The sequence below is a fragment of the Cupressus sempervirens genome, chromosome 8 (assembly GCF_028749045.1).
Source record: "Cupressus sempervirens isolate cs-2001-9-10 chromosome 8, ASM2874904v1, whole genome shotgun sequence".
Classification (NCBI taxonomy): domain Eukaryota; kingdom Viridiplantae; phylum Streptophyta; class Pinopsida; order Cupressales; family Cupressaceae; genus Cupressus; species Cupressus sempervirens.
Window position 1 is genome coordinate 421,857,238 of NC_143125.1, and position 144,179 is coordinate 422,001,416.

At 34.9% G+C, this 144,179-nt stretch overlaps 1 protein-coding gene across 2 annotated transcripts; it reads left to right on the forward strand.

Annotated features, from left to right (window-relative positions):
* The first annotated feature begins 30,467 nt into the window (after window positions 1-30,467).
* LOC149543035 (protein HEAT INTOLERANT 4-like) lies at window positions 30,468-108,406 on the forward strand. 2 transcript variants are annotated; one of them, XM_089797968.1, is made up of 14 exons: window positions 30,468-30,730; window positions 74,940-74,978; window positions 75,327-75,380; window positions 75,642-75,705; window positions 75,925-75,983; window positions 76,494-76,618; window positions 76,759-76,818; window positions 102,980-103,038; window positions 106,772-106,848; window positions 107,027-107,065; window positions 107,368-107,430; window positions 107,536-107,583; window positions 107,754-107,876; window positions 107,987-108,406. In XM_089797968.1, the coding sequence occupies exons 1-14, from the start codon at window positions 30,551-30,553 to the stop codon at window positions 108,032-108,034; spliced, it is 1,038 nt and encodes a 345-aa protein (XP_089654094.1). In that variant the 5' UTR covers window positions 30,468-30,550; the 3' UTR covers window positions 108,035-108,406. The 2 variants fall into 2 exon arrangements, with proteins under 2 accessions (XP_089654094.1, XP_089654095.1); XM_089797969.1 differs by having other exon boundaries at window positions 30,471-30,730; window positions 107,754-107,856.
* Window positions 108,407-144,179: the final 35,773 nt, after the last annotated feature.

The following is a 144,179-nucleotide window of genomic DNA, read 5'->3' on the forward strand; positions in this document are numbered from 1 at the left end:
AATCCTGTTCCATCAGCTTTATAATCCCCTCATCCATCTCCCTATCTTGGATTCCTTTTTATAGTGCTCTGCTCCTTCATCCTCCATCTTCCCTAAGGTCTTAAGCTTGCTTCCTCTTGTGCATCTGATTCTCCTTTATCATTCTCCCATAGTGAGAGTTTGACCTAATTCAGCCCCTTCTCTTTGCCAATCTGAGTTTCCTTGCTCATCCCAGATTCTTGTACTTTTTCAAGAAGCCACCAAGCCTCGCTTTCTCTCCCCGCTGCCTTCTTGAGGGGGCATCTCATAGTCCATTCTCTCCTCTTCTGCTCTAGCCTTGGGCATCTTATTTTCTTATCTTTGATGTCATGCCACTTGCGGCATCACATCAAAGAGGGGCAAAATGTAGACACCTAAAAACCTTTAGAAAATAAATTATTTTTATTTTCTGAAAAAGTCCTGATGACATCATCATTTATTAATTAATTAATTATTTAATTAATTAATTAATCTTTATGCCATTAAATCCCTTTATCTTAATTAAAAATATTTAATTAAGGAATCCCTCCCAAAAATGTTTAAATCTTATTTAAACATTATTTCCTTATTTATTAATTATTTAATTAATAAATTGACCAAAAATCCTAAAATAAATTAAAAAATTATTTTTTGCCCAAAAATTGGCCAATTTCCTTATGACCAATAACCTCTTCCAAAATCTTCTAATCCTTCTTTAATTTCAATTAAAGGCTAATCTCATCATTTCCTACCCCTAACCCCAACTCAAAATATTTAATTAAAATTAAATATTCATCCTCATGTTTATTAAAAAAGTTTTAATAAATATCTCCTCAACCCAAACCCTTGAAATAAATAAAACTTTATTTATTTCCTAAAAATCTAATTTATCCTCACCCTAAGAAGTTCTAGACTCTTCTAGAAAGTCTTCATCCTCATCCTAGGAAATTCTAGACTATTCTAGAAAGTCTTTATCCTCATCCAAAATCTAGACTCTTCTAGAAGATGTCTTTAAACCTAATCCTAATCCCCTCCTAACCTTGTCACATTCCCTAAACATGGGTTAAAACTTACTAACCCAAGCCAAAGTTAACAAATATCTCCTCCTTCACCCACCCTCATTAAATGCCATCCACTTGCCTATCCCTAAGCTAATCCTAAACCATCCTAATCCATCCTCTAATCATTTGCACAAGCCTAAGCAAGCTTAAAACCTTCCTAATCAAGTCCAAGTCGAATTTTCTCTCATCACCCTCAAAATATCTCAACCATAAAACTTTATGAAGTCCACTAAGTCATAAATGACTCTTACAAGCCCTTTTATTGCTCTTACAAGTCATTATGAGGGTCTTTATGAAGATTTTATCTCTTGAGCCTCCTTTGTTGACTCATCCTTGCCCTTTCCTCCATCCTCTCACCATGTGACATGTGTCACTCCTTGATTGGCTATAAGGAAGCACAATCCATGTGCTCTCCTCTCATGCAATCTGAGCCCTCCATAAGCTTTTTCCCATCCTTGCATCTTAGCCCTCAAACCCTCAAGCCTCTTGCCTATAAATTGGATCCTTCCCCTTTGCAAAATAACACAATCCATGAAGTAAAGTTATAATGCTATTTTGAGAGCCAAATCCATACTAAAGCCATCTATCCACACCAAAAATCCACAATCATCCAATGAAGCCTTTGGAATCATATTGAGCATACATCCTATCCATTTAGATAAAGCTACTCAACAAGAGAGCTTCTTATTGAGAGAGTCCATTAATGGCTCATATTCTCAATTGAGAGCTCATCTTAGTCTATCTTTAAGTTTATGAATTTTGTTTAGTTTGTAGAAGCTTTATTTAAATTTGGTTTCTATTAGCATACTAACATTGCTCATATACACATCCTACCTGAATTAAGCAATTTCAAAAGAGGCAGAGCATCAGTTGGTCAAAATTGATGTTAGAGAGTGAATTGGAAGTTGTGCAGTTAACAAGACATAAATGGCATAGAAAGGAAGCTATGCTCAAGTGTGCAAGCTTAGATATGATTGCAACAAGAAGGAATTTAGAAAACAATTTTACTGGTAAATAAAGACATTATTTGAATTTGTGGTAGATATGCATTTAATGTGCAGTCTAATTTTAAATGATTTAAGGATCGCAAACAAGATTGTGTGTACCATTTGTTCATGCAAAGTGTCTTGAGAGATTTGATAATGACTTGAAGTGTTAAAAGAAGTTCTTGAAGCGCAAAGTTGCAAAAGCCCTAAAACACAATTTTAAGGTATTTTACAAAGTTAAAACTAAGTTTTTTAGTCATAGGAGTTGGATTTTAATGGCTAGTTAGATTGTTTATAATGTGACTAAAAGGCCATGGTATGTATTCAAGAAACATTCATTTGTTTCACTGATGGATGACCCGTTATGCATATTTTTGCAAGTTCTACAGAATGTGCTTCATGTTGAAGATATCAGAAGCTATATTCATTGAAAGATAGAAAATATAGGTGATGATGACATACACTAGGATATATGAGTCATGTGGAACAATGACCTAACCTTGAAGTTTGAGTATGTGCACTGAGATGGTTTAAATCTTGAAAAGTATATGTTTTATATAGAGTTTGACAACCACGATTGGACCTAAATCATTCTGAGTAGGGTACATAATGATATGTTCTGGTTTAGTCATGCACAGGTAGCAATTGACAATGACCTAATTCATAAGGTCACATGATTGAGTAATGAGGAATATAATCTTGTTAATGAAAATAATGTAAGAAATATGGTTGAGACCAACCTATTCACAAGATTTGATGGAAGGAACATGAAGGTAGATTCAATTCAGGACAAATGAGTGAAATTACTGAGCAAGATATTAGGGTACAATTTTAACCATGGTTCAAGGGTTAACTCAATACTAGTTGGATTTTTACATGCAACTTATGTAATGGAAATTTAGAGAAGAAAAGTAAATTTGTTTGAGATTATCAGATTGCAGTTGTTACATAACATTGCAAAATTAAAGATGACCAAGAGCTTAGTCTTTAGATTTGAGTCCTTACTAACTCATTTGTTCTTTTATGCAATAAAGAAGTTCCTAGGCATGACAATTTGGGATAGCAATGAGTGTGAAATGAAATTGGTGACTCAATGCTACAGATAAAAGATGGAAAATGTCAGAGATAGTGACATTGATAGAATGGTGAAGAGTTTCTAGACTAAAACTAAATAGAGGTACAAAATACCTCCCTCCATGGTAGAGAAGTATAAGGATGATATATTCTTCATGGTGGATATATGCAACACATGCATGGAAGCTATAGAACCAAGGGTTAAGTTCATAGAGCCCATGGGGTATGAGATGAGCACGGAGTTTATAAAAGGGTATGTGTAGATCATACTTCAATCTGATAATGACACTAGGTTCCCTATATGGGGAACCTATGATGAGAAGATGAGAATAGTTCATTCTGAACTACACAAAAAGGAAAGCAAGAAGAAAGTAGAAAAGGTAATTGATTCCATCCTTAAGGAATTAGGTATGACCTATGAAGAGTTCAATGAAGTGAAAGGAATTGCACTATAAATGAAGATAAGTGGGCAGTCTGAAGTGATAGAAACAACTCATATTGTTGTTGTAAGACCTTCAAAAGGTGTAACCATTGCACAACCATGTGCATAGGACCCCATTGTGTCATATGTAGCAGTTATGCAAGTACAACTAGCAAAGACAAGAAGTGATCAGCCTAGAAGACAGTCAGAGGTGGAAACACTTGTTGCATAGAGGAAATTAGAGAAACTGGTGAAGATTAAGTAGGAACCTTCACCATCCACCAAGAAAAGGGTCAAGCAGACCACCAACAGACTAAGAAAGAGAAGAAAGACACTCTAAGTCAATGAATCTGAAGATTAAGGATGAAGTTGAAGATAGACTTGTTGAGAAAGTAGCACATGAAGGAAGAACTCCGGCAAACAAGAAATCATGCAAGCCAAAGGTAGAAAACCTTAACATGAAAATTATTAATGATGACAATTTTGTATAGTTGAACAAGTATTATAGTTTGTACAATAATATTGATAGAATGCAGTTAGAGAATGCCATAGTAAGGAACATGATACTATGGAATAAGAGTTTTGATAGTATACAAAGTAAGATTTTAGAAGATCTACGTAATAGGTTGTTAAACATAAAGAAAAGAGTGTTAGAAGAAGACAACAATTTGAGAATAACAATGATAAACAAGTTGTGTGAAACTAACTCCAAGGTGGACTTGGATAGAATTTTGAAGGGTATTGCACCCTTGCCGAGGAACAAAAGAAGATAAATTCTTCTAATGGGAGGCAACTATGAGGATGTTAGGAAGGAAATAGAGGAGGCAATTGCAAAATTCATTACCATAGTGCCAGACGTGAGTGTGCATTATTATGGGTATTGAATCCATGCAATTGGACAGTACTCACATAATTGTGGATGCAAAGGAGAATCTTTGTAGAATTTGGCCAAACCATTGTTGGAAATATCATATCATATACCAACTCTGATGATGAAGAAGAAGAGAAAAAGAAGGAAGAGGTTGAGAATAAGATAAAAAAGGTGGAAGAAGAAGAAAAGAGGAAGGAAGAGAAGAAAAAGCTACAAGAAGGAGAGAAAAGAAAAAAAGAGGAAGAGGTAAGGAAGAAGAGAGAAGAAGAGGAGACAAAGAATGAAGAGGAAAAGAAGAAGAAAGAGGAAGATGAAAGAAAGAAGAAAGAAGAAGAAGAGAAAATGAAGAAAATCAAAGAAGTAGCTGAGAAATTGGAGGAAGAAAAGAAGAAGGCTCAGAAAGAAAAGAAGATTGCAGTTATATCCCTCCAATTGTAAATTCTATGGTAGTAGGAGCAACAACAATAGTAGCAGTGGAATTTGATGATGATGATGATGATGATCAAAAGGGACTAATGAGTTCTTTAAGAAAATTTCTCTAAAATAAAAAATCAATAAAGTCTCTAGAGACACTAACTAGAGCCTTGGACATAATACAGAAGACAGTTACCACAAATGTAGCTATTCCAAACTTACACTTAAAGGCCAAGGAATTGGTGAAGACCTTTGATGAGAAATTCATAACTTTATCTAAGGTAGCATCAACACAAGCTTAGGCCAAGCATGATGCAACACTATTTGACACAGTGTGCACAGATGTAGAAATAATTTGTAGGCACTAGATGTAAGCATCAAGGAACTTAGGAAACACATTGATGAAGGTAAGAGGATGTATGGATAGTGTGCATTGTCATACAAGTACTTGATAGACTTTGAGAGTCAGATAAAGAGTAAGATGAGTGAACTTGAAACACTCACAGTAAAAGTACAGGTCCTTAAGACCAGTATTGAAGAATGTGGAACAGAAGTGGAGAAGATCCAAAATATGATCAGAAGCTTGGAATCCAATAAGGAGAAGACAACAAAAAGGTTCTCCAGTATTATAGAAGCCTTCTCTCTAAAGATCACCATTTTGCAGAGGCAACTAGAGGAATGTCTTTTAGCAAAGACTTACTATGACAAGTTTTCCTATACTAACTTGAGCATAGTTGAAGTGGCATCTTATGCACTGTGTGCACCAATAAGTATCTCTAATACATTGAAGGAGATCTGGAAGAAGGAAGTGGATAGGCTAAAACTTGTTTATGTAGATTGTTTTACCAAAATAACAAGTTGATAAGCAACAGATCACCCAGTTTTTGGGTACAGTTATTGACACCTTTGCCATTGATGTGAAAGGGGGAGTAATATGTAAGGAAAATTGTATGTATGTATGTATTAAGGATGATAAGTAATATATTTAAGGAATTTTATATGTAAGGGGCAGTACACTTATGTATCAATGTAAAGGAGTGATATGGAATGTAATGATCCATCAAAACATCAATAAAATTGTTATGTTTTGAAGTCAATTTTGTGTAGTTACTTTTATTTGTATTTTATTATGTATAACATCATTTTGGGACTTAGCCAATTTTTCCAAATGTTACCATCAATGCCAAAGGGGGAGATTGTTGGCAGTGTGGTCAGATAGATATCTTGATAGTTATCATTTATGGCAACATGTATTCAACATTTCATATATGTATTTAGAGTTAGAAAATTATGTAAGTGTTAGACAGTTTGCAGCAGCACAAAGACAGATGTGATGTGTATAGACAAATCATTGAGAGTTAGCTTATGCACAATTGAGGGAAGCTCTATGAAAATGTCATGATGATGTGTGCTAGTGCACAGATGTGTATGAATAGTATAACGCGAGTTATGATTGGAATACCAATACAGATATTTGACAGAGCAGAATAGAGCATAGCAGAGAATTGAGTTGTATGACTTAAGGAATTATTTTGGTAACAAAACAATTACTAAGTCACGATGAGTCAACTTTGTGGATGTTAATCCATAAGTTATTTTATATTATGTCAAGCGTGTGAAAACATGAAGGCTGACTAAGCAGAGAATTGCTAATTTATGAAGTATAAGTAAAGATCTTATCTTGCACAACTTATGTGTTATATGTGGAAGTTGTATGATATGTCAACTATTGTATGGACAACTTAAAAGATATATGAGCCTTATGTGATGCGAGATATGATGTATGGTCAAAGAAAGTGTGAATTACAATAGTTAGAAATTATTGTATGTATATCTATTCTTATGAAGAACTTTACTGTATAAATGCATGTTAGGGTAGTGAGCTCTTCTTGCATATATTGTATTTGATCTACCAACTCCTAACAGGGTTGAAGCAACTCCTAACATGTTTTAAGGCTTCTAATAAGGCCTAGTCCTCTAACAAGGACTCGAGACACTATATGTATTTCATAGACTCCTAACAGGGTCAATATCCTCAACAAGATCCCTTTGTTTAGTGAATCTTCTTGTGGGTATCATCCCAATCAGGGTTTTCCCTTGGTCGAGGTTTCTCTAATTAATAAATAATGGTGTTATGATTTCTCTATGTGCATGGGTATATTTACTATTCAACATTGTTGGTTTACTTTTGATGTAGCCAAAACCCTTCAAAATAATAACTTAGAAAATTACACAACAAGAAGTTTCAGAATGTGAGATTCTTCATTAAACTCTTCCAACTCTACTCCCCTCTACAATGAAAGAAAAATAGCTACTTAGCACAATTTTGGAAATTACCATATTTGGCAGATTTTTGGAAAAAAATAGATTTTTCTATTTTTTGGTAATTTTCAAAGCCCATCCTATGAATCCTAATTTTCCCAATAAAAGTCCCCAACTAAGGCAAGATGAATTGCCAACTAATCTATGAAATCAAGAATATGATTTTGGATTTATTACAAAACAACTAAAAAACTATTAAAAAAAAACTCAAAAATCCAATTTTGGAGGCCAAGATGGTATTTCAGGTTGCCAAAAAAATGTTGCAACGGCCACCAACCCAGCCATACTTCAATAATAATATAAATAGCTCCTTCTCATGCAACTGCCTATAAAATTTCAGCCAAAACCCACATCCAAGTCAAAATTTATGACCCTCAAAAGTAAATCTTGACCAAAACCCACATCTAAGTCAACAACCTTGATCCTCAAATGCTCCTGCATCATTCTCCTCTGCTTGAAAAGAACATAGCTCCTACAAATTTTCATTCTCAAACTACTTCCATTTAGGCTCATCTAGCTTGTGGAAACCTCATTCTGTAATTGAGGTGCTATCTGTCGGTGCCAACCCTTCCCACTACACAAGATATATGTTGTAGTCACCCTGGCGAGTCTGAACAGTCTTCTTGTCTAGAATCTATGCAAACCTTTTCCCTTTTCTTGATGGGGATAGTGTGTGTCTAGTCTACTGCATCCTCATTTTCAACAGAATCATCATCACCATGGAAAGTATATAAATCATAAATATTAAACATAGGAGATATATCAAGACCACTAAGGAGCTCTACCTCATAAGCATTATCATTAATCTTCTTCATAATCTTGCACAGACCAATTTTATTATATTCCAATTTATGATAAGTCCCAATAGGAAACCTCTCCTTCCTAAGATAAACCATCACTAGATCACTTGCACTAAAAACCTAATACCACCTAGTAGCATACGTGGAAGCTTTGTATCGCTCATTTTTGTCATGTAACTTCTGTCTCACATCTTCCTACAATTGGTAGAGCTGCTCTGCAAAGGCTTCTCCATCATCACTGACTCTATCACCCAAGGGAAGTTACACCAAATCAAGAACACCCTAATGATTATGACCATAAATAACTTGAAATTTTGACTTACCAGTTGACCTATTCACTGGGCTATTCCAAGAAAATTTTGGTTGGGGTAATGCCAAATCCCATTGTTTGGGCTTCTCTCCAACAATACATTGTAAAAAATTACCTAAACTATGACTGACAACTTATGTTTTTCCATCATATTGTGGATGATAAGCAATACTAAATTGTAACTTTGTCCCCATCTTCTTCCATAAGGTCCTCCATAAATGACTCAAGAACTTAGTGTCTCGATCAGAGGTGATCATTTTTGGAACCCCATGCAGTCTGACTATTTCATAAAAGAATAACTCAAACACCCTAGTGGCATCACTAGTTTTCTTATAAGCAATGAAATGAGCCATTTTTGTGAATCTGTCCACAACTACAAAGATAGAGTCATTACCTCATTGTGTATGTGGCAGTCCCAATACAAAATCCATACTCAATTCTGTCCACAGTCCTACTGGTACTGGTAATGGCATGTACAATCTAGTGTTCTGGGAGTGCCCTTTGGCTATTTGACAAATATGACACCTTTCCACAAACCTGGTGATATCTTGCTTCATCTTTGGCCAGTAGTACTTATCTACTACCAAAGCCATTGTTTTATCCTTCCCAAAATGCCCAACCATACCACTGCTATGAAATTCTCTAATAGTATTTTCCTATATTGAGCCTACAAGAACACACAACTACTTCCCCTTGAATAAATAACCATCTTGCATAAGATACTCACCTTGAATAGTGTCTGCATGCCTAGATACTGGATTCTTCAACTAATCATCAACTTCCTAGAAGTCATTATCAGATTCATACATGTCTTTGATTACATCAAAGCCAACCACTTATATTTCCATGATGGTCAAAAGAACAAATTGCCTCCTCAAGGCATTTGCAACTTGATTTTGTTTCCTTGATTTATGCTTTAGAACAAAAGTAAACCCCTATAGGAAAAAGACACATTTTGCATGTCTAGTGTTCGATTTCTTTTGTGTGGTCAAGTATTTCAGAGCAATATGGTCTGTAAACAACACAAATTCTTTGGCTACTAGATAATGCTTCCAATGTCTCAAAGTTTTCACAATTGCATAGAATTCTATATCATATGTAGAATATTTCTTTCACACATTATTCAATTTTTCATTAAAAAGGCAATGGGCCTACCTTCTTGACTGAGTACAACACCAATGGCCACATGTGAGGCATCACAGTCCACTTCAAATACTTTATCAAAATCAGGTAGGGCTAGTATTGGAGCTTCAATGACCTCCTTCTTTAAGTATTTGAAACTCTCCTTAGCCTCTTCAGTCCATGAAAGCTCCCAACCCTCAGTGTAGTTTGTCATAGGTGCTACAATGTTGCTAAAATTTTGAATGAACTTTCTATAGAAAATAACCAATCCATGAAAACTTCTCACCTTGGTGATACTACATGTATTATGTCATTCAAGAATGGCTCAAACTTTCTTTGGATCCATCTTGACACCATCTACAAAAATGACAAACCCCAGAAAAACCAAACTTGTTTGCATGAACCTACATTCTCAATACCCCCAATATGATCCTCAAGTGTTGTAGATGTTCTTCCCTTCCCTTACTAAAAATTATTATATCATCAAAATAAACTACTACAAACTTACTAATGTAGGAACACAACATAGTGTTCATGAGTCTCATAAAAATACTAGGTGCATTGGATAAACCAAAAGGTATAACCTTCCATTCATACAAATGGTACCTAGTTTTCCACTCATCCCCCTCTCGGATGTGGATCTAGTGGGTACCCACTTCACAGATCAATCTTAGAGAAATAGGTTTCTCTAGCAAAAACATCCATCATGTCATCCAAACGTGGGATAGGGAAATGATACTTGATGGTTATCCTATTGATGGCTCGACTGTCTATGCACATCCTCCACATTCCATCTTTCTTTGGGGTTAATAATGTTGGGACAGCACAAGAGCTCATGCTTTCCTAGACTAAACCTTTTTGTATGAGCTCAGTCACCTATTTGTCCAGTTTTGCATGTTGTGTCAGACTTATTTTGTATGCCACTTGATTGGGAAGACTTGCTCCTAGAATAAGATCAATATGATGTTGGATATCTCATTTTGAGGGAAGTCCATCAGGTAGATCCTCTGGAATAACATTTGAATATTCTTCCAACATCGTAGCTACTTCTAGTGGTATATTCAATTCTTCATCTTCCCCTTTTGTACTATCAATGCATAACAACACCTTGTTACTTGTATCCCCTTGACAAGTTCTTTTTCAGATAACATACTTTCAATTTTTCCATCACCCCTAAGAGGTAATAAGATTACCGTAGATCCATTCTTCTAGAAGGTGTAAGTATTCTTTTCCCCATTATGAATAACCTTTCTGTCATACTACTAGGGATGACCCAAGAGGACATGGCATGCATCCATCGGAATCACATCACACCATAGCTCATCCTTGTAGACCTTTCCTATGAAAATTTTAACAAGGCACCTCTTATCTATTGTGCCTTAACTTCCCTTTTTAAACCATGCAATCCAATAAGGACAAGGGTGCCTTTCACACTAGAGATTTAGTTTCTCCACCATTTCTTTAGAAACCATATTCTCACAACTACCTCTGTCAACAATTACTTGACATACCTTTCCTCCTGAGGTACACCTTGTTTGAAATATGTTAGTTTTGAGCCACGAATCATCAATGTCTTTCTCCTCTACATCCTCCTTGGCTGGAATAATCATTGTCCTCGTCATCATGAGACTTTCTCTAATATATAGAGACACTTCTTGTTTAGATCCGTCATTGTCAGCCTGGGGTAGGTTCACTTTGGATGACCCTCCTTGATTTCCATCTTGCCTGTTAAAATTGGAACACTCAAAGGCCCTGGTCCTTCTTCTCCACACCTAAAACAAGTGAGAGGCCTTCTCTAGTTTTCCCAGCCTCTTCCACTTTTGTAGCCTTGACCTCTCTAAAAACCCCTTCCTCTTTCTTGATTTGGAGGATCTTGCCTAGTGTCTATATATTTTTCAAATCCTGGAAAAGACTCTCCCTGACCATTATTAGAACCTCCCTGAAATGGAGTTGAGGTACCCCTTCAACCACCTCTATTCCTCTGGATATATTTCCTATTCTTCATTTCTTTAGCCTTTAGAGCTAATTGGTAGGCTTCCTACATACTGTTAACACGATGCATGCTCAGTTCATATTGGATAGAAATTTTTAGGCCATTTATGTATCTAGAAACCATCTACTCATCATCTTCTTGATGCACTATTCTCATAGATAATTTATAGAACTCATTTGTTTACTCTTGTATAGGAAACAAATTTTTCTTCAAATTTTGGAACTTATGAAAGAGGGTTTGTGTGTAATCCAAGGGTAAGAACTTTTCCTGAAGCTTTTTCTCCATCTTGCTCCACATTTTGATATTTCCCTTTTGTCTTCTACTTTGTTCCTTCTAGAGGTCATCCCACCATATCATTGCATGTCCTTTTAATTTTGTGCATGCAAACTTCATCTACTTTTCCTCCTCCATAGGCTTCCATTCAAAAAAGTTCCCCATCTCATTTATCCAGTCTATCAACCATTCTAGCTTAAGAAGTTACAACATATTTTGAAACTTTGATCTTGATCCAATCATTTTTACTTTCTAAAACTTGAAGCACTCTATCTTCATAGCTCAACTCTTCCAAGTGTTCTTCTTTGTTTTCTCCATTTTGATTAGCATCTCTTCAATTTCCCTCTTCATCTGATTTGTCCTCTCCTTGTACTTCTGGTATTCCTTGGTTATCCATTCACTCATTTAGCCATTCAATCTACCTCTACATATCCAACATAAATCCTTGCATTGGAGTGACACCTCCTCTTCCTCTTCCTCTTCCTCTTCCTCTCCCACCGAGGTTTTCCCTTGGCTAGGGTTTCCCTAGTTAACAAATAATGGTGTTATGAGTTCTCTATGTGCATGGTTATATTTACAGTTCAACATTGTTGGTTTACTTTCATATGCTTGTTATAAACTGTTATAGATTCTAATTCACCCCCCCCTCTCACTATCTAGTTCACTCCTCCATAAATCAACAATTGGTATCAGAGTGCTAGTTCTCTAAAGGAAGCTTAAAGGCTTAGAGATTAGGTCTTGGAAGATGGAGGCTTTCAAATTGGATAAGTCTATTGAGAATCAGGTGATTAACACCCTACTCACACTGTAGAAACTAGAGTAGGCAAGACAAGATCTGAAGGATTCCCTAAAAAGGAGAAAGGAAATTGTAATCCAGATAAAACAATTTTCTTATGAAGAAGTTGAAACTGAAGGACTATTTGGACCAATCAATCCTAATGATAAAGCATCTGTTGAACTACATGAAAAGAACAAAGTCCTTAATGAAGAGATAAGAACATTGAAAAGAGAACATGAAATCCAATCAATGAGACTATGTGAAGTGACTGAATAGAGAAAGAAAGTTGAAGAAGACATAACTATGGCAAAAGATGACAAGAGGGTAATGGCTACCAGACTAGAAGAAAGGATATTGGATGTGTAGAAGCTCACAAATAAACAAATGGGTCTGATGAATCAACTAATGACTGCAAATCAGAAACTAAACACAAGGATGTTACAAGTAATGAAATATTTTGAAGAACTTATGAAGTCATCAAGTTGTTCTAATGGGTCAGCACATTCATGCACTAAGAAAGGAGAATCATTGAGGAATGGAGCAATGAGAAATACAAGTCAAAAGACAAGCCAACTTGTTATCATTGTAGAAAAATTGATCATACTGCAAATATCTGTCGAAGCAAACATAGTATGCAAAATTCTAAACCTAAGTTTATTGGTATCTAATCAATTTAATGATATCTAATGCCTAGTTGTTGATTTATAAGATAAAGCCTTTACATGAAACAAAAATGAATCATGCTACAATTTATTGTAAGGTCATCACTTTACAACAACTTCTCCAAATACAAGTGAAAACATTTTAAAGTTGTCACTTCTTAAAGATTAACATAGGTTTCATAAATTATATAATATATGTAATGTACAATAATCAATTTCTCTACGACATTTCTTTAGTTTTTAGAATCATACCAAGTTCTTTACAAAAGTGCTCCACCTTTGTCTTAGCAAGTGGTGTGGTAAGATTGTCTACAATTTGATTCTATGTACTAATATATTTCAAAATTATATCTTTCTCAACCATATCTCAAACATAGTGTTATGGTATCTCAATAAGTTTTGATCTATTATGAAACACTGGATTGAGGGATAGTTTAATACAGCTCTGGTTATCACAACAGATAGTAGGAGGAGGAAGAAGCTTTCCAAATAATCCAAATAGAAGCTTTCTCAACCATACAACTTCTCTTGCTCCCATGGATGCAAATATGTACTTGACTTCTGTAGAACTTTGTGCTACTGAAGACTGCTTCTGACTAAACCAAGATATCATTTCTTACCACAAAGTAAAACAACATCTTAAAGTGCTCTTACGATTCTATAAATTTCCTACCTATTCAGAATATGTATATCTGCTTAGATTTAGTTCAATTTTAGTGTATTTTAGACCATATCCAATTGTACCACTAAGATACTCGAGAATGTGTTTTACTGCTACTAAATGAGTTTGCTTAGGTTCAGACATGAACTGACTAAGAAAATTTACAATATAACAAATGTTAGGTCTTGTGTTTATTAAATACATTAGAGAACCAATCATCTGTCAATATAGAGTAGGATCAACATTTTCATAATCTTTTGTTGCTTCTTTTAGTTTCTTGAGATTTGTTTCCGTGGGAGTCTTCATTAACTTGCTATCTAACATGCCGAATATTTTGAAAAAGGTCTAGAATATAATTCCCTTGATTTAAGAAGATTCTATTTGAATGTTTCCATACTTTTAGGCCTAAGAAATAGTGCAGTATTCCTAAATCCTTCATCTCAAATTCGGATATAAGATCTTTCTTACATTTGTATTACCTTGTAATATAGATTAGGATCTACAATATTTTTAGAGAAACCAAGTTTAGTTAAGTGATGATCTATCTATTAATACCAAGCTCAGGGAGCTTGTTTTAACCCATATAATTCCTTTTTAGTTAGCATACATGAGTTTATTTATTGGGTACTTCAAATCCTTTAGGTTGTTTAAGATAAACTTCCTCTTCTATAACACCATTCAAAAATGTAGTCTTTACATCCATTTGATGAATTTTCCATCCCTTGGATGCGACAATGGCTATAACAGTTCTGACATACGTATATCTAGCTACTGGAGCAAAGGTTTCCTCATAGTCTATCCCTTCCTTTTGAGAAAAGCCTCTTGCTACAAACCTTTCTTTGTACTTGTTAATACTTCCATCTACAACATGTTTAATTTTATATAGCCATTTTGAGGAAACAAATGATTTATTTTTGGGTCTACGAACAATATCCCAAACAATATTTTTAAGTATGGAATTATATTCTTCTATCATGGCATCTTTCCAGTTTTGATGTTTTATTGCTTCTTTTACATCAGATAGTTCAGATTTGGAGATTTCACTCATTAATGCAATGTAACTAGAATATATGTTATGACATTTTCTTTCCCTAATGAAATCTGAGGGAATGGAATTATTTTCTTCAATTAGCTTTCTAGCCCATAGTGGTCTTTTCTTTTCCTCAAAAGTGTGAGTAATGTCCATAGGTTTAATAGAGTCATCTTCCTCCATTAGAAACTCCCTCTCATTATTAGAGTTATGTTATTCTAGTGTCTCTTCTAAATTAGATTTGGTTTCATCCTTAGATCTTTTGAAAGCTAAATCTTCATCAAATATTACATATTGACTTAGTTCAATATTTCTTTGTCCAGGGATATAGATACGATAAGATTTAGAATTTTCACTATATCCTACAAAGATTCCTTTCTTTCCCAAGGGATCTAGTTTTGTTAATGTGCACATAGACAAGGCAACCAAAAATTCTTAGGTATTTAAGATCAGGTTTCTCCCTAAAAAATGCTTCTTCAAGGATCTTGAATTCAAGATGAGAGTGTGGATGTCTATTTTGAATGAAAACAACAGTGTTGGAGGCTTCTCCCCAAAGAACGGTTTCAAGATTTTGATCATGAAGCATAGCTTTAGCAGCTTCAACTATGCTTCTATTCTTTCTCTAAGCTATTCCATTTTGTTGAGGATTATAGGGAATAGAACACTTCCTCTTGATCTTGATATTTTTACAGTAACTTATAAAGATCTATGAAATGTACTCTTTACCATTATTAGTTCTCAAAACTTTTATTTTCTTTCCAGATATATTTTCCACAAGAGCTTTAAATTCTTTAAATTTTGTTAAGATTTCTTCAGACTCTTTACTCTTTAGGAAATAGATCTAGGTTTTCCTAGAGTAATCATCCACAAATATGATGTAGTATAGAAAACCCCCAAGAGAAGGAACTAACATTGGACTGCATAAGTCGTAGTGAATAAGTTCAAGAACTTCTTTAAATTTACTTTGACTATTTAGAAATATGGTTTTAATATTCTTTCCTAGAGCATAACCTTTACATGTTCCTTCATGGTAAGGACAAAGTTTTGGTGGACCAGTTACCATTTTTTATAGAGAGGGTAATCCTTGAAAATGAAGATGACCTAGTCTCCTATGCTAGATTTCATTTTCTTTGAAAGAATCATGAAGAAGAGCTGAATAAGTTTGAGAGTTAAGTTGGTAAAGACATCCATGTCTAGAACCAATTTTATAAGCATTCTTTGTATTATAATTCTTAGGCTAGGCTAAGACCTTTCCCTCCATAAATGTGAATTTGAATCCTTCATCTTCAAAAGCAGAGATGGAGACCAAGTTTCTTTTTATACTAGGTACATATAGTACTTTAGTAAGTTCAATTGATTTTCTTGATTTTAGAAATATAATAGATGTCCCTATTCCCTTTACTGGATAGCTTGTATCATCCCCAATAGTTACTTCATCAACATAGTCTTTGTTGATTGAATCTAACGATTATTTAAACCCTATGATGTTTCGAGAGGCTCCATTGTCAATTACCCAAGTACTTGATCTATTTGATGCTTCACTAGAGAGGGTTGAATAGAATGCATTATTTTTAGAATTTCCATTTGTATTTTAGGTAGATGCAAATGATGCTTTTTGCTTAATTCTATCAGGACATTTAGATGCTTCATGCCCAATTTTGTGAAATCTAAAACATTGCATTTTGGAGAAGTCTGGTTGCTTTCTCTTTCCTTTGAACTTTGGTTTTCTTTTCTTCTAATTTACTTGTGTAGAGAGAACTTGTAAATCTTCTTTTGAAGAGAAGATATTTTGACCTCATGCTACTTGCATACACTCTTCTTGTATGCAATCAATTTTGAGTCTTTCGAATTTAGGAAATTTAGAGCGAGAGCACACCCCTTGTTTGAAAGTATCCCATGATGTTGGAAGACCTTTTAGAGCCATTATTGTTAACTCCTTTCCATCACAAACATGTCCTATAGTAGAGAGTTGATTTTGAAGTTTAGTTATTTTCATAAAGTGTAAGGAAATTGTCTCTCCCTTATTCATTTTAACAATAGAGATTTTGTCTCTGAATTTGATAATCTGAACAATATTTTTTATCTCATACATATTTCCAAGAGCATTGTATATCTCATGTACAGTGTCTAATTCTGAGATTATTGGAAGTAGATGAGTTTTTACACCATCCACAATAAGATTCATAGCTTTGTTGTTGTCATTCTTTCATTTTTCTAGTTAATCATTTCCTTTGGGTGGAGGGTCTGAGTTTTGAATTAACTTGTTTAAGCCATGTTCTTTCAATGTGGGTTTTAACCATAGTTTCCATCCTGCAAAGTCTGAAGCATCTTCTAACTTGTCTTCTAGTCTCATGTCGTTCACCATTATGAATAGTATATGAACACTATCTAATTTTTGGATCACTTCTTAAGCCTGCTCTGATACCATGTTGATGTAATCAGACTGTTGTATAAAATACTATTCAGAATTTTTTCTATCAAATAATCTGATCTTTGTTATCTCAATATAATAATGCAACTGTATTTATATCAAAACTTTACAAAGATTTTAATTAAGAAACTTGCAAAGACCACACAATAGAGGTATATGTAAATCACTATCACTGATAATCATAGAAGACTAAAGGAAGTCTATGTGTTCGATGATTTACAACCAACGGCGGCAACAAAATATATATGCCATAGTAGTGGCTATGAGTCATGATCGATAGGCGTGACTCATACTTGAGTCATGTCTATTATGCGTGACTCAATAGTCACCATTATATTAATATGTTCAGTGGTTTATAACCTTAACTAATATGATGTATAGGTATCCAATTATGATAAAGTTTCACTTGAATTAATTTATATATTATATCTGTATTAATATATAAAAGTAAAACAATAAACATAAATATGAACACAAGATAATATTAAAATCTAACTTCAATATTTATGTCTAACTAATCTATACATTAACAACTTTCATGCATGTGATTGAATTGATTTACATGTTACAACAAAGTTTACATTTATAGATTTCCATGCATAAGTATTATTGGATGTGGATGAATTTGTGAAAAGGTATAAATTCTTATAGATTCTGATTCAGCACCCCACCCCCGCCCCCGCACTCTCAGTATCTAGTTTACTCCTCCATAAATCAATAGTATCAAGGTAACTTGAGCTTGAAGTAGAGATCAATTTGGTAAGATTTAGTTTAACACCCTTTATACAAACATGTTGACTCTTGAAATAATTTATGTTTTAAGATTTTCTAATATAATAAAGCAACTCAGATTGTTATTTAATGATCAAAATGGACATGATGTTCACATATGAGATGATCAAAGATTGAGTTAGTTGCTATCATACTTAATGGAATTTCATAAGCTCACCCCACAGTTGAACCTTGCAGGGAACGAGAGGATAAAAACTATCATTAAGGCTCTAGGTCATATTTACTATTGACATTAGAAAAAATTGTTTAGATAGTTTTAAGTAAATTTCCCTATTATTGATTTTATCATGAAGGTGTACAAGTTTAATCAAAGGTAAAATGTGTTTATAGTTAAGCTATTTTAAAAGTTACCCTATATTGTTTATCTAACCCTTTAACAATGATCTTAACCTTATGGTATGAGACCACATAATCACTTGGATAGAGAAGAAATCACTAAATTTACAAGGTCATTCAAATAATTAGGGATGCCTTCTTAACCCTATGGCATGGGTCATGGTTTTATGTAATTAGAAATATATTATATGTATATTTGAATCAATTTGTAAATAGAAGATATGCCTTCTTAAATCCCCATATTTGAAATGGAGAAATCTACTCTCCTTGGTGCCCCCACTTTGACTGGGGAAAACAATATGCACTTGACTTTGAACGGGAAAAAAATATACACTTGAAATATTAATTAATGAAATGACAGAACGATTGCCTTTTATTGACAAAAAAAAAAAGAATTATTCATATAATTTATTTTTTCAAAGTATTACAACCAAACTTAATATTAATGATTATAAGACTATTTTATATTTTAGAAAAATAAATAATAAATTTGAAACCTAGAACACTTGTTTACACAATTATATTCATTAACTATAACATTTTATTAATAATTACAATATATTTGTTAAAAAAAATCAATCATATACTAATAACACTAAATAAAAAAACCTAAATCTTGATTACACTAAATTAAAAAACTAAATGATTTTCATTTATATTCATTTTTCTTTTACTTTTGATATAAAACTAAACACAATTAGAAAAACAATGAGATTATAAAAATAAAATAAAAATCTCTCATATATTGAATGCAACAAATTAAAAAATTTAAATATTGATTGCATCAAATAGAAAAGCTATATAATTATGATTTTAGAATCATCTTTCTTTTAATTTATATATAAAAGTAAACACAATTATAGAAAATCTCTCATATAAAACTAAATATAATTAGAATAATATTTTTATAAAATAATCTCTTATATAGTGTTTGCACCAAATAAAAGTTCCTAGATATTGATTGCATCAAATAAGAAAACTAAATAATTGTGATTTTGAAATCTTCTTTCTTTTAATTTATATATAAAACTAAATACAATTAAGGAAGAAATCATATCAAAAAATATCTCATACCTACATATTGATTATATGGGGGCAAATCTTTTGGCTCTACACATCAAAAGCATGTTTAACAAGATCTCGCAGGGCTGCTTTCTGATTGATTGGACCACTGGCCTAGTTATTCCTCTTCACAAGAGTGGGGACATCAATAATCCCTCCAACTACCATACTATAATGGTGAATACTTTTTTAGGCAAACTCTATGGAAGCATGTTAGAGCATAGAATCAGTGATTGGGCTGAAAAAGAGAAGAAAAGAGCGAAGGGGTAGGCCAATTTTAGACCAAAACACTCCACCATTGACCATTGTATCACTCTAAGATATTTCATTGAAAGAGTGTGGGAGAAGTAGGGGGAGGAGGCTTTTTGTTGCTTTGTGGACTTAAGTCTTTGACATTGTCCCTAGAAATAAGCTATGGCATAAGCCGAAAGACTTGGAAGTGCCAAAATAATACATAATTGTTGTTTATAAGTTGTATGAACGGGTAAAAGCAAAAATCAAAACTAAAGAAGACATGTCAGAATATTTTGGGAGTGACATTGGAGTCAAGTAGGGGTGTCCTTTATCACCTACTTTGTTTGGGATTTACACTGATAATTAGAAGAGTGGTTGAACAAAGCCAAGGAAAAGGCATCTAGGTAGCAAGCTATGTGATATGACTTCTTTATGCGGATGACCTTATGCTTATTGCTTAAGCTGCCCAAGGTTTGAGGGAACATTTGAATAACTTAGAAACCTTTTGCTTGGAGGTAGGGATGGAGATAAACACCTTGAAGACTAAAGTTATGATATTTTATTTGAAAAAGAAAAAACCAACAACATACATTCATATTTTAGGGTAGCTCCTTAGAAATTGTGGAAGAGTACAAATACCTAGGAATTGACTTCCATTATAGATTAAGTTGGGAGACTTGCATATCAAAAATAATATAGGGTGGTTGGAAGGCCTCTTACCTTCTTTATAATAGATTTAGGAAGAGAAAGTTATGGGATTGGAAGATGAGGAAGATTCTCTTTGGTCTTTTGTTGGTCTCGATAATTCTCTATGGATGTGAAGTTTAGGGAAGCAACATTTCAAACCACAAATGGCGAAAAATAGAGAGGATACATAAATACTTTATCACTTCTAGCCTCAAAGTCAAATCAATGGTTCCTCACAAGATTCTTTTAGTGGAGGCATACATGTTCCCAATGGAGGCCTCAACAATTATTTTTCTACGATGCTACTTAAAGAAAGTGGGAAATATGGATAAGCAATGCTGGCCCAAAATGGTGGTTGACAAAGAGTTAGAGTGAAGGAAAAAAAACATGGAAAAACCAAAACAACAAGTAGCTGAACAAATGGAACATCAATTCCCAAGAGTGCCCAAACACTAACATAGAGATTAAAAAATGGGTGTTAGAGAAGTTCAAGACTAACATGTGGACAAATCAAGTAGGTAGAAAAAATGTCTACTACATCAAAGAACTTAATCCCACATGGGAGCACTCGGATAAAGAATATCTAGGATTCACAATTAAAGGAAAGACAAAAATCTTAATTACTCAAGTGAGAACCAACTCTCATCATCTACGTTGTAAAATAGGTTCGTTGTAGTTTCTTGTAAGCAACTAGTTAACACAGTCATTTTTTGTGTATATTCTAAGTTTTGGCATAGACCATGACATATCGATTTCAAGGAAATTAATAAGAAAGCCTCACCGAAAGTTTTAGCCTGAAATTTGTTTCCATCTTCATGGGTTTGTAATTTTCTGTTGATATATGCATAAGGTGCATATTGTCCAGTTGCAGCTTGGCTTTGAAATTGTATGCCATTGTATGTTTTGCTATCAGGTAAAGGACCTGAGTAAATTGCTTGATGTACATTGACAAAATTGCCAGGATCATGGGAGGATCTTATAAGTATTTGAAGATAGATGTCTGTTTACAAGGTGAATGGGTAGATCATATATATGAATATATGAGTATATCTCAGGTATCCATGTGTATGTTTTTACTTAGCTTATGTCTAATGGATAAGGGACTGATCAACTTAGGGAATGCATGCTTGTATTGTCCATACCTGGTTTATGTTGATATTCAACATCATTTATCAAATCTCTTCCCTTTCATTTTGAAAGAGCTAAAAGAGTTACCCTCACTTAGCTTATCTAGTTCATATATCATGATTCTAGCTATTTCATGTCTATGTTGCCTACATAAGTATTAGAAGATTAAGGGTATTATCTACTTTGTTATATTCAAGTGTATGCTTTAACACTGGTACCATATGAATGAATCTGAGGTACACCCACATAGGTTTTGTAGAGCCTAAAGTAGAAGAAGGGTCTAGCCTTATAGTTGGCCCCAATGTCTGAACAAATATGTTGTAGATGGGAAGTAGCTGCCCCTAGATGTATTATATTCTCATTGGGATTTTTGAAACACGATGTTTTAAAACAACAACAAGGTCGATGGAAAGTTCCTAAAGAAGGGTGAGAAGAAATTGTTGGTGTAAATAAGTATTTACTTATTACACTTACTTAAGTTTTACTTAGGTTAATGCATTATTTAATTATTTTGCATTATTTTATTATTATTTTAGGTGAGACACTTAGGAGTTTGTGAACTCTCATTGAGTTACGCAACTCTAATTAGGCACATGGTGTCTACAACATAGGAGTATGCATCATTTACTTAGTTGTCATGGTGACAACATAGTTTTCCGCACTCTTCATTTAGCACATGTTGTCTACTCCACTGATTTTCGCGCTACACCATTGTAGTCTTATCCTCACATCATCGCACTTATTCCCGTGCTTAATGAAGGATAATCCATATCTGGTGGACATGTGTCTAGTTGTATGACATGTCATGGTGCTAACTTCTAGGCATTCTAGAAGCTCTCCTGAGACCACTATATTCAGGCACTCCTAGTATACACAGAATATGTTGGTTTTATCCATTATTGAATGAATATCATCATTCTGATCATATAATGGATATCATCATTCTGATCATACTCTGCCTATTTTGGTCTACTGTGTGCTATTGTTGAGTTCTTTTGTTCTTGGGTGAATTCTGGCCTAAGCCAAATTTTTACATGGTATCAGAGATGAGGAGGATTCTCATCACGTAGCCGTTTGAGACCTTTCATGCTTCAGCACATCAATTTCGGAGGATCTGCAGAAATTGGGAGCGTCTAGAGCCAGATCTGACCTCTCCATTGCGTCCGGAGCGCTGAATCGGTGAAGATTGACTATAAAATCGCCTATATTGGGTGAAAGTTGATCGTGAGGCAAAAAAAATTTTGCAAACCAACACCCGAAGGCACCGATTTGCAATTGGGTATGATCTTTTTTTGATCTGATTTGCATTTTTGGATCTATTAAATTCTCTGTAATTTTTGAAATTATTTTTGATTTAATTGGCCCAACAGAGAAAAAAAAATTTGCCAAACCGGGCAGTGACACCCCGGCTTGGCACTATTATTATTTGGTGGAATTATTATTTCGCAGGCTTTATTTAAATCTACGGGCGCTACTATAATCTGCGGCCCGTACCCACCGGCAACCGAATTCAATTTTGCGGCATTTGCATCACATTATAACCGGCCCGGCCACCAACATCTGGTGACTTGTTGTTTGGTTTGAGTCTGCGGGAGTTTCTTTTTAAACTACGCATTGCGCATTCAACCCACGCTATTTGCAGAGACTTTTGGTTCCGGCATCACCAAAGCAATTTTCGGCAACAGTAATTCATCTGCGACGTATATTTTGGCCACAACGTGACATCCAGTTGTCGCTGCTTCTGCCCTCGTCACGCCTGTAGACCCCGCCACACGGCCAAATCCGCCCGCGCCACGTGGCGCTTAAATAGTCACCCACGCCAACTAATTAGGGTCCGACACGTCGCCAACAATTCCACTGCGCAGGCTCTACCAACAGTGACTAGACTGCCCACGTCAGCACTGCGTCAGTCGGACCAATCAACGCCACGTAGGCAGACATGTCAGCATTGACACACCACCTTTCACGCTGGAATTTTCCGTACAAGCCGTACAGTACGAAACACCAAGTCAGCAGCCACGTCATCCAGTGGGCCAGTTTTCTGCTGACGTCATCCATTTTGCGAGCCTAAAATTGACGCCCGTCTAGACGTCAACTCGGGTCATTTTTTATCTGCTGCGACGGTCGTATGACCGTCAAATTTAACCCCATCTTTTGCTGGTCCAACCCCTCACCAAATTAATTTTGGTTTTGGCAGTCCGACTTCAAGAGGCCATAACTCGCACATCCAGACTCCAAATCAGGTGCCATTTTTTTTGAAATTGGGTAAAATTTCCTAAGTTTTTCAGTGGTGCAGCTATTTTTTGGTTTTGGTGTATGGATTTTTCAGAATTTGCATTTTTTGGCGACTGTACCTGGATAATCCTGCATTTTGCAACTTCAACTGCTCTGTTCGGGCACATCTGGAGTCGAAAACAGGTTCTGTTTTTTTTGAAAGTGCATATTTTTTCATCTACTTTCCAGATCTGGCATCAGATTGTAGTGTTGTGTGGACAAAATTGTCACTTTCAGCATAGGGCCTTTCTTTGCTTTGTAATGCTTCAGTTCTGTAGCACATTGTAAAGTTTCAGATTTATACTCTATTGAGCAGTTGTAACAAGAAAAATCAAAAGTTCACAAAGGCCAAAATTGGCAAGTGGCCCATTGTAATTGCACTACTGATAAAGTGCCCAAAGCATCTATTTTGGGGGGGTTTCTTGATTTAGTGAAAAGGGGGGGTATTCTTGGCGTTGTGTTCTCTCTTTTCTGCAAATTTCTTTCATTTTTCTGCATCATGGGCAACTTTAAGTTTCCTAAGTTAACTCCTCATAACTATGCTACGTGGTCTATCAAAATGTTGTATCACTTAATGCATAATGGAGTTTCACAATATGTAGATGGTACTCTTCCTAAACCAGCAGGTGATAATGTATCAACAAGTGAAATTTTTGAATGGGTAGCCATGGATAGGAAAGCCCTAGGTGATATATGTTTGGGGGTAGATGATAAGATCATGTATCAAATCATAAAATGTACTACATCCAAGGAAGCTTGGGATACCCTCGAAAACCTTTATGGTAAAGTGTCTGAAGAAGATGTGTTTAAAATAGAAGATGAGCTAGTTTCCTTAGATCCTAAGTCGTATGACTCAATACAGGACTTCATCATCAAGGTGAATGAATTAAGGACAAAGCTTACTGATTGTGGGAATTCTATCAAAGATGACAGACTGATCTATCTTATTCACAACAAGCTGCCATCCGAATATTCCACATTTGTATCTTCTTTTAACACCTCAAAGACTACCTTAGGGTCTGCCTACAAGAAAGTAACTTTTGATGAATATGCTAAACTGTTGGATGATGAAGAAAAGAAGTTGAAAACAATGGGGATTCTCAAATCACCTCAGACCAAAGCATTGGTGGCCAATGAGGGTTCTCAACATTCAGCTGGACAATCTTCAAACAAAGGAAAGGGTAAGAAGAAATGGAAGAGCAAATCTGAGGATGCAGAAAAGACAACACCTCAATCTAATCAACAAGGCAAGTCCTCAAATTCCAACAAGAAAGGGGACAACAATAATAAGGAGAAGAAGAAGTGTGCTTATTGCAAGAAAACGGGTCATGAAGAGTATGATTGCTATCTTAAAAAGATTGATGAATTGACCAACATCATGAAGAAACATAATGTTTCATTGCCTAATGCTTACAAGGAGAAGGGATCTTCTTCAAATTCAAAGAACAAAGGGCAAGCACTCATGGCAAATGCAAACTCTTCGAAGGAATGGATATTTGACTCAGGTGCCTCATATCATATGGGTTCTTCAAAGGGGGATTTTTCTTCATTGAATAGCTCAAGGGTACCACACATCTTCATGGGGAATGATAGCAAAATGGAAGTTGAAGGAAAAGGAAACGTGGAAATGGAAAATGGAGAGTTTCAAGAGGTTCTCTATGTTCCAAACCTAAGTTCAAATCTCCTGTCAATCTACCAAATTACACACCTCAGAGATGGACATAGAGTTGAGTTCCTTCCTGACTCAGTTCAAGTGCACAGTCTTAAAGATAATTCCTTGGTTGCAGTAGGGAAAGTGAATGATCACAAGAGGTTGTACTCTTTCTCACATTTTGTATCCAAGACTCCTTCAAAGGCCTTGTTATCACAATCACATTCAAACATGCAATTATGGCATGAGCGGTATGGTCATCTTGACTATCGCTATCTTCAGCAACTTTGCACATACCAAATGGTCAAAGGTCTACCTCAAATCAACTTTTCTAAGGGTAAGTGTTCATTAGATTCAGTGGATATGCATCTAGAGGGGAAGTTACAAAGAGGGAAGTCTTCTAGAGCAACAAGTGTTCTTCAAATGGTTCACATGGTATTAGCAGGTCCTTTTGCATTCAGCCAGGGTCGCTACATACTTACCTTAGTTGATGACTTTTCAAGGTTCACTTGGGTCTACTTTCTGCATAGTAAGGGTGAAGTTTTGGACGCATTTCTAGACTTCAAGGCTCATGTAGAACGACAATCCAGAAAGGCCATCAAAGTACTCCGCATGGACAATGGAAACATGGATGTGAACAAAAGACTTAAGGATTTTTGCAGACATGAGGGCATTGATCTTCAGATTGCTTCAGCATTTAATTCACATAAGACCGATGTTGCAGCTTTGAGGATCCGAACTCTTAAGTCTATGGCAAGTTGCATGATTCATGCCAAGTCTCTAGATCCATCATTAGAAGTCGAAGCAATCTCATGTGCCACTCACATTCTTAATCGTTCTCCCCATCCTGCCTTAGATGGAAAAACTCCTTTTGAGGCATGGTGTGGTAGAAAACCTATTGTGACACACTTCAGAGTCTTCGATTGTCCTGCTTGGGCAAACAGATCTTCCAGGGGTCGCAAGGCACAAACATCTCGGCCTTGTACTTTCATTGGTTATGAAGACAGTGTGAAGGCATATAGACTTCTTGATCCTGAGACACATCAGATTTTTGTGGAGAAGGATGTACATTTTGAGGAAAGTTCTCTGAGCTTGTTCTCTACTCCTCTTCGCACATCATACAGTGTGGAAACTAATAGTGACACCAGCGATAGTGCTTCAACAGCTTCAGACACGTGGAGTTCTGTCGACAGATACAGTGAGAGGTCACTTTATCAATTCAGTCCACATGCATACATCGCCACAGTGATAGGTCCAGAACAACAGGGTACATTCAGTCTTCCAGATACAGGTTCAGTGACAGATTTGGGGGACAGTATTCATGATCTGCCTTTTCTTCTTGATGCAGAATTACCTTCTTCAGTTGTCACGAGAGTTTCAGACTCTCTTGTTCATTCTCTACATGATCGATCCTTACAGGTTGAAGTGAATGTGGATACTTATGATCAGCAGTTGCAGCAGGGTTCTTCATCAGTTGCAGGGACAGACAGTTCTTTGGGACAGGTTCTTCAGCCAGATGAGCAGGTTTCAGAGACATCACTTATCCATGGGATTCTTTCCACACACAGCAGAAGCGTCTCATTTGTACCCTTGGCATTGTTTCTTCCTAAGGGGAGGAACACCATTCTGCAGTCTTGGATCAGCTTCTTTACTGGAGCATTCACTGTTCGGCATTCTTCTTTGGGGGGGGGAGCCCATTCTGTCTCTCTTCCTTCTCTCATTCTCTTATGTATATATTGGATGTATGTCATAATGGGGGGGTCTTGATTACTCCATCCATCCATGCATCCTATCTATCTCTCTTTTTGGGGAAGGGTTTTTCCCATGAGGTTTTCCCTCTGTCCCCGCTTTATGGGAGATTGCATATCATTATGTACATGGGTACCTAACATGGCCTAGTAGCCGGGATCCATCTTGCATTTTCATCCTAGATTGCGTAAGCTTAAGGGCATTCCCCTAACTTGCACTTAAGGGGGGGTGTTGGTGTAAATAAGTATTTACTTATTACACTTACTTAAGTTTTACTTAGGTTAATGCATTATTTAATTATTTTGCATTATTTTATTATTATTTTAGGTGAGACACTTAGGAGTTTGCGAACTCTCATTGAGTTATGCAACTCTAATTAGGCACATGGTGTCTACAACACAGGAGTATGCATCATTTACTTAGTTGTCATGGTGACAACACAGTTTTCCACACTCCTCATTTAGCACATGTTGTCTACTCCACTGATTTTCGCGCTACACCATTGTAGTCTTATCCTCACATCATCGCACTTATTCCCGTGCTTAATGAAGGATAATCCATATATGGTGGACATGTGCCTGGTTGTATGACATGTCATGGTGCTAACTTCTAGGCATTCTAGAAGCTCTCCTGAGGCCTTTATATTCAGGCACTCCTAGTGTACTCAGAATATGTTGGTTTTATCCATTATTGAATGAATATCATCATTCTGATCATACTCTGCCTATTTTGGTCTACTGTGTGCTATTGTTGAGTTCTTTTGTTCTTGGGTGAATTCTGGCCTAAGCCAAATTCTTACAGAAATGATATGTACATTTTGCAACAAAGGTGTGGTGGAAACAAAATGACACTTTATCAAAGAGTGTACCGCTTATGAAGATATTCGCAACCAATACAAGGATACATTTATAGGTGAACAACATAAAAGAACTTTTTGATAAGATGAGAATCCACAAGGTGACTATCTTCTTAATTCAGATCCACAAAAAAAAAGGACAACTTGAAGAAACTAAGCAACCAGAGTGATCAATCCTTAGTGTGGTCCCGGACGTCATTAAAACTTTTTCATTCATTCATTCAAATAAGAATTAAATAATTTTGATTTTAAAACAAAACACATTTAGAAAAAAAATCATAAAGAAAAAAACTTCTCCTATTTTAATTGTATCAAATAACAAAATAGATATTAATAGGAAAAATAAATAATTTTGATTTTAAGATCACCTTGTCTTTGATTTCAATATAAAGTTTAGGGAAAAATCATAAAGAAAAAAACTTCTCATATATTAATTGTATCAAATAAAAAAATTTGATATTTATAGCAAAACTAAATAGTTTTTGATTTCGGTATAAGACTTAACACAATTAAGGAAAAAAAATTCATATAATAAAAAACAAAAATCGTAGTGAACAACAACAAAAACCTTCGAGGAATTTTTCAACTGCTAAAACTCTCCATGCATAATAAGTGTTTTATTTAACACCTGGTTTGAAGCAGTCTAGGTCTTCGTCATCTTTTAAACTATGGGTATTTTTTATTTAGTCTTCTATTTTTAATTTTACCATTTCGATTTGAGTAGTATTTAGTGGTTTAAATTTGTCACTTTGCATTCAAATGAGCGCGTTGCCTCCACACTGAGGTCTCTCTGCCTTGTTCCCAAATCTGATCCAACTCTACAAATTCTCGTAACCAACTCTCTTGCTTGTGTATTTTTTTTGCTTGACTAGTTCAAGTGAAGGAATTTGCCGTTTTAAAATTTGGAAGATGAGGAGTCCTAAAGGAATAAATGGTAGAAAGGAGGCGAATGGATCATCACACAAGGACTTGACTAGAGAAAAATCTACGAAGGTGTCTGGTAGAGGAAAGAGAGTCAAGTCTCCTGCAACTAGCAAGTAGCAAAAATCTCAACGCAAGCCTGAAATTTTTTCAGATCATCGGAGCCTGGTAAATTGTTTTAGCATCATAAAATCATTTCTATCTAGTCATATTTTTCATTTCTTCCACTTCAATATGCCCATCTTGTATTTTAATTCACCTATTTCTATCCTCCACTTCAAAACTACCCACATTTCTATCTATTTCCTTTCCCTTTCTCTCTATTTTTTTCAATCTATATATATCCTCCTCCTTCCCCTTTTTTTTCAAAAAATCGACAGATAAATCTTTGCATAAGCACAATAGGGCGCAGAATTAGATGAAACCCAACTCATCTATGGAACTGAAAGTATTAAAAAATATAATCTAAGAAAACAAGTTAAATAAAATGGACATATTTATACAAAGGTCGATGGACTACAAGTAAGATGGGCAGATTGAAAAAAGCAATGGAAATGGATCCACTAAAAGGATGAAAATGGGTCGATTGTTTGAAAAAAAGGGGAAGGAGGAGGATATATATAGATTGAAAAAAATAGAGAGAAAGGGAAAGGAAACATATAGAAATGTGGGTAGTTTTGAAGTGGAGGATAGAAATAGGTGAATTAAAACACAAGATGGGCATATTGAAGTGGAAGAAATGAAAAATATGACTAGATAGAAATGATTTTACGATGCTAAAACAATTTACTAGGCTTTGATGATTTGGAAAAATTTCAGGCTCGAGCTGAGATTTTTGCTACTTGCTAGTTGCAGGTTACTTGATCCTCTTTCTTTTGCTAGATGCCTTCGTAGATTTTTCTCTAGTCAAGTCCTTGTGCGATGATCCATTCGCCTCCTTTCTACCATTTCTTCCTTTAGGACTCCTCATCTTTCAAATTTTAAAACTACAAATTCCTTCACTTGAACTAGTCAAGCAAAAAAAATCCACAGGCAAGAGAGCTAGTTATGAGAATTTGTAGAGTTGGATAGGATTTGGGAACAAGGTAGAGAGACCTCAGCATGGAGGCAATGCGCTCGTTTGAATGCAAAGTGACAAATTTAAACCACTAAATACTACTCAAATCAAAATGGTAAAATTAAAAATAGAAGACTAAATAAAAAATACCCATAGTTTAAAAGATGACGAAGACCTAGACCACTTCAAACCGGGTGCTAAATAAAATGCTTATTATGCATGGAGAGTTTTACCCATTGAAAAATTCCCCAAAGGTTTTTGTTGTTGTTCACTAAGATTTTTGTTTTTTATTATATGAATTTTTTTCCTTAATTGTGTTAAGTTTTATATCGAAATCAAAGAAAAGGTGATTTTAAAATCAATTTATTTAGTTCTGCTATAAATATCAATTTTTTTTAATTTGATACAATTAATATATGAGAAGTATTTTTTCACTTTGCATTCAAAAAAGCATGTTGCCTCCACACTGAGGTCTCTCTACCTCATTCCCAAATCCAATCCAACTCTACAAATTCTCGTAACCAGCTCTCTTGCCTATGGATTTTTTTTTGCTTGACTAGTTCAAGTGAAGGAATTTGCAATTTTAAAATTTGAAAGATGAGGAGTCCTAAAGGAAGAAATGGTAGAAAGGAGGCGAATGGATCATCGCACAAGGACTTTACTAGAGAAAAATCTACGAAGGTGTCTGGTAGAGGAAAGAGGGTCAAGTCTACTGCAACTAGCAAGCAGAAAAAATCTCAGCCCGAGCCTGAAATTTTTCCAGATCATCGGAGCCTGGTAAATTGATTTAACATTGTAAAATCATTTCTATCTAGTCATATTTTTCTTTTCTTCCACTTCAATATGCCCATCTCGTATTTTAATTCCCCTATTTCTATCCTCCACTTCAAAACTACCCATATTTCTATCTGTTTCCTTTCCCTTTCTCTCTATTTGTTTCAATCTATATATATCCTCCTCCTTCCCCTTTTTTTCAAACAATTGACCCATTTTCATCTTTTTAGAGGATCCATTTCCACTATTTTTTTCAATCCACCCATCTTACTTGCAGTCCACCGACCTTTGTATAAATATGTCCATTTTATTAGTTCCTGCCAGAGGCAAGAAAACTATTGGATTCCTCTAGTTTTTCAAAACTAAAAAATCTAGCCAATAGAATTACAGAATTTTTTGGAGAGCTTCATTTATTATAAAGTTTAGATTATTATTGAATTATTTAAATTTTTTTTTAAAAAATTAATCTTACATTTGATTGGCTTAATTATAAAATGCAATGAGTAAAATAGATTTTATGTGGCAAAAAAAACATATAATTAATTGTTTTTGTTCCTGTGATCTGACAGCTACGACACGTTTCATTGCATTAATGTTTGTTGTCACAAATTTAATGTCTACTAATTACTATAAGATGATCTGTGATCTGACAACTTTCGCATTAATTTAATGTCTATTAATTGCTATTATTAATGTATGCCCTGTAAACCATCTTTTAGCCATATTTTACTAGTTCTTGCATCTGGAAGCCTCCAGAGATCTTCCTATGTTCTTGGCGACACCCAGACACCATTCACTCAGCCACCACTAGATGTTGCTCTTCTTCTGAAGCTTTAAGGATTCAAAACTATTTAGAACATTGACAACTGGAACATCTTGTCCCGGGTATATTTTGCTCTGTTTCAATTATTGACCATAGACAATGTAATTAAATACATTTTAGTTTTCACGTGCAAATTCTTTTTGAATACTCTGTTCTAGGATCTATAGATTGTGTGGGTTGTAGTTTTCTGTTAACTTTGTTGTATTTTTTTCATCGCTAGTCATGATGAACACAAAATGAAATTTTTTATCCTCTATTGCATTTTGCTGAATTGGGGCTTTTGCTCTAAAAATCAACATTCTCTGGGTTTTATACTAGCTATAAAAAAATCTATGTGATATTTGTTGTTAAAAAAGTGATTTTAGCTTGCACAGGTTACCCAAGGAAAGAGCCCTCCTTCATATGTTGGTTTATCTACCCATTCATATGAATGGCCTTCGGAGTCAATATGCAAGTGTTTTGCTAACAGAAGGAAGCTCCATGTACAGACAACAATATTTCCATATTTTCCCATATTGGCAGAAGAGAACCGTAAAACTATTTTCAATTGAACAAAGGCATTATGTGCAAATAAACACTCATGAGCTCAAGCTAGAGTGAGGAATCCATCAGAGATCTACATATCACTCCCTTGTAAGTGTAGCTATAAAGTGGTGTTTAGAAATTTTTATAGGAAAGCAAAACATTCTACATTTTTTCCACTGCACCAGGTTGGACCTCTTGAATCCATTTGGCTCACACCCATTTCTTTTGTTGTAACTTCAGAATACCCACTTCACTTTTTTCAAGCTTTTGAATGGCTTTGGAAAAAACCTATTCCATTTTTTCGAGTTTTTCTTATTTTTCAAGCTTTTAAAATCTTTAAGAGACATACCCATTTCATTTCAGAAGCGTTGGTGGCTTTGGAGTTTTAAAGAAAAAAGAGCTGAAGATCTCCATATATTGTGCTAAATATAACAGCCAAAGTCCCCTATCAAATAAAATCCCTACCAAAAATAGGAGCAGTAGTGGCCTCCTCAAGTGCTATAGAGAGATTATAAATGTGCAACCAATTCATACAACTGCATCAAACATCTTCGAGGCTCCCTATTATTGTTGAATCAGTGCGGTTGGTTGATATTGTGAAGCTATGTTCAGTATATAAATATTTGGAAATAAGTTTAGTTGAAGGAGATTTTATTTTTGAGATTTAATGTTATTTTTTTTGTTTTTTATCTATTAATGGCAAGAGGGAAATTTTTTTTTTTTTTAAAGGATTGTCTTTTAATTGATGAGATTGGTAGTGTTATGTTACTTTCAGTATATAACTATGATATTTCTGAAAATTCTCCAATCTTAAACGTTCATTGTAAGGGAGTTCATTTTGTTGTCAACTTTTTGAAGGATTGTATTTTAGTTGGTGAGGTTAATAGTGTTAAGTTATCTTCTGTATATAAATGTCTGAAGATTCTCAAATCTTAAAAGCTTAGGGGAGATTTCTTTTAGAGATAAATTGTTACTTGTCCTCTTTTTGTCAATTTTTATTTGTTGTATATAATTGTGACAGTTTTAGCCAGCATTGAAAAAGCAACCAATTGACTCTAATCAAGAAGCTTTATACAGCTCTGAGTAGATTGATAATAAAATATAATCTTAATAAAACTTATTTGACCTTGAAGATCAAATTCCACATCAAATACACACACGACAATCAGATCTTTATTCTTGAGCCCTGACTAAATTTTTTGTAAAGCTATTTTAATTGTGTACAGCATGAGCAATTTGCATTCATAAAATGATGTCCCATTAACATTTTGTCTTTCAATTCAGTATTCTATATGCAGTTTCATTCTGATAGTGCAAAAATTAGTGGGCTCTTTTCCATTCTTAATATATTTTTCAGCATTGGTCTATTTCTAATTTTTATCATTTACCCTTCTATATATACTATATACTCTGTCATAGATTAGTCAGCGTTATTCTTCTTTTTTAATTTGGTTGACATTGAATTTAAAAAAATAAAATCTCTATGTTTAAAATATATAATATTCTAAATAAATATTTGTACATAAAAATCATTAAATAAAATAAATATTTCAGATAATATAATAATTCAAATATTATAATTTTAAAAAAAAAAAACCTAATTTATTAAAAATATAAGAAATAAGTAATAATTACTACAACAATGACGAAAAATATATATTGAGAACTATTTTTTAAAAAATATATATTTATATGAAAGATAAAAAAAATATTGTCTTTTAATGAAATGTAATGTAAGATACTTTTTAATATAAATATTATTTTTATTTTCTAATTCAATTGAATTTTTTTTATTTTATAAAACTCTTAGGCAAGATAACTAATAATATACAATAAATAATATTTATATATATTCTTTTAAAAATTTAATTAATGTATACGTTAGTATACTATGTTACAATTAAAGTATTATGTTCAATTATAGAGTTTGTTATACTAACTATATTATCTTATTTAAGTTATACAATATTATATTTTTTATTATTAATTATTAATTATTTTATACATTTACTAAATAAATAATATTTCAAATGAGAATTATATTCTTAAATACTAATCTAACAAAAAAAAATTAAAATTTAGTGCAATAATAATTACAAAATTCTCCACCTCATAATTTTTTTTTTATTATAATATATTAGTGTAATAATTATTGATTGTATCTTAAATATATTTATTTATCATATTATTATTTTGTATTCTATTATTGTCTCTTTCTTTATCTAAGATATCTATGTTTATGAGTCTTATCTATATTTCTATTTTAGGATGAGGAGTCAATCAATCTTTTTAGTAAGCATTAATGTCACATTTTCTAAATTGAGCCTGGCTAAGAACACTTGTTGCTTTTGACAGGTATAGACACATAGTAGCCTGCATAAAGAATATAAAGCACATATAGAAAACAAAGTCAACAAATCAATTAAGAAAACAGGACACTTAAGGTATGAATTCCATTTTCCCATGTATTTTATGCCTGTTATTTTTCCAGAAATGAAATTGCTTTTCTGTTAGGTTTTGCACAAAATATATAGTTTATTTTCACTTTTGACTACTTATATTATTTTTTGTTTGTATTATTCAATTTAGGCTATAGAGAAGTAGATCACATTCTATTCTAGTATTGCCACAACACATAAACTAAAAATGAAAAATATAGAAGTTGAAGACATTGAGAACTATGAAAACAATAGAAAAATTCGAGATTGTAACATTGATAACATACTTAGGGAAGAAGGACTTTATAGATTACATACATTCAAATATAATGTAGGAGACTACCTTTTTGATTCACTACAGTTCTTGTTGAACAATAAATATACATCAGAACAATTGCAGAAAGGCATTGTTCACTATTTCTTAGCTTGCCTAGAAAGACATGAACCAGAAGCCATTGACTCCTACAACCATGAATTGGATCCACAAAGTCTATATGAGTTGCACAAAGTCAACGATGTTCAAACATATTTACAAAGAATGCAATTGTCTGCAAAACCAACAACACAAATACAAAAAGTGGGCTTTGGGGAGATATATTATGTATACATTGGCTATCAAACTGGTTGAATAAACAAATATCTATTTGGTCATCAACAAGAGGGAAAAAGTACTTGCATTTCAACAAACATTCAAATACAAAATCATATTCATTACTATTCCATGATCTTAATCCACTATCTGGACATTTCGAACCTCTCATGGAATCTACAAGAAATGCTAACACACAAGATATGCAATGCCTACCCAAAGAGCTTAAGCAAACAATTGATCTCAAATCAAACATACAAGATGCAACAACGACAAATCAGCCAAATTCAGAAAGTGTTAATAAAATCAAAACTCAAATTAGCATGGCCCAAAAACGAAAACCAAATGAACATACATCTCTTCGTCACCTAAAGAAAAAAATACGAGGAAACTATGAACTTGATTCCCATGACTCTATATGTCTAGATACAATGGTGGAACAACAAAAATTCCAACCAAACCACATCAAAACCTCTTCTAACTTAAAACATAAACAATCCATACCTAAAAAACTAAAAAAAACATTATCCCCAACACAAATGTTCGAAGAAACAATTAAAGATACACCAAAGTATACATGTTCTATTTGTTAACTATTGTGTTTCAAGAAAGACATCAGAACATTAAAAAATAAGCAAAAAGAAACATATCACAAATTGGTCAAATCATTTGACAATCTACTAACAGATTCAATTTTTTGAAATTGTCAAACTTCATTAAAGCATTCCACTGTACCTAAATATGCAACTCCACATAATATTAGAATGAACAATCCATTACAATATGTACAACAATTAACACAATTAGAAGAGCGTCTAGTTTCACTATGAATTGCATTTGCAAAAATATGGGAACTTGGATACAAGAGATCACAAATGGGCTTGACAGGTTCAATTATTAATGTCCCAATCAACATAGAAATTGTACAAACAACATTGCCTCTATCAACTAATAACACAACAACAATTTCTATGTCCCTGAAAAGACGCATTGAATACAAAAATGCCTTCCAAAAAGGCATGGTGCATCCAACTTTGATCATGCAAGCACTTCAACAATTAACAACCACAACCTTATACAAATTGCAAAATGTACAAATAAATGATAACTGGAAACAAGCTCTTCAAACCAATGATGACATTGAAGAAAACCTAGAAAATAGCACAGTCAAGTAGATTCTGAAAGTGACAATGAATATGAACCATCTCAAACTGTAGTTCATGGATTCACTGAATCAACCAACATTCACAACATGCAAGACAAAGTAATAAAGATTGCACCTACACAAGACAACTACCCCATTGGAATATTTAAAGATAAATATGCAGAAGAAATGAATTTTCCAACACTATTTTTTGGCATACCACGCTATGAAGATATTTTGAACAACTATAGCTATCAAAAAATTGTGCAATGGGAATTATTAAATTCAAATAGAAATTTTGTTTACCATACAACAAATCTATTTTTCAAAACAATAAAGATACTCATTCAACAAGTACTATCAACAATGTGGATCAGAATACGAAAAGGACAATTAAAAGGAAGAAAATTATTAGTAAAAGATGTCAAACATAAATCAAATCTAGAGAAAATACTCAAATCAGATATTGGCTATGTTGACTTCAAAAAAATACGAATATCTCCTAACTACACACAACAATTTAAAAAAATTGTTTTTGCGATGATACAACAATTGGGGCCACCCACCTTTTTCCTCACGTTCACTAGTGCTGAACAAAATTGGCTACCTTTGAACACCATGCTTGAAGAACTTCATAACTCTTACCAGTTATCAACAAAACAAAATATTTATAACGAAAATCAAAACGATGCATTTAGACTAATCAAAAGAGACCCGATAACTTGTGCTCGATATTATAGACATAGGATAAATGCATTAAAAAAATTGATCTTTGTAGACAACTCCATTTTTGGAAATATTGTAGACTATTTCTTTGTAACTGAATTCCAAAATCGTGAAAATGAACATGACCATTTTCTCATATGGGTAAAAGGTGCACCAATCTATGGAAAGCAAAACAATTCAAGCATTGTACATTTTGTGGACACCTATATCACATGTGACACAAAATATTTAGAACCACATATAGCTATATTGCATAAGCACCATCATACAAAACAATGCAAAAAATAAACACAATGTAGATTCAACTTCCCAATTCCACCAATAAGGAAGACTACAATACTCGAGCCACTACTTGAAATAGATGAAACTACATGTTCACTTGCAAAAAACATTCTTACAAAAATCGAAAAAGCAACTTACAACACTACATATACGTTCCAAAATTTCTTGGATGATATCTCAACCAATGAACCTGAATACATAATGGCTCTGAGATCAACAATCAACCGACCTACTATTTACCTTCAACGAAAGCCTTCTGATATATGGAACAATAGTTTTGCCAAAAAATTACCCCAAATATGGAAGGCAAATACAGATGCACAATTTGTCCTCAATGCATATGCAGCAGCAATGTATTGCAGCTCATACATGACAAAAGTTGATAAAACAATGACAACTGCATTTCATCGAATCTGTAAAGACCACCAAGAAAACAATATTGATGCAGTCAAAATGATTTCAAGGCTTGGAAATGCTTTACTTAACTTGCAACAAATGTCATCTCAACAAGCAGTGCATCTTGCTCTATCACTCCCTTTAAATTATAGCTCCAGAAAGTGCATTTTTATCGACACAAGATCAAACGATAATCGTACTTTCATATTGAAATCTGTGAAAGACTTAAACAAAGAATCTGATGATTCTGAAAATGTCATGCACAAATCTATAATTGACTACTACCTAAAACGCCCTCACACTGTTGCACACATATGCCTTGCAAAATTTGTGTCAAAATACAAAAAAGATGGAAGAAAACTTCAACTGAACAACAAACCAAGAGTTATACGATTCATTAATTTCAACAAACACGTCGACACAGAAAATCATTTTAGAGAATAGTTACTCTTGTACATGCCATTCACACTAAGTGAAGAGACATTGAAACATAATTTTCAGTCTTGGGAAAAGGCATACTTCCACCAAGAGAATACTATCCAACTGAATCAAGCAAATTTCTGCTATAATACAAACTCTAGATGGGGTGATATTGATACAACCATCAATGAACTAATTGAAAATGAACCCAACATTGAAAATACATGCTATATAGACAAATTACATAAATAAGAGGACCACTATAATATACAGGAGGATATGCAAACCACATTCCATACAACCCCACAAAACATATCTCGAAATGGATTTGAAATTGCTTGATGCCCACAAATAATGGATAATAATGACTACTACAAATTGAGAAGAATGCTAAATATAGAACAACAAGCAATTGTCAAGGATGTTATTATGAAAAAAATGAAAGATTTAAAGACTCCATTACACTTGTTCCTAACAGGAAAGACATTTACTGCAAAAGCTATTTATGAAGCTCTAATACGTCTATATAGCAATTGCATAAACAATGATCTAGATAAACCAAAAGGACTAATAACTGCATACACAGGCAAGGCAACATATAACATTGGAGGAACAACACTACACTCAGCCTTTCACATACCTTTCAACAAATCTGAATTTGTCCCACTTAGCATAGAAATTATGGACTCAATGTCCAAGAATTATGGTCAACTACATGTGCTCCTCATAGACAAAATTTCATTAGTTGGCTCTACATTTCTACGATACATTGACAAATGATTACGAGAAATTAAACAATTACCTACTGCATACTTTGGCAACCTTGACACAATTTTCTGTGGTGACCTTTACGAGGCACTCCCTGTACTAGATGCTCTAGTCTTCAACAACAAACACAATCTCACAGAGTTAATGCCTCACAATTTCTGGAGGGACAATGTCAAGTGTTACTCATTAACCACAACCATGAGGCAACAAGATGAAAATTTTGTCTCAACACTCAATAGAATATGCCTAGGTATACAAACAAACAAAGATATACAATACATAAACTACAATTGTCTAAAGCCACCACCATCTGACCCAACATTTCCCTACCTTTTTTATAGAAGAAATGATGTTAATGGACACAACAACAATATTCTCTCAACAATTCCAAGCGCACCCATAATATTAGATGCAATAGATGTTGAAGATGACAATTATTCAACAATATGACTATATAATCATGCAACAATACTACCAACTCAAATTATTCTAAAACCAAGCATACTCATTGAGATTATTGGAGGGAACTACAATACACAAGATGGCCTAGTAAATGGGTCTGATGGAATCTTCAAGTCATACACAAAATATCAAGACTTTGATATGGTATGGATCCAATTCAATGACCCCAAAGTTGGCAAACAACAACAAAAAGCACTAGATCAATACTATGCTCCAACAATAGAAAAAAATTGGGTTCCCATAACTCGAATTGCAAGGCCCATCCCAAAGGTACTTAGTAATGGAAAAATAAAAATTAGAAACCAATTCCTAATACAAATTGCATGTGCTCGAACAATTCACCGATCACAAGGATTAACAATGGATGGGCTTGCATTTGATCCAATAGGCATAACACAACATGGTTTAACATACACGGCACTATCAAGAACAAGAAAAATTCAATCATTATTTCTATTGACTCCTTTACTTCCCAAACATTTTAAAGTCAAACAACAAATTGAGCAAGAAATGTATCGGTTGCAATCAACAACACAATGGAAACTTGACAAGCCTCTACCATGCTAAAATTCTTTGCCCCACACAATATTGTGCACATTAAACACCCATAGCTTAAAAACCCATGCACATGAGCTTACCACTGACCATGACATAATGTCCTCAAGCATTCTATGCTTACAAGAAACACACATATATACACCATACACAAATATTTTGCTTGAAAAATATAACCACCATATGATGTACCATATACATGGCATCAACTTTTGTGTCAAAGAATCTACTTGTCTCCAATGTAAAACACCATCGAACAAAAAATATTGAAGCCATTACATTGACACTACACCACCATTCCACTGACCTCAATGTCTCCAACATTTACATACGACCTAATACTACATTTTTTGAAATCATGACGAAATAGTCACATCTATGACTACCGATACTCCTCTTTACATTGTCGGTGACTTCAACTTTGACATGTCTACAAAAAACAAAGTGACACAAAGATTCACTGAACAAAGGCAACAACACAATATGAACTTCATCCTGAATGAAGCACATGCTGCAAACAAAATACTCATCGACCATATATGGACAAACACACTAGGAAAAATATGTTCCACCTATGAAACAGAAGCCTATTGGACAGAACACCTTGCCACCTTCACAAATATTCACTTTCCCCCATGACCACATTTCAACTACTCTCATACACAATTTAGAGTTCAAAGAACAACCAATAGAAAAACACACTTTAAATATTATAATTTTGTCCTACAACAACAATGGATTCAATAGGATCAATACATGAAGCAGACACAAATGAAGACAAAATCGCAAAAAGGTAATTACATTGAGCATTTAAACTAATGACATTTCTTTCTAACACTACGAACATAAAAAAACTAATGTCATGGTTCCTCATTTGCCTAGGCCAAAACTGACTACTCAAAGGCTAACAACTATTGAAGATTTAAATGCCAGAAAATTAGCCAATACTTTTCAAGGAAATGTGCTCATTGTGTACAAAGTTGTCCTTGACAGAACCACAGGAACACGAGAAGTTCTACGTGCAAATTTGACAGACTCCAAAGGTGAAATGACTATAACAGTTAGTATTGGAAGCAACCTCATACAAAAATATGAGAATACAATAGTTGCAGGCACAACTATAGCAATTACAGATTTTGACATTGGACCTAAGAGTGAGTATGATCGTGGAGATTCAAATTGCATACTAACTCTGAATGATTCTAGCATAGTAGAAACAATTCCACTGTTGTCCACTGAATACAAGTTCATTTCAAGCACAACTATAAAAAACTTGCTCACTAGTACAGAAGACTACCCCAATGGATCGGTCGGTGCAATAGTCACAACAGCATACAAAAAAGGATCTCAATACATACTTGACATCAAAGATGGTCACTCAAACATGGATCAAGCACCGGTATTCTTTTGCATAGTATTTATATTTTCATTTGCACTTTTATATTTTTATTTCCTTCTTTTTTTTTTAAAGCAAATGATTAACAGTTTTATCTAATACCAGCTATACATGCATTCCAAATTTGCCCACTTTTACCTCCAAATGCAAGAGAAACTACATAAAAATGAAATGTCAATACTGCTCTTTCGAAGCATTGCAAAAAAGCTTGATCAAAAACACTCTCTTCGCACTACTCTTGCAACATTTATTTGTCCACTGAATGACAAAAGAACAACTCAACAACTAAATGACCTCTTGCACACAACATTCAAGGTAAAAATTTAAAACGCCTATTGTTCTTTATTTCTTCCTCCCCATTTTATTGCCATACTAACACCATCTTATTTTTTGCAGGTACTAGGAGTTTTGAAGCCTACAAATGCCTTTTGCAATACTTTCCATGCTTACTGTCCTAACTGTAATTTCATATTTGAAAAGTACGGTGTACTTGATGACAAACAAGCTTATTGTACCGGATGCAAAGAACAGGACAGCTACATATACTATTTGTACATAAAATCAATAATAACAAACAACAATAACCAAACAATCCACTGCTTTACTGAAACAAACATTGTCCAACAAATCTGGCCTTCCTTAAAAAACATGACCTATGAGAAGTATATTTCCGACAAATCAGCAATCGTATTCACTTTACGAGACTTCACAATGAAAGGCAAATTCACACTCAATCAAAACAACATGATTGTAAGTGCCACTCTACTTCAAAAATAGTAGAATGACATCACCAACATAGGTTAGTGTATTATTCATCTATATGTTTACAATCTTATTTCCACTTGTTCGTGTTAAACAATTCTAACATTTCGCCAACATGAATCTTGTTTTGCAGGTAACATACTATCAAGACTAAAGACATAATGCATACAGTTATACATGCTTCCATTTTGCTTATGGCTTACTTAGAAAATTTTGTCCCTTCGATATAGTAAGAACAATCAATGCTCAGAAAGATAATTACACAAGCACTGTAATCTCTTTTGTTTGAACCAAGTTTCTTAAGAAGTACATTCGAACAATTTTGATTCGAATATTATACTGATCATACTATTTGCACTACATGTAGCTGAAACATCTTATGCTTTTAGACAATCACAGTAATGCATACTACTTTATAATATTTCCTGTGTCATACATTTCCATTGTTTTATGTTTTTCTCAAGTTGTTTAATATCTGCGAATATTTATAGATATTTATTATAATGGTATTTTATGGTGAAAATATTTGTTGTATTTTGAAGACAATTTCTGCTTAATTAGTTCATAACAATTAATTAGTTCTATTGTAATGGTTTTTATTTTGTTTTTAAGCTTTGCTCTGTACAACGTTTGGTCTTCTTCAAGTTCATTTACCTAGAGAAAAAAATTATTGTATTTCTTTTAAAATGTAATGCTCTATAAAATGGTCTACCACATAATTTTGAGGCCTGAAATAGAAGTTTAGCTTCAGCATATACTTTTACTTCTATGATTTAAAAATTGACTTGTTTATACTCTTCCTGCTGCTTATTTGCTTGTCAAAGTCTGAGAAAACAGAGTTTGCTGTCCTTCAATGATTTTCTGTTTACTAGCTTTACGCAAATTTCCTGCATTCGAAGATAATTTTTAGGAAAGCAAAACATTCTACAATTTTTCCACTGCATCAGGTTGGAGCTCTTGAATCCATTTGGCTCACACCCATTTATTTTGTTATAGGCATGCATTTCCACATGTTATGAAGTGAATATGTTTTTATCTTTTGTGAGGGGTTGTACAAGTGTAATGGGTAAGCATAACACGATAAGAAGAATGGAGTCCACACAAAAGAACAAAATACAAACCATTTGGTTGGGCATCTCACTTTCTATTTTACATAGTTTTGATTTATGAATTATCAGTCGACAAACAAATGTTTAGTTTTGATTTATGAATTATCACTCGACAAACAAATGTGTCTAGAAGATCGTAGACAAACAAATAATCCCATTATGGTGGGCATGTGCATGTGCAGAGGGGGAACATGCAAGCTTAGTCATGGTGGGTTTGATGAGTCACCTTGGCACTCTCTTTCCATACAAATCTACATATTCAAGATCTCGTATAATTTTTGCATTTGAGGTTTGGTGACTGAATCCCTTTCAAGCCGGGCATAATCCCTTCAACAGAAGCGATGCCACTGGGGCCAATCGCTATTATTGTGACCGTATGAGATTTGACATATGAGTGACCTTCAGAGACATGGGCGTGGATACCTCTGTGTTGAAGGGCAAGGGAAAGAGCCAAACCTGCCTATCCCCGGCCGCAATTACAATGTCCAAGTCTGGTCCTCTCTCAGACATTTCCATTTCATCGAGTTTTGAAGTGGAGGACACCATTTGAGCCCCTGCTTTCAGTGGAATCAGATACTAAAAGTTGCTCTTTCGTAGAGATATAGATGAACAGTGAGTGAGTGGTTGGGTTCTCAAGATGCAGATAAGAACAAAAATGGTTGTATAGTTTATGGAAACTCTAAATAACTAATCATATTGTTAAGCCTGTTTACAGTGTCTATTTGATTAAAAACCCATTTTATCTTGAAGGAGAGGCGAGATTGTTTGAGTTTTTGGAGCAGCGATTGTCCCAGAATGGGCATTTTGTTCTTGTTGTTGTAGAGGGTACTGGACATGATTTGATTCAAAGGACCTCTGAGGAAAAATAAAAGAGGGATGAATCAAGAAATCCCATCTTTTAGGATGCTGGGCCATGACTCAATAATGAGCTGAAGTAGTGGTGGAAGGAAAATCGTCCTGATGAGCTCTTTACAGTGAAAGATATTGATCCAACGTACATGAATTTTAACACTGTTTCTAGAGTTTTTGTGAAGGATATATACATATATTTCATGACTAAGAGATCGAAAAAGCTCTTTTCCTCAACACAAAACTCTCCCATATTTAGTATATGTTTAATAATTCAAACCCTAAATTAGACCATTTAAAAGCTCATAAAGCATCCAGGCTTCAAAGAAAACCTGTACACAAATAGTATGCGTACCACTTGAAACCAAAAAAATGTGTAAAAACACCAAATTACGCCCTAAGAACACTGTGACCCTTCTCACATTTGAGCAACACAATTTGTGGCACGAATATTTTTTAGATGATTTCAATAGCTTTTGCAAATCTGTTCCATGAGAAAATGAATCGCTTTCCTTAAAAACCCCTCAAAACCCCTAAAATTTGCCTCATTCGCATGATATTGAAATCCCCAAGAGAGAAATTTAGAGGCATAAATCCTCTGTGAAGAAGTTTAAAATAGTGAAAGAAAGGCCTGGGATGAGTTATATTTAAACAAGTCCTTCACCGGACAATTGAGAAGAAAAATCCTCTCTGCTCACATGCAAACAATACAACAGAGCAGAGAGAAAAGCATAAACTGGATGAAAGGAAAAAAATAAAACTGACAAATGTAAGATAAGGTTTCTGATAAACAATAAGCAAACTAACCAACTTATATTTGTAGTGTATCTCAGTAGCCTCAGCGATCTGTATCTCATTGAATCCAACCAGTCTTGATGTGCGACGCCCTCTTTACTATCAATTATCTTCATATGCACGACATCTTAGTTTATCAGCGCAAGAGTGGCTGTATGGAGGTTGTAATTGGTGTGTGGAATATGGTTTATATACATCTTCAAAATCTTCAAAATCTCCATTGCACTTTCAAATCACAGAAAAATCAACGAGCAATACATGTTTATATACACTCTCCACAGTTTCAAAAACCAACACAGCAAAACGCGGTCTTAAATAATCGGCAAAAGTCAGAAATCTACTTCTACTGTGCACAAATTTATGAACTTAGATTATTTACTCATTCAATAAATCTCTCCTCCAAGCAAAAAAAATTCACATATCGTACTTACCCCGCATGAAATTGCTACGAACTTAAATAAAACCCTGCATATCTGTATAGTTAAGTGTTTATGATAAATGAGTGTTAGATATCACTTTATAAAGAAATGGTTTGTTTACCTAGTTGGTGGTTATAATTATGATTTCTATTTTCATATAGAATTGTAATATTTTTTTTATTTTCATATTTTTGTTGATCTAGAATATATATTTTTGTTAAATGATTTTTTTTTAAATATTATTTATAAATTTTTATTATAGTTTATTTTTTTAATATCTTTACTCAATTTTTATTTTCTGAATTCTATTTAATTTTTATGTTAAATAAAACTTGTATATGTCACTTTTAATAATACATTTTTTTGTTCTCTATTTTCTTATGGTTAATTTGTAGTAGATTTTTTCCAAATGATGGTGATTTAGTTTGTCACTATAGGTACATAATGATGTTTCATTACACCTTTTTAATATTGTAGATTAGATGTTAGATCTTTTCTTACTTAATTATTTTATGTCCCGATTTGTTGTTCAATATCTCCTTTGTTTGTTTTGTGCAGGTTGATGAAACATATGATTCTTTGGCAAAGAAGCAATTTGGCTCAGGAACAAAGTTTCCAGGAAAAGAATCTCTTCAAATCTTCCTAAATACTCTGAATCAATTCATATTCCTTAAAATTGATCTCTACTTTATTTATTTTTTAATTGTACAATATATTTCTATTTTTTTATGCATAGAATAGAATCATAATTAAAAGGTTAATTAATATAAACATATATTGAATTTCATTTATAATTAACTATTTGGTAGGTCACTGTGACTTTTTAAGAACACGTTATAAAAGTAAAATCTTTCAATCTCAATGTTATAAAAGTACGATATATTACCAGTTAACCAGTGGATCAGAATGTCTGTCCTGCCCGTGGCGATGAATTTGCGTGAATCAATGACAATAAGGCCCCGTTTGGTTGCTGGAATAGGAAAACAAAATTAGAATATGTTTTATATTCACTGTTTGGTAAGCTCAAGTGAAATTGAGAATTGGAAGACATATTCCAATTTTGCCCCTAAAATGAGCATATGTCTATGCCAAAAAATATCTGTTATTGGAATAGGCCATTTCCATTCCCATTCCGATTTTCCATTAAAAAATAATTTATTTATTTTTTTAATTTTTTATTTTCAAATTTTTTTTTCAATTTTTTATTTTTTTTTTAATTTTTTTTTTTACTTTTACTTTCTGAATTTTTTTTGTTAAATTTTTTTTTCAATTTTTTTAAATAACATTTTTTTAAATTATATCTATTTGTTTAAAAAAATGAAAATGAAAATGAATTAACTAAAAAAATAATAAATTAAAAAAAAAAATTAAGAAAAATGTTTTTAAAAATACAAAACTTAACCTTATTCCTATTCTATTTTTGTACAACCAAACAATAGATTAACATATTTCTATTCCCATTCCTCATTTCCATTCCCATTCCATTTTTCTATTCTAATTTTATATTCTTATGCCAGCAACCAAACGGAGCCTAACTGATTCGTCTGCTGAGGTCCATTACTCCATGCCTTTGGCAATAATGCTCGGGATTTGCATGTGCATTTTTCCTGGAATATAAAATTTCTGTTGTTCTGTTTGATTTTGGCCCGCACTATCTTATTAGTACATGCTGGTTGCAAAGGAATTGCTCTAATAGTACAGCTGAAAATGAAGTGTTGGTTTAACAGCGGAGCAGAATGTCGGCTTTGCTCGTAGCTATGAATTTTATGAATCCATGATAATAACTGATTCATTGGTTAATATCTATTGGTTCATGCCATTGGCAACAATACTTGGGATTTGCATGCATGTATTTCATGGAATGTAAAAATTGTTGTTTTCTGTTCAGTTTTGGGCCTCACTGCATGCTGGCTGTGAGTTGCTTTAACAGTGCAGGCAAAAATGTCTTCTGTATCTGACTGCGAGTTTCATGATTAATGACATTATTAGAGCAATTTGCCAGGATGTTTTGAGCGATGGAAAGCTGGCTAGTCCAATGACAGCTTCTTGATCTTATACTAATCCTCCACTTAAAAGCAGAAGGTTCAGTGGCTATTTCATGATATTTAAAATGGTTGCTCTGTCTTCCTATATTTTATGTACTTGTTGAAGAGTTGGTCAAAGTTTGAACAATGCAGCAGAAGATATAGATTGTTTGTGGCTGTAACAATAGGTTCGCATTCATCAATCACAACAGTTATCCATTTGTTACACTTAAAATGAGTTACCGAAAAATCCTGTCCCCACTCGAGTTATGGGTATTATATTCAAAATAAGGTCTGGGTCAATGCAGAAGGTTTAACATGCATAGTTTGTCGCATTGTTTTCAGCCCCTAGTTTTTCATTTGGGTATATGTCTATGGTTAAAGGGTTGGGTTTTCAGTGCAGAAAGTGTGCCCTACTTATTGATCTGACATTGAATACATCTATTAATTGCAATACCTTTATCCATTTACTAAGATGCTTTGTAGTGATTGAAAGCTCTGTTCAATTTGGGATTAAGATGGAGGAGTTTGTACAAATGAATGCCAACAAGTACAGTAATAGGTGCTGTTTGTTATGTCAGGAGGGAAAATTATAGTCACGGGGGACTTACAAGTGAGAAAATCAAGGCCTGGGATTTATGTAGGCCTGAGTTAGTTATGCATTTAATTTGGGTTATATTCTGAAGGGTAACAACCACCTGGTAAGTGGCAGTATTGAGCTTGATGTCATTTGGACCAATCTACTTTTGGTATGAGCTAGTTTAGTCTTCAATACTGATATGATCTAATCCTGCCCAAAATACAGGTGTGCCCTGCTTATTGCCCACAATACACAGCTGTGCCCTACTTATTGCTCCGACAGTGAGTGTGTTTATTAATGACAATAAATTATCCATTTGCAATATTTGCAGTGATTGAAAGCTCAGTGCAATTTGGGATGAAGATTGAGGAGTTTGCCTGAATGAATGCTAACAAGTGCAATGGGAAATACTGTTTCAGTCCGTCCAGGAGGGAAACCTATATTTGTGGGAGATTAACAAGTGAGATGATCAAGGCTTGGGATTTATGTGGGTCTGAGTTGGTATGCATCTCATTCGGATCATATACTGAAGGGTAACAATTGGCCAGTAAGTGACAGTACCAGTCTTGACATCATGTGGGTCAGTCTAATATTTGTATGAGCTTAACTCTATCTACAATATTGTTATGGTCTATTTCTACCTAATCCAGGTAATTTTTCTGAAAGAGTCATAACCATTTGGAGAGTCCATCTGCCTGAGAAACTGGATGCCCGTTCTTTGAGGTTTATAAAATGCAGTTTTATCTTGCTGTTCACTAATGTGTATTTATGGTGTTTCAAATATGGTTGATTTTTTAATGAATATTTGTCTTTTTAAGGAAAATAAAATTCATATTCAAAAGAGAGTTTCTAATGACAAATTTCTGAGCTTTCGCAACTTATTCACACTTTCGCTGGTGGGTTTTAAATTGTTGAGAGAGTGAAGGAAGATCATCTTGCAATGTGATGCACCATTTGGATGGTTCTATTAGAATGGGTCATTGAAACCTGTGGGTCTTACACAGGATAAGGTCTTTTATTTTTGCAACTTCCTGAATGATTATTTCAATGCTTGGTTTATTTTTATTTGATTGACCTAGCAGGAAGGTGTTTCCAGAATTACAAAAAAATATATTGTAGTGCATTCTATTATTGAGTTGTTTATATGTTGTATATGTTTTCACCTAGTCAGGAAATTATCCAATCAGATTTATAAAACTTAAATGTTAATCAGTGTAATACTGACTCTTGGGTACGTCGGGACAAGTTCTAGGGACAGGGGTGACAAAGGGCCTCAATTTATGGATGATGGCAGGGGGGTGCTGATAATATACATATAGAACTTGAAATACTAGTTATGAAATGACGTTTCAGTATAACATACCAAATTGAACCACTTGAATGTAGTGAAATTGTAATGTGAACCAGAACCTTTGAACATTCAATATAATACATATGATATACCCAATAATAACATTCAAAATCAAAATTCAAGTACCCGTCCTGGCATCAACATGGTTGCGGAGTGGCGAAGGTGGGGGTACTCGGGTACTCCTGAGTACCTAGTGTGGGGATGGGTACTTTTAAGGTTTTGTGGGGGGTCGGGGGATACAAGTCCCTGGGTTTCACTAATGATAATAGAAATGGGGATTTACTATTGACTTTTGTTCACATCTTTATAGAAGTATTTGAAAACATTGAATTTTAGTAGTATCAATATTTGTTGAATTTGTTCCTTATAATTCTTCGATCTACTTCAATGAGTTTCACTTCTCTTGTCTACTAGAAATATTAAGAAATCCCTTCAATAGATGCATTTCAATTTATGTCTAAGATAACGATTCGAATGTGGATTTGGAAGCGGATGCGAAAAGCATGTTTTTTTGGGGGGATGCTGATGTGTATGGATGTGTCTGTATATATATCTATATTACTTATATATCTATATATTATATATATATCTATAAATATTATTTATGAACTAAATAAATAATATTGCTAAACATTATATGTACTACTACTAAATATTACATATATATAAATATTATCTATATAATATATATTTAAGCAGCTCCCGATATATAATATCCATAATATATATTCAAGCAGCTCTCCTTCCATTTTTATTGCTTGTCTGGGCGTTAATTGTTTGTTTGCCAAGCAACTCTCGATAAACACTTATTCGACCATCGGTGACGAGAGACTCCCAATATCATATCAATCGTTTTATATCTTGAGATGATGAACTGTCAAAAGCATATTTATGGATGTGAAAACATCATGATATCAATCTTTGATGTGCTATCACGATATCCACCTTGTGCGGATCCTACCAACATCCATTGGGCTTTTGGACACACTAGACATTTGCACGTACCAGCTTTCGCATCCACCCTGGGCCAGAATGAATCGGTATTAGGGGGAGGAGGTTTTTTAAAAAGATTTTTTCTTTGCAGTTATGCTGGTTCACAAATTTCATTGACCTTTCAATGAGTTTATTCATCTTGAAGGTGTATGTTAACATTATGGAACAAAAACTGGAGTGCAGGTTCTAGTGAAATGCAAAGAGTGACGAGGGAGCCACCGTGGTGGATAGTTTAATGCAAATTTGTTTGTAGATTGGCTTTGAACCACGAGGTTTCTCTTGTGTAAAGGAGATCAATATATATGGATTTGAATTGTTTATGAGGCATTAATTGACATTGGCTAAGAAGTCATAACATCTCTAAAGGCATTACGTAGAAGTGTAGTTTATTCTTCTTTCTAATGTCGTAGGTGATGATCTTCCCCCTTACCCTAAAAAATTAAGACATTTTTGGGATGGGATGTCCTTGAGATGTGAGAACTTAGGAGATACTTCCCCATATTCTACCATTGCCACAATGTAGTTGGGGATATATTTACATTTGTATTCATGGAATGAAAATTACATTTCAAAAAGGCCGTCAACCAGATATATCCCTTAACCCTTACATTGCAGCCAAACAAAAAAAACCCCTTCCCCAAACTAGACATCGACCTAGACCATCGAAAGACATGGCACTAACATTAACATTCTAGCCCTATTACAAAAAATGGGCAAATCTAGCTACTATCAAACAACCTCCAATCTTCACTCATTGAAGCCCTAGTGATGCATCTTGTTTACCATAATTCCTCCCACCATCTCCACTTTCCCTTTCTTTTTACCCAACATCGCCTCCTACCGCGCCACCGAAGGACTCCCTTCTGACATCACTGTCATGAGCCCAAATTTAAAGATATATGAATATTTGAATAATATATTATACAATGATAATAATTAACAATAATAATATTATAATCCATTATAATAATGATATATTTGATAATATAAAACAATATATGAAATTATAGCATAATTGTAATGTAAAATATCATATTACAATTATAATATTAATGAGTTAAATAAATTAAATAAAAAATAAATATTTTGATTATAATTGATAAACAAATATAATAATTGTTAAATATACTATATATAGTTATAATATATCAAATTGATATAATATATTATTATTATATCAATTGATATAATAATTGTATATAAATAATACAATATAATATGATTAATTGATAATATTAAAATACATTACTATTAACTATTGATATAATGATAAATAAATATAATATAAGGTTATATATATATATATATATATAAAAGCATAATATAACATAATTTTTATATATATCAACATATTGATATAATAATGATGTTATATTAATATAATAATAAATATAACATAAATTAGTAATACAACCAATAATATGATGTATATTTATTTGAAAAGGAATAAATAATACATATAATTATTTACTTATATAGACCATAATGATGTTTCTCACAATTTAATAATCATTATTAAGTTAACAACAAATAACTATCAAATAATCATATAATAGTCTCTATTGGGCTAACAATGAACTCAAAATAACAAAATAACATAATCATATAATAGTCCCTATTGGACTAACAATGAACTCAAAATAACAAAATAACATAAACAGTAAATGTGATAAAACAAAGTGTAACAAGTGATAATACAAAATCTAATTATATTTCCTAAAACGTCATGTCTCTTCCATGTAAGGGCATGACCCACATACTGTGCATTATATGTATAATTAATTATGAGGTTGACAAGGTATGGATGGGAGAGTATGTACAGAGAATAAGCACTGGGAGTCATAGTGAGTCGCACAGAGGTATGTACAAACAATATAGAAGTAACACAAAACAATGTTGCAAGACCAGTCAGCACTGAATAGACAGTACAAGAAAGAGCTCAGAAAGTAAGAAATATAAATCCTATGGTAGACGACATCAATTCTATAAGACATTTAGAACAGTGACGTAAATAGTCAAGATGGTTTGATTGCAAATTGTTGTAAGCTAGGGATGATGTTAGAGGCATTGATGTAGATACTTGACAATAAGGGCCAATGAAAAACGATGTTCAATATCTCTATTACAAGTAACCTGTATTCAAAGGATATGGTCCAGAATTGTAACAGTTCATGGAAACCAAGCATAAGAAAATACCATCATTACATCCGAATTTACAATATTTTCAAATTCAATCACACCACATGGCTACATAGGCCGCTCAAGGAAGGCTTTCAAGTGGAGGCAACAAAATAAGATGGTATTAAGAGTATAGAAGAACATCAATGGTATCCTTAACCGCCAGCCCTCAAGTTAAGAACAATGATATCACTGATTGCAATAAAATACAAAACCTCATAATACTGTTGGGCAGCAAAAGGCAGAGAGCAGAAGTAATGGATTACATTAGCAGAGGAAGACGTAAGACTCAGATAGTCAATCTCCAGATAGCACTATCAATATAAACACACATATTAATCGGAAAGCATTCTCAGCTATTAGAACAAGTCAGGATGTTACGTCTACAAAATTATACAAGTCTGTTCCAGGTATATACAGAGACTATTGGTGTAGGGCACCCAATGAGCATGAAGGGGAGAAGGAACATAAACAACAAGAATAGCCAACAAAACGGAGATCGGAATTCTTAGCCATAGTAGGTACAAAATAACATGAATACTTAATTGGCAACATTGAAATGATTAAAATTTGAAAAGATGGAAAGGAAAAAGTCGTAAATAAATGAATGATCTAAAGAGGGTCATCACAATCACCTCTCCAACCCTGCTCTGGGTATGCTTCCTCTTCCTCTGCTGTTCTTCGGGTAGTCTGCTCCGATCCACTTCCCACTGCTCGACATAATGCAACAACTCTACCCATGCACAATGAGCTTCCCCACGTGCTTGATCACGAGAACTAAGGAACTAAACACAATGAATGATTGGAAACCATCCCTTGCACCCTCAATTTGCCTCTACATTCCTTCATTTGTGTGAAAACCAACACCAATTTTGCAATGACCCTTATTTGGGTCATTCATTTATTTACCCTTTTTTTTAAACATTTCATTTTTTTCTTATATATTCTTCCATTGCCCAAATGGCTGCTTCGCATTTGTAGTTATATGGATTGTGAATTTACCTCACTATTTCTCATGAATGATTTCAGAATGTCTTGATATAGTATAGTGGCAAGGTGAAGTCTCTGTAATAGTTCTCTCGCATTTACTTATTACCAATTCATACCTAATTGCATCCATACGCATTGGGAAGAAACATTTTGTTAAGACTATAGTTCACTTCGAGAGTACTCAACTCCTTCCTATCTAAGAATGCCATTAGACCATCTTATCTTCTCAGTACTTGTATTGATCATTGATAACAATTGCATCTGATATCATAATACAGCCTTCTCATTGACGTAGTATTTATTCCGTGCATTATATGCTCTCGCTTGATAATCTCCTCTGCTACATGTGCAGTAATGATCGGTACTCCCGTAGTATTATATTGAATGTTACAACAATTTCTCAGGTCAAAGATTATGTCATTTATTACCACCCATTTCTAGTCACCAAATATAATTGTTTGTTTGAAAGTATATCCGTTGTCTCGGATTAAATATTTCAATCTTTATTATCTCCGCCATACAAGAATATTTAGTGATGTTGTTCAGAGACATTCTAGCACTGGATTACTTTCCTTGATTCCATGAGTCTTCATTTGATCTATCACTCAAACTATGTCCTCCTTTACACAATTTAGTTGCTGACTTAACATTCCTTACTACCAATTGGTTTTTATCTTTTCTATGTCACAATAGCAATGAATATGATGTGGATTTCGTCCATAATTATATGCAAACTATCTTCTAGTCTTAAATACATTCAATTACAGCTTGAACATGTATGCATCTGTACCCTAATGATATTCATGTATTCATGTAATTATCCCTTATGCTGTGTGCTTCCTTCTACTCCATGCTCTGGACTGAGATACTAATGGAATACTTCGATAGCTTGTACTGTGATACATTTATTTCTCTGTCTGATGTATTTCTGCCAATCTCCTTTAACTGCGATAAGGAATTGATCTGCTCTCAACGTAATTCGCTGTATATAACTGATCCTCTTTGTTTGATAGCTATATTTATACATGTTACTTGGATTGGTGGCTAATAGTCACGTCCTTTAATAAATAATTTATTATAGTTATGATATAATATATTTTATAATATATTATCTTATATATAGCTATATAATATTTAAATATATTTAGACTATTTACTTTTATACTTATATATCCGTTTTGAACTTATATTGATTGTTGTACCATATTTATTAATAGATAAAATATTATATTGATTAATTAATCAATCCATTGCCTTTAGTTATTAATAGTATTTATATGCAATGTGATAATAGTTAGATATATTATCATCTTATTGATTTATAATGTAATTATAAGATATTATATATTATATTAATAATATTAGGAATATCATTATTCTTAATACTATTAAGTAGTATATTTTCTTTATATATTATTTATAATAATATTTAATTCTTAATTATATTATAATATTATCCCACGTAGGTACGTTATAAAATTATTAGTATTTGATATCATTTATAATCAAATTATTTATTTGTTATTTAATTTATTTAACTTATTAATATTATAATTATAATATAATATTTTACATTACAATTATGCTATAATCTTATATATTGTTTTATTTTATATTGTCAAATATATCACTATTATAATGGATTATAATATTATTATTCTTAATTATTATCATTGTATAATATGTTATTCGAATATTCATATATCCTTTTAATTTGGGCCCATGACAAATTTTCTCCATCTCTAACCAGTTTGAGACCTCCCCACACCAGACTGACTCTGCACAAACATCAATCATCCTCCTTGCCTCTTCCTTACTCACATAGAGGGGGAAAGTACACTCACAAAATCAACATGATGAAAATCCTTGCTAATATGCTCAAATCCATAAAGCTTGCATAGCAGACAAAAAAAAACTCCTCTTCATCTATCTTAAAGACCTCTGCTAGTTGTCTTGGAGAAATTTTGCCACTAAACCTTGATGTTTGCTTCTTCTTCGGGGTTTGCAAATAAAAGTTGGCCTCCATTAAAGGCACCAGCCACTATTCACTCTGTTGTTGTTGCCAAATTCAGACATGATACTATGGGCCTTTTCAAAATTTCTATCCAATCTAGAGAGTTCCTCTCCCTTCCTTGCATCATAAGGCATGACTCCAAATATTTATGTGATTCACTTTATGGCTCCAATCTTTTGTCACGTGTCATTTATCAACTTTCCACTCTTTTTTTGGATGACCTATTCGGATCGTTATTACTCTAAACACTTTCTCCAAAGATGGTCATGTCGATCACTAATGCCCATGTTAATTGAAATTTAAATTTATCCTCCTAAAATCTTCTATCATCTCAGTGTTGTCTTGAAGGTGTTAATTCAGTAACTTCATAATCCTATTGTTCTGATAAAACAGATCGCACAGATCTGATTATAGAAATGATGGCTTTAATGACCTATAAATATGTTATATTGTTCCTTAAAGAACCAACGTCTATCTTAGGTTAATCCTTTTTTGTCTTATCACTAACAAAGATTAGTTAACTTGAGTATTATCTTGTCCAAGTCTTAAATAGGCGTTGATTTATAGGAGACAGTCCTGGCCGATCTAGGAAAGACATGTCCCTTCTTGGGTCATGTTCCTTGGTCATCGTATTTATAGAGGAATGTTTTCTGGATAAAGAACATACAAATAGATTTCAAGTCTGCTTCTTTAGCAATCATCCCCTCAGCAATTTATATTAGAATATAAGATATTACTTGCAAAGCAACTATCAACAAAGGAAGATTTTGTAATAATTAAGGAACAAAATAAGACTATCACCATTAAAAGAAAGGTATTAAATCAGAGCTAGTTGCAGAATATTACTGAACATTTCATTAGAGTTTTGCAGAAACTTTACATGGTATCAGAGCCAAGTTATCAAACCTAGGGCTTTGCAAAATTCATTTATTAGACTTCATATATATCTAGCAATTTTCTCCTATCTTCAATGACATACACAATCAAACACTTTGAAGCTTGGAAATTCAGAATCATGATGATTCTTGAAGAGAATGATGTAAAACAATTTGTTGATGGAGCATCCAAACAGCCTCCACTCGAACCTGACAAATCTATATGGAGCAGAGGAAATAGAAAAACTATTCAAATCATTTTAGATGGAGTTAAAAATGATATCGTACCCATGCTTACAAAACATCAAACTGCATTTGATATGATGAATGTATTACGAAATGCATATGAGGTAAACAATGCAACTAGGGTTCTTGCACTGAAAAGGCGACTAAATCACATTCAAATAAAGAAAGGAGAATCAATAAATTCTTACTTCCTAAGGGTTGCTGGCATCAGAGATGAATTATCAAGTATAGGAACCATTATTAGTGATACAAGATTAACACTAATGGCCATAGATGGATTACCAAATTCATGGGAGACATTTGCACAAGGAATAAGAGCCAGAGATAATCTTTCGGACTTCAAACAGACTTAAGAACGATTGTCTTCAAGAGAAATCTAGAATACTGAAGAAAGGAGGGAAACCGAAAACAGAAGATGAAGAACTTCATGTTCTTAATACAAACTCCAATAAGCGTAAGAAGAAGCATTTCAAGAAGAAAAAGGGAAATCAAAAGAATGGCAAACCCAAGAAAGACTTATCCAAAATAAAGTGCTTCAAATGTGAAAAATATGGACAATATAAATCTAACTGTCCCAAGAATTCTAAACAACAAGCTAATTGTACAAATGTTACTAGAGAAGAAGATACTTATGATCCTTAGAATTGTGTTTTGTATTCTTGACTATCAAATGAAATTTCAAATAAAGCATAGGTAACTAATAGTGGGTCTTCTAGACATATAACGGGATACAAAGAAACACTAGACTCTTTATCAGAGAAGGTTAATGGTGAAGTCCTCCATTGGTGATAATTCAACACACTCCGTTGAAGGAATTGGAAATTGCACTTTGAAACTAAAATTAGGAAATACTCTTCTTCTCAAAGGTGTACTCTACATACCAAAAATTAAAAGAAATATAATCTCAATTACAACACTTGAAGATGATGGGCATAATGTTGCATTCATGGATGGCAAAGTATTAACTTGGGCAAAGAACTCCTCCATCAAGAAAGTTGAGTTAATTGGTCAAAGAAGAGGATATTTGTATGAATTGAATACATAATCTAGTCGATCTATTCAAGCCCTAGTTCATGAAGCTATAGATATAAATGAAATATGGCATAGGAGATTAGGACATCTAAATCTCAAAACTTTATCAACTATGGAGAAGATGGTTACTGGATTACCTAAACTAAATAAAGACCACTCAAGTATTTGCAAGGGGTGTGCTCTGGGTAAGAACACTAGAAGCCCCTTTCATAATAGTACTAGAAAAACAAATAATGTACTAGAATTAATTAATTCATATTTATGTGGATCTATGTATGTTCCTTCTCTTGGAGGATTCTGGTATTATATCTTGTTCATAGATGACTTCTCTAGGAAAACATGGATTTACTTTTTAAAATGCAAGGAATCAGAAGAAATCCTACAAAGATTTAAAGAATTCAAAACATTAACTGAAAATTTTTCAGGGCATAAAATTAAAACCCTTAGAACTGATAACGGAGGAGAATATACCTCAAACTTGTTTAAAAGGTTTTGTAAAGAATCGGGAATTAAGAGGGAGTACACTGTTCCTTATAATCCAGAACAAAACAGAGTAGCAGAAAGAAATAATAAGACAATTATATAAGCTGCTAAAGCTATGATTTTTGATCAAAATCTAGAATATTATTTTTAAGTAGAAGCCTCTTGTACTATTGTATATATTAAAAACAAAACTCCTCACTCCTATTTTAAAGATAAAACTCCTGAAGAAGTATTTACTAAAGTAAAACCCAATATAAGTCATCTTAAAAATTTTGGGTGTCCTGTGTATATCCATGTTCCAAAAGAAAAGAGAACCAAGTTAGAACCCTCTGGGAGGAAAGGTATTTTTGTAGGGTATAGTGAAACGTCTAAGGCATATAGGATTTTCATACCTGGACAGAAAAGTATTGAACTTAGTAGGGATGTAATCTTTGAAGAAGATCTTGCATTCAAAAGAGCCATAAGTTCTGATGAACCTTCTCCTTTATCTAGTTTTGAAAGAAATAATGAATCTGGGTCCCAAAGGGAGAACTTAGAAGAAATCGAAGATGAAATTCAAAATATGAACCTTGAAGTAAATGCAAAGAAAAGACCACTTTGGGTCATTAAAATAGTTGAAGTAGCTCAGGACTTTGCTGGGCCTTCTAGAACATTCAAATAAAGCAAAAGGCCTAAAAGATTCTCTAGTTATACAACAAACATGAGTGATTTATCCAAAATAGAACCAACCAATCCTTTTGATGCTATTAAACATACAACTTGGAAAGAAGCTATGACAAAAGAATACCAATCTATTATGAAAAATGATGTTTGGGAAATTGTTCCAAGACCTAAAGGAAAATCTGTTGTTTCTTCCAAGTGGATATTTAAAATAAAACATGTTGCTGATGGTAGTATTGAGAAGTATAAACCCATATTTGTAGCCAGAGGATTTTCTTAGAAAGAAACCTTTGCTCCTGTTGCCAGATATACCTCCATAAGAGCAGTCTTAGCAATTGCCGCATCAAAGGGATGGAAGGTACATCAGATGGATGTAAAAACAACATTCTTAAATGGAAAGATTTCAAAAGAAGTATATCTAGAGCACCCTGAAGGATTTGAAACTCATGATCCTAAAACTTTTGTTTGCAGGCTCAAGAAAGTTCTCTATGGGCTCAAACAAGCTCTCAAGGCCTAGTATGAAAGAATTGATAAGTATCTTACCGACTTAGGATTCTCCAAGAATGAAGCCGATCCAAATTTATATTATAAAAGAGATAAAAATGATATGGTAATTCTGATATTGTATGTTGATGACTTACTAATAACAAGTGATGATCATCTCATAGATCAGTGCAAGAAAGATCTAAATAAAGAATTCAAGATGAAAGATTTGGGACTCCTTCATTACTTCCTAGGATTGGAAGTACGACATAATTCTGACAGTATCGTACTCAATCAAGGGCAGTATACATTAGACATTTTAAAGAGATTTGGAATGTGGAATTGCAAACCTATGTCTTCTCCAATGGAGACTAATCTACATAAACTTAAGGAAGCAACAGCAAAATCACCTTCCATAGATTCTACTCTCTACAGACAGATGATTGGGTCCTTTTTTTACTTAGTAAATTATACAAGACCAAATATTTGCTATGTTGTTAACACCTTAAGCCAGTTTATGTGTGAGTCAAAAGAGATTCACCTAGTTTCAGTTAAGCATATTATGAGATACTTACAAGGCACTCTAAATTTTGGACTCAAATATGAGAAGGTTTCTTTAGATTTGCATGGATTCACCGACTCAAATTGGGGTGGAAGCGTTAAAGACAGAAAAAGTACTTCAGGATGCTATTTCAGTTTAGGATCAGCAATGATATCTTGGATATGCAGAAAGCAGTCTTCAGTAGCTCAGAGCTCCACAAAAGCCGAATACATTGCAGCAGCGATGGCCTCTCAAGAAGCAGTCTGGCTAAGGAAGTTACTTATGGGATTATTTGGGCAAGCCATGAATCCTACAATTATTCATTGTGATAATCAAAGCTCCATCAAACTTTCAGTGAATCTAGTTTTTTCATGACAGGTCCAAGCATATTGAAATTTCTTACCATTATGTAAGAGATATGGTAGACAGGAATTCTGTAAAATTGGAATACATTTGCACTGCAGATCAAACAATAGACATTCTCACCAAACCTCTATCTAGAGTGAAGATAGACCACTTCAGGAGAAGACTTGGTATGGTTGAAATGTAATTCATTTGTATTCTTCAAATTATTAATAAAATAATTTTATTGTCAACTTATTGACTGTTATGGGCTCCACAATTTGTATTCATTATTTAAGAGGTGACGATCTCTAAGATAATGAACACTTGTAAAAAAAACATTATGAGAGATGATGATCTCTTAGATAATGTGCTAAACAGTAGAGTTCTATTGTAAGATCTAGATGAGTCCATGATCATATTATGATACAGACATTGCTATAAATCACAATTTTGATAAAGGAAGAATTTTATTCTCCAAGGTTTATCCTGTGTTCTGGTAGATCTTAGCTCAGGATCTTGTTGTGATATAGAAGAGCCAGTATCTATGAATCACAACTTGGATAAATGAAGAATTTAATTATTCTTCGGATTTTATCCTGTATATTGCTTTCATGCAATATCATTATCACTAGTGTAAGTGATAATTCACATCACAAGTATAGTGATATAAGTATCATATGTTCTATTATAATACCTCATGCTTGAGGATCCAGATGGATATAGAGTATCATTCTATGCTTAATCATATTATTTGATGATGCTAGATATGTTATCTCTCAGTATGATTATCAAGTTAAGAGGGAGTGTTAATTCTGTAACTTCATAATCCTACTGTTCTGATAGAACAGATCGCACAGATCTGATTATAGAAATGATGGCTTTGAAGACTTATAAATATGTTATATTGTTCCTTAGAGAACCAGCATCTATCTTAGGTTAATCCTTGTTTGTCTTATCACTAACAAAGATTAGTTAACTTAAGTATTATCTTGTCCAAGTCTTAAATAGGTGTCGATTTATAGGAGATAGTCTTGGCTGATCTAGGAAAAGACATGTCCCTTCTAGGGTCATGTTCCTTGGTCACCGGATTTATAGAGGAATATTTTGTGGATAAAGAACACACAAATAGATTTCAAGTTTGCTTCTTTACTAGTCATTACCTCAACTATTTATATCAGAATATAAGATATTACTTGTAGAACAACTATCAACAAAGGAAGATTTCATATTCACTAAGGAACAGAACAAGACTATCACCATTGAAAGAAAGGTATTAAATCAGAGCTAGTTGCAAAATATTACTGAACATTTCATCAAAGTTTTGCAGAAACTTTACAGAAGGCAAGTTCCTACTTTGGCCATTTTGTTGGAAATTACATTCCCTTCTCTTAGGATATGAGTGACTTTAAACTCTTCAAACTCCTCCAAAAACCATTTTAATCCTTCTGATATATTTGTCAAGAAACCATGAGTCCATCTAATGAAGATACGCTCTGATACCACTGATGTAGATATGCTCTGATACCACTGATGAAGGGCCACACCACCCTACCAACTCATAACCAAGAATGCAACAATATGAAGACAATTTTATTATACTTGAAAATCCAATAGTAATTACAATAACATTTTTGCAAGATCTCTCAAGATCCAATCCAAGCCCAAGCTAGTCCAGATCCACACTCTGGTAGAAACCTCCAAGATCTCAACTTGTGCTCGCAAGCCACCAAGCAACCTCCTTGTTTCTAAACCGCAGTCACTAGCTCTTCCTTATCCAAGATCCAAGTGTAAAGTGCCTCACATTCGATGCTCTATCTACACTCACAACTCCACCATAATCCTACTATAAACTGCCTCACATTTGGCGCTCTATCCATAGACTCAGGAAAACTCACTCTTCACTTCCTCCTTCTCTTTCACACCTTGAAACTTTCCAAGCTTCACCTTCCACAGCTTTCACCTTTCCAAGCTTTCCTTCCAAAGCTTCTACTTCCCAAGCTACTCCTTCTCGAGCTTCTCCTTCTCGAGCTTCTACTCCTCGAGCTTCCACTTCTCAAGCTTCTACTCCTCAAGCTTCCACTTCTCAAGCTTGATTTAGAAATGCTCATATGCCTTGCTTAAATAGGCACTTACCACCCAATGCATGACTTATCCACAACCTTCTAGAATTCCACCTACACAATATTCACAACCTTCTACAACATCCACAACTTTCTACAATATCCATAACTTTCTAGAATTCCACCAACACACCTCGATAAATGGAATGACAACCATTTTTTATTTTTATTTTTAACTTTTCTATTACGCCACCTATGCACCTCAAAAATAGAAATCCCCTTTTCCTTTCTTTTCTCCTTTTTATTTTTTTTATTATTTCTCCTCTAATTTTTGTTACTTTCTCTCTCCTCTAGAATTTTTTTTTTTTTTTTCAATTTTTTTTTTCAATAATTTTCCCATGCAAGATGCTCCTGCATCAGACTCCCCCGGTAGATAGAAAAGTGTGTCCCACACTTTGACACCAAAAAAGAAAGATCTACCACCATCTTCATCTTCACCAAAGGTTTCCACCTCAACGGGGACAAAAAAACCACCATGCAAATCTTCCACATCTGCATTACTCTATCAAACACCAGAATCTCAACCATCCAATTAGCATGCTCACTCCCAGGAACAAACTGAACATAATTCTTCATCAACAAACCCTCATTCACATCAGCAACTAGTGAATCCACACCAGTAGCAACAAACCCTGCATCAGTAACAAAAAACTCCATATCACCACCAACATGTAGATCTCCATCAATACATGCCAAACTAGCAATATCATTGCTCACAACAAGATGCTCTGCAATACATAACTCACCTCCAACAACAACCGGATCATCCACGACCAAGTGCTCTGCAACATACAAGTCACCACCAACATCAACAAGATCATCCACAACCAAATGCTCTGTAGTGTCCATGTCAAACTCAACCAATTGATCATGAAAACCAATCTCCATCCCAACATTAGCAAGGTTAGGAATATCCTCAGCAACAACCTCTATTTGCTCTACAGGTTCTGCATCAGGCTCCACAAACTGATCAACAAAACCATCCTCTTCCACCTTGACCTTCTTAGCTTGATCAGTCAATCTAGCATCCAACCGAGAAATCATCTAAGAAAAATTCCTCTCCACTATATCATGGATTTTCGCAATCATCTTAAGGTCCAATCCTCTTGGAGCCATCTCCCAAGATCTTCGTAAACCCTCTGCAACGAATTCTTTCCACGCTCCTTGTGACAACCAAATTGTTTGCAAGTCAGATCGCAACTTGTCACCTCGCACGAATAATCAAGAACCACATCACAAGTCTAGGACAACGGATCTGCAATCCACGAGCTCTCTACGATCATGCCTCAACAAGTTCAAACTTTATCTTTGCATCCATCGATCAATCTGCATGTCCTCCCAAGGTCCTGGTGCAAACTACCTCAACTTCGGCAATCTGTCTGCACGCTCAAGAACTCCCACTCTGATAAACTTCACCCAACCAAGGTCTTGGTATAAACTGCCTCACACTTCGGCGATCTGCTTATACACTCAGGAACTCCTGCTCTGATACCACTTGATGAAGGTACTGCTCTGATACCACTGATGTAGATACGCTCTGATACCACTGATGAAGGGCCACACCACCCTACCAACTCATAACCAAGAATGCAACAATATGAAGACAATTTTATTATACTTGAAAATCCAATAGTAATTACAATAACATTTTTGCAAGATCTCTCAAGATCCAATCCAAACCCAAGCTAGTCCAAATCCACACTCTGGTAGAAACCTCCAAGATCTCAACTTGTGCTCACAAGCCACCAAGCAACCTCCTTGTTTCTAAATCGCAGTCACTAGTTCTTCCTCATCCAAGATCCAAGTGTAAACTGCCTCACATTCGGCGCTCTATCTACACTCACAACTCCACCATAATCTTGCTGTAAACTGCCTCACATTCGGCGCTCTGTCCACAAACTCAGGAAAACTCACTCTTCACTTCCTCCTTCTCTTTCACACCTTGAAACTTTCCAAGCTTCACCTTCCACAGCTTTCACCTTTCCAAGCTTTCCTTCCAAAGCTTCTACTTCCCAAGCTACTCCTTCTCGAGCTTCTCCTTCTTGAGCTTCTACTCCTCGAGCTTCCACTTCTCAAGCTTCTACTCCTCAAGCTTCCACTTCTCAAGCTTGATTTAGAAATGCTCATATGCCTTGCTTAAATAGGCACTTACCACCCAATGCATGACTTATCCACAACCTTCTACAACTTCCATAACCTTCTACAACATCCACAACTTTCTACAATATCCATAACTTTCAAGAATTCCACCAACACACCTCGATAAATGGAATGACAACCATTTTTTATTTGTATTTTTAACTTTTCTATTACGCCACCTATGCACCTCAAAAATAGAAATCCCCTTTTCCTTTCTTTTCTCCTTTTTATTTTTATTTTTATTTCTCCTCTAATTTTCGTCACTTTCTCTCTCCTCCAGATTTTTTATTTTTTTTTCCAATAATTTTCTCATGCAAGATGCTCCTACATCACCATCCCTCCTTTAGTTATCCCGTCGACCACTATTTGGGAGTCACCCTATAGATAAATCTTCTTTTCGTCACATGTCTTTGCGAATCAAAGAGCAAAAATGGTTGTCAGACATTCTACAACATTATTGGTTCCATTCGGGAGCTGCTTTGCATCTAATAATAGAATATTGTCCTTAGCATCTTGAATTACACAACCTACACCACTCCTCCCCGGCTTTCCTTTAGAAGCCCCATCAAAGTTAACCCTTAGCCATCCCTCTCCTATGCTTTCTACCTTCTCTAGTTGCACATTATTTGAAGGAAAAGGATTAACCCTTACGGGCCCATGAACAAGCAAAACCAAAGTGCATATTTAGTGAAATGTGTAGTATGATGAGGAGCCAGTGTAGTGGAAGGTGGAATGCAATTTATCTGTAGATTGGCCTCAAATCATAATTTGTATCTCGTGTAAAGTAGATCAATATTTATGGTTTCAAATTTTTATGAGGCATGAATTGACATTGACTAAGAAGTCATAGTGTCTCTAAAGGAATCATGTTGAATTGTAGTTTATTATTCTCTTCAATGTTGTAGGGATAATCTAACCCCTTTTCCCTAAAAAATGAATACTTATTTGGGATGGGATGTCCTTGAGATGTGAGAAATTAGGGGAAACTTCCCCATGCTCTACTACTGCCACAATGTAGTTGGGAATGTTTTCAAGACAACCCTATTTTGGAAATGCTACAGAGATGTCAAGACACCCCTAGGACCCTTAGGGGACTTCCTCATCTCTTTTTATTGCACTTGAGACGTTGGGATGTCTTCCATGTCAATTAAACCAAAAGGTTTTTTTCTTAAAAAAGATTAGCTTTTTTGTATCTTTGTGCCTGTAACACCTAATTTTAATGATCTATGGGGCCCATACTAGTTACAAAAGCTATAAATGGACATGTAGAACTCCTTAAATCACTTTTAAGTTTCATTGGTTTTGTCTCTGATTTTGTAATTTATTAATTGATATAAGGATTTTTAATTTACGTTAGGATTGACCTTAATAATGTAGTAATTTTTTAATAGTTGTATTTTGGTGTTTAAATAAATTTATAAAATCATTAGTTTTTTTTATAGACAAAGGGTTAGAACCGCCATATGCATATTATATTAATAGAAAATTGCAATGCTCTAGGTCATCTGCCTCGTATAACAGTGTGGTTTCTTCTCTAGGGTTTAGTAAGGTTCAGACTTGGCCTTTGCAAAGGTCTTTGATTTCAGTTTCTTATACTTAATATTTATAATATGTCATTCAAACATGGTTACTTTTTATAGTAGCGCACTTGAATGTAGAATCTGGGAAGGGTCGATTCTGATATTCAATATTGGTGAAATAAGGAGTTTATTAAAGGAATAAGGGTTTTGGCAATTATCTAGAGCTAATGGTATTAGAGAGTGTAGCTTCTTCCTTGCATCACCATTCCGAGGCTGTAAGACTATTAACTAAAGTTTCTTTGAACAATTGGTGTCATTTAGGAGTCAAGTTTTGAGCAAACCAAAGAAAGTATTTGGCACATTTCCCAAGGTCATACCATATGAGAATTATTGTAGCTATACCCCTTGCGAAGTGAGGCAGGGTTCATCTAGGCCAAAATGCCTATGTTTTGTGGCTCTTTCCTTCTTTTATTTGAGAACCTATCTCAACGAAGCACTTTGACATGGGTTTCAAGGTGGAGAAATGTCTCCCTTCCTTGTAGCCAACTTAGTTATCATCTTAGCTTTTACGCTTTCGAAGGATAAGTGAAGAAATAAGGGAGAAATTATTTAAGGTGATCAAATAAATGGATATTAAAAGGTGACCTTATATTTAATAAAGTGACTAAAATAAATGTTGCATCACAAAGTCACTAAAATAAAAATATGTTTCTAGAAGCTTCTTGAAGGAACCACCCCATGTTTCTAGAAGTTTCTTGAAGAGCCAAGGATTTTTGTAGGTTATTCCATTGGTCCTTGAGAATGATCACTGCCATTGATGAGCGTAACTGAGGTAGTGAATGATCTTCGAAAGGGTTGCGACAATTTGAGTGAGAGATATTCTAATCTTTCACATTGGTATTATTGTGTTTAGATTTCATGGAGATCAACTTGGTATGGAGTATGTAGATTATTGATTGTTGACAACCATTTGGACATCAATTTCACAAGGTAATTCAATCCCTCTATTGAGGGAATCAATGATTTTAAAAGCTTTTGTAGTATATTCCCTTATACACCAAGAGTCTTGGCCATTACTCAATGTTTGCAATCAATCAATTACATTTTCATTTAATACATTGTTCAGCTATTTCAAAGTCTTTTGCAAGCATTTATATTGTTACCAATTGAAGTTAAGCATAGTAGAAATAATCTACAAGATATCTCTTTGTGTGCAAATTGTATGACAATATTAAAAATCAAAAAATTAGAATCAGATTTAGCAAGGGATATTACAAAAGTTGTCTTGACATCTAATTGTTTCAGATACAAATCTTTGTGGCTATAAGACTTGACAGTAGTTTGAATTGAAGTTATTTTAACAACATGAGAAACTATCTCATCAAAATTGATACGCTTTTTTTTGTGCAAAACATTTCACCACTAGTCTAGTCTTGTGTCTTTTCGTACATGCATGTTCATCCTTTAGGCCTTGTATCTTTTCTTACTCATGTGCCCTAGTCAATTGTGCCATAGAGTTGCATCTGTTCTTGTGGAAGCTAGGGAAATAAAATAATCAATATTACTAGCACATAAATGCAATGTACTTACCTTTGCCCCTTTTGCTATTATTAGGCAACCTTTAGTAACCTTCCATGAATTGTTTGTGAAAATCATTGTGCAACCATCACTTCATAGTTGTCGTGCCAATATTAATTTTTTTTCTCAAATCAAGGACACGTCTCACCTCTTTTAGCAACCATTGATTACCCATTTGGTAATTTTATCTATAGATTTCCCTTTCCAACAATTTTGCATGGTTCATCATCACCTAATAAACCTATCCAAAATCACTTTGAACATAGTCTAGAAAATATTTCCCATGGGGTGTGACATGAAAAGAAGCCCCTGAATCTAACACCCAAAAATTAGTTATATCATACAAAGAAAGAATCAAAGCATCTTGTAACAAATCATTTTTTACATTTGCTTCCATATTATTTTCTTGTTGTCCATCCCCTTGTTTTCCCTTTCGAGACCAGTAATCTTTTTACAAATCTCCTTTCTTTCCACAATGCCAACTTTCTGTATTCACCCTAGATTTGGATTTTCTATTTCTTGATTTTCGATGATTGCCTAGGCCATTTTCACTTTCCCTTTGTCATCCCTTGTTCTCAACAATCAAAGCATTACATGATGTCTTAACTATGCTCTTCTGTCGCATTTCCTCAGTAAGAATAACTCCAACAACATTATCAAACTTTAAAGTGTTTAAATTAGAGACAAAATTACTTACAACCATGACCATGCCATTTCATCTTTCAGCCAATGAATATAAAATCAAGTGATCCTTAGCATCATCATCAAATTTTTACGTGTACAAAACTTAGGTGACTAGTAACTGTGTTAAACTCATTCAAATGATCACTAACATACCCACCTTTCAGGATCTTCATAATAAATAGATGTTTCATAAGAAATACCTTATTTGAGGCTAAGGGTTTCTAATATAGCTTGTCTAATGCTTTCATTAGATCTTGTGTTGTTTCTTTCGCTATATTGAAAACCACTAATGATACTGGTACAACTATATTGCTCCTAGGGCCTTTTCATAAAGAACTTCCCATTCTTCATTTGACATAGCCATTAGCTTCTTTGCTTTTCCACCCAACGAGAGTGAAGATCCTTTTGATATAAATAATCTAGCATTGCTCCTTAGTTGATAGTTTTGGTCGTTGCACTTATCAAGCTTAAGCTTGCCTTGCTTTGCCATTGCTTCGGCTCAAATTTGAGATTTTCTGCCAAATAAGTGAAATATACACCGCTCAAATACCAATTGCTAGGTTTTAAGTAGATATGAGCAAGAAACAATATTAAGATAATGCATAAATAAAGAAGGCAAAAGACCAAATAACACACATTTGACATGGTTCACCCAATATGGGTTACATCCACTAGAAATAGTTGTCCACTTATTTTATTATCTAGAGAAGAACAAATTACTATTTGATTCTTTCACATTACACCGCCTTTTAGGCAATTTACCAATGTTGGTTTATTTATTTTACCAATATCGGTTAACAAATCAACCTTGGAAATGCTTGACAAGTTAACAATGCTTGCTTGATCAATCACTACAAAACATGGTTCCCAGTCTCTTTGTGAGTCGGGCGAGTATACTGGATCAGTGAGTCGGGTCAGCTTTGTCGGATTTGGGTCAATGAGTCGGGTCAGCTCTATCAGTATCTATATATGATAGCAAAAGGGTGAAGGCAAAGGTAAATCTTCATAAAAATTTCAAGGGTTTTGTCGCTTTGCCAAGTCACTGCTAGTCCGAGCCGGTTCACGGGTCGAGTTACCCTTGCCAAGTTAGGGTCGGGTCTGAGTCTGAGGACTTTGCTACAAAAAAACATTTAAGACAATTTGCTACTAGATTGCAAGCAAAATTTGGGGCAATGAGATACGGAGTTGTCATTTCTCTCACTTGAATTTCAAGGAAACATTAGAAGAGTTAATGTACATTTTCTTCATCTCTCAAGACAAAGTATTGAAGTATGAAGGTATGGTTAGTTGGAAAAAGAGATGAAATAAATAAATTGTGGGGGTATGGTGATGACCAAAAACTAATAACTACTACACCATTGAGAGGCACTACTCCTAGTATTGGGATTGCAGAAGAATTGTGCATTTTAGTTCATTCTTTTTTGACTTCCCATTTAGGGGCAATTGAGCCTAAGGGGAACATAGAATGACTACTTGTGAGCCTAAGGTGAGTGATACCATGGGCAAATTTTTATTTGCCAATTTCATTCCATACCTCGTGGCTCACTCTCCTTATTGTAAGGAGGATGTGGTAAAAATAATAAGAGCATGACCATCACATGTGCCACTAGGGGAGACAAAATCAAGGACAACAATCTTGGATAAAAGCTATTTTAGTATTGATATTCTAATGGAGAAAATGAAGACTACCTAGATCATGGGTTGATGCTATATTCATGGATGGGTGAATGGATACTACCCATCATCCACTCTTCAAAATTATGATCACATGTTCAGAGCATTGGAAGGATGTTGATTTTAAGATCCGAATTCTAAGAGCTGCTATTGGGAGGTTGGGCAATAGAATGTGGTGCAAGTAGTCTCAAATGTAACTTTAGTGGGCAAATTTGTAGGGAAATCGATTGAGGCAACTTCGAGGTATATATGGACTCCTTATTGTTTACTTGTTATGAATAATGCACTCAAGGACATGAACAAAATTGTTAGTGATGTTAGAGATCTGGAGATGTTTGTTTGCAACCATTATACTTCATATGCGCTTTCTAGAACCTTTTCTAAAGAGGACCTTTGAAACCCATGACATGGGGAAAATTGATAATTATGCTAGAAATGTGCAAATATTTGTTTTCAACAACTATACCTTACATGCAAGGTATTTTTTAGTGGCTAATATTCGCTAATTGGCTAATTTTGGGTAATAATTTATTTCTTAAAAATATTTAAAATCACCACATTTTTATAAAATGTAGTTATAAAAATATTTAAATAGTGTATAAGATTCGCCAATTAAATAATAGAAATTAGTTTTATTTTTCAAAATAATGTAAGATTCACCAATATTTTTATATCTCTTTTTCAAAGGGGGTTGCTTAAAGTTTACCTTGCTTACATGAACTCTTCAGAACCTTCTCTAAGAATTTTTTTAAACCTATAGATACGAGATATGCATCATACTTCATTCTCATGGAGAGGACACTTGAGTTGCAAGAGGCATTGCAACTGATGGTTATGACATTAGAGTAGGATTGGTTGCCTAATTCTAAATTAAAGCGAGGAAGGAGGGTGGAGTAGGTGGTGAAGATTGATGCTTTTTGAGCTGGTGCAAGATACATTGTTTCTAGCATTGCTTTAGTCTCCAAAGTTTTTAGATACAAGCATGCAAACCTAGCCCTGTAGAGGTGTATGACTGTACTGACAGTATGCTTGTGCAAATGAAGGCCATTGTAAAAGAGAAAGATGCTATACTGTTGATTTACAATGAACATACTTAGCCTATCATTCATTATTGATGGGAGAAGCTCAACACTTCTTTGCACATGGCTTCTCTATGCATTGAATCTGAAGTGCTATGTGCGTAGGCATGACATAGTTACCTCTATATAGGATGTTGAAGATGAGGTCCATGAAAGCCATTTGAAAAATGAATCATTCTACATAGGCTAACATCAATTGAGTGGACAAAATTTTCCACTCATAGGGGATAATTAGAAGAGGCCAAAATGGATAGGTAGACTATGGCACAAGACAATCCAAGTCTATGGTGGACAATGCACAGGCCAAAAATTCTCAGAACCACTCTAGTCATTTTGCCTATTGTCCTAGTTTTCTAGTTCTTTTGTATCCTGAGTTTGAATGTGATCATCTTTGGGAATATAATGTAAATATAGTGATATTGGTCATTTTCATTGTTCAAAGGAATGCGTTTGAGTATTTCAAACAGTTCCACATGTTATTCATAATATATTTTTAATAAGTATTTTAGTGCAATATATATTTGCATTGCATCTCCCTGTTATCATCATATCCAAACCCTTGGTCCCCTTGCCCTCAAGACCTGTCTTTGTGCCCCAGTCTGTGGAACATAACTTTTCTTGTAAAACGTTTGGGGATCAAGGTGTTCTCTAATAAAGAATGTAATTGAGTGCAAGCTAAATAAATTGTTGTAAGTTCAAGATAATTAGTAATTTGAAGTACTTAAGTTTGCTATTGCTGATTATAAATAAATTGATTATTTGGAAAAGTCAAAGCAATGGTTCACATGGATCACCACTTCTTAGGTGCTTATATTTTTTTGCATCACAATTAAATTATTAATAAATCTGAGAAAATGTTTAGCTTTGGCACCTTTCTTGTGTTGAGAGCAAGTCCGCTTACAAGCCTCAAACATGAGCAATCTCAGTTCTAATTTGTTTCTCCTAATTCTGAAGTAGAATAGTTAGCCACTGAAAGAATACACAATTACAATTCAATTACAATGAATTGTAAGAGGAAGTTTCAATGACATAATGGATGATTTGCTGCTCAATTGTATACAATTCACAATTATAAAGGTGAGAATCATGAACAAACCACACAATGTGCTGAAACGACTGATTCCAATTTTCATCGACTTCATATAGCTGGTCACAAAATGTGTTGAAAGACATGAAGCATAAAGTATAATAGATCTCATTGCCTGAATTACACGGGTACACTGACTTACAAGAGGAATTTGCTCCTAAAAAATGCATGGTTAACTGCCCAAATAATATGCAATATGTGAGGGTGCAAGTGTTGGGTGAACCAAATCACACAAATGGAGATGCATAAAAAATTCAGGCTCAGTGGTATGATAAACCAATCCTTATGAAATGTCACTTGTCTAGTCTCACTGAAAACACGCCTCTCTTCCTTCACTGAAAGACATGAAGCATGAAGCATAATAGTTAGCCATTGGCTGACTTACACAGGCACACTGACTTACTAGAGGAATTTACTACTAAAAAGTGCATGGTTAACTGCCCAAATAATTTGCAATATGTAATTTGAGGGTGCAAGTGTTAGGTGAACCAAATCACACAATGGAGATGCATAGCAAAATCAGGCTCAGCTGTATAATAAACCAATCCTTATGAAATTCTGCTTGTCTAGTCTCCCTGAAAGTACGCCCTCTCTTAGGTAATTTGGCAAACAGAAAGTTTACAGTTTAACAAAATATTTGCAGAATAAGGGTGACTATGAAATGTTTGCAACAGATTATGGAGTCGGGAAAATGATGAATGTGATACAATATAGGAGTTGATAACAAATATTAGGAGTAAAGCTCTGACCTTTACCCTGCTGTATCTACAATCCAGGTGGAAGGATGCATGGTGCTGGAAGGCACCAAGCCAAATGATGGTCGATTTGTAATATTAACTCCAATTTGGTTCCAGTTCCTTAATGTATTCAGGTCGCTGTAGTTGATGGAACCTCTTGTCATTGATATGAAAATTATCTACAACAGTATAAATTGCTAATAGTGAGCAGGTTTCCACAATCCATGAAAATTCTGTGAATGCTGCTTCTGAATTCGACTGTGGTAGTATTATTTCTTCAACGTTTTGATCACACTCCACGATGCATCGTCAGGAATATACTTCTAACAATTGGATTTGAATCGCAATTCCCTCTCATGAAGGATCTCAATAATAGTGAGTAGATTTTCACACTCCATGATAATTCTTTGAATACTGCTTCTGGATCTGATTGTGCTAGTATTTTTTCATGAATATTTTGAATCACACTCTGTGATCCATCATCAAGAAACATTGATCCAAAACGTTGATGAAAAAATATTAACACAATTGAATTCATAAGCAACATTCAAAGTATAAATAGTTCCCAATACGCACTCTATGCAAGTTCATATCATCAACTTCTGTAATATGAACACTGGAAATATTCCTTCAAGGTCTGTTATCATATCATTTTTGATACTACATGAAGTGGCCCTTGATCGTTCTAAAGCCATGATGAAAGACATTGACCTAGTTTGTCATAATAATTTGATCTTCTAATTATAGAGTTTCTATTGTGTGAATGCAAAGATCTATTTGACAAATAATAGCACTGCCTTGAAATATTTACTTCTGTGCTTCAGGATGGTCTCCCGACGATATGTATATTCCGTCAATATATCGAATACTAAACATAGATTCGTGCACATATAAGGATTGGAACTGTATTTCAATATAATCTTCCACATGAAACATAAAGAGACAGAAGCTTTTACAAGGATAATCAGAATCATTCCTTAGCCGGTCGATAAGATACAGTCTGCCATGTGCTTCGCGAAGGTCAAATCAATGCTTCCCTGGACTGGGAAATGATACCTTCTGTGACATATATTTCTAACTCAGTCCATGGCTTCAAGATCCACAAAGTGATAATGATTGCAAATGAATGGTGATCGAACACTCAAATTTGAAATTTCAGTTACTGTGATTCATGTGAGATGTTGCCTCCCAAAATGATCAGAAAATGTACAACAGAGGATTGAGACGTCAAAACAGAAAAACCATTGACATACAACTATCAAATTTATTGCAATGCCAACTCCTGAAATGAATAATACTTCTGATGCAGTAATCTTCATTAATTTGACAGTCCTCGGAGCTACAATTTTGTCTCCAATGGAGACTTCACAAAATCGTACGGTTGAGCAGACTAGGGTGGCCGTGAACCACTGAAACTGCAAATGTTTAAATCCAAGATTTGTTATGAGACGAGATAAAAATTTGAGATTCCTCTCATCTGATTGATGCAAGTCGGCCCAAAAGATGGCACCAAAATGCAGATAGGTCCACAAGTTACAAATAGGATGGGGCCCAAAATATTAAATAATTCCCTTTAAATAAAGGAACATTACACCTTAGAAGTTAGAACTACTTAGGGAGCTATGATAGTTAAATTTTATTAGTTTCAATTTAAGATTATGCAATTGTCATCATGTTCAATTAATTCATTATTTATTATTATTTTAATTAGCAGTAGTGGTCTGAATGATATGACATTTACCTCTGATGTTTAGCTATATGATCATTTTTATAAAGAATGTGATTGAGTATATACTTTACACTGTTAGTTATTGCAATGCTCTCATTTGAAATATCTAAATTAATTTTTCCATAGAATATATTTGGTACCTTACTGAAACATACATTGCCATCTAATTTTAAGTAAATGTGGTGAGCTTTACCTATTATTGATAGCATGCTGATGTTTCAAAGGTTAGCACTCAATGACTCGTTTGACTATAGTCAATAACTAGAACAAGGTAATGTTTGAAATTAGGACCACCTTGCTGAAAAAAAACATACATATTGACTATTTATAAGTACATGTGTTGAGCTTACTCTTTTGCTGATATTATGATGCAAGTTTCTCAGTTGAGAAAGTAAAAAGTCATCAGTGCTGTTGCAATGGAGATAATATGATAGCTTAGCTATAAAATTTCAGAAGCCACTTCTTGTCATAAGTGATATTTATATATGTTCTCAATATCATAAAAGAAATGGAATAGGTGCTTTGATATAATTGTACTCATTATACTTGAAAATAAGATGACTTAATGTGTTGAAAGTTTGCTAAAATGGCAGGCGATCATTTTTCTTGCAGGAAGATTTATGGCAAGCTGCTTTTCCAGTAGGCACAGAGGTTTGTAGAAATATGCTGCTCCTACGAAATCAAATTTATCTTCAAATTGTTCAAATATGCTAGTCTCAAGAAATCTCTAGATTGGAAATTGAATGTCTTAGGACCTAATTACTTTGTCTGCTAAATTCATAATATAAATGTTCCCACTCTTTGGGATTGGATTCAAGTGATATTATTCCAGGTTATATGTTCTGAAAGCTACCCCTTAATTCATTTTTACATATGTTTATGTATTTTTTAAATTTAAATTTATCTTTAAATTGCTCTTTTAAGCCAGTTAGAAAGTTCCACTAGAGTGTTGAGATTTAAAAATGATCCAAGCCTGATTCTGTTACTTTTTGTTAACAGTGGGATAACCTTGATTCTGTTTATAAGATTAATTGGGATTTCTCAAATTTGGAGGTATGACATTGCCTCATAGCATAGTCATTTTTTTTGTTTTTTTTGTCGCAGCTTTGCATATATGCCATTATTTGTTTTGCTACTGCTTAATTGATACATAGATAGATATTTTGATGTAATTTCTACTTCAGGAAATGATCTCCGAATCTTACTTTGCATATATTAGTGCTTATGTAAGCAACTTCAAACAAGAGTGTTTTGTACTACATGCTACTTAATGGTGGGCAAGTATTTATTAAAATTTATTATTGTAATGCCCAGAGAGCATTTGAAGAAAATGGAGTGCTTTATGGAAAGAGAGTGTATCTCTTTGGTTGCACGGAACGTAAGGGCCTTTCCTTCTTACAACATTTGAGTGTCATTTTTTTGCTTTGTTTATATTATTCTGGTTGTGTGTAAATTATAGCTCAGCTAGAAATTATGGTATGAAGCAGTGAGAACTAGTCATTTGTGGTAGCTTATAGTGTGTCTTTCTTGGTCTTTGCAGTGCCTTCCAAGTTTTTGTAGTATTCTCACACTGACTTTTATGTTTAATTGCATGCAGCTCAGCTAGTTTTTTTTTATGGTCACAGCAAAATTGTTTGTATTCCAGTCATTGTAGCGGTAACTCATCCTTATATTTATCCTGTTATTTAGAAGTCTAACACACTTCTGCATATGCTAAAGTACAGAATAATTTCTTTTATTGTCTTAAAAGACATTCAATGTGATTTTCATTTTTATTTTGTGTTTCCTTGGTTGTTTCAATTATACATTTTTTGTTCGGGCTGCTCATATGTTGTCCTTAAAATGTAAAAGTTTAATTTTAAAAATACATTCATGGCAAACATTGTCGGACATTATTCTTCACCATATAACTGAGTACTTCAAAATATTTTGTTCTTTTATGAGCTTATCTATTATTGTTCACTGACATGATAGAGTAGCTTCCCACGAGAACAATATTTCATGGCTCATTTCTATATTGTGCAAACTGCTTGATTTTATTTTTATCAGTATATTTTGAGATATGTGGTCTTATGGACAGTCTAAAGATAGTATTGCACCCCGCTGATTTAATTTGTCATACTTTTCTGCATCATATTATAATAAGCATTACATTTTTCTGAACAGGTTACTTCCCCATTCCCGCCCTCTGATAAAATAGAAATTAAGTCTGTTCAAATGGAAGGAGAGACTGTGGTGCCAATGAAACAGATGAATATGGATTGGGTTCCATATATACCCTTGGAAAACAGGTATCTGTTCACACAAGTGTATTTATATTTCTGTTTAGTATTTTACTGCCTTCCAATTTAGTCTCGAAATTTCCCTTTGTTATTATGGCTCAATTTTTGATATAAATTCTTGCTTTGGAAATTGTCTCTGGAAACTGCAGGCTTAGTCGAGTTGAAAGTTTGAAATCTCAAATTTTTACAATCCAGTGCACTCAAAGAAGGTGAGTTTTACTAACCAAAATTTGAAATTGATAAAATTGTTTATTGATGTCTTGTAATATCAGATTATATTTGAAGAAATGTCTTGGTACTCTCTGTTCGATAATGCTAGAACCTTTTCCACTTCTTAAAGAATGCTGCTCATTTTTTTGCAAGAATTCGATACTTACAAGGCAGGTTCCATAGAGTAGGTGGTTTACGGTCTCTAACTTTACAGGACCCTTGTAATTGACAGTATTATGTTTTTTTGCAACCCTGCCACAATTCTATGTTACTTTTCTCCTTGAAGCCCTTTCTTTTGTGAAGAAATAGAATCCTATGTGCAGAATCCACATGACATGGCACTTGGTACATGCTAATCATTGTGTATATTGTTAGTATTTCTCATTGATGATTGAGCTGTCTTAGTATTGAGGTTATTGTGCTACATTTTTGGTAGTGGTGATAGCATCCTTAGTAGTGGTGATTGGTTGTTGACTGATTGGATCTGTTGTATACTCATTTTTACACATCACCATATGTGAGGTTGAAAGAGCTCGTCACATTGTTAGTGGGTATAATAAGAGGTAACTGATCCTGTTTGTGTGATAAGTACGAGTATACTCAAGAATTGATGTGTAACGGATTCCTTGCATATAATTTTCATGATTCCTTGCAGAGTTAACAGACTCCTTGCAGAGTTTGTTCATGATTCCAGTTTGGCAATGAGGGCAAATGCTGCCACTTGTTTGAAAACCGGCCTCAGCAAACCAAACCAAATATTTGGAAACACATATACAGGTGCTGGTGATGTGCGTTAAATCTCTGGCTGCGAGAATCAAACATAGGTGTAATAGTTGTAATGTGATCACTCAATTTCTTTGTGCGTCAGTAGTTTTGTTAAAAAGTTGATGTCAGGAATGTATCGGAAGCACTGAATACTTCTTCAAAAACTCACCCAGTCTATTGAAATGTAATAATGAGATTTCCGTGTTGCATATGGAGGCAACGAGCCCCGTTGGCATTTTAAAGTGTTCGCAAGCGCGTACAGGAAATGGTGATGTGTGTTTTCTTTCCAAAACCAGCAGAATGAATCATGGACGTGACACTTGTGCACGGTAGAAAAATGATCTCTGCTAGAACGTCCACTGTTATTCTGGAGTTGGCATTTTCTCTGGGTGTGTTGAAGGGTGAAAAGGACAAAATCTGAGAATAACGTCCACTGTTTTGGGAGCTACTGTAAAAGAGAAAACCGAAAATGAATCTCTGAAAATGCCAGGACGTCATAAGAAAAAAGGGTCGAACAGGACTGAGTTTTTGGGAGATAAAAAAGGACTGTTTGGAGCTGGCATTTTATTAGACAAGACAAGCCATTTTTGTATCCCGGAGTTTGAACTGATATATTTAAGACTGTGTGGTGTGAAAACAACTTTGGATTGTTGAAAGATTAAACAAGGTGGGTTATGATAGCAATTTATACAAAGCTCTTAAGGCTGTAGCAGTTATGAATGGCATGACAGAAGATGAATTCACGAACATTGGGTGAGCAAAAGACAATGAGATGAGTGAGAGCTGAGTGTAGAGAAGGGAGTTTTGAGCTGTATCTGAACTACTCATAGTTGCTGTGCGGTTGGTGGGGAAAGAGTTTTAAAAAGGAGACTGTGATAGTATATCGGCTTAATCAAATAAGTGGTGTTGATGACTTTGACTCAAGATTTTGCATCTGCTCATTGTAGTTGTGAAGACTGAGAGTGCCACCAATCCAATCTCAGACCTTTTTTTTTACTTTTTTGCTTGAAAGATGAAGGTTTGAAATATGTATTAATGTGCTGTTGTTTGAATGGTTGCGGCCATTCACAGTTGAGTTGGAGCTCTTAGATAGGTTGGAGCCTAAGTTGAATTGCTAGAGTTGTAGCTCTTTTGTACTGGGTTGACCTTTGCTGATTGCTCAGTGAACCTTGGTTTTTACCCAAAAGAGTTTCCATGTGATAAATTTTGTGTGTCACTGTCTTCTGTTATTAAAATTTTCAAAATACTGATTCACCTCCTTCCCCTCTCAGTATCTTCTGTATTTTCCTATATGTTGTGCTATGAATGAGCAACAAACATATGTCTAAGAAGACTATAGTTGTTTATGCCATAGAAAGGTTTATATAATTTATTAATTTCCAAATTTTTAACTGAATTGTTGCTTCTTAAATAACTCTCTTTCCATTATCATCAAACATATCAAAATACTTCTTTAAGTGGCCCTAAATTGCAGTGAGCTGTCAAGTTTTTAGCAGCATTAATAACTGTCATAGGGGGCTTACGAGTACTAGGTTTCATCTTCTTGCTTCTTGTCTCTTCATCAGATGGCTTTGCCTTTATGACTTTAGCTGCTTTTACCCCTTCTGGTCTTAACTCTTTAATTGCATCATCTGAATTCTTCTCTTCATCATCACCTGCTTTTGTACCCTGATATTTTTTTGTGCTCTTTTCTTTACCTTCTTATGAGACGGTTTAGGTTGTTCTTGATGTTTAGGATTGACCATCTTAGATGTAGAGGCTGCCTTTGGAGTAGTTGTCTTAGGTGTAGTATAAGGCTTTGCAGGTGGACTAGTTTAAGATGGAGCAAACCTCCTTGCCTGTCTAGATGAGGATGCAACAGGAATAGTGCTTCGAGTAGCTGCATCAACATCAATTGGATCCTCTGCTGCCTCTTCTCCTCTTCTTACCTTCTTTTTCCTTTCTTCTCTTAATTTTATAACAGGAATACCCAAATCTTCTGCCAATGCCTCTAGCTCTTTTCTTATTCTTCTCTTTCTACCAGGTTTGTCGACCTCCAAAAACCTATAGACTTTTCTCCTTGTCTGTACCAAACCTCTCTTCATATGGATCTATGGGTTTGTTCAACAAATCTTGTACATAGAAATCAAGAAGAGTAGCATCAACTGTATAACCCGTCAACATAACCCATGAAGTTCTTGGTTGAATTGCTTCCATCAAGCAACTATTTGTCTCAACCATGAAGCATATAAAATCCTATTATTTGTCAATAATTTTCATAGGGAATTCTGTACTTCAAGTGCATCGGCTCTTTGAAATTTTGAAATAACCCCAAAAGTACTTCTCCTAGTCTTGCTGTCAAGCATAAAATAGAAATCTCTGATTTGAACTGCCACTGGTCTATCGGTATTCCATTCAAAATCACCAACACTGGGGAATGATTCATGAAGTAGAAGAAATTATACAGAACCAAAGAACCATACTTGAAGATTTGCTTTTTGTCTTTCTTTATCTTTGCAAGGTTCTCCAATAGCCAAACTATCAAAGCTTCACAAATATCATACTCACCATTTTCTTTAGCCATACTATAAGCTGTATGCATGACTGTGCTGGAAATCGAGTTATCTTTTCTTGAATGATATACCTTCTAACCAAATACCATAGCGTTGAACCTTACATGAAGTTGGATAATATTTTTACTAATTGCTCTCTTATCACACTGTGAACCAATAAGATCGGTGACCAAATTGTTCTTAATGGACTTTGCAGATGCATTGAAACCAATAATTGTCTCAGGAATGTCCCCAGTGATCTTATAAATTCTGTTTAACCAAATGAATTGATCATGGATTCTACTCAAGCCATATCTTGTCCACACTCTCTCATCAAAAGTAAGAAATGTCATACTTTGTGCAAGCTTCTTTTCTTTTAACACCTTACTACTCATGTCTCAGACCCGAATTCACAGACAAGTCCTTCTATAGCTGATGATGCCCTAGTTCATATATATGCCATTATATCCTCTACGTGAAGCACTGTAAGGAATTGAAGAAAAAACACCATTTGGATAATCTTCCTTACTTATAGGGATGTTACTTGAATTTAGGTCTGGGACAGTTGATGATGTCTACGATTTGGGGCTTGTTCATGAAATGTCTGTTGATCAGTTTTAATCTCTTAAAAATTGCCTTTCTGAGTCAAGTACTGAAAAGCCATTATGACCATTCATGCATCTAACTTTTTGTTGTAATAAATGCTCCATACTGTTGCTCATGTTTGGTTCTCAAATTGTGATACAAAAATCAATCTGCAAATCTTTGAAACTTGTATAGATTCCTGCATAGATGATTTAATCATGTTTTGCAAACCTTGATAAATCAGAATGCAATGTTCACATCTGTATATCAACTCGAATCATGGGATTGTAAGGATTTTTCATGAAAAACTTCCCCTAGGATGAAGGCTTTAATTAAATTCTGATAGGAAACTTGTACATCAGATTCAGGTGTGGACCCACCATTAGCATCAAGATGACTCTTTGGTGCCCATGTCTTGCTCATCTGCTTTTTGATCTCTTCCACATCAACCTTCTGTTTGGCCTTTTCATTGTTCTGCATGTGATTGTTATTGACCAGATCTCTTATGTTTAATTTCACACTTCCAAGTCTACAAAATTTTGCAATATGACCAGTATTGTTGCATTTATAACATGTCACATTGGATTGACCATTCCTGTAGTCATCTAATTTCCTCTTGATCTGCAATTCTTAGCAGTGTCCAAAATTCTTAGCAATTTATTGCATACAAAGCATCTACCATTGAAATTTTGAGCATTAGGCTGTCTTACCAGAGACTTCTTAGGATTGCCATTCAGATTTTCTGATGAAGGATTGCTTTGACTTCATCTTGAGCTTTCACCCTCTTCAAATCCAGGACCTTGTGTACTACCTTTCATTCTCTGACTAAGTTGTGTAAAAAGCTTTGTTGATCTGGCTTTGAACTTCTATGTGTATTATTTGCAGTAGTAAGTTCTTTTCTCAAGATCTTATTCACTCTCTTAAGTTCTTGCTCATAAATCCTGGATTCTTCAAGCTTATGCTGCAATTGTCCAACTTCACTATTCAATCTGTTGCATTCATCAGATTTGTCCTTCAAGGATTGCTCAAGATGTTCTTCATTCTTCCTCCTTGATACAATCTTCTTTGTCATCTTCATCACCATAGCTTCCATCTTATGCATCAGGTTTTTATTTGCAGTAGTAAGTTCTTTTCTCAAGATCTCATTCACTCTCTTAAGTTCTTGCTCATAAATCCTTGATTCTTCAAGCTCGTGCTGCAATTGTCCAACTTCACTATTCAGTCTGTTGCATTCATCAGATTTGTCCTTCAAGGATTGCTCAAGATGTTCTTGATTCTTCCTCCTTGATACAATCTTCTTTGTCATCTTCATCGCCATAGCTTCCATCTTATGCATCAGGTTTTCTTTGTCTTCTGCAAGCTGCTCACATCTCGAGGCTTGAGTATCATCATTCGAGTTACCTTTCTGCTTCAGCTTCTCAACTTGTCCTTTCAAAGTCTTAATGAAATTTTCAGCTTCCTCAAGTCCTTTTCAATTCCATGTTCCTGGCATTAGATTGATCATGATCTTCAAGTGCAACCAGGAGCTGCTTGAAAGTTGAAACCATTGAATTGCCCATCAGGACGTTCCTCAAACTGCTAGACTTTGTCGGAGGCACAAAGCTCTGATACCAAATGTGTTATTAAGGAACATTGAAGGGAGAGAGGGAGTGGGGTGGGGAGGGGGTGAATTAGAGTTTGACAATTTTTAACTTTGTATATCTGACTCTTTAACCATAAATAAAATGCAGTAAAGAGTAAAGCACAAAAGCAAACGGCAAACATGCACAACATCATAACCCAATTCTTTTGCCTACAAGGGAAAACTATGATGCGGATGAAACTCACAAGATATACTGTGCAAAAATATATCAATGTGTTAAAGGTCTACAAAAGGAATGCACATGCATTCAGGCACACTGCCTAGAATTCACTGCTCAATTAAAATAAGGGTTACAACCTTAAGAAAGACTTACTGCCTGACAAGATATATGGACTACAATTCAAAATTGATGAACTGGATCACAAAATCTGAATATGCCAAAGCAGTTTCATTTAAGTACAATAATCTGAATCAATACACACCATCTGCTGAATCGAACCTCTGATCACATACCCTTTGCATACATACTATTCACATCATTTATTAAATCAACAAAGTAACTCGATCTTATATGTCCACAAACAAAATTAATTCAACACTAGGTCAACCATAAGAACATATTACAAAAATATTGTAATGTGTCGATGGTCAAATCCATATGCAAAACATATTGTGGACCTCCAACAACCACACATAATAAATCTCCCATGTTAGCTCAACAACCTCGAACTCAAAAGCAAATCAACAAATCAATCTGATAGGATCACATAACAATTTTCTGACATCTCTGTCCTTCATTGTTCATTTGAAAACTGGTTCTCAGATCCTTGTAACTCAAGAGCAGTGTCTCTTGCCAAAAAGCTTTCCAAGAATTTGTAACTTGTTTAGAAATAATACTGAATTAAAGTTTGAATTGGAATTTTTTGCAAATTTTTCTATTGGAAGACTAAGATTGTGTATTTCTTAAAGGTCCAATGCTAATTCTCTGGCTTGACCTCATTGCACACCACAATGTTAAATTCATTGATCTTCTGCAAATGTTTACATTTCTATAGATGATTCTATTTGGGCAGATTGCTAGAAGAGCAGACTTATAGATTTTGGTGTGTCTTCTAATTTACAATCTAGCCCTCCCTTATACCTAACTCAAGGGGCATGTTCATTGAATGGACATGTCCCTTTCTAGGTTGGCCTATTTAACAACATAATTGTTTCCTCAAGATTGGTGCTCATTCCAAGAGTTACTAATGGTTAGTAACTAACTAACTACACTAGTAAATAAGAAGGCTTATAAAAGCCACAAGGAAGATGTCGATCTGTCTAGAGGGGACAATATGTTTTATTGACTAATACTTTAAGGGAACTCATGCATCCAGATCAGACTGATCTGAAAATCAAAACACTTGTCTTGTCAAAGTTACAAGGAATTAACACTCCCTCTTAACTTGATAAGATAAGTGATAGAGACATATCTAGCAACATCAATAGAGATGACTAAGCATAGATATACACTCTATACCTTTCTGAATTTCAAGCATGATGTATCATTATACAAATGATACCTGTAAACACATCATATTAGAAATCTTGTAATATAAATTACCACCAAAGCTTGTGATCAAATCACTAAGCATCGTTTGTAATACAAACTATCAAATCACCTAGGCTTGTAACACAGGGTGTTTAACAAGGCTTGTGACATGAAGTATTACCTGAACTTGTGATAACAGTATTGTATAAAATGCAATACTCAGGATAAAGACTAGAGAATAATTAAATTCTCCCTTTACCCAAGTTGTGACGTTTGGAGATTTAGAAATGTCATTGTCACAACATGATCTTGATTTCGTCAAGATCTAGATTCTACCAGCAATCCATTACTAGAATGCCTTACACAAGATAAAATCCGGAGAATAATTAAATTCTTCCTTTATCCAAGTTGTGACTCATAGACACTGACAAGCTCATATCACAACATAATCCTGAATTAAGATCTGTCAGTACAATGGATAAAATCCGAGAATAATTAAATTCTTCCTTTATCCAAGTTGTGATTCATAGACATAGAAATGCCTCCATTACAACATGATCTTAATTTCATCCAAATCTGCCAATAGTTCTCTATTGGTCAAAACATTATCTTAGAGACCGTCATCTCTTATAATGTCTTTATACAAGTGTTCATTATTTCAAAAATCATCACCTCTTAAATAACAAACACAAATGGTGAAGCCCCATAACAGTCAATATCCTGATAATAATATAAATTATCATAAGAATACAAAACAATTCAATCATACCTGGATCTTTCCTGAGATGATTACTCTCAGAGAGGTTTGATAAGAATACCTGCTTTCTAATTTCCAGTACTTAAGGATAAAGTCTAGAGAATAATTAAATTCTCACTTTATCCAAGTTGTGATTCAGAGACATCGAAATGTCTCTTTCACAATTCAAGATTTGCCAGTAGTCCTCTACTGATTTAAAACACCCTAAGATCATTTGCTATCATAGCAAATTCATGTTGGAAGATTCTTTTCTATTACTGCAAACTAATGCTGCAAGACTATTTGCTGAGAAATGCTTCCACAACATGATGTTTATAAAGGTAGGCCCATCAGATGGTTGCTCGCTTTAGATTTTTCAATACTCCTACTGGATATCAAATCTTTCGAGCTCCTTATTCAAGGTTGCCTTGATGAGATGTTAGACTCCCTCTGAATCCAAACTTCTTTCCTACAAGAACATTCTTCAGAAAACAAAATTAAGGCATATACTCTTCTTATAAAAAATACAAATGAAAGATATTATAGACATAAGGTAAAAGAAGAGCTCAAGTACAATAGATACTTATCTTTCCATCATAACCTTGATGAAAACTTTTGTACTTTATGAGTATACACTATCTTGGCATGGTACACTCAATCTAAGTTTGTATAACCTAGATCCTAGGGAGTCAACTTGATCTTCTAGGTACTCTCTTTGACATATAACCTTCTTATAAGATTATACTTATGATTTTCTGCTACAAATTCTTTATTACTCGGGAATCAATAAAGCATGGTCTACTCCCTTTGAGTCAAGATTCAGCATTGCAAATCATTTAGCTTCTCCTTTTGTCAAGAAGGCATACCATGCTAATATCTATGATCTTAGTGTCACAGCATGATGTCACTTTATTCCCTCCTTTCTAAGAGGACCAATACTAATAATCTGAATAGACATAAGGTTATATAGAATGCATCTTTTCTAAGTCCACAATCATTAACACTCCCTCTTGGACTTGAGGGAAGATCAGAAATGCCTTGAGTAAAATGTTTATCTTAATGATCTATAGTCTCATGATGTAATCTTTATCCATGTGTATCTCATCGAGCTATCTTCAATGATGAACTCCCTCTCAAAATAATCAAGTTTGTCTAAGATGATAGAATCAATTGTTCTTATTCCAAGGTTCCCTTTTATAGTGGATCAAACTTATTCTGAATGGGAGTTTCCGGCATTTGGCTTACTTGTTGTAAATTCACCAAATGTCTCCATATCTTATGATTAAAAAATCAAACTCTCTCATTTTGAGTCTTGACAGGTGCCAAGAAAACTTTCTAACTTTCTAACTTGATGCCATCTCCCCTTCTGGAAGAACACGTAAGCAATTACCAGGAACTGACACACAATTCTATATACTACTGATCATAGAATGGAATACATCAATCAACCCGGTACGTCAATTAATCATTCGCATTACTTCGAATAACAACAATACACGTCTTTTCAAAATTATTGTGACAAATAAATATATAAGTTCCCCTTTTTACTTCACAATTTCAAATAAGGCTCCTAGGCTTCATGCTAATATTGAAATGTCAATATAGATTCCTTCTAATATTTAGCAAAATATAATGGAGCCTGCCACAAAGAATCGTGGCTATTCATCAACATCAGTATATCATCTTTCGGAAATACTATTCCCATCCTTGGCAAAAATGGACTCTTTTACAGACAATTGATAATGTCCTCAACTTAATATTTCATTATATTCTCTGAATATGACAAGGTCTATATCGAATCATCGTACGCCTTCAACTTGTAACTCTAATATTCCCTAAATCATCCGAATTGCACAACGACAATTCAAGGTGAGAATCATGGACAAACAATTCAACGACCATTTAGAACATTTCCTTTTAGTTTATCACTTCTTTATTAAGAAATGAATTTTTCTTCAAATAAAATATATCTAACTCCACGTTGTGATCAACATTCCACAAGGAATCATTTTGGTACAATCACATTTGACGTTATGACCAAAAAACATTTAGACGTTGGTCGTAGCTTATTCCCATAGCAAACCTATCATACATTTCAATTCATCCAAGGGCAATGATATCGTGTCAGACGTAAAGGAATTTTATATTTTCCTTGTTCTCCGTATTTTTGAGGATTATAAAGGACATGGCCTTTTTCCTATTTTGAATCTCCAAAGTATTGATGTTGTCGATTACTTCTATCGCCCTATGTATCTGATGTTCACAATGATTGTGTCCTCATAATATTCTCATTAATCCGAAGTCGTCTATTGTATGCTTGTTCTCACCACTGCCGGTTTGGATGAATAGTACATTGATAGTACAAAATGTTGGCTGCGTGCTTGGTTGTGTCCAATTTCTTCTCTTTGTTTCTACCTGCTAGAAGAAGAGCGATAGTCTAAGCATTCTCCAAATATGAGTTTGTTTGTAAATTTCTCCTATGAGTGCAGGAATAATGTCATTCCTATCTTCCGTAATCTGTTGTTTAACTCTACTAGCCTTTCATTCCCTCTTGCACCCCTGAATAGATTAGATCCAGGGCCATGCACAAATGACGTAGTACTTGCCAATGATTTCCTTCTCGAACTTATCTCTTGTGAATCTCTGATTTAATGATAACACCATTGCTCAAATAGTACATTGATAGTACAAAATGTTGGCTGTGTGCTTGGTTGTGTCCAATTTCTTCTCTTTGTTTCTACCTGATAGAAGAAGAACGATAGTCTAAGCATTCTCCAAATATGAGTCTGTTTCTAAATTCCTCCTATGAGTACAGGAATAATGTCATTCCTATCTTCTGTGATTTTTCATTTAACTCTACTTGCCTTTCGTTCCCTCTTGCACCCCTGAATGGATTAGATCCAGGGCCATGCACAAATGACGTAATACTTGCCAATGATTTCCTTCTCAAACTTATCTCTTGTGAATCTCTGATTTAATGATAACACCATTGCCCGAATGTCTCCCTAGTACCCCATGATCTGGATTCTAGTGAAAAATAAATAAATTATCCTTACTAGAAAGGATGGTACTGTTGTTTTATCAATTCCCTGAGATTAACTTTGACTAGTTCGGGTGCATTTAGTGGAAATATTCTACACCGAAGAAAAAAAATCCTCCCATCTTTGCACATATTCAATCGTTCATAAAATGTTCTGTCATTTCCTCCTAAACTTTGCTCTTCAGATCTACCTTCTAGTTTGCAATACTAATCTGAAGGAACATGGCTCTGATACCATGTTAAATTCATTGATCTTCTGCAAATGTTTACATTTCTATAGATGATTCTATTTGGGCAGATTGATAGAAGAGCAGACTTATAGATTTCGGTGTGTCTTCTAATTTGCAATCTAGCCCTCCCTTATACCTAACTCAAGGGGCATGTTCATTAAATGGACATGTCCCTCTCTAGGTTGGCCTATTTAACAACATAATTGTTTCCTCAAGATTGGTGCTCATTCCAAGAGTTACTAATGGTTAGTAACTAACCAACCACACTAGTAAATAAGAAGGCTTATAAAAGCCACAAGGAAGATGCCGATCTGTCTAGAGGGGACAATATGTTTTATTGACCAATACTTTAAGGGAATTCATGCATCCAGATCAGACTGATCTGAAAATCAGAACACTTGTCTTGTCAAAGTTACAAGGAATTAACACACAGTTCCATCAATACAACAATGCATATGAATTAGTGTGCTAACAACAAGCCTTTTATCATTCTATAGAGAAAACAATTGCACATTAAACTCAACGAACATAGTATTGAATTATACGTGTCCCTTCAATTTCTAGAACATATGCAATCTCTTTGTTCTGTTGTTCAAAGCATTCTTGAGATCAAGCATTATTATAGCCTAAGAATAATTTACGAAAAGCACCAAATCAGACTTGGCACCTGTCAAGTTTGTCCTTGCTTCTCTTGCTTTATCATCATGAGCAAGACAAAGATCTATCTTCCCAAGCATCAACAAATCTAACAGTTTTGACCCAAGCTTCTGACTCAACCTTAAAAGCTAGCTAAATCCATGAATAGGATTGCATATTCCTGTTTTTCCAAATGAACTGTTTGTTCCACCAAATCTTGGCCATTGGACAATAATTTGTGCCTTTTGCACAGATTGATCTTTTTCTCATTATTTAAAAGTTGCTAAAGAGGGAAAAACAACTTACCGCTCCTATATAGCTGAATTGCCACCCATTAATGATGTTCCCTTGATCTTCCCTGATTGACAGCAACTAATCAGATTTATCGAGGACAAGCAATGTACTTCTTTTGATCATACATAAAACTATTCCGGGGGTTCTCAATACCCCATGAACAATATATTCCAAATTTCTAAATCTTCTACTACATTCTCAACAACAATAAGCTTGAATAGTTTCAAGATCTCCTATAGAAGCACCTTCTTGATGTAGGCTGCAAGTTACTTAGTTCTGTAGTAGATGAGACACTTAATGCCCGAATCTTTCAGAGAAGCTTGTTGGCAGTTAAAAATGGATGTTACAAAATGTTAATGCTAAAAAATACACGTAATTGAAAAGGACAATCAATTAGGATTGGATGATCAGAAGAACCACAGGAAGGACAGAGCATTAACGTTGATTGACTACACCTAGATGCACAAATCTGAAACAAACCCTCTTCAAAATATCCCAGATAAATATTTGAAGCTGCTGGCATAAATGTGTTGCTGCTGCCCAAGATACTGAAGAGTAAGAAGTTTTACCCAATTGGAAGCCTACTCATTTGTATACATTTTTTAATGCCAAACACTTCCACATCCAAAACTCTGTTCTGAATTGTAAAGTTTCTGCAAATTCTATTATAAAATCAGACCTTTCTTATACCCTTGGGTTGCTGTAGATAATCTTCTTTAACTTCTGAATGTAGGAGAAGTTATCAGAATATTGAATGTTGTTCTGAATTTAATTGTCTCTGCAATAAATTCGTATGGGGCAGTATTGCTTGAAGGAGCAGACTTATGTTAATTGTGTATCCTCAAACTACAATAACACCCACCTATTATACATTGACCAAAGGGCATGTCCCTCAAAGGGACATGACCCTCTCTAGGTCAGCCAATACTACACTTACATAAATCGGTGTCCAATAATGGAGATAATACAAACATTAACTAACATAACTGTTTAGTTATAGTATGTGCTAAACATGAATATTTCCCAAGGATCGCTGCCCATCCTTTTACCAAGTGTAAAGTATATAATGCTTTAAATGGTATGCAAGGGGAGAAGATTATGGTGCAGTCTACACTCTCAAACCAGTATGATATCACTGCTATAAATTTAACACTCCTTAACTTGATAATCATACTGAGAGATAACATATTTAGCATCATCAATTACAATGAATAAGCATAGATTGATGCTCTATATCTATCTGAATCTTCTGAGCAAATGGCATCATGGAACACATGATACTGAGTCATATAACCATCTTGTGATATGACTTATCACTTATGCTAGTTATGTCAGTATTGCATGTAATGCAATACACATAGGATAAAATCCGAAGAATGGCTAAATTCTTCATTTATCCAAGTTGTGACTCATAGGAACTAGTAATCCTATATCACAACTTGATCTTGAGTTAAGATCTACCAGAAAACAGGATAAAGTCTGAAGAATAAATTCTTCCTTTATCTAAGTTGTGATTAATAGGCATAGAAATGCTTATGTCACAAATGATCTTAAACTCACCTAGATCTAACAGTAGTTCTATATTGTTCAATACATTATCCGAGGGATCGTCATCTCTAATAATGTCTTTTATACAAGTATTCATTACCTCAGAGATTGTCACCTCTAAACAATGAATGCAAATGGTGGAGGCCATAATAGTCAATAGCCTGACAATAACATTATTTTATTAATAATTTAAAGAATACAAATAAATTACAATTCAACCATACCAAGTATTTTCCTGAAGTGATCTATCTTCACTCTAGAGAGAGCTTTGGTGAGAATATCTGCTGTCTGATCTACAGTGCAAATGTATTCTAATTTTACAGTATTCCTGTCTACCATATCTCTTGCATAATGGTAAGGAATTTCAATATGCTTGGACCTGTCATGAAAAATTGGATTCACCGAAAGCTTGATGGAACTCTGATTATCACAATGAATAATCGTAGGATTCATGGCTTGCCCAAATAATCCCACGAGTAACTTTGTAAGCCAAACTATTTCCCGCTAGGCCATCGCTTCTACAATGTATTCGGTTTCTGTGGAATGTTGTGCTACTGAAGACTGTTTTCTGCATATCCAAGATATCATTTTTTATCCTAAACTGAAACAACATCCTAAAGTATTTTTTCTATCTTTAGCACTTCCACCCCAATCTGAGTTAGTGAATCCATGTAAATCTAAGTCAACTTTCTCATATTTATGCCCAAGATTAAGAGTTCCTTGTAAGTATCTCATAATGTGTTTGACTGCAACTAGGTGAATCTCCTTTGGCTCACACATAAACTGACTTAAGACATTAACAACATAGCAAATATCAAGTCTTGTATTTACCAAGTACCTAAGGGACCCAATCATCTGTCTGTAGAGAGTAGAATCTATGGAAGGTGATTCTGCTACTGCTTCTTTAAGTTTATGTAGATTAGTCTCCATTGGAGAAGACATAGACTTGCAATTCCACATTCCAAATCTCTGATGTATACTTCCCTTGATTAAGTATAATGCTGTCAGAATTATGCCGTACTTCCAGTCCAAGGAAGTAATGAAGGAGTCTCAAGTCTTCCATCTTTAATTCTCTAACTAGATCTTTCTTGCATTGATCTATGAGATGATCATCACCTGTTATTAGTAAATCATCAACATACAGTGTCAAAATTACCATATCCTCTTTCTCCCTTTTATAATATAGATTTTGGTTGCCTTCATTTTTGGAGAATCTTAAGCCAATGAGATACTTATCAATTCTTTCATACCAAGCCCTTGGAGCCTGTTTAAGCCCATAAAGAGCTTTCTTGAGCCTGCAAACAAAAACTTTAGGATCATGAGTTTCAAATCCTTCATGTTGCTCCAAATATACTTCTTCTGTAATCTTTCCATTTAGGAATGTTTATTTTACATCCATCTGATGTACTTTCCATCCCTTCAATGCTGCAATAGCTAGGATTGCTCTTACATAAGTGTATCTGGCAACAGGAGAAAAAATTCCTTCATAATCAATCCCCTCTTTCTGAGAGAATCCCCTGGCTACAAATCTAGCTTTATATTTTTCAATGCTACCGTTTGCAACATGCTTTATTTTAAAAATCCACTTGGAAGAAACAACAGATTTTCTTTCAAGTCTTGGAACAATTTTCCAAACATCTTTTTTCATAATAGATTGGTATTCTTCTATCATAGCATCTTTCCAAGCTGTATGTTTAATAACATTTGAAACATTGGTTGGTTCTGATTTAGACAAATCATTCATGTTTGTTGTATAACTAAAAAATCTTTTGGGTCTTTTGCTTTCTCTGATGGTTTTGGATGGTGCAACAAAATCTTGTGCTTCCTCTACTGTCTTAATGGCCCAAAGTGGTCTTTTCTTAGAATTTTGAGTTTCTTCAATGTTAAGATTTTGAATTTCATCTTCAATTTCTTCCTTTTTCTCCCTTTGAGACTCAAACTCAGTATTTCTTTCAGAACTAGGTAAAGGAGAGGGTTCTTTAGAACTTAGGGCCCTTTTGAATGCTAATTCTTCTTCAAAAATTACATCCCTACTAAGTTCAATATTTTTCTGTGTTGGTATGAAAATCCTATATGCTTAAGATGTTTCACTATACCCTACAAAGATAGCTTTCCTCCCAGAGTGTTCTAACTTAGTTCTCTTTTTTTTTGGAACATGGATATATATAGGGCACCCAAAAATCCTAAGATGACTTATATTGGGTTTAACCTTAGTAAAGACTTCTTCAGGAGTTTTATCTCTAAGGTAGGAGTGAGGACTTTGGTTTTGAATATAGACAACAGTACAAGAGGTTTCTGCCAAAAGATAATATTCTAGATTTTGATCAAATATCATAGCTTTTGTAGCTTCTATAATTGTTCTATTCTTCCTTTCTGCTACCTCGTTTTGTTGCGGGTTATAAGGAACAGTATACTCCCTCTTAATTCTTGTTTCTTTACAAAACCTTTTAAACAAATCTAAGGTGTATTCCCCTCCATTATCATTTCTAAGAGTTTTAATTTTATGTCCTGATAAGTTTTTAGTTAAGGTTTTAAATTCTTTAAATCTCATTAGGATTTCTTCTAATTCTTTGCATTTTAGGAAGTAAATCCAAGTTTTCCTAGAGAAGTCATCTATGAATAGAATATGGTACCAGAATCCTCCCAAAGAAGGAACAGACATAGGTCCACGTAGATTCGAGTGGATTAATTCCAAAACATTGTTAGTTTTTCTAGTGCTATCATGAAATGGACTTTTGATGTTCTTACCCAAAGCGCATCCTTTACATATGCTTCAATGATCATTATTTAGTTTAGGTAAACTAGTAACTATCTTCGCCATAATTGATAAAGTTTTGAAATTTAGATGTCCTAACCTTTGGTGCCATATTTCATTTATATCCGCAACTTCGTGAATTAAGGCTTGAATAGGTCTACTAGGTTCTGAATTTAATTTATACAAATACCCTTTTCTTTGACCAATCAATTTTGCTTTCTTAATTGAGGAGTTCTTAGCCCAGGTTATTACTTTACCGTCCATGAATGCAACATTATGTCCATCATCTTCAAGTGTTGTAACCGAGATTATATTTCTTTTTATTCCTAGTACATAGAGTACTCCTTTGAGAAGAAGAGAATTTCTTGATTTTAGTTTCAAGGTGCAACTTCCAATTCCTTTGACGAAACGTGCTAAATTATCACCGATGGTGACTTCGCCATTAACCTTTTCAGATATAGAGTCTAGTGCTTCTTTGTATCCTGTAATATGTCTAGATGATCCAGTATCAATCACCCATGCTTTACTTGAGACTTCATTTGACAGTGACGAATATAATACATGATTCTCAGGATCATAGTGTCATGTCCCCACTCTAGCTCAGTCTAACAGAGACATGTGAGTTAGCTTATTATGGGGTCTTGTAGGCTGACAGGGTTGGATAGAGACCCAGTATGGTTATTCAGTGTTGGGGACTTGGTTTTTTGGTGGGTATTGATAAGTTGGGTGACATTCCTTGTTTTTAGGAGGCAGTTCCTACATTTATGGGGTTCATTCCTACTTTTTAGGAGGTACGATCATGCCCAAGGCTGGGTTTCCATGATATGACCCTTTGGGTTCAGTTTCAGAGGGATAGGGCTTGTTTCCTAAATTTTAGGAGCATCCCTAGATTTTAGGGATGAGACTGCCAGTAGATCCTTGATTTTCGACTTCAATCACAAACAGGTGACAAGATGATTTTATGGTTTGTGATGTCAGTTGGGTAGTTTGTGGCTATTTGGGTTATATTTTTAATATTTCCTAAGTGATTGTTGTTATGTTAAAGATATGGGCTAGCTGGGATAGGATTGAGTTGGATCTCAAGGGATCTTGCAGAACTGGTTTTGTAATTGCTGTTTGTATTTGGCCCTAACCCAAAAGGCCTTACAGTTGGGCATATTGCATGTGATCAGTTATTATATGAATAAAGAGTCGTGATTTGGTATCAGATCTTGCATTATTGTTGCTTTGTTGTTGTGCTTCCGCGGTGTGGTTATTTGCTGGAGGCTAGGACATCACCTTTGGGGATTCTCCTGCCTTACACTGCATCAATTGTGAAGTTGTTAAGTATGTCATTGGTTTGTTAGTGTAACCCAAGATATACACTTATGGGTTGCGACGATTCAGCTTGTAACCCCTCGAGATTTATATATGTACTCCCTCTAATGGAATATATCGTGATCATTGTGTATTCAGTTATAGTGTCTTGTAGAGTCTGAACACTTGGATGTAAACTTAATTGGCATTAATGAAGAAGTTGGAGGTTCTCTGATATTGCATTGTTTTTGTTGTACTACATTCCTTGTTATCTACACTATGCATTAATTCACTTTACTCGTAGTAGTAAACTTTTGGTGTCGTTACCGATACATACTCGAAAAGTGACAGTGATGGTGAAGGCGAACCATGGTCCAACCAATAGACTACGGTGCAAGTAGCAACCAAGAGCACAAGGAAGACCAACAACTCTTCGAAGGTGAACGAGCATTATCAGACTTCGTCAGTTTTCTGTAGGTGTTGATTGAAACTCATGTTAGGAGGGAAGCTGTGCTAAAGAGTTGTTGGAAAGTGTCATGTCAAGTGCCCTTAGAGTGAGTCCTGCAGTAGACCGATTGATGTGCCATCTCCCTTGACTATTCCCACAAACCTTTCTTGCTTTCTAGAAGTGTTGGGAGGAGGCCAATTATAAAAACTGAAGGCAACAAATTCTCCAAGCTTACAATGGCAATTGATTCCAAAGCAATAATTGAAGGGAAGAGGAGGAACAAGATGAAGATTGGAGGCAACAGTATGATTAAGCTTTTCGAAGAGAAATAGAAATAAAAGAGAGCACTGTATTTATTACAATTCTATCATGTTGTTGACATGCATTGTTCATAATTGATGAGTTAATAAAATATTGGGTATTCTTATATATATCATGTGTTGTTTCATTTTCACGCATAGAAGAAGGAATTCATGCCAAACCTGCTAAACAAAGATAAAAATAGAAAAGGATACATAAAAGATTGTGAGGCTATTTGGAGGACTTTGTCACTACAACAACAGGTGGAACAAAGGAGATGGTTGAGGAGAGTTGCTGCAGAAGGGTTGGTAGATGAAAACCAAGCTAGTGTTGCAAAAGGTGAAGAAACTGAAGGAGAACACCACTAGGAGTACGATAGAGAGGAACATTGTAGTTTTTGAAGGACATGTCACCTAGCGAGTGACGAAAGTCGGTACTTAGCAGCTGCACCTTTTAGTTGATCAATGATTTATTATACAAAATGGGACTCGACTAAGTATTGAGGTGATGTGTAATGGAGGGGGAACTACAAGGCATTCTAAGCGAGGCACATGAATGGCTAGCCGAAGGACATATGGAACTAGATAACACAACATGGAAGGCACTTCTTGCAGGATTGTGCTATGGCCTACCTTATAGAACGATGACACAGAGTGGGTCGTAAGTTGTGATACTTGTCAGAAAGCGGGGAAACCACCGTAGAGAGACTTCATGCCGCTTAATCCTTCTCATGAAGAAGAGCTTTTTGAGCATTGGGGCTTCAAATTTGTCGGACCTTTGAAGGCAAGTAGGGCTCAGAGGTGTTAGTATATAGCAAAGTGGGCAGAGGCATGAGCTTTGCTAGACAGCTCGATAGTGAGTACATCGAAGGTCATATAAGAGCAAATCATTACAAGGTCAATGACAGAGGAGGTCCCTTTGTGAACCATGTCATTTGATTGCTTGTGACAAAGTTCAAGACTTTTAATTCGTTATCAAGTCCATATTATTGCCTAGCCAATAGCCAAGCACCAGCTACAAACAAGACTTTGGTGTCAGTGATATATAAGTCATGCAAAGTAAAGCAAGTTGATTGGGAGAAGTTACCATCTGCACTCTGGGTATATCGCACAACCTACGAAGTAACGATCGAACAAACACCGTTCCAATTGATTTTCATACAAGAAGTCGTTGTCTTTGTAGAGTTCATGGTTCCGAACCTCAAGATAGGTATTGAAAACCGATTGGGGGATATGGAAAGCTTTCAAGAGAGATTGTACAATTTAAACAAATTGGATGAGTGTCAAATGATGGCATAGTGGGCAGTTGAGGTAGCACAACAAAAATGCAATGCATGGCATGACAAGCACCTCAAACGAGTACGGTTCACCCTAGGGAAACTAGTGCTGAAATACTACGGAAGCAAGATCAAGCTTGGAAAGTTCAAGGTAAAATGGTCAGATCCATACAAAGTATGGAAAGTTGGCAAGATCAAAGCTATCAAACTAAGAATGTTGGATGGACGGGAGGTCCCAAAGGCCGTGAGTAGGTCTAAGCTGAAGCCCTACAATGAAAGGTGAAGACAACAAGTAGGGTGACCCAAACCAGAGGATGCTACTATATGACGTAGATTAGGAATTATTAAAAAAAATGAATAAAATAAAATAAAATGTGTGTATATTAAAAGAGAATTGATTGCATGATTGTATGTATAGTGGGTTGTACCATACAACAATGTTGCACAGGAGCCACCGCATGGTGGGACTATGTGGTGTGTTGGTGACCATAACACGTGGCAACTATGGGGCATTGTACAATGATGCCACACTGTTTGACACAGTGAAGTCAAACAACTGTGTGCTGAAAATAGCACACCGTATAGCGAAGAAATACAGTCACATGGAGACAAAAACAAGACCATACTAAGATTGTTTGGATGCCATAACAAAGGCACAGTATGGTGGTCCCACTTTGTGCGATAAAATGGAGACCCACCATGATTATATAAATCACCATACGAATTCAAAGCGCAGCAATTGTGCTGCTTAAGGAGGATTTGGGGAGTTTGAAGGAGACCAGGAAAAAAGAGACCGTATGGTGCTAACAAATACCATGCAAAGATCAAACTTCACAGTGACTAAAGGACAAAAATAAAATGATGACAACACTCTATTTTTCAAAGCTCCTGCCAACGTTGGAATTCATATTCCAATACCAATGATCATACTTGAAATAATACGGGAGCCGCTAGCTGTAACTACAGGGATAAGATTGCACTCAAGATGTTTTGGGAAGGAACATTTCATAGTTACACGAACAAAGGGCAAACAACAAAAGGAATAAGGGCATGGTATTGACAAAAATATCTGTGGGACTTCGACAAATGCATTTTGTCAAAAAATACATAGAATTGCCAAAATTAGTTATGGAGGAAGCTTGTATACCCTATTCATTTTTTCTCCTCTTTTTGCACAAAATGACATCAAATTAGACAATTATGGATTCTGCAGGAAAACGACATTGGAAGCTACAATTGCAGTTATAATCCAACAATTCAAGCATGGATAAGAATGTGAGCATGTTGCTATCCAGAATAAAGGTTGCAGGCAAGGTAGAAGCAAGGTCCAAGAACAACAAGAAATCAAGAACAAAGGTGCAAATGACTGCACAGAAAGACATCATAACACTGTAGCCAATGTCATTTGAGGGATTGAATGGATTGGAGCACAAAAAATGGTGGCATGAGATTTCTGATGACAATTTGATAATGCAGAGCCTAAAGAAAGCAGGTCAGTGGGCCATTCAGATGCCCGTTCTTTGCATTTGTAACTACAAGGGTCCCCTTTGGGTGATGATATGCTTTTCAACAGATTCTCACGATCCAACATATTTTGAGTATTTGGGGCGTGACTTGAATGTTTCCTTTACTACCACAGAATTTACTAGAGTCTTTGGCATACCTGGCAAACATGGTATAAAGATTTGTTTGAAGGCAAGGAAGATGGTGAGGGAGACAAAAGAATACTAGGTCAAAACGGTGTCCCAAAATCCTACACCCCCAAAAATGGACTCGGTGGCAAAAGCATCAAAAGGGTGAGGGATGAAGAAGTCCATTGCCGAAGGGGCTTGGAGATGCATTATGGATGTGGTGAAGAGTCAGTGGATAGGGTTGAGCTACGCCTCAAAGTTAGCCCTTCCTCAGATTGTCTTGATGAATGGACTCATGAATGGCCTTGTATATGACTGGGTGACACCGTTGGCAATGAGAATGTATGAGTTTATGACGTTGCAACATAAAACATTTTACATGCCGCATTATGTCATAGTTCTATTTCTTGATGCCACACAAAGAGCTTGAGGTGAAGCTTGAGGGCACCCTTACGCATGTCGAGTTCCCTTTAATGTATAAGAGGCACTTGGATATAGGGACGACACCAACGAGGTAGAAGAGGCAATAACATGTTGTCTTCGAGTTTGAGTCTGAGGCCGTGGATTGTGGGAGAAAGGCTATGTCAGAGAGCTCTAGTGCTTCTTAGATGGTGAGAGTCAGGTGGAGGATGAAGCTATAGAGTCTTCAATCGTTGGCATGGTAGAATTTACGTCTAGACCCACATTTGTGCTGTTTACTCGACATCTTTTGTATGAGATGACAAACTTGACACCCTTGACATGAGTAGGGTTGGTGATCGTGACACCTATTCCTTCCTTCGTTTAGATTGAGACACCTGTGAGTATGACACCTATGACATCTACAATAGTTGCACCCCTAGAGTTGGTCAAGGAATCTTACACAGTAGTGGAGGTAGTGGAACCTAGGGCTGAATTGGAGTTGCCTAGTGAGTAGTTTGCTTGGCGAAGATTTGCAGCTGTAGAGACACAAGCAAAGATATAGTCGAGATAGAGGTGGAGAGGATAGAGCCTATGAGTAGTGGTGTGCTACCAAAAGTTGAGACACCAACGTTAAATTCTTATTTGTTACCTTGCTAGTGAACCCTCTTAACATTCTTCAAAAATGATATCATATAATATCCAATAGGTCTATGACTTGATGCTTTGTGAGCATGCATTTTAAGAATTTTAGTGGTGTCACATGGGCATGTGTCCGCTCTCCCAATCCCTTGTTTCCATCTCCTCCTTAGGTGTTCTAGGGTTGGTGGGGCGTCCCTTGGCTATCATCTCCAAGAAACAAAATTAAGAAATGCCTTGGAAACTTGTTCCCACTTTAGGGGATCAATTAGGGGTAGGTGAACGACCCAACACCTAGACAACTTAATAGTCTAATGCAGAGAAGCAATAATTTGCAAAGAACTGCGATTATGCCTCATTAATCATGAGTAGTGGGGCCAACCTCTTGAAAAATCTAAATTTATGAAAAAATATTGACCCAATTTTCAATGGTCTGTTGCAAAATCCTATAAAAACCTATAATTGATAAAATTACTGAATCCATTAGACATAGGAATGTTTCTAGAAAAAAATCAAAGTCAGTGCTAAATTAGTGTGGAAACAATTTTCTCTCTGATCTTTGGCAATAGAAAGACATAAGAGTAGGAGGACAATCTAGAAGCATCCAGGATGTAAGTGCAATCTTGCATCACCCAAAAATGTTGTCTGATTTTTCAGTAACTCCTATTTTGGGTAAGTGAATGGCACAACGACTAGAAAACTTATTAGTCTAATGCAAAGAAGCAATAATTTGCAAAAAATTGCGATTATGCCCAATTAATCATGAGTTGTGGAGCCAACCTCTTAAAAAATTCGAATTTATGACGAAATCATTGACCCAATTTTCAATATTTTTTAGCATTTAAATTGCATTAAATCATGTTAAAATCCCTAAAAAGGATTAAAAAATGTGAGAAAATTCTTGCAAAAACCTATAAAACCCTAGAATAATTGATAAAATTACCAATTCACTTAGAAATAGGAATGATTCTAGAAAAAATCAAAGTCAATGCTAAATCAGCATGGAAACAATTTTCTCTCTGATCATTGGGAATAGCCAAACATAAGAGTGGGAGGACAATGTAGAAGCATCTAGCGCGTAAGTGCAATCTTGCATCACCCAAAAATATTGTCTAGTTTTTCAATAAGTCCTATTTTGGGTAGGGTTACTATTTTTGATAAGATTACTATTTTTAGCAGTTTGTTCGTTTGAGCACGACTTGTTCCAATTGCGTCCACCAAGGTTCATTTTGGATATATAAGCCTGTTGGTACAATTTCGTGGCAAGATCGAGTCTGATTTTGAAGATATTGAATTTTTATGTTTTGGTGGGGTGGCTCAAAACATTGAACTCAATTTTAAAGTCCTCAGAGGCTCTAAAAGGGGGCCGAACTTTCTTGGGTAGTGCTTCATGAACACAAGGGTATAGAGTGTTTTGAGAGGTTTTTGAAAGTGGTTATAATAGCAAAATATAGTTCTAAAATATAATCCCTTCAAACACTCCAATGAGTTCTAAAATCTGTTTGGGGGCATATTCTTGCATATTCCAACGTAGGAAGAAACAATATAAGTATGATCAACCTTAGAACGAGGGGTTACGATTTTTCAGAACTTTCTAGGGTTGATAAACTTCCCAATATAAAGCTGATAAATAGGGATTACCTGGGGGGAGTTTTTATGGTGGATATGATGGCTTTGGCTTGCAAATTATTGTAATGAAATGCCCATGTGGCTTTTTAAATATTGTAATGTCATTTCATTGAAGACAATAAAATTCAAGTGTTCCTATCATTGCAATTGTTTAGTTCTTGCAATTTTTTTGTTTATTTCTCTGTCGTGTTGTGTGTTTGGGTAAGGGGAGTACCCTTCATCATAGGAGCAATAGTAGTCAACAATCGAATTTGAAAGGGCAATCATTCTAAATTGTAGGGAATGTATTACATAATGTTAAAGCAACTGATGAATTTGTTGTAAATTATGGTTTCAATATGACCAAAACTCTGTGAGCGCCCCACCCCATGGATTCTCATGTGAACAAGTTCACAATCAGTATATAACTTATAATTAAATAATAGTTATAATGTAGGATGTCGGTTTGGGTTCGGTTCCAAGTTTCAGTACGAAAAATTGGTTCGCTAGTATGACAAACTTTTGCAAAGGGGTTTGTGTTCATTATTACAAAAACATGTAAAGTGTGTGTGTGTGTGTGTGTGTGTGTGTGTGTGTGTGAAGCCTAGAAGCATGAGTATCATAAAAACATTTAAACACCATAAACTTGTAATCATAGCATCATGAATCATGATCATACCATCATAACATCATATTGACATGTTCTCTAGCATCATGAATCATGATCATACCATCATAACATCATATTGACATGTACTCAAGCACAACATCAAAGATTCAAAACATTAAAATGTCAAGTGATAAATTGCAACATCAAGTTCAAGTATCATTGTTTCAATTTCAACTAATGGATTAAAATTTTATTCATATTCTTCATCATCCTTTTTTCTTCTTCTATGTTGGCATTAGGTAAGGCCGATGGGATCAGCTGCACCAATAATATTATTGGTGTCAATATATTCAAATTCATTAAGTGCAAGCTGAGAAGTGGAAGCCAAGATAAGCGTTTAGAATCCATTGTTTAAGGTTGTGGATGTAATATGGTGCCTAATCAAACTCAAAGGTTCATTTTTCCCAACTTTTATTCGTGCAATTTCTCCACCATGTATTCAAAGGAAATGAGAGTTGTTTTCTATATGCCAACATATTCTAACCCTAACAGTGGATGTCAAAAAATAATTAAATTTGACAACAAAATCAAGTTGATTGCTGATTTTGACCATCTGTTTGGTGGTTCCATGTTTACCACATTGGTCCGCCTGAGTCCAAACTTGGTGTGGTCTGATTCGAACCACTGCCTTGTGGGTTGGATCTTGTCCAAATTCATAGGCGGACCAGACCTAAACCACAAACTAGTTCGTACTCGCGGCTGGTCCAGGGGCCCTTAGGGGCAAACTAGACATCCTAGGTTATAATCCTAAAATTAGTTTATAATATTTTTATTTTAATATATAATTAATATATCCAATTTTTAATATATATGTGTGTATATATAATTTTTCGTTTATAATCAAGGTTATCCCAAGTGTTTAGGATGAGGATGGGGGGACGAGTTTCCAGGACGACAACTTTTCCTACGTAGTTTGGGGATGACAAAAGACTATAAATATAGGAAAGATTTAAAATATATAAGGAAATTCGCATATGTTCATTACATTCATATAAAAGCATGGATAAAGCATGCCATTTAAACATCATTGGACCTTAACATACAACATTTCTATAGACAAATTCAATAAAAAAACATGCATTCATTATTCGGAATTCATTGTCAATAGCAACAAGAACAATAACCTACCTTCCAAATTGCGACACATTATTATCATTAAATTTTGCTATAAATGATCAGTGTACACATTACAGGCATAGTGTTATTTGCACAAGAGTGCCAGCACATGATGATCTCAGTTACTTTGTAGCCAGTTAATATTTGATCCCAGACTTAGACAACTATTTGGTGAATGCCCTCTTTAGATAGTCTGATAAATATTGATCTCAGTTACTTCATAGAGCTAATATCTGATATCAGGTTAGGCAACTATTTGGTACGAGTATCACATTTGATCCTGGCTTAGAGACATTTAATTTAGAAACTAGCTGGATATACTTGATTTCTCATTTCTGTGCTCACAGACTAGAGAAAATTTTAATTTGATGCAAGCATTTGCTCCTTTATCATGTGCAGTAGTGATTCAATCAACTGTGCATCTTTCTTGCTATTTTAAGTTATGTGAGGTTTTATTATTGAACTCTCAAGTGATTTCTCTGTTGTACTGGCTATTAGAGTGTTTAGTATTTAGCATTTAATTTTTAAAAATATTTGTTTGCAGGACTGCTTTGAAGCAACTGAAACAAGAACAGATTAAGAAATATGAATATTGCTTACCTTGTAAGCGCTCTGTCTCTCTCTCTCTCACACTCACACGCACATATTCTGTCTCTCTCTCTCTCTCTCTCTCTAAAGACTTAGAACAATATTTTCTTTAGATGCTTAATACCTTGAATTTTGAGATGAAAATTAAGCAGGCAATTGTTTCAGACCTAATTTAACACATGCTATAGTGTCTTACACCAGTAGTGCTTACACCAGTCATGTCAAGAATTGCATTTAGTCAGTGGAAAAAAGGCCAGCTACATGTTGTAATGTTGGAGCAGCCAATAACAACTTGCAAATACAAAACACTCTACAAAGAAGCAATGTGCAAAATGAGAAATATCTGAAGTATGTAATGTAAAATCAAAATGTACAAATGAGCTTTGTTTATAAAGGCAAGCAAGAAGATGTGAGAAGGTAGGATTGAAACTCTTACTAGCTCTCTAAGTATGAAACAAATGTAGGACTCTACTATGGGAGACTTGGTGTGTGTACACGCTTGATGAAAGATAAGTCGGGTTTTCACCTCTCATGAACTCAAAAGATTGATTTGATCAGTCTCCTATTTTGTAGCCAATTTTGTCCAATTCAAATTAGATTAACTATATGAATATATTATAACATATTTATCAAATAGAAACACAATTAATAATACTTAAATTGGGAAACAATACCCAAATTGGAAATAATGCAATTACTTACAGTTATCCCTCTATATTCAGCAAAGAATAAATATTGCATTCACAGATTTATACCATAGTTCCACACCTAGATTCACTTATTCTAGGCTGATAACGGTAACCTAGAATTTTGCTCTTGATCTACTTTTCTCCCTTTCCTTGAAGTTATCATTCGATGCTCAAACCTACTGGTCATAACTCATTGGTGAAGAGCATATTTAAAGATGAAGGTACAAATTGTTTAAAGGTCTGGCACCCTATTCAGGGTGTTTTGCTTTTTAGGGGTCCCATAGGCCGCTTTGGCCTCATGGACATTATTAAAAAATTTCATTCATTTTCTAATTGAATCCCTCTCCCATTTTATATCTTTTCTTGTGGGAGGGGAAAAAGTCACACCTTTTATTAACATCACATTGTATACAAGAGATGCATCCCTTAGCTATTAATCACTGCCATTTATATGTTGTTTTTCTGCCCCTTAATAATTTTTAATTGATCACAGTTGTCCCTTTTAAAATAATCATTGCCATTTATAAGTTTATTATTTTGGGTTGGCCTCAAACAGGTTAATTTATCATCTTAAATTAATAATTATGTTTACCTTTCTTTGGTCATCCTTAATATCCTTTCTTTGATGAGGTCAGTCCCCCCGTAATTTTTAATTTCCAAGTTTGAGTATAAACAGAAGCTGCAATTGGTTGTATTATTGTCATTTTTGTTGTGTCTGTTTTCTTATGTTAGGGGGCATGACAGTCTGCCCTTACCAAGATTACTCGTTCACAAGCAATTTTAAATTGTCAGAAACAAAGATTTTGGTTTCTTCCAATTTAGCATCTTCCATAGGCAAGTTTTTGCACACTACTACAGAATTTGCCAATTTTAATTCATTGCCTTACTCTGATTGCCCAGAGATAGAAGGAGATAATATAGATTGTTTTTTGACTGAAAGCGGATGAAATTCTGGCTGAAATAATGTTTTCTTCTGGCAATTTACAAGTTACAGAGCTTATCATTTAATATTGTTTCAAAAAGTATTGGTGATATGCTAGGTGCCATGACATCTTCTATGTGACAGCAGCTAGAGGCAACCCACAGCCTAGATGACACAGAAAAGATAGACTGAGCTTTCATAGTACTAAAAACAAGATGTATCCCTTCAACATCCTAGTACCTGTTACTTGAGTGAGTTTTGCATCATTTTTATAAGCACCATTCGATACATCACAAGTTCCTCTTTGAAATATACAATGAATGCATATGTCAGTTGTCTTGCAATTTGTAAATCCGGCAAAATGCACATTCACATAACATTATGTTGTTGTAAAATTTTTGCAACTAGCTGGAGTTACACTCTGATTTTGCAGGTTCAAGATGTAGTCACATTGTTCCCAATAAATTTTGGAATGTATCCTTCTCGAGAGGCTCCCTAACTTAGAAACATACTCTCAAACGCCCCAGGGATATAGTCTTCGAATGATTGGAGGTTGAAGAAAGCTCTATGGTCTTTAATTTAAGCTGTGTGAAGAGATTCAAATGATTGGAGGTGGAAGAAATCTCAATGGTCTGTAACTTAAGCTGTTCAAAGAGTACATCAGGGTCCCATAACTGTTATTTCATAATCTTTCTGTATTCAGATTTTCAGTTGATCCAGGAGTCAACAAAGGTAGTAGTGCTGTATGTCCTTTCCAAAATTTGCCTAAATTGCATGACATCCAAGGAGAATTGGGAGACAATCTGTCGTAGGCAACCTGGATTCTCCTATACAGGGCACAGTTCCAGTAGGGAAAGATGTCTTATTTCCTGGAATGAAATATTGTGTAACCTTGATATAACATAGTTAAAGGCTAGCTTATCAGGTGATGCGTTATACAGGTATTAATGCCACTGCTATTTTTGATTTTGAGTTTTACCAGTACATCATTCCAAAGTTTGCAAATCTACTGGAGAGTTTCATCTCCAAGAGAAGTCCAAGAACCACAAATATCTTCATATCAACTTTCACAGAGATTTACATGAGTAGGAATGAGTAAAGTGCATTCTGGATGCAATCACTCTTTTCTTAGTTCTGATGGTATGTCGACTTTACAGTTGTGAACATTTTTTTTAAATATCATGAGCAGATGCTAAGGGCAAATAGCTGGAGCATTGTGATGTTTTTTAAAACAGCTTTCTTTATAGGGCTTTACATCCACAAATGGTTAAGAGAAGTGTGCCGTTGAACTCAATTTTATCTAAGAATGCGGACTTTGCATTCACAAATGGTAAAAGAAGTGTGGTGTTGAACTTAACCTTATTTGAGAATGTTTTTAGAGGTAAAGGAGGCAAAATTGTAAGTCAATACAGATCTGTCCAAGGAATCTTTAGAGTCTGATAACATTTATAATTTATTCTCTGGACCTGAATGATGGAGCTCCTTTGGTATTTTCTCTATCAGATGTTTTTCAAGAGTTTGAATAAATAAATACACCATCTTGATAAAAATTCTGGCTGAACACATTAGACTACTAAGTTGTCTATTCCTTGTGCAGTTGGCACTTAACAATAGGTTATCTTAGTGAAAATAAATGAAAATACACAAGAAATGGGATAATATTCTTAGATCTTGGACATAATGTGCGTTCTTTTTGGTTATACTCCATTATTCCCGTTACTTACAAGTTAGACAAACTTCTCTTTTTTAGGCAGAAGCTCTGTCCATTTACAATCTAATATAGGGTGACATTCAGTTCTGAGCTTGCCTTTTTCTTCTTTCGCTGTTTCTGCATGGCCTTTTTCACATATATGTTTTGTTTCTTCTTGATGATATAAAAATAATTGTATTTCTGAGTTGAAAATTCAAAATTGTAGCTTCAGAGTATGAATTCTCTTTAAGCTCAATTTCCCCACAAAATTTCTTTCCAACTCAGAAATGCTCTCACAAAAATGGATTATGTTGGTCTAGCTAGTTTCAGAGTGGACAAGATCTCCTTCAATTTAATTTCCTGTCTTTGAAGACATATACATTCAGTTGCTAAATTCTATTTAGCTATTGTAATAGCAATCTGACATAATTTGAAAAACTGAAACAGACTCTTATCAGCCTCTGAAGGAGGATGAGATAGAACAAGATAAAGTTGTTCAAATTATGTATCCTATGGAGCCACTGGTTAGTATACAACAGCCACTTTACAACATCCACTTTGTTACTAAATGAAAGTCCCAGTTACATGGTAGCCACTGTGAATTATATAGCTAATGGTTACACTCTTGTTTCTGATAGAAAGTCTTAGTTAAATGTTAAGTTTTGGTTGTTTGTAACATAAATTGTGAATTTTACTGTGCAGATTGTGTGCGAGTTTGACTGTGAGTTTGATGAGATTCAGGTGATTATTCTTCCTGTTCAATGGACTTTTTGGCTGATCTATGAGTATTGATTATCTGCTCGGCTAAGGGAATATGTGATTTTGCATATTTGTGGATGCGCTTTCTGATACGGAAGGAGGGATTTATCTAAATTTAACATCTGTTGGGATTTTCATAATATCTTTGATTGATGATATGATTGTAGTTTTATACCATTGTTGAGTGTTTCAGTTTGATGATTGATCTTTTGGTAATATCAAAACAGTTCTCGAGCTTTATCTTGAACCATTTTAAGGAACTTGTATTGTATAATTTTGAACAGGAATTCACTGATAATCTTGTTAAAGAAGAAGCACTGCAAGCAGAGCAGAAGGAAGAATTTATGGTATTTTGAAATTTTCTTTAAATGCTGGAAAAATGACTATTACTACTGAGGTTATGGATCTTTTGTTTTTTGTTAATAACTGAATACGGTTGATTTTGTTACTAGAAATTTGTGAGGGAGAGGGTAACTGAATCGAAGAAGAAGCAACGTCAGGTATGCAGATATTTCATTCTGTGAGATCATTTATCCAAGGATACATCTTTTGTGATTTTAAACTAGCAGATTATATATTTTTGTTTTGAATGATAGTATAAGTCTTCTACGGTAGCTTGCATCCTTTTGGACTTTGAGAACAGCATTTACATATTTTGTGTTTTGCCCAAGCAAGGGAGGCAAGGAAGAAAGCTATTGAGGAAATGAGCCCCGAGAGTAAAGCTGCTTTTCAGACTATGCGCTTTTACAAATTTTATCCTGTCCAGATCCCTGGTACCCCAGATATTTCAAATGTCAAGATATTGTTCTTTTTTCTTTTTTGAATCTTGACTGCATTTCTAGCACCAAATTTCTCTGATTTTGATCCTGTCTGATTTTGATCTATTTTTGCTCAATTTTGCAGGTGCCATTTATTAATAGGTATTATGTTAAAGCGCATGCAGTCCTGTAACATGAGAACTTCACTTTGTTTCTTTTTTCCATCAGTCAAGTGCTATTAAGTTAATAGTTTTCGAATTCGGTCCCAGTGATACACTTGATTTTTTACTCAGAAGAGAATCTGGTACTGTACAGTAAGTATGGAAGTAGAATTTTGGAAATGGCCAAGAAGTTGTTCTCTTGCCTGTGACAGGATTGTGACTTTGGCTGGTCAAAAGTAGGATTACATTGTAGGAGAGAAATGTTAAGGCAAACTAGTGTAGTTTTGCCAACCATGCTCTGATTTTGAGTTTCAGAGGCCCATTTATTGTACTAACCATAGTAATTCAATTCACTTGAGTTAATTATCATACAATACTGAATATAGTCCTTGATCTTTTTTTCACTTCCTAAGGGTCCGTTTGGTTCGTGGAATTTTAAAAACTCAGATTTCTACAAACCTTGGTTTAGCCAAATCAAGGTTTTGCATATCTTCATTCCGATTTTTGGAATTTTAATGAAACTGTTTATTTCACTGGGAAGATGCATATGAAGTGCGTAAGCTTGGAGTTGAAGGCAAATTTCAAAAAGTAGTCCAATCTATTGTTTTTACACTCCTTAAAAAACAAAACCAGGTTTTGATTTTCAATTCTTGCTCGCTAGTAGGAAGTTGGAAAACCTGGTTTCGAGGCAAAATTGGAAGTCTCGAATGCCAATTCCTTTTTGGAAATTTTGAAACAAACGCACAAATTTTCAAATCCAAGTTTTGAAAAAGCCAATTCCTGTCATCTTCCAGGGACCAAACGGACCCTAAATGGTTTTGTTTTGGCATCATTTGGATTCCTTATTTTGTCATTCCATTTTCAATGTACTCAACTTGCATCAAAGCAAGTGCCCGGGTATCTACTATTAATTAAGAAGCCATATTTAATTTTTGAGCTAATATAGGAAACCAAGCATTGCAGGTACCACTCGTGGTTCTTTTAATATTAAATTTTAATCTAAGCAGTTGGTCTTTTCGAAGGCAATGTCTACCACAATCATTTCAGTATGAACTACTCCGTATTACAAACTCCACCACAATGTCACTTCATAATGTGCTTCATTGTACTTTTTGTAATGAAGCTTGACTCCATTCCAAAGTCCACTTCTTTTTTTTTCAAACGAGTGTCTCGTATACTTTTTACCATGATTGGTGATGCTAGCATGACATCTCTTTCAGGGCCACGTGTTGACATGGAGCTATGAACTAGCGAGGCCACAAATGGGGACCTCATTCGTTTATTACAAAACCCAAGTGCAAACTTGTGAACACATGGGATTAGCGAAGACACAAACCCGCAATCACAATGGTCCAGTGGGGGTTTGAACCCAGGTGGTGACAACACCATCACTTAATCAACATACTAATGGGTGAACTCTAATTCCTTCACTGTGTATTTTTGTAATGCGCTTCATGGTATTTTTGTAATGAAGCCTAACTCCATACTAATCATCCTATTAGTGTAGAAACTCCGGTATATATGTTCTATGAATCACTAGAACTAAAGGTGTTAGCATATATAATTTACTTGAGCTATCTAAAAGGATACTACTAGCAATCACAATGTGCAATGGGCATGTTGATAGGGGTACAATTAGTTAAGGTAATTAGCTTTATTTTATGTTGTTTGAAGTACACAAATAGATGCAAACAAGTTGTCGATTGCTTTAAAAGTAACAGAGTAATCTATTTAAACTGAATGCCATTCCAAATTTGTACCTTATGCATAGCAAGAGGTGCCAATAGAGTATGAAGGAAGGGTCCTCAAAACTTGTGACATTGCATGTAGATGATCCTCTTTGTGCTACTAGTTAAGGTAAAAAGGTGTTGTTGTTGATGAATCATAACTAATTTAGAGTAGGTGTATAACCACTAATGAATATGCAAACAATTAAATTCAATAGATTATAACAATTGTCACATACTTGGTGTAGAGCAATAAAATGCAGGTTCGAGTTCAACTTTGGTTTTTACGGTTTTGACTTATCATATATTTGATCAAATCTATTATCAAAAAATGACTTCAAAGCATATCATGCCTAAATATCCTATATCTAATGAGCTTGTAATGATTTAGGTATTTATGAATGCCACTTGAAAATCTGTTGGATTGTTAGCTTTAAATTATTTATGCCCTTGAATGGACTGCCTTAATAACTTTGAGTGAGTGCACATAAATTATTTTGCAGCCTACTAAATTTACTTTTGCCAATCTGTAAGTTAGTTTGTTGTTGCTGGATAAAAATATTGAACTATCGACCCAAACAATGTACTCCAAATATTCTCTGGTTTTCTTTGGGCATTAAAGATTTGAGTTTAAAATTCTTTAATGCCCTTGACTTTGAGTGAATATTCAAATACATCAAGTACAAATATACAAGTAGTCCATATGATTGTGTCCACATGAACTACTTTCCAGCCTACTAAATTAAGTTTTGCCCACTTGTAAGTTAGTTTGTTGTTGGTGGCTAAAAAATATTGAACTATTGGCCCCTGCAAATATCCTTAGCAGGTGCACCTTGTTTTCTAGTGTTTTTGTACTCTCCAATACTATTTGATGACTCAAATATTATTCTTCTCAAGGTTTTGGCACTTGGGTTTTGATTGTTCTTCAAATAACTCTGAGAATGTATGTGATTTTGTTGGTATCACAAGGGCCCTCAATGTTCCCACAAGTTTTTTAGAAAAACCTAAGATCTAAAATCTCAGTGTTACCATATTTGGCAATGAGTGGAAGCTTGTCAACTTAAATTTATTCTAAAATAAACTTTATAAGGATAGGTTTTAGAAAACTAAACTAAAATCCTAAATGAATACTTGTTGATACTAATAGATGAATTCCACAATGTTAAATTATATTTTGTTTCACTTATTCTATATCATGACTATAACAAAATAGATGCAATCTTAGAGGAATATTTTAGATTTTTGAATAATAAGTCATTCATCAAAAGCAGTTAATAATGCAGTTTAATAAACAACTATTGGTTGAACTTAATTCATAAATAAAGGTTTCATACTAACTACACACTAAAATTTACAACTAACTTATTTACTATTTTGGTAGTTTTTGAGCAACAATTTCAAATTCCTGTTTACAAACGAGAGAGGTCAAGACTTTTAATTGTTTTCACTTTCCGAATATGAGTCCGAATTTAATCCCAGTCAAGTGTCCAGATTTATCTTCAACAATGACAAAAAAATTGATGCACAACCTTAAGGCAATTTAGAACTTTTTAAAATGCAATTTGATACAACATAACAAAGACAACATTGACATGGACCCCAATGAGGAAAAAGACCACTTTTAAATTTAATCTCAAAATAAGCTAAGCACTTAGATTGAATTAAATAATCTTCAAGCACATGTCTGTCATCATTCGCCTTTGTACCATATTCTAGGAATCTTGAAACAATGTCTTTCAGATCCTCCTTAGGTGTTGTGGATCACTCCATAGATGCCAAATTAGCAATAGATTTTATTTTATTTTCAAGTATTGTCCCATTCTAGCTTGGATTCCTTGAAACCATGTGCTATTATTAGAAATCTTCTATGTCAATATGCCCTTGGTTGGTGCCTTCAACCATTATCTCGAGTGATATAATCTTTGTTGAAGTTGGAACTCACTTAAGATGGTACTTAATCTTTGGGATCTTTAATAAGTTCTTAGTTCTCATAGGTTATATTTACTCTAAATTTTATAAATAAATTAATTGCAAAATATTCTAAAATTATTGCACTAATTTCACCTCCACATCATAAGCAATTTCGTCATTAAATTACATGCCAAAATCTCCTTTTGGACTGAATAAATCTAAGTCCTATGCAATCTCGAAAGTTTGACCAATGTAGGAAATTTCAAAACTTTTGGACACCTAAAAGAATTTAAATTTAGGATTTTCAAAATCTTTTGAAACTTATGATTTTTGGAGGTTTATGTAACTTAGAATTTTTGGAAATATTTTCCAAAGGTTTTCATTTCCTTAAATTTAAGGCTTGCCAAGAATTTTGCTATGACATGAAAAATATAGAGAATTCCATGAAGACAATGAATCCCCTAAACAATTGTTCACAAAGAAGATTTCTTTTTAAAAAAAAATTCCTTTCACTTAAGACCCCTTCATAATAATGTATTGATTTCAAAACTTTGTCAATCTGGGCAAAACTTAGCCCACTTAGGCCAACATGACTTCAAAGGCAAAAATTATGTCAAAAACTATGTAAAGGTGTAATTCACAACAAAAAGCAAAATAGAAGCACCAATTATCAAAAAGCAAAATATGAAGCAAGAAGAGGGTTCTTGTTTCAACCATGATTAAACCATGATAATCTATACCTAATTAACATGAACACAACCTTGTTTGAGAAAATCTAGGCATATGCCTTTTAATAGTGAAATTAATTTCATTAATAATCAATTCAAGGAACTTCAAAATAACATAAATTAAATTAAAAATACATTATAAGGAATAAATGTTATTTGACCAACAAAATCCACTAAGAATATCTTTGTGATAGTCAATGCTTATTGTATTTTTTTTACTCCATCAAGATCTTTTATATGTCAATACACACTGAGCAAAGAATGGTAAATGTTGGACTAATGATATATTTGATAATAAACTCAAATATCTGATTTTATAATTCATTAGATATGTACAATTTATTTAATTTTTGTTCATAGTGTTAAAAAAATTAGAATTTTGTAAAATTACAAAAGTTCCACCAATTAAGACAATTATATCCCATACATCAACTACCTTTTCCCTCACCCATTTATACTCTTTATTACTCTTCATGTAGTGTTCAATTTCACATACATTATCTTAGTTGGAACTTTAAGAGTTATTCAATAAAAATCAAAATCCTCTAATATGAGATGAAATAAAAAGGGAAGATTTTATAACAAATTTAAATTAAAAAAGAAATAATAGTTTTTAAATTTAAGATGGAGTCTATGTAGAATAAAGGTAGGTCAATCTTCTAAATACAAGAATAAATAAATAAAGTGAAAATTTCATAACAAATTTGAATAAATAAATGAAGTATTTTGAATTAAGACGAATTGTATATAGAATTAATTAAGGTTTATAAACACTATCAAATCAAGCCTTGAAGAAATATATGAAGAAAAATAAATTAAAGCTTCAAATTATGCAGGAGACATGCTAGATCATTTAAATAATTCTGATCAAATAGGTTATTTGAAGAACTATTATATTATTCAAACAATATAAATATCTAATTCATAAATAAAATGTAATTCTTGCCAAATTTGAGTCGTTAGCTCTGCTGTCGTCGGAGCTCGATGCCCTAGTCGTGGTTGCTAGTTGACTCATGTTGGTTCCCTGCTACTGCCTGCGTGTCGTGCGCTAATCCATTTTTATTTCGTCATACCTCTTGTCGTTTCTAACCCTACTCAAGCATCTGCGGCATTTGTTGAAATCCAAAAACTTGCTGCTTCGAATGCGAGTGTTCTTCTGCAATTTCGGTCTATCCTGGCCTTGTACAAGTCTGGCGGACTCGCATTGAACTCGAGGGTTATTAGGGATTGCTCGCCTTTTGTTGGTGCTTCTCTTCCAGCCGGTTCTCTTGCACCTTCTGGGGGAAGGGTTTGCTCACCTCTTGCAAGTGGTTCTTTGGCGGCTTCTCCTACTGGATCTGCACCCTCTGGCAGTAGGGTTGCCACTTATGTCAATGTGGTTGCCTTTGAAGCAGGGCTTCATGGTGTCGCTCACATTGATTCTGGGCTTCCTTGTCCCCATGTTGCTGTCCCTGTAAGTGTCTCCAAACCTATGAAGGTTCTTTTAGACAATGAAACGGTTGATGATATCCTCAATACAGCAAAGGAGTTTTCTTCCCTTGCTGCCATCTTTTGATTTTGGGGATTTTGGCCCTCTCTAGTTGATCTCCACGCTTGGATTTCCAAGCTTTGGGAACCAATCTTAGACCATGGTGTCCAGATATTTCCAAATGCCAGGGGTTTTTGCATTGTAAAGTTTGAAAGTGCTAAGGATAGGAAGACCATTTTGTGTCACAATAGTTTTTCATGGCAAGACAGATACCCGCTTACAGCCAAACTGTGGCATATGAAATTTGATCCATTTATTGAATCCTTTAATAAGATTCGTATTTGGGTCCGGCTCCTAAACCTCCCAATGCATCTCTAGATAGACTCTGTTTTAGAAACTATCTGGAACTCTCTCGGAGATTTTTTATATGTGGGCTCTATTACTTTTGATGTCCTCCATTCGACGTTTGCACGAATTCTTGTTGAGATGGATGTCACAAGGGGCCTTCTAGAAGTGATTTGTTTGGACTCTTTGAGGGGCTACTGGACCCAAACGCTGGGTTACGAAGGTGTCCCATTCTGCTGCAAAAAATGTCATAAGGCAAGTCATATTGTTGCTCACTGTGTTGCTCGAAAGTCTAGTCCTAGGCTTCCACCTTCGTGATGGTCTGGGGCTTCTCCTAGGCACTACATGGTGTTCAAGTCCTTGGATGTGCCCTCAAATGGTTCCTTGGTGGCTACAAATGTTTCTGGCTTGCCCCTTGCTGTTGACATCCCAGCACCTGTGGTTGTTGAGGTCATCAGGTTTTCTCCTCCTACTGATGATTTGGTGTCTGTGGTTGTTGAGGAAGGTCAATGTCTAGTCACTAGTCCCTCTCCTACCCCTATCCCTATCTCGGCTGAACATGTGCCAATGGTTGCTGAGAATGGTTGGTGTCTAGTCCCTGGTCCTTCTTCAGCCCCTGTCCCTATCTCGGCTGATTTTCATGTTCCTATGGGAGGCCTGCCTTCTTCGGACTTTCCTGGGGAGTTTGTTACTAATCCTGCTCTCCTTGGTCTCCTCTCTTCAGTTTCTTCTGGGGATTGGATTGGTGAGGCAATTAAGGTGGAGGATGGTTGGATTGTGGTAAAAAGAAAGAAAACAAAGCCCTTTGCTCCTCCTTTAGAAATGTTCTTTTGGTTTGGCAAGGGAGACGCTAAAAAAAAGGGCGTATCATGAGCTCCTTGTTGTACCTAGTTTTGGAGATAGATCTTATTGGATTTTTGTCTCCTGGTTGTAGGCCTATTGTTAGTTTTTGGCTTTTTACAAGTAGATGCATGGTAGCTTGACTTTATATTATATCTATATTTCAGATATGTTGTAATAACTTTTAGTACATATGAGTCCCTGTTAGGAGACTTTGAATCCTTGTTAGAAGATTCTAACCCTGTTAGGAGTCGTGCCAACCCTATTAGGAGTTGTAAAAGACAGAAGGACCCACTATCCAGATAACCTTTGGAGCAAGATCACTGAACTCACTGTCCAACTGATCTCTCAACTATTCCTTGCAGAATAATTGTGTATATTGTACTTTAACTTTCTTCCTCTGTATTGTCAATCGAACCAATCACTGTTAGACCTTGTAGACCAGGTCATGAACCTCGTATCACACAATAAAACCTTGGCAATGAAGTTTCCATCACTTCTGCTCTGCTCTACTTATCTTTGCATTCCTCTTGTTGTGCTTCTTATGTTCATTCACATACATCCATTGTTAAAAACAACAGTCCACCAAGATAACTGGGAAGGGGGGCGGGGGTGAATCATTAATCCAACAATTAAATTTTTTATCTTCTTTAAACAAACTTAACCATTCAACCAAAGTAAACAACAACCATAATAAGATGCACATAAAAAATTACACCAGATATGTTAACTAGGGAAACCCTTGATTAGAGGGAAAATCCCAATGGGAATGATGTCCACAAGATGATGTACTAATATAAATATTCCTTGTTAAAGGATGGATCCTGTTAGGAGTCTATTACAACGTTCAGTACATATGAGTCTCTATTAGGAGACTTTGAATTCCCTTTTAGGAGATTCTAACCCTATTAGGAGTTGTGGTACACTATATGCAAGATGAGCCCACTGCCAAACATGCAATTTCAACTATAGGAAGAGCTCACTGCTCAAACATGCAATTTATTGTTATGTTCTTCTTTCCTTTGTTCTATCAACCAAAGCAATCATTTTCAGACCTTGTAGACTAGGTCATGAACCTTAGATCCAAATATCAAACCTTGGATCACTCAGCAAAACCTCGGCAATGAAGTTTCCTTCACTTTTACACTGCTCTACTCAACTTCACATTTAGCTCTCTCTTTGCTTACAATCACTTCACATCAATACAATTCATGTCATACTTGATAAAGGAAAACGTCATTCCTCTATACCAAGTCCTAAAAACAATTCCTTGAGTCAGATGTTAGATCTTCTCAATTAATCATTATAGGACCACATTAAGAACACGTTACACTTAGTGATAACATTAATCTTCTGCCTTGCAACTTGAATATCTTTCTATACATGCAATATTATGACAAGTGAACTCATTCACATTATCATCAACATGTCTTTTCATGTCCTCAACCTTGATTCTCAAAATAACAATTCTCTTAGGAGATATAACAAGTTTACCAAAACATGCCTCTGTAAACTCTATCTCAAAACATGCATCGCCAAAACTTACATAACTTCTTCTAGACATAAGTATCTCCCATAATCTTAGATAGCTAGAATACTCAACTAGTTGTTCATACCAACTTGATCTTTCCAATGTTCTTCTGTGAGATACCACAGAAAACTACTATGTTGACGTCAATGACAAACTCAGCCATGAATGTAACATATCTACAATACTCTGTCATAGGAATATCATCAGCATTCATGCTTCCAACATCCGTACATCCACAATCATGCTAAAGGAAAATTCCTTTCCTTTATACTAAATCCATAAAACAATTCCCTAAGTCGGTTGTTACACCTTCTCAATTAATTATTATAGGACCACATTAAGAACATGTTACCTTAGTGATAACATTAATCATTCGCCTTGCAACTTAGATAACTTTCTATACACATAACATTATGATGAGTGAGCTTAGCCATGTCATCACCAGCATGTCTTCTTCACATAGTTAACTTCAGCTTCTTAGAATAACAAATCTACTAAGAGATATAACAAGTTTACCAGAACATGCCTCTGTAAATTCTATCTCAAAATAGTCTTCATTGATACTTGCATAACTTCTTCCAGACTTAATATCTTATGCGTTTGGGGTTACCTTTGTATACTAGACACATAGTATAATCTCTCTTTAACCTCACTAGTGAAAGTACTCAACGATCTGTCTATACCAACTTGATCTTTCCACTATTCTTCTATTAGATAATACCATAAAAAAATGCTATGTTGACATCAATGACAAACACAGTCATGAATGTAACATATCATCATGATAATGATCTATTTATATTTCTACAATACTCCCCCATAGGAATATCATCAACATTCATGCTTCCAAAAATCTCCCCCTTTGGCATTGATGGCAACATAGATGAAAAACATCTAGTTCCAAGAATACCAACTACAAAAGACTGCTAACCTTTCTTTTCAAATCCTCTTCATCATTCATTCTTCCATACTGTACTTTTCAAACCATATTCCATGTTAAACTGTCTTACTATTTCCAAACTATCTTTCATGCTAAACTTCTCCCCCATTGACATCAATGTCAAAGATTTTAACAACCATCAAACTCTACAACAATTGTTTTTGACTAGCTCAAGTGTCCAAAGATACTGTTCAAAAACAACATCAAACAAGAGTCCTAGATGACTCTATCCATCATAGATACCGTGCCATACAAGAAGCATCGACATTCAATCTAGACAAACAATAGTGCTCTGTTACACCAGATTGATGCACTCTTGCATCATCTACTCTGATGTAAAAAGGGGCATATGCTAAGAATAACCTTACTACTTCTATTCTTGCCATGGGAGCATAGGTCTCATCATAGTCTATTCCTTCTTGCTGTGAGTAACCTTTACATACCAATCTTGCTTTGTTCCTTACAACTTTCCCTTGTTCATTCATCTTGTTTCTGAACAGCTATTTAGTTCCTATAACATTCTTGTTTGCTAGTCTAAGAACTAATTCCCATGTCTCATTCTTTACTATCTAATCCAATTCCTCTTTCATAGCTTGTTTCCAATAGTCATCTTTACATGCTTCATCTACATTCTTAGGTTCAACTTGAGATATCAAACATAGTTCTTTATTGATTCTATTTCTTGTCATCACATCTTTATCTTTGCTTCTGATGATCTACTCAGGTGGATGATTCTTTGTCATATTCTTACCCAAAGTAGGAGTTTTTATCTCAACTCTTGGAGCTCTGCTGAAGGTTCTGAGCTTTGTTCCTATCTTAACTCTCCTTCATTCTGCAAATCATTATTAGTCTCAAGAAATACTTCACCATTCCTTGGTTTAGTAACAACATTATCATCTGAATTATAATCAACTACTCTTTCTTGTATTTTGCATTTCTCATCCACTCTCACATTTGCACTTTCCATAATAGTCTTGGTTCTCAGATTATGAAATCTATAAGCAGGTTCAATGAATAACCAAGAAAGATACCTTCATCACTTCTAGCATCAAACTTACCAATATCATCATCTCTTTTGATATAACACTTGCTACCAAAAATTCTGAAATACTTAACTACAGGTGAGTGACAAAACCATAGTTCATAAGGGGTGTTGTTTGTGTCTTTTTTGACTTGCACTATATTCATAGTGTAGACTGTTGTATTCAAAGCTTCTCTCCAAAACATCTTGGATACATCATTCTCAACTAGTATAGCTCTTGCCGGTTCTATTATTGACCTATTTCTTCTTTCTGCTATACCATTTTGTTCAGGGTTTCTCAAAGCTAATAAATGTCTATTGATTTCATTAGCTTCACAAAAGATGTTAAACTCATTTGAAGTAAACTCTCCTCCTTTATCTAATCTTAAAAATTCAATCTTCATGTCTGATTCATTCTCAACTCTATTCTTGAATATCTTGAACTTATCAAATGCCTCAGATTTTTCATTAAGAAATACAACCCACATCATTCTAGAAAAGTCATCAACTAATATCATGAAATACCTTTCACCATAGAATCCTTTTGTCTTCGTAGGACCATTGAGATCTGTATGTACAATCTTTAATTCTACTGTAGTAGTAAAATTCTTGCTGGGAAAAGAAGTTATGTTATGCTTTTCCAAAAAACACTCCTTGCAAATTGTGTTAGTAGGCTTTACAATCTTAGGAAAATCTCTAACTGCAAACATACTACTAGTCTTCACAATGCTATCAAAGTTTTTATGATAAAATCTCTTTGCCATAACCAACTATCATCTACCTTTGCAACCAAACATGTCATTTTAGTAGGATTCAATAGAAATACATTACCTCTACATCTGGTTCTTGTTCCAATTATCTTTCCATCTTTGTCTCTGATCATGCATGTCTTTTCTGTGAACTGCAACTAATAACCTTTATCCACTAGTTGTCCAACACTTAGAAGATTGTGCTTCAAACCATCAACAAAATATACATCCTCAGTGTTAGTTTTATGATCAAGAGTTATAGATCCAATACCTTTAACATGACATGTCGCATTGTCTCCAACTCTAACAATGCCTCTATCATGACTTTTGAAGTCAAAAAACTTGTTCATATCACCAGTCATATGATGTAAACAACCACTATCAATTATCTAATTAGATTTCTTTTCAACATGTGATACCAAAGCTATTTTCTCTGGACTTTCTTCTTGAATTGCTACAAATCCTATTTCATCATCACTAGCACTTATAGCTTGTTCATCCTTTTCTCTTCTTACCAGAAGGGATACTCCTTCAATCTTTATGTTCTCATCAAATCTACTATTGTTAGCAAAGTCTCCTCTATCACTTGTGCTCCTTGATAAACTCGATCAAATATTCAAGGCATTGAAAGTTGTTTATGTTCTGGTCAATTCTCTAGACTGTCTAAGTTCATTCTTAACCACTTCAAGTCTTTCAAGCAATGTCTTTTTTGTGAAATCTTTGGTACTAGATATCAACAACTATATCATTTGAATTGTTGGCTTAAACGGTGGTGTTAAGCTCTTCAATATCTTCCATATAACCTGATCATGTTCTTTTGTTCCTCCTTGAGATCTAATACCTGTGGTAATTTCTGATATTCTACCTACATATGTTCTTATAGATTCATCTTCCATCATTTTAGCATCTTGAAATGCACAAATCCAACTTTGTACCCTTAATTTCTTAGAATGTTCATCACCTTAAAAACTATTTTCCAAAGCTTTCCAAATCAAATGAGAAGTAACAAGTGACTTTACCTAGTTGTATTCAATTTTAGGAAGTGCAAACAATAGTGATTCTCTAGCTCTCATGTCACACATGAAAAGATCTCTCTCTTCCTCAGTACAATTTTCCAAATTCACTTTCAGCAATGATTGCCTTTTCTAATTTTCTTAAAATCCAATATCCTGGACCCATACACAATAGATGTGTCTTCATCTTTTCCTTCCAACTGTCATAATTTGTTCCATCAAACTTCAAAGTATCTTTCTTGAACATGATTTCCATGGATCTCCAAAAGTTGTTAAACTTTGTCTTCAAGGGCCCGATGTTCTGATACCAATTGTTAGAAACAATAGTCCACCAAGATAACTAAGAGGGGTGGGATGAATTAGTTATCCAATAATTAAAACATTTATCAACCTTAAACAATCTTATCTATTCAACCAAAGTAAACAAAAATCATAACAAGATGCACATAGACAATTACATCAAATATGTTAACTAGGGCAACCCTTGATCAAAGGGAAAACCTTAGTGGGAATGATGCCCATAAGATGATGTACTAATATAAATATTTCTTACTAGAGGATGGACCCTGTTAGGAGTCTATTGCAACATTTAGTACATATGAGTCCCTGTTAGGAGACTTTGAATCCTTGTTAGAAGACTCCAACCCTGTAAGAAGTTGTCCCTGCACACGTCAACCAGACTGATAACTCAGCCATACACATGGAATATCACCAGTAACAATTTGCCATGCAGGATAGACACATCAGTGCTGAGTACACCTAGCACATAGATGATGCCACATAAGCATTCGTACTTGGACAACTTAGCAAGTCCGTATAGTGTCTGTACTGCTGACATTAGCACTGACTTCATGACCAAATCAGCCAGGGAGGTTGTTTTTGCTGATGTCATCATTTTTACAAGCCTAAATTTGATGGCCATTTGACCATCATTCGCAGGACAAATTGAACTATCATGACAATTGTTTGGATGTCAAATTTAACCTTACATTTTGTTGACTAGACCCCTCTCTAGATTTAGTTTTGATTTGACAGTCTGACTTTGGGAGGTCATATCTCAGTCATTCGGGCTCCAAATCAGGTGCAATTTTTTTTATTTTGGCTAGAATTTCTTAAACTTTTCAATTGTGCTATTATTATCTAGTTTTGGTGTATGGATTTGTCAAAAATTGCAGTTTTTGGTGACTATACCTATCTAATCCTGCATTTTGCAACTTTAATTGCTCCGTACAGGCACATTTGTACTCCGAATCAGGTTTCATTTTTTTTTACAATGAACAATTTTTCATCTACTTTCTAGCTCTGCAATCAGATTATAGGCTTGTGTGGAAAAAAATACCACTTTTAGAATTAGGTCCTTTCTTTGCATTGTATTGTTTTAAAATTGTTGTACATTTCTTAGTTCTAGATTTGGACTCCAAAAGGAGGTTGTGAACAATAAATCAAAAGACCACTAAGGCCAAAATTGGCAAGTGGCCATTGTAATCACACTAAGTATAAAGTGCCAAAATCTTTTATTTGTGGGGTTTCTTGATTGAGTAAATAGGGAGGGTGTTTCTTGGTGTTGTGTTCCTCTTTTCCTATTGTTATCTTTCATTTCTTACATCATGGAAAATTTTAACATTCCAAAGTTAACACCACATAACTATGCCACATGGTCTATTAAAATATGGTGTAAATTGATGCATGATGAAGTTTCTCAATATGTAGATGGTTCCCTTCCTAACTCAACAGGTGATCAAGTATCAAAAAGTGATATAAATGCTTGGGTATAGGTAGAGAGGAAAGCCCTAAGCGATATTAGGATGGGGGCTAAAGACAAGATCCTCTATCAGACCATGAAGTATGATACATCCAAGGAAGTTTGGAATGCTCTCAAAAACCTATATGGTAAAGTGTCTAAGGAGGATGTTTACGAAATTGAAGATGAGCTTGTCTCCCTAGATCCTAAGACCTTTGATTCAATACAAAATTTTATTATTGAGGTGAATGAATTAAGAACAAAGCTAGATGATTGTGGCAGTCCTATGAAAGATGATAGGTTGATCTATCTCATTCATAATAAGCTGCCATTTGAGTGCTCCACATTTATCTCTTCTTTCAACACCACAAAGACTGCATTAGGGGCTACCTATAAGAAAATCACTTTTGATGATTATGCTTAACTATTATAGGATAAAAAAACTAAGTTCCAAACATTGGGATTCTCAAGTCTTCAAAGTTTAAGGCATTGGTGGCTAATAATGAGGGTTCTCAAAATTCAGCAAGTCAAACTTCAAACAAAGGAAAGGGCAAAAAGAAGAAGTGGAAGAATAACAAACAAGAGGATACCTAAAAGACAACACCATCAAATCAACAAGGCAAGTCTTCCTCAAATTCAAACAAGAAGGGGGACACTAATCAGGAGAAGAAAAAGTGTGCCTATTGTAAGAAGATGGGTCATGATTAACATTAGTGTTATCATAAAAAATTGATAAATTGAAGAACAACATGAAGAAATACAATGTTTCGCTACCTAATGCTTATAAGGAGCAAGGATGTTCATCCTCAGATTCTAAGGGTGAAGGGCATGCTTTACTCAAAAACATTGTTAGTCGGGGAGAATGGATTATTGATTCTGGTGCCACACGTCATATGGGTGCATCAAAGAGAGATTTTTCTTCCATGACACATTCAGAGGTACCACACATCTTTGCAGGTGATGATACTAAGGTGGAAGTTGAAGGTAAAGGTGAAGTTGAGATGAACAATGGAATGTTCAAGGATGTTCTATATGATCCTAATCTTACCTCCAACCTCCTTTTAGTCTACCAAATGACTCACTATGGAGGTGGAAATAAAGTTGAATTTCTTCCAGATTCAGTGGTAGTGAAAAGCATCAAGGATGACTCTATGATAGCAATAGGTGAAGCCAATCATGATTTAAGGCTTTACACTTTCTCCTCCTTTGTGTTAAAATCAAATGCATGAGCCTTGTTATTACATTCAAATGCAAAAAGAAAATTGTGGCATGAGAGATCTGGACATCTCAACTACAAATATCTTCAACAACTTAGCAACAAGAAAATGGTTAATGGTCTACCTCAAGTCCATTTTTTTGATGGTGTTTGTTCAGGTTGCTCACTTGGAAAACATCTAGAAAAAATATTCGAAAAGGGTAAGTCTTGGAGAGTGCAATGTGTTCTTGAATTGGTTCATAGTGATGTGGCGGGACCATTTTCAGTGTCATCATTTGGCAAGTCTCACTATGCACTCACCTTCATAGATGACTACTTTTTACTTGGGTTTTCTCCATGGCTCATAAGAGTGAAGTGTTTGAAAATTTCTCAGCTTCAAGGCTCAAGTGGAAAAGCTATGAAGGAAAGCCATCAAAATTCTTCGAACAGATAATGGGGGGAGTATGTGAACACAAGAATAATAGACTTTTGCACTCAAGAGGGAATTGACCTTCAACATTCACTACCATATACGTTATAGCAAAATGGTGTTTTTGAAAGGAAAAATAGAACTCTCAAAGAGATGACCACTTGCATGCTACTCAACAAGTCTCTTGATCAAGTCTTTTGGGATGAAGCAATGAATTGTGCTAACTATATCCAAAATAGGAGTCCTCACAAAGCTTTGGATGGTGTAACTCCTTTTGAAGCATGGACTGGCAAGAAACCTATGGTTAAGCGCTTCAAAGTCTTTGGTTGTCTAGCATGGGCACAAATACCTCCACAAAAACACAAGGCATTAGAAGCTCAAAGCAAACCTTGCATCTTTGTTGGATATGCAGACTCACATAAAGCCTACAAGTTAATGGATCCAGAGACACATGATATATTCTACGAGAGGAGTGTCCATTTTGAAGAAAATTGTCCAAGCTTTACTTCTTCCATTCCTCCTTCCTCCGTCATTGAAGAGAGTGATAGTGAAAACAGTGACTTGGAAGATGTACGTCCCTGACCAACACAGAGGCATCAACCAGTTGAGATTGAGGATACTCCTACTACATCTTCTTCTAATATTCCTAGATGGGCTAAGCAGACATTGGATGCTGCAGGACCATTGGCAAGGAATCCTTTAGATAATAAGAGGACAAGATCACAACATAACTCACTCCCACATGCCTATATTACAGTTGCTTTAGATCCACAATCGTTTAAAGAAGCATCAAGTATTCTAGAATGGGATAAAGCAATGGAGGAAGAATATAATTCTCTTATAAGAAATGATACGTGGGACTTAGTCTCTCTTCGTAAGGGAAGAAAATTAGTTCAGTGTAAGTGGATCTATCAGACGAAATTTGCAGCGGATGGAAGTGTTGATAAACGTAAGGCTCAACTTGTTGCAAAAGGTTTTTCTCAGGTATCTAGCATTGATTACACTAATACCTTTACACCAGTTGCAAAGATGAATTCCATTTGTTTGACACTAGCTATAGCAGTAGCTCAATGTTGGGTTGTTCATCAGATCCATGTGAAAAGTGCATTCTTGAATGGGGATCTTCATGAGGAGATATATATGGAGCAACCACAGGGATTCATCTAGGATTCTACCATGGTTTGCAAATTGAAGAAGTCTATCTATGGACTTAAATAAGCTCCAAGAACTTGGTATGCCAAGATGGATTCTTTCCTTCTCTCCAAAGGGTTCACCAGATGTCATTCCAATTTGAATGTCTACATTCTTCACAAGGATGATTCACATTTGCTTCTTGTGCTTTATGTTGATGACTTGATCATTACAGGGAGCACAACATCCATTATTGATAGTGTCAAGGCTACTTTGTAGGACAGGTTTTCAATGATAGACTTGGGTCTACTACACTATTTCCTTGGTATAGAGATACATCTGTCTTCATTAGGGATAAACATTATCACAACCCAAGTATGCTCTTGATCTTCTTGCTTAGTTTCGTATAAGTGACTGCAAGGTTGCATCTGTAATCACCTAAAAATGGTCATCTAGACTATTAGCCCCCTTTTCAACATTTTGGCTAAATTAATTTAATCATTTACCTAGACCAAATTGCTAATAATCAATTTATTTAATTATAACCTATAGTTTGACTATGCTATCCTAAGTTCATTATTTGATTAAAAGAGCATGTCCCCTTTTAATTAAATAAAAGACCCCATTCTTCTAACCCACTTAAAGTGCACACATAAAGTCCTTTTTCTATTTTGCACTTAAAAGAAAAGGCGTTGTGACTTTTGTCTTATATGACAAGTCAACTTATATTCTATTGGTTGACTTGTGTGTGCACATGGATCACTCCTCTTTTCAAATTCCACCGTTGATCATCCACCATCTTCATCTTGATCTCTACCGTCCATACGACTTTAAAATGGAGAGAGCTTTCCCCCTCAAATGATCCATCCTCATTTGAATATTGTTATGCTATAGGTTTTCTAACAGGTTTCTTTGGAGCTTTGTGGAGAACTTCTATTTCTTGTCTACATTCTCTCATACCATAGCATTTTAGCTTAGATTCATGTTGCATGTTAGTTTAGCTTCTATTTTGCAATAATCTATCTCACATAGCTTAATATTTGGATTGTAACACTCTCATACATGCTTTAGCATAGCTGCACTTTTCATATTCATTCTAGTTTAATCTTTAGTTGCATTGCATTCTTGCATCTTGTCTTTGGAACCTCCCATTGCATGGTTTACTAGCAAGAAGAGTATCTCTAAGGCTCATCTGAGAGCCTTCTTATTCTTGAAATATACTCTCATGCACTCTGTGGATAGGGAGCTCTAAGCCGGCATCTAAGCATTCTGAACTCATGGAATCGTTTGGATAGAAGGGTTTAGAGTGTGACACAATTCAAGTGTACAGCATCTACTCCCTTTTTTTAGGTGTTAAGTTAGAAATGAAGTGTTCAACTCTACTTGTTGATGTGATTTTGCATAGACAGTTGGTTGGAAGCCTTATCTACTTGACACATACAAGCCCTAACATCTCATTTGTAGTTGGCATGGTTTCTGGCTTCATGCAAGAGCCACATGAACTTCATTAGAAGGTAGCCAAAAAAATCTTGCACTATATCCAAGGTACACATACACATGGGATACATTATGGAGCTGGTATTGAACTTCATTTAGTGGGATATACAGACTCCGACTATGCAAGGGACCTTGATTCGTGCAAGTCTACTTCAAGATATATGTTTCATCTTGGTTTCGGCCGCATTTGTTGACAGAGTAAAAAGTAGAACACCATTTCTCTTTCATCGACTAAGGTTGAGTATCAAGGAGCTATAAATGTAGCAACAAAGGCTATTTGGCTACAACAGATTCTGAAGGAGTTTGGTTTTGATCTACGCAGACCCAGAGTCATCCATTGTGATAACTAGAGTTCTATTGAGATCTCAAAACATCCAGTGCAACATCAATGCACCAAACATATTGAGATTCATATGCACTACATCAGAGAGCTGATTCATGAGTAGGCCATCGCATTGCAGTATTGTCCTACAGAACAACAGGTAGCTGACATCTTCACCAAGTCCTTCACGGAGGTCAAGTATCTTCCTTTGCGAGATCTCTAGGGGGTGAGGGATTTTTCACTGGGGGGGGGGTCACATGATCCTTCTCTTCTCTATTGTACATACCTCTCTCTTTGGAGGAGGGTTTTTCCCATGAGGTTTTCCCTCTTTCTCCATTTGCAAAGAGATTTTATTGCATTTAAGCATTGCATTTGTACTTGGGTACCTAACATGGCCTTGCAGTTGAAACCCATTATGCATTTCATCATAGCATTTGTGAGCTCAAGTGCATTCCCCTAAGTTGCACTTAAGGGGGGGGTGTTAGTGTAAGTAATTATTATTTAGACTTTACTTAAGTTTACTTAGGATAAATGCATTATTTTATTATTTATTATTTATTAGGTTAGACACCTAGGAGTTTGCATACTCATATGAGTTGTCATGTTGACAACATAGTTGTTCACACTCTTAATTAAGCACATGGTGTCTACAACATAATTTTATGTGACACACCTTTGTAGGCTTATCCTCTCATCATCACTCTAACTCCTATGCATAATGGAGGATAACCCACTCCTGGTGGACATGTGCTTAGTTATGAGGCTTATCATATTGCTAACTCCTAGGCATTCTAGAGGCCTTTATGTACAGGCACTCCTAGCGTACTAAACAATCAATTGAATATCATATTGTTATTCTGATCATACTCTATTGGTCTATTTTGTGCTAGTTATTGTTCTTTTTGGTCTTGGGTGATTTTTCCCTAAGGAAAATTCTTACAATACCATATTTAAGAGCTTTGATAAATACCTTTTCAAGGTGCATATAATGGTCATTTTCATCCTTTGAATATGTTGTCAAATCATCTTGATACACCACTAGAAACTTGTTAGTTATGTCTACAAAGGCCACATCCATGGCTCTCTGAAAAGTAGCACCAACATTGGTTAGACCAAAAGACATTATTTTGTAAACATATGTTCCCCAAAGTGTTGTGAATGCAGTCTTGTATTGCTCTGGTTCCTTCACAAGCACTTGATTCTATCCAAGGAAGCCATCCATCATAGATATTAACTCTAATATAGTGACTCTTTGTAGCATGGCTTCCATGCTAGGAAAACCATAATTATCCTTCAATGATGAAATGTTCAGATTTATGAAATCAACACACAGTCTTATATCGCCATTTTTCTTCCTAACAGGAACCAAGTTTGATACCCAAGAAGAATTTCTGATTGGTTTGATGATTCCTGCATCCCTAAAATTTATCAACTCTTCCTGCATCTTTTGTGCAAGAGTTGGATTTATAGGCCTCTATTTTTCTCTAAAAGGTTTTGCTCCCTCTTTCACTGGAATTTCATGCTAAAAGAGGTCCTCTCTATAGGCCTTCAAATCATCATATGACCAAGCAAACACATGTCAATACTTTCTCAGTAAACTAACCAAAGTCTGCCTAATTTTAGGAGATAATTTCTTCCCTATATATACTTTATTAGGTTCTTCTTTGGTCCCAAGATTAATCTCCTCTAATTCCTTTGCATCATGTTCATTTTCAGTTGTCTTGAACCTATCATGTTTATCAAAAACAATTTCTAACACAATCAACCCTTTAGGAATTTTATTTGTTTTTAATTGGACAACTTCACCAAAAATAGTATCCTTACCATCTACTATCTCCACAAGTGCTTCACAATCAATCTCTTATTTCCAAAATTGGTCTTCACAATTTATAAACCTTATGATATCTTTGTCTTCTTCAAAGACCTGCCAATTTTGGATATTATTAGGGGTTGAATGTTTGGTCTAAATTTCTACTTTTGATAAGCCAACAAAGGTTATGTCATCAGGCTTTATAGCAATATTTTCCAACAAGCCAACCATTTTGTTATTACTCCTATCCTTCTATGTTATCCAAAAGGCATCAAAAACTTCTATGATATCCCAAACAACATTCCTATATTGTTTCAATCTTTTGTTCTTGGAGACATATATTCCTCTTACTTGGGAAATAATTAAATCAGAATCACCTTTAACATGCAAGCACTTTATGCCATGTTTATATGCCAACCTTAATACCATTAAAGTAAAGCTTCATATTCTGCTATGTTATTTGTACATGGAAAGTTCAGAGTAAAAGTTAACTTATAGGTGCAACCATCAGGAGAGATCAAAAGAATACCTTCCCCTGATCCTTATTTGCAACAAGCTCTATCAAAGTACTTTGTCCTCAAATCACCATTTTTTGATTCTTACTCAACTTCAACTGCAATGGGTGACTTAATATTTTCTTTCTTTAATATCAACACTTCAACCCTAAATTGATTGATATTAGTGTCTACAAAGCATTTCATATCATATTCAATTTCTTGCGGTTGCATATGATAGATCACATTGAAGACTTCCCCCCATTGCTACACTCCATTTCCTAGATAACAACATGTCATACTGGGGTGGGTTATTTACAACTAGTACCCTCATGGTTTTTTCTTTATTAGGATAAGTAGATAACTTATAAGGCATTGCATTTATTTTTCCTATGACAATAACTTCTCTTTTATCCATAACACAACATATACCCTGAGGGGTGTCCACTTTTAATTCTAATTCTTTCATTATCTTGAAAGGTATTACTGTATTTGATGCTCTAGAATCAATCATACAATTGTTCAATGTCTTTCCATTTACAATAATACTTAAGAAAAAGGGGTCAACACTTCCCAAACACTGATTTATTAAATCATCTAAGTACGTGGGTGGGATTTGAGATACAACAACTTCAATTTCTATTTCTTTATCATGACTATCAAGGATCTTATTAGAATTACAATCATGACTAAGCTTATTATATACACTCTTAGCCCATGCTATGGCTTTGTTCTTATGTTCAGGGATTCTTAACAACTCTAAAAAAAGGAGCTTTTGATGTGATTTGAGATAGCACTGACAACATATCAATTGGAGAAACAATGGAATGGACGAGGATTGAAAAGTTTAGGGTCATCCCTTCTTCCTAGTTTTCCAGAGGCTTTCCTATTGTTTTCAATGTTTACAGCCATTCTAAGGGCATCTCTTAATGTTCTAGGGTCCTTATCCCTCAAAATATATGCCATATTACTATTAAAAGCATTAAAATATGTTGTAAGGTAAACATTATCCTCCAACCTCATGACTTGGAATAATTTGTACATCTCCTTTTGAAATTTGACACTAAAATCAAATGTAGACTCATTTTATTTTTTCTCTATATTGTTGACCTCATTCAATATAAAGCTAGCAATAGTGTTATCTCCATATTGTTCTTTGAAGTAGTTTTCAAAATCTTCCCAAGAACTAACACTATTATCAGGTAGTCTTCTATACCAATCTCTAGAATCTTTTGTGAGGGAATGAATAAACAACTTCATCACCATATCTTCATGTTCAACTTCATAATCATTTAGTACGTCCTTAAAGTTCTTGAGGTGTTCTTCACCACTAACAACATTATTTCCAAAAAAAATTGAAGCCTTATCTCTCAGATCATTTGGAACAGGGTTTGGATGACCAAGGATACCTAGGAAAGATATCTTCTTATATATTTCCATATACATAGGTCTTTTTGTAAAACCTACTGGAACAACAGAACTAGATGCATTGGCAAAAATGTGACATGTTGACATGTGGTAGGGGTAGTGATGTGGTAATGTGCAAGAGCGATGCACCAGATTGTGACATGTGGCATGATTGATGGTCATCGCATTGTCACAAAATAAAGTTGCTCACTAGTTAAGGAATGCAAAAATGTTATGACCAATGAAAATATGACACATGGCACTGTGTCAGAAGCTGGTGAGAAGTTCAACAGACCAATCAGGAAGTGCGATGTGGTGCCTAGGTGGCAAAGCTATCTAGGGGATCCTGACAAGGTAGTATGGACCAATAAGAGAATGACATGTGGCAATGACATGGAAGAGGGGTAGTGAGGTAGGCTAACATTTTCGGATGACAATGTAGAAACTAATGAATGAAGCGCTGCCACATGTTGGGCTGGTCAAACTTGGGTTGAACTAGATTCAAAAAGGGAGGGAAAAATATAAAGTCATTATTTTCCTCTTCAATGTGCAAAATTTTTTTAAACTATTGTGCTAGCTGGCTTCCACTCAACGAAAGATACAACATTAATGGAAAACCTAATCAATTAAAAGACGATGTATATAATAGATTTAAAATAGATTATTTCATATCTTGCATCCAAAATTTTGAAGAGCTCTGAGTGATTAAGCGATCAAGCGATAAAGCTAATTCAAGCAACCAATAGAAAGTTCAAGGAGGAAATTGAACAAAAAAAATGAACAAGAGCATGATTGAGTGTCGAGTATCCAGAGAAGGAAATACATCAAACCCTAGTTATGATCATGACAGCTTCATCGACCACTAGAATGAGCCAAAAGGTTAGTAAAGTTCAATTGGTGATGAGTGACACCTATCCTTTACCTAAATTTTGTGTTATTCCATAAATTCTTGTTAAAGGAGACTCAATGGGTGCGTTATCCTTGATACCACCTAAATTCATCATGATTCACGATGTCAGAAGTTGCTACATGTGCAAATTTGGAGAAGTGGGAGACTATGAGATCAGGGAATCTTATGAGAAGTTGTATGATGAAGGAATCCTTAAGGATGAGTTTTAGATTGTTGAAAGGAAAGGGTTAACTCGAGCCCTAAAATTTTTGAGAAATTTTAGAATGGAATGGATCAAAGTTTTTTTAAGAAGAAATCATAATATGAAGTATTGGATATAGCATGACCAGTTGAAATAACAAAGATGATGATGCATAGGGTTACTAACTATCCAACCCTAGATAGGAAGAAAACCATATGATGCTCGACTTGAGGAGAAGTTAAGGCTAATACAAGAGTCGAGTGGAATGGATGAGGTCTATCCATTACAAGCATTTCTGATCCACTTATAGAATTTTCAATGAGAGTCATTGCTCATTAATTCTATCAATCTAGCAGATTAAATAGTGTGTCCAGTATGGTTGTGGACCAAGCATGGAAGATTGTGATGAAAGATCATGAGTATGATCTTGACAAGCTATAAATGGTACAACTGGTAGAGAACCTATCATCCATAAGAAAGACAAATAATTCAATGTGTAAGTTTGGTTTCCTAATTGTTTGTACATTATTTTATATTCAAAAGTATTTTCCTGGCATAGGAAATGTTGTATGGGAACAAGACAAACCAGTTACAAGGAAAATCAATGAGTTTATTACTTAATTGGGAGACAATTTTGATAATGCAACGAATACATATTTTGATTAATTCAAGATGAGAATGAAATGGAGAATGAGAATTCCAAAGGAATTGGTAAAAAATACTACAATGACCATTGTTTTCTTGTTGATATAGATAACACATTTGTGCGAGTAGTAAAGCCAAGGAACACATGGCTACAAAGTTTTGGATATGAAATAGAGAGTGATGATGTTAGTGCAAACACCAATGCATTATTAAAAGATGAGATAGATGTCAAGTCAGAACAATTTGGAAGATATGAAGAAGAAAAGGCAAGGATAACAGTGAACATAAAGATAGCTTCTAGAAAAGAAAAGGAAGAAGATGATTGTAGACCTAGAAGCTAAATTAGACACCCTAGGCAAGGGGAAAAAAACTATTTCAATTGACTCAAGTTCTTGGTGAAGACGAAGAATAAGACAATGGTGATGAGGAAGAAGAAGAAGAAGAGGAAGAAGCTGACAAGGGTAAAGCCCTAGTTGTTGTCATGCCACCAAGAAAGAAGGCTAAAAGATCAAAGAAGAAGAAGAAGGTGGTGACACCTCGACCACTAACTAAGCCAAGGACCAGGGTAGCTACTATTACTGAGGAGTTTGTGAAGCTGAAAGTAGTAGATACTATTGAGTCAAGTGAACCTCAAACTAGGAGAGGGAGATTGGTCAGGGGACCACCTATCAAGCAGATCAAGACTATTGAACATGTATGTGACAACCTAAGAAGATTTGTAGGATTATCTAGTTTCAAATATGTAAGATATGATACACTAGATAATGGTGATAGAAATAAAGTTGAGGAAGACTAGCTCCTAGTGCAATTGAGAAGATGATTCCCAAGGATCTATATGATAGATTGGAAAGAAGATGGCAGCGGCTGAATTAACATAAAATCAAATAAGAACTGACACACTAGTCAGAGTTATGCCTGATCTATCTCAAGAAGAACAAGACACATTTCTAAAAAAACATAGGAGAAAATTTGTTACCAAATACAAAATGTTCTTAATACGACAAAATAAAGAGGAAGTTGCACGACAACAGAGTGAATTGTTGTGGAAAAGCATTTTTGGGCTTACAAAAAAGAGAGGCATAAACTATGAATATTGATGATAAAAATAATAGTGGAGAAAGCTCAGGTGTGTTAAGTCCACAAGGAAGCATGTCTCATTTACACGCCGACACCCCTGACACTCTAGAAGCCAAGTAGTCAAGGCTTACCAATGAAGATGAAAATGATAAGACTATTTCAACACCTTAAATTGAGGAAAATAAAGAATTAAATAAGGTTGAACCAAGTGGAAATGTTATTGTCTCGAGCATCAATGCACAAGCAAGACTGAGTGGTGACACTCCCTCACCTACTCCTAAGGCAATGTCAAGCAGCAACACTCCTTCATTGAAAAGGAAAAGAAAAGAAATAAAGGACATTTCACCAAATGGTGAATTTAGTCTAGATGAACATATTGAGATGCCACAATTTGATCTGGAAAATCTCACCTTGCAACAAAAATTTTTGCTAGAAGAAAATTTTAAGAAGAAAAAGAGGCAAGGAGAGCTCAAGAGAGAGCTAAAGCAGCAACATACACTACAAGATGTAAAGCATATTTTTGTTGATGCTTTTGACATACATAATGTAGATGAAGAGACACCAATCATTGATCAACTTATACATATCATTGATCAAGTGATTGCTGGAAATTTTGAATCCAATGACAAGTTAATGGATGGTCAACAAGAAGAGTTGATACCAAAGTTATGGACAAATTTTTCATAAACATAGTTGAGTAGAAGGTGCTATTATAGGAAAAAGCACAAGTAATGATGAATGTTATATAGAGGGTACAACAAGTGTACACAATTTTGTCAGATGTGCCAAGATTTATAGATACTATTCAAGCATAGGTAGATAAGACTCAGGCTGAGATGAAGGCATCCAACAATGTTATCTCAGAGTCAGCAAGATCTGGCATAGATCATTACAATATTCTACTGAATGTTTAAGGTACAATGGATGAGCTTCAGGCAGCTGACAATACTATGAGATCCAAATTAATCTTAATTCAGGCAATATTGATACCTCATTTAGAGTTCATACAGAGAGAACTAAAAACAACCCAATATCTTATCATAAAAGATCATAACTTATTAGTGGCTGAGAGTCTAATAGATTTATTAGTGAGACTAAAACTGCAAAATCAAATTTTGGAGGTAGCAAGAACCACAAGGAATCATACACTAGCCATGATTATTAGAGTTCACAAGGAATTCATTGAAACATCTAGATTAATTTAACTCTTTCAACACTAGAAACAGTGACATCAAGTATTCAAAAACAAAGCGGAAATATATACTGGGGAAAAATTTATATAGAAGGAGTATGATGTACAGGTAATGAATAAATGTTGTAATTAATTTTTAAATTTTTATAAAGACTTAGGGGGAGATCTCAATTTTTGTATTGATATGACAAAGTGTTTCTCTACTAATGTCAAAGGGGGAGATTGTTGGTATCTCTAACCATTATTGTCTATTAGTGTCAATCACTTAGTCATTTAAAAGGCAGAGTCAGAAGGTCATCACTACGACTGAGCTACTCTACATAGGCTAAGTCATGTACATAAGATAGTATGTATCGAGTAATCCTTTAGAAGTCGAGTAAGTATGGTCACAAAGCAATTTTCTTTATGGATTGAGTTCATTTAGTGACTGAGTGAAATTCCAAGTATATAAGTACCGAGTGATAGAGTATGTATCGAGCACAATATATGTCAAGCATTAGGAAGTTAATAAAGGTTGAGAAATAACAATGCCAAGCACCAGTAACAATAGAGACTGAGCAATTCAGAGTCTACATAAAAGTCAGGAATAGAACAGAGTTTTAGGAAAAATGATTATCAGGCTGAATTGGAAGGATTAGTTAAGTTTTGATGAGATTGTTGTAGAACATTTCATTCTTGTTGAGGTTGTTACATAATATTTACATGACATGGATCACATATCCCCATGTGTATGTTCAACAATCAAGATGAAGAGGCAAAACATGGAACCATCTAGAAGACTCTTCATAGAATCTTTATACAGCGATGATCTTAACCTAGATCAAGTGTGGAAGTGACCATGTGCATGCATGTGAAAATCAGAGAGGAGAAGATCAGAAGTCATTCAAGGGTTCTATTATCATCTAACAGAACCTATTCATAAGCAATAAAAGTGAAAGGGAAAGACAAGAGTACCATATCAGAGGAGAGGAATAGTTAGAAAGGAGAAGACTCAAAATTAACTTACAGAGCAAACCGAGAGTCAGGTACTGAGTTAGTTTTAATAAATTGAATTAGGGTAAATCTCTTAACAAAGTGATCTTAAAAAATCTTTGTAAATATCCTAATAGAGTCCTTAGTTGTAAGTGTTGAATCCTCTAACAAAGTGAAACCTAACAATTTCTTAAGTCTTTAACAAGATAGACTCCTCATAGAGTAGATCATATATTATGGTCAAACATTGTAACTGTAGACACTTAAAATCGTCCCAAACACTATATTAATTCATTTAATATTTCCTTTAACATTATAATTAATTAATTATATTTGTCATATTCTTCTACATATTTAATTAAATTTATTTAATTAAATAGGTTCATTTCTCTAATGTATTTAAATTTAATTTGAATACTTCCCCTCTAATGTATTAAATTCGTTTAATGCATAGTGCTCCATAAATTCTCTTTTAAATAAATTATAATTTATTTAATTCACTCCACTTTATTAAAATTCTTTAATCCTATGATTAAGTTAAATCCTATTTAACTTAATCCTAATCCCTTCCTAAAACCTAGCCTACACCCATCACTCTCATACTTCTAAGCCTACCCATTAATTAATCTCACTTAATTAATCATAAACAGCTTTTTAAACACCTTTGAGCTCCTAAGTGTTTGCTCACACATGTGTAAGAAACTCAAGATCCAATAAAGCTCCCATTTTATTATTTTATTCACACCTCTTACACACTTGTCCCCCTTTCCTTTCTCCAAGGTTTCTCACACATGTGTGAGCAAACCTTGAGCCATCACTTTCATCCAAAAGGCTTATGTTGACCTTTGCATGGCTTGTCTCCTTAGCTCATATGTCTCCCTTGTGGCAACAATGTGGATGCCACGTAGATTCCACCTCCCCAAAGACCTCTCTCAAACCTATAAATAGAGCCCTTGTCTCAAGCATTTTTCATCTCCCTCATTTGCATTGTTATCATGCTAGTTTAGCTTTAGAGTTTTTAGAGATTTTATGCGTAGAGCTAATCCTTAGTAGTTGTTTGCATTGTTTAAGTTTCTAGATTTTTCACTATTAGTGTAAATAATTATTATTTACGCTTTGCTTAAGTGTACTTAAGATAAATGCATTATTTTATTATTTATTAGGTTAGACACCTATGAATTTGCGTACTCATATGAGTTGTCATGTTGACAACACAAGAGTTAGCAACTCTATTTTAGCACATGGTGTCTACAACACTGGATTTTGCATAATTAACTGAGTTGTCATGTAGACAACACAATGGTTCTCACTCTTAATTAAGCACATGATGTCTACAACATAATTTTACGTGACACACCTTTGTAGGCTTATCCTCTCATCATCACACTAACTCTTGTACTTAACGGAGGATAATCCACTCTTGGTGGACATGTACTTAGTTGTGAGACTTATCATATTGCTAACTCGTAGACATTCTAGATGCATCATAGAGGCCTTTCTATATACTCACTTCTAGTGTACTATACATCAAATTGAATATCATATTGTTATTCTGATCATACTGTGTTGGTCTATTTTGTGCTAGTTATTGTGCTTCTTGGTCTTGGGTGAATTTTTCCTAATGAAAATTCTTACATGGTATTAGAGCTATACCAAATTCTTACATGGTATCAAAGTTATACCAAATTCTCCATGGTATTAGAGCCATAGGACCAACATTTCATAGCCATTGGAGACCGATCTTGCTTCACCTCTCTGAGGACACCTTTGACGCAATGCAACGTAGGAGAATTCCCAAAAGAGATGTCCTAGCCCCCAGCTATACAACCATGCAGTGGAAACACAACAACAAGAAGCAATAACACAAGATCTGATACCAAATCACAACTCTTTATTTATAAAATAACTGTTACATGCAATGTGTCGAGCTGTAAGGCCTTCCTAGTTACAGCCAAATCCAATAGCAATTACAATAACAATTTTGCAAGATCCCTCAAGATCCAATTCAAACTCTAGCTAGTCCAGATCCACACTCTGGTAGAAACCTCCAAGGAAGATCTTAACTTGTACTTGCAAGCCCACCAAGCAATCTCCTTGTTTTCCAAGCCGTAGCTACTAGCCTTTCTCAAAATTCGCTCTTTCAAGCTCCTCCTCTTCACCACAATGGATGAATAATGACTAAAGACTTCCCCAAAACCCCTACTTATACCAATCTAAACCATAAGTTGGCCCAGAATACAAATTATATACAAATACATAAATTAAATGCCATAAGTCGGCCAACAACAATAATTAAATGCCCAAAATTGATGTCTTAGCAAAATCATGATATCTCCTAGCTTCGAATGAATTAGAACTTGTGCTTTGAATTGTAGGTAGAAATCTAGGCCCTCTTCAATCCTTGAAATTGTAATCCTCTAACTCATTGCAGAAAATTAGTTATATGGCCTGAAATAGACACCAAATTTCCAGACCATGCTGAGCAACCAAAGACCATGTCGAGCAACCAAAGACCATGTTGAGCTCCAAGACCATGCTGAGCTCCATAGACCATGCTGAGCTCCAAAGACCATGCTGAGCTCCATAGACCATGCCGAGCTCCCAGTGTATGCTGAGCATAATAATTAACCAAAATCCCTCCACACATGCAGGATTGCAAGCGAACCCAAGATGCTCCTGCATCAGACACCCTAGGTTCGAAAAGATGTTCTAGTAACTAGAAGAACATCTTCTGTTCCAGTAACTAGAAGAACATCTTTTGGGACTCAGCACATAAATCCCAAACTAGTTCTTCACATACATATCCTCTAAGTCTTCAACTTGCACATTCCTTCTCTTGCTTTTCTTCTTCTTCACATCCACCATAGGTGTTCCATAGGTCTTCTTTCCATGTTGATCTCCAACCCTCTCAGAATCTACCAAATCAACTCGGCTGCCAATACTCAAGTTCCTTCTACCAAGCTCTTCATTATGCAAAGGAATTAGGGAAAACTTCCTACCACCTTTCTCAACAGTAAACACATTCCTAACACAATCATGCATAGCCCTGCAATCATACTGCCAAGGCCTACCAAGCAACACATGATAATTGTTCATATCCACAATATCACACAACACTTAATCCTTATATTGCCCAATATGGAAATCAACAAGGCATTGCTCCCTCACTTCCAAAGCATGCTCACCTTGCAACTAGCCAATCCTATAAGGATAAGGATGTCTCATTCTCTTCAAACCAAGTTTTTGAACCACCTCTTCAGCAACAAGGTTATCAATACTACCACCATCCACAATCACTTTGCAAACTTTACCACTAGACTTACAATGAGTTTTGAACAAACTAGTCCTCTAACAAGAATCCAGTGTCCTCTCACCAATCAATACTCATTGAGCCAACAAATTTTCTCCTTGCTTAGACTGACTGTCCTGGGCTTCAACCTCATTCACAACAACAATTGTTCTACCAATCAAACATTCAAAAGATCTATGCCCTTCTTGATCATACTTGAAACAATTACCTCTGAACCCACCTCCACCTATTCTTCTTCTCTATTCAACAGGTTTTGGTTCACCCTCTACTTTCTGTTTAGCTTGTCTTAAACTATCTTGCTTTTCCTTCCCTCAAGAACTACCTTGATTCTTCCTCTTTAGCTTCTCCTCTGCTCTCAAAGCATACTAATAAGCATCCTCAATTGAAGAAATATTTAGCATACCAAACTCATCCTAAATATTGAATCTCAAACCATTAATATATCGAGCTACCTTCTCTTTTGACAATTCTCGATGCCCAGACCAAATAGTCAACTTGTAGAATTCCTCTGTATAATCTTTCACAGTCATATCCTTCTGCATCAGATTCTACAACTTCTTAAACAACTCAAGTTCATAATCACTAGGAATGAACTTAGCCTTCAACTTAGTCACCATCAACCTCCATCTAGTGATCTTCATTTCACCTTCCTCTTCTTTATCCCTTTGTAGTTCTTTCCACCAAAGAGCAGCATGTCCTTTCAGCTTAGTTTGTGTCAACCTTACTCTGAGTGGATCTCAATATCCTCAAGCTCAAAGTAGTCTTCCACTTCACCAATCCAATAAATTAGGTCTTCAAGATTCAAAGTACTCAATAAATGAGAAACCTCCACCTTATGCTTCAACTTCAACTGAGATCTAGGTCGAGAAAACTGACCAGCCCTAGTTCTAATAGGTCTCTCCACATGATCAATTCTGTCCTCACCACTAGATCCAACAACTTCAAAGTCTTCAACAACTTCTTCATAACTGCCTTCAATACCCACATGCCCAGGTAAACCACCTAAAGCACTCACAATTTCAGCAATCATGTCATTCTTCATCGATGCTATATGAGATCTGAACTCTACTCTAACCTCCTCCATCTCATATCTAAAATTTGCTTTAACCTTTGCTGAGATCCATTCTTCCACAACATCACTAAAATCATCAATTGCCCTAAGGTTCAATCTTCTTGGAGGCATCTTCCAAAATTTCAATGAACCCTAAGCAACAAATCCACCAATCAAGAAGATCAATCAACCACAAGATCAACCTTCTTCAAGACGAGCCCTAGTGCAAACTACCTTAGTTTCGGCTATCTGTCTACACACTCAGGGACAACCTTCCCTCTGATACCACCTGACATAATGCAATGTAGGAGAATCCCCAAAGGAGATGTCCTAGTCCCTAGCTATACAACCATGCAGTGAAAACACAACAACAAGAAGCAATAACACAAGATTTGATACCAAATCACAACTCTTTATTTATAAAATAACTGTTATATGCAATGTGCTGGGTTGTAAGGCCTTCCCGGTTATGGCCAAATCCAATAGCAATTGCAATAACAGTTCTACAAGATCCCTTAAGATCTAATCCAAACCCTAGCTAGTCCAGATCCACACTCTAGTAGAAACCTCCAAGGAAGATCTCTACTTGTGCTTGCAAGCCCACCAAGCAATCTCCTTGCTTTCCAAGCCGCAACTATTAGCCCTTCTCAAAATTCACTCTTCCAAGCTCCTCCTCTTCTCCACAATGGATAAATAATGACTAAAGACTTCCCCACAACCCCTACTTATACCAATCTAAGCCACAATTCGGCCTAGAACACAAATTAAATACAAATACATAAATTAAATGCCATAAGTCGGCCAACAACAACAATTAAATGCCCAAAATCAATGTCTTAGCAAAATCATGATATCTCGTAGCTTCGAATGAATTAGAACTCGTGCTTCAAACCGTAGGTAGAAATCTAGGCCCTCTTCAATCCTTGAAATTTTCATCCTTTAACTCATTGTGGAAAATTAGTTATACAGCTTGAAATAGACACCAAATTACCATACCATGTTGAGCAACCAAAGACCATGTCGAGCTCCAAGACCATGCCGAGCTCCATAGACCATGTCGAGCTCCATAGACCATGCCAAGCTCCCAATGTATGCCGAGCATCAATACTTACCAAGCTCCATAACAATTAACCAAAATCCCTCTGCACATGCAGGATTGCAAGCAAACCCAAGATGCTCCTGCATCAACCTTGACTCAGATTCGAAGTATCCGTAGATATTGGGAGTGTCTAGAGCCAAACTGGACCTCACCATTGCATCTAGAGCGTTGATTCAGTGAAAATCAATTATAAATTTGCCTATATTGGGCAATAGTCAAATCTTAGGGAATTTTTATTAGAAACTGGCAACTGAAGGCCCGATTTGAAAGTACAATATGATCATTTTCAGATCTGCTTAATTTATTTTTGAATTTATTAATTTTATTTTCTCTACATTTTTGGAGTATTTTTTCAAAAAAAAATTTAGGCCTACTGGGCCTGCAGAGAAATTTTTATTTGCAAGAACTAAGTGGTGAAATCTCGGCCCCTACAAGGAATATTCTATCACATCACAGAATATTCCAATATATTCAGCAAGTGTATCACACAAATTCTGGCATAGTCAACCCAATGGTCCGGCCAACACAACATGATGGTAACGCTTCACAACCCAACAACCTTTGATTTCGCAGCACCCCTTCAAAAAATTGACACCCAAAAAAAGTAATTTTGGCGTCATCCTCCGAAACGCGACAACACATTCACTGCCCCGTGCCACACATCACTTGCAGAGTGGACCATAGTCTACACACCCGCCAACTCAGCCAAAGAACACATCAGCTTGCCATGTAGGCACAAACTCAGATATGCATTAAACATCGTACAGCCACTGTGGCCTCCCTATCAGTAGATCTGTATGCCCATTCAGTCTGACATGTCATCATTATTTGTATAGTTTGTACATTGCTGATGTTAACAGTGATGTCACCCAAGGAGACCAATTTTTTTGCTAACGTCAGTGGAACCTATCATTAAATTTGATAGTCATCTAACCGTCATCTGGAGACAAAATTGAACTGCTATGACAACCATTTGAACATCAAATTTAACATCGCAGGTTGCTGCCCAAACCTTTCTCGAGAATTAGTTTTGATTTGACAATCCAACTTTGGGAGGCCACATCTCAGTCATCCGGGCTCCAAATCAAGTGCAATTTTTTTTAAATTTTGGCCAGAGTTTCCTAAATTTTTCAATGGTGTTATTATTTTTTGGTTTTGGTGCACAGATTTATTTAAAATTATAGTTTTTGGTGACTATACCTATCCAATCCTACATTTTGCAATTTCAATTACTCTGTACGGGCTCATCTAGACTTCAAATCAGGTTCTATTTTTTTTGAAAGTGCATATTTTTTCGTCTACTTTCTAGATCTATAATCAAATTATAAGCTTGTGTGGATAGAAATATAACTTGTAGAAATAGGTCCTTTGTTTGCATTGTATTGCTTCAAAATTATTGTATTTTTGAGCTACATTGTAAAGTTCTAGATTTGAACTATAAAAGAAAGTTGTAAATAGAAAATCAAAAGTCCACTAAGGTCAAAATTGACAAAGTGGTCCATTGTAATCACACTACTTATAAAAGTGCCAAACCATACATTACGGGGGTTGATTGATTATTCTTGCATTTTGGGGGGTGCATTCATTGATTGATCTCATAGAGTCTTGTCACATATGTCAGTTTGGTTTAAGACCCACGTTGACAAAAAGGAACTATAACAAATAGGGTGCTTTAATCATTGATCATCTAAGAAGAGAGCATAAGGATGTATTTCCTTTTCTATGTTCTAAAGAACTGCTCTTTTACCCTGATACCAAACCTTTTAACATAATTTTGTCAGTCATTATTTTTAGTATCAATTCTGATTGCTTTAATGTCATTAGAAAGCTTATTGGACCTTATGATATTTGGATGGCTCTTTGGAAACAATATGGAGATCCCGTAGTTCCTCCATTTCTAGAGGACATTCTACCTCCAATAACTCTAGTTATGGTACCTTCAACTCCAGATGAGATCCCACCTCTTGATGCTCCTATTGATTCTACTAATCCAATTCCTACCTTATATGCTCCTAATTCAGTGCAACAAGTATTACCATGCCTTCCTACTTTAGCTTTGTGGGATGACTTCCTTCTAGACATTGCAATGTTGTTCGTGGAGTCTCACATTGAAGATGTGGGAGACATCATCGATGACATCAATCTTCTCTTTGTTGAGGAGACTTCTTCACTCATTGTGAGGGCACACTCTGACCCTCAACCACTTGATCATTCTGACATGATTGTGGCTTCTTTATAGGAATTGGAGGAGGACTATTTCAGTTATGAGGAGACATATTAGTCTATGGAGATTGTATTCCAGTTTCCTCAGACATCCTATTTTTTGAGGATTCTTCCTACCAGTTGGGGAGCATTCTCTACCACACCTATGGCACCATTTCTTCCTACAAGGAGGACCATCATTCAACTTTCGTGGTGTAGCTTCTTCAGTCATCAAGGAGCTTCTAGCATAGGTGTACCTACATTATTGAGGGGAGGTGACATTGCTTCTCTTCCTCCATCTTCTTATAGGGATGTTTCATTGTCTTTGGAGGTTGATTCAATGTCATACATAGACATCTTACCTTGCTTGCCACCGTATTTTGGGCATCCACCAGATTGGTTTTGGGCATCTTCATTCATTAAGGACTTGTCGACATTTGAGTAGACTTCAGAGGCAACATCCACCGCATACTACATATGGATCCCTCTTTCATCTTCCTATCCACAGTGGGAAGCATACTTTCACCTATATTTGTTGTATCTTCTTCCTAAAGGGAAAAATGTTGTTTGTCGGCATTGGATTTTCTTCTGTCTTCAAGCACTTATCATCTGGAGATCCTTCACTAAGGGGGGGATTTCATCAAGGGATTCTCTATTGTATATGCATGATGTATGTCATAATGGGGGTGGGTCTTGATTACTCCATCCATTCATGCATCTTCTATATTGTACATATCTCTCTTTTTGGGGGAGGGTTTTTCCCATGTGGTTTTCCCTCTTTCTCTATTTGCAGAGAGATTGCATTGCATTGTGTGTTCAAATTTGCATTTGTACTTGGGTACCTAACATGGCCTAGTAGCGGGGACCCATTGTGCATTTTATTATAGCTTTTGTGAGCTTAAGTGTATTCCCCTAAGCTGCACTTAAGGGCGGTGTTAATGTAAATAATTATTATTTATACTTTACTTAAGTTTACTTAGGATAAATGCATTATTTATTATTTATTAGGTTAGACACCTAGGTGTTTGCGTACTCATATGAGTTGTCATGTTGACAACACAAGAGTTAGCAACTCTAGTTTAGCATGTGGTGTCTACAACACTGAAGTTTGCATAATTAATTGATTTGTCATGTAGAAAATACAGTTATTCACACTCTTAATTAAGCACATGGTGTCTACAACATAATTTTACATGACACACCTTTGCAGGCTTATCCTTTCATCATCGCACTAACTC

Excerpts from the sequence above, each read along its gene's own strand:
- LOC149543035 (XM_089797968.1), top strand. The coding sequence starts at position 30,551 with ATGAGGAGTCCTAAAGGAAGAAATGGTAGAAAGGAGGCGAATGGATCA. Across the intron at positions 30,731-74,939 it reads TTCCAGATCATCGGAGCCTG|GAAGATTTATGGCAAGCTGC; the intron begins GTAAATTGATTT and ends TTTTTCTTGCAG. Across the intron at positions 74,979-75,326 it reads CTTTTCCAGTAGGCACAGAG|TGGGATAACCTTGATTCTGT; the intron begins GTTTGTAGAAAT and ends TTTTGTTAACAG.